The sequence below is a fragment of the Eleutherodactylus coqui genome, chromosome 11, assembly GCF_035609145.1.
Source record: "Eleutherodactylus coqui strain aEleCoq1 chromosome 11, aEleCoq1.hap1, whole genome shotgun sequence".
Taxonomy (NCBI): Eukaryota; Metazoa; Chordata; class Amphibia; order Anura; family Eleutherodactylidae; genus Eleutherodactylus; species Eleutherodactylus coqui.
Window position 1 is genome coordinate 11,713,458 of NC_089847.1, and position 144,179 is coordinate 11,857,636.

Here is a 144,179-nt window from a genome sequence, read left to right on the forward strand (position 1 = left end):
CCCGTCAGTTCTTATCTGTAGAATATGAAGGGCATTGATCCCCCAATGTCTGCCACATATCACCAGGAATATCCTTCACTGACTCCTTGCAGAAACAAGAATTGTATCACTCCTCTGCTCTCATTTGCTTTGAATATCGCCTTAGACTCCGCCATTTTGTTTTCCCGCGTGCCGAGATCACTGGTCCCATAAGCGTCAAACACAACATTTTGAAAACCTATATTAGACACATAAGGCTTTCATGTGATGTAACATTCGTTACCATAGAAACAAAAAAAGAACACAAAGCCAAAGACTTATCAGCAGCCCCTCGTATTGACTCGAAATTGAGGGAGGAGCGGATTTGGTAATAAGTTTGAGTTGGAGGCGGTGATGGCTTGAATGTGCGGGTGAAATCAAAGATTACCTCAAGGCAGCGGACTTCTGAGACTGTGAGCGATAGATCTGGTAGAGGAAAGTTGGGTGCCCAGCAATATGGTGAAGGTCCCTCCGCTCTCCCACAGTCCTGAAGGACCGATCTGCCTGGTTTTGTAGAGGTGATACAGAAGCAATGTCAGCCGCTTGCTCCGTTCTGGGCTCTAGAAAAGCTGGGTGGTGTTGTATGCGGAAGTCATTATGGCAGCCATAGAGGCCGGATTTCCCAAAAGATTTCCTAAAACGTAACGGACTCTTCATTTTTATATTAATATGTTAAACTTGGGCCACAAAACGTATTTTTTGGGTGAGGGGCTTCGTGATAGAACAGTAACGAGCAGCAGTAATGGTAACTCGATAATCTGCATCATTAACAGCGGACCGCGTACGCTTTTTTTGCACTAATTACGGCTCACCTTGATGGAGACTCGCAGTGACTGGTGGTAGATGTACGGCGAGCGCCCCTTGGTTGCTGTTAGATTGATGGAGCCTCCTATTAATGTGCTGGCGGAGAGTGAACAATTAGCCCAGGCAGGCGATCTATCCATCTCCCCGGACGCCGCGCACGCGTTCCCATCCAGCGCAGTTTATTTAGAACTTAGGACACTTGCAATGATTTAGTGGCGGTGATGAAGGAGGCTCCGCAGGAACGGGCACAGCTCACGTAGCAAGGGTTAATGCGGGTGACCAGGCAGCCATTTGTAAGGGAAAAATATAGCGCCGATCAGAAACTCGGAAGCAGCAGGTTCGCACCTCATCATCCGTTACACTAGACCCTGGCCCGCCGAGCGTCCCCATTAATTACACAGAGGAGGCACATACATAGCGAGCCGCAGTCCATAGATCAGCCTCTTGTATGACGGTTACCGAACGGCTGCGCCCCAGACGAGAAGGGGTTAATGAGAGCGCTGCTGCTGCTTCAGCCTTAGGTTGTATTTACACGTGCGAGTGCGACATCGGGCTGAATTACTTAGACCGATATCGCACTCTCAAACCTGCGAATGTGGGGAAAATGCGCGCAAAAAGGAGCGTGGGTCGAACGGCTTCCATTGACTTTAATGGAATTTGCGCAAAAATAGAGCATGCTGCGCTTTTCCCTACGTGAGCGGAAAATCGCAGCTGCTTTTTGCTTGTGTTTAGGAAAAAGCGCTTTTCCATAGCATGCAATGGAAGGTATTGGCTATGGAACCCGGAGGCGGACGCCCGCTCTCTGGATTTCGCAGTGCAAATCCGATCGTGTGCAGCCGGCGCAGATTCTGCGTCATCGCGCAAAACCTGTGCTGCGCATGTCCGATGGTGAGCCGTGCGGACCATCCGCAGTACAGAAGAGAAGACTGAATGAGAGGTACGCATGGGCGCCAACCTAACTCCTGGCCTGAGAGTTTGTTACAATGTATCAATCTGAAGTAGATTGTTTAGACTGGATACAACTGTAACAAACCCTCAGCTGTGTGTCCATCTAACCCAGGGGGGTCAGGCTCTTTTGGAAAGGACAGCGTGTAGGACTGCTGTAGGTCTGGACGTGTTTTCAGCCTTTGGGTGTAGATAGGAATGTATCATCCACTGACAGCAAGCAGAGGTCTTGGCAACATGTTAGACTTTATACAGAGTGGATGACACAGCAGTAGGATGGAAGACTGGGCAATATATCAGAGCTGGTGGAGAATTGGAGTAGTAGTCCGTGGGTTTACCCTTGGTGGTTTTAGGTCATACTTTACAATTGGGCAGCAGCCTGTGACTCTGTCTTTTGTGAAACTACAACTCCCAGCATGCCCTGACAGCCATTTTTTCAGATTTGGGGGGAAATCTATGGTACTACAAATTCTACTGCACACCTAAAAAACAGGCATCTATGCCTTACATGACATTTAAGTTTTTAGACCTTTTTCATGCCTCAGCTGACAAGTGGGTGTGGCTTAATGGAAATGGGGGCATAACTTAAAATACAATGTGTAGCAACATGTAGGCACAAAAGTTTAAGTCAAAGCAAAAACTGTCAAAGATGTTGCAAATTTATGGTCCATCATTGACCACGTGACCTTTTTAGGGTTCTGTCAGTTGGGTGGGATTTGGCCGCCATTCGTGCCGATTTTGACGCGGGATTGAAAATGGATTTAATTCTTGCCGCAATACCCCATCAAAATCTGCATTTATCCTTGTGGATTCCTGCAGCAGCAATGGATTCCGATCTGTGTTGGGGTATGTCTCGTAGGCAAGTTCGAAGTTTACACTAAGGCTAGGGTCACACAGGGCGGATTTGCCGCGGTTTTGCCGCGGATTGCCGTTGCATATCCGCACTGCGGCAAAACCGCTGCGTTTGCCGTGCAATGCAGCACAAATGAGATTTGCCAAAAAGCTGTTCTCACAGGACAAATTTTTTCCGCACAGCCGCAGTGCGGAAATGCAACTGAGTCGCGGTTTTAAAAGATGCAGCATGTTCATTCTTTGGTCGTTTCCACAGCGCTTTTTTGTCCATAGACCTCTATGGACGCAGCCAAAACCGCACCAAATACGCGACAAATACGCGACAAAAGTAAAAAAGCGCTGCGGAAAAAAATGCTTGCGGATTTTTCCGCACGAAAATCCGCAGCAAAATCCGCAAGCCCAAATTAACCTTTGAAGCGGTTTTGCCGCAGAAGCAGTTCTTCTGCGTCAAAACCGCAACGGAAAAACCGCAGCAAAACCGCAGCAAATCCGCCCTGTGTGACCCTAGCCTAAGGGTGACTGCCCACTACAGTTTTTTTTCCCCTGCGAAATTCGCAGCATTTTTTTTCTGCAGGGGTCTATGGGACTTGTAATGTTTAAATCGCGATTGCGCAGAATCGCGATTTCGCGGTAAATTGCGATTTTTCGCAAACGCGATTTCAACATTACAAGTCCCATAGACCACTGCAGAGAAAAAAAATGCTGCGAATTTCGCAGGGAAAAAAAACTGTAGTGGGCAGTCACCCTTAGGCTAGGGTCACACAGGGCGGATTTGCTGCGGTTTTGCCGCGGATTGCCGTTGCATATCCGCACTGCGGCAAAACCGCTGGATTTGCAGTGCAATGCAGCACAAATGAGTTTTGCCAAAAAGCTGTTCTCAGGACTGATGTTTTCCACACAGTGCCGCGATTTTAAAAGAAGCAGCATGTTCATTCTTTTCTCTTTTCCGCAGCGCTTTTTTGTCCATAGACCTCTATGGACGCAGCTAAATCCGCACCAAAATCCGCAGCAAAAATTAAAAAGTGCTGCGGAAAAAACCGCCTGCGGATTTTTCTGCAAGAAAATCCGCAAGACAAAAATAACCTTTGAAGCGGTTTTGTCGCAGAAGCATTTCTTCTGCGTCGAAACCGCAATGGAAAAACCGCGGCAAAACCGCAGCAAATCTGGGCTCATGTCCACAGGGTGTGTGTGTGTGGGGGGGGGGGGGGTCGGAGTCTGCATGCGGGAGCCCACAGCGGACCCCCACCCTGCCCGCGGCCGAGGACCCTGCTTACCTGTCCAGGTCTTCTTTTTTCTGTACCAGGGATGTGTTCAAAAGTGGCGGCTGGCGAGCCTGCGCAGCGCTTTTTCCTTTTCTTCAAACTCCTGCTTTCCGGTGGAGTCTGTGTCCCACCTGCAGTGTCAGCAGCGGCCAGCCGTGGATCGGACGGCTCCCCTGGACCTCAAGGGAAGCCGTCCGTGCGGGAACCGCAGCAAAATGGAGCATGCTGGAATTTTTTTTTTATCCGCTAGCAGAAACGAGGGATGGTTTTACCGCAGCCGGCTATGGAGGCTTATTGCTGCGGAACGTCCACTCCAGATTCCGCAGCAAAAATCCGCCTGTGGACATTGGGCCTCACTCAGTATTTCCCAACCTCCCGTCCTCACAGCGCCCCCAACAGGTCGGGTTTTCAGGATTTCGGTAGTCTTGCACAGGTGATAGGATTATTACCACGAGGTCATCGCTGCAGGATATCCTCAAACCGTGACCTGTTGGGGGTCCGTGAGGCCTGGAGGTGGGGAAACACTGGTCTACAGCACAGGTATTACTTGCGGCTGAGGCTCCACGCAGCTGCCAAGGGCAGTGTAATCTTGGCAATAAGACCGCAAGCGGTACCTTTTACGTGTGAGCGCTCCATTTGGCTGCTGCAGGATCCGTCGGCAATTAGCACGATTACTTGCTGTTACCGTGCATATAAGGCTGTGGTCACACAGGGCGTAAATCCTGCTAAAATCTCACATAATGACCGCAGCAGGAACGCACAGAAATACCGCGAGATTTTTGCGGCAGAAACGCGGCTTCAAAACCCGCGCTGTGTGGGCTTTGAAGCGGCTTCGCCACCTGCATTCCGCTGCGGCCATCTCTCCCCATAGACAGGAGAGATGGCCGCAGCGGAGACGGTGATAACATTTACATGCCGCGGCTTTGAATTCTGCGCATGTCAGTTTCATCGCAGCTTGGCCGCTACAGCTTCTCCGCAGCGTGTGGACGAGATTTCGGCACATCTCATCCACTTTGCTGCTTTATCCCATGATAAACATTGCTTGCGGAATGTCCGTGCAGAAAGTCTGCATGGAAATCCCACCCCGTCGGACCCCAGGCTAATATAGTGCTATATGGGCGGGCTGCTCCTGCTATCGCTCTACCGCTCTTGTAAGAGCAGCCTTAGGCTGGGTTCACACAGGGTGGATTTTCCGCGGTTTTTCTATTGCGGTTTTGCCGCAGAAGAACTGCTTCTGCGGCAAAACCGCGTCAAATGGTAACTTGGGGTTGCGGATTTTTCTGTGGATTTTCGTGTGGAAAAATCTGCAAGCGCTTTTTTACTTTTTGCCGCGTATTTGGTGCGGTTTTGGCTGCGTCCATAGAGGTCTATGGACAAAAAAGTCCGATTGACTTTCATGTAAAAAAAAAAAAAAAAAAAAAAACAGCAAAATCGCGCGAGAAAAGCACAAGTGTGCAGGAGCCATTAGACCCATCAATGACAGAGCATTGATCTGCTGTAGGTCTTCCCATGTGAACAGGCAGAGGTACAGCTGGCCGATGGGGACAAACCTTCCTACTAGCCGTCGTTCGGCCCATCCTCGGACATATAGAAGGGTGTTTTGATTGGCGGTCATTGTATTGCCCAACAATCTGGCAGTGTTAAAGGACCTTAAGGGCATTTCCCCACGGGACGCAATACTCTGCAGAATAAGCTCTGGAGGAATATTCAATATCCAAAATTCGTGCTGCTCACATGTGGATTCCGGTGCGGAATCGCAGATTGGCAACGTTGGAGCAGAATATTTCGGCCCACGTAAAAACACTCTAAGGCTTCTTTTTTATGTTTTTACGCCTGACTGTATATACACGACCCTCTGAGCCATTGGTTTCCAATACATCCGTTTACATGGGCGAATATATGGCGCGTAAAAACGACGAACCGTCAGAAATGGAACACTGAACAAGAATGTAGTGCTGGAACCATCTTACCACAGCTGTTCGTACTACAGGAGAGCCTGAAAACATGGCCTGTTGGGGGTCCTTGAGGACTGGAGTTGGGAAACCCTGCTCTAAGGGGTATTTTCATCTCGGCAAGTTACCCCTATGCACAGTATAAGGCAGTGTTCCCCAACTCCAGTCCTCAGGGACCGCCAACAGGTCAAGAACCGCCGGAGCCGGAAGCCCGCAGGGCGGTAGGCGGGAGGCAGGCATGAAAGGGTTAACGGGGAGGAGAGGCGTCATCGGGCGCAGTGGTTTCTGGGAGGGGGCGGGGCCTCAACCGGGAGGTACTATAAAAGGAGCAGAAGCACGGGAGAGGCCCAGAGCGGCGAAAAGAAGAGGAGAAGCAAGCAAAAGAGCACGAAGCAAAGATCAAGCATCGGGAGCGCTGAAGAGGAGCGGCGAGCGCTGAATAGGAGCGGCGAGTGCGGCGAGCGCTGAAGAAGGGCGGCGAGCGCTGAAGAAGGGCGGCGAGCGCTGAAGTGGAGCGGTGAGCGCTGAGGAAGAGCGGCAAGCACGGAAGAGGGTCGGCGAGCGCTGAAGCAGGAGCGGCGAGTCGGCAGCTGGAACGACAGGTGCGGAGGGAGTGTCGGAGAAGCGGGATCGGCGGCTGAAGGCGGCGGGTGAAGAGCGGTGAGAAGAGCAAGCCGGGGCGGCGATCGGCAGACAGCGGAGAGGGCAGAGGACGCGCGGCTTACCCGAAGCACCGGAAGTCACGTGGGACCCCCGGACAGCGGCAGAGCAGGAAGACTCCATCCTGAGCAGTGAAGCAGGAAGAAGAGGAGAGCCAGCAGCGAAAGCAGCAAAGAAGCGCCCGAAGATCGCAGCACCTGTAGAGATGGAGGCGGTCCTTTCCAGAATCCGGGCAGCGGCAGAAGAAAGAGGTCTGGAGTGGCTCTTAGAGCTTTCAGACGAAGCGCTCGGTGCAGCGGCAGGATCTTCAGCGATTGATACCAACGTGGCATCGGCAGCAACACAAGAAGTGGCGGCAGAAAACGCGGAGATGGCGGAAGCAGATCGGGTGGAAGGAAGGAGGTCAACCAGGGGTGCGGGGCCGGCGGCGGCAGCACCAGCGGGGCACGCAAAAGAGCTTAGGCCGCGGAGGGCCCGTGCGCCAGAGAGATTGAGCCCCGAGCACAGTCCCTCGCGCAGGCAGAGGATGCGGAGTCTCTCCCCGGCCCCCCCGCGTAGTAGGCTCCCCCCGGCAACACCGACAGGCAGGGGGAGCAAGGCGGGGAGAACTCCCGCGAAACGGAGGAGTGCGGCGGGCAGCGTGAGGCCCCGTGCTGAGAGGGGGTGGGGCCAAACGCTAACCTGAATGCAAAGAGCAGAGGGAGAGGAGGTGGCGGCTCTGCAGGACGAGAGCAGCCTTGCAGCGGGTCAGGTGTGGAGCGGCCTGGAACATCTCTGGGTCTGACGGCGAGCGCATCAGGAAGGCGGTGGACATCGACAGAGGTGACCCACGGTCAAGCGGGGCCAAGAAGAACTGAGGCGGTTGCGGTTCCGGCAGATCGGTCGCAGCACGGTGAAGGAGATCAATCGGGAGGTTCGGCGGCTGGTGGGTTCACAGCCCCTACGCAGCCAGGTGAGTTAAGCTCTATGTACAGTATGTCCAGCAATGTTAGCCGCGCAGCGCATGTGGGGAATAGCGTTGCGCAAGTTGCGGGGGGTAGCGCAGCGTCAGGAACCACACCGGGTGTAGGCGGCGAGGCAGGTGCATTGCTGGGGCTTATGTTAGATTTCTTGAGAAGGCAGGGGGGGGGCCACAACCCGTCGCCTGTCGCAGCATGGAGCTCGCCGTGCAGTGCGTCATCCAGCATGGTAGGACCGCTTGCTGGGGGGACTGGGGTAGGACAGGCGATGGGATCCATGCAACCCCCCCCCCGTTGGCGGAGCGGGGGCCCGTAGGGGCCTCACAAGTCACCGGGGAAAGCCTCCAAGCGGGGGCCATGGGGGGTACCACGGAGGTAGGGGCAGCAGCAGGGGTTACAGTGGCGGTACAGACAGAGAAGGACGGGGAGGGTATACGGCTAGATGACAAAGCAAAAGGCGAAGTATACGTCTGCTTTGAGGGACCGCTGGGGGCCCATCTCAAAAAAGAGGTGAGGGAAAAGATCTGGAAGGATGAATATGTCGAGATATTCTCCCTCCTCCCCTTGGAAAAATTCAATTTGGACAAGGGGAAAAGAACGGAGTTTAAGAAAGAGGAGGAGGAGAAGAGGAGATGGCGCCTGATTCCCCAGACGTTCGCTAATTGGCTGCAGGCGTTTGCCATTTTAGCGAGCGTGATAGGCGAAAAAGCGCCGGACAATTGTTCCGGCCTTTTTTGCTATTTGGACTCAATAGGTGAGGCATATAGGGTATACGGGGGGCAGACCTGGCTGCGCTATGATGAGCAGTTCAGGCAGCGTAAAGCGGTGCGCCCATCTATCAGATGGGAGCATAAAGACATAGGATTATGGTTGAGAGTAATGGCCCCCGCGCGATTTGGACAGCCCTTTCAGGGCAGTGCCGGGTCGTTCGGCCTGGCCTCTAGTTCGGCAGGAGGTCAGGGGAGCTCAGCGGGGGGAAGTAGGCCTGGGTACTGTTGGCAATACAATGAGGGGCAGTGCAAGTTCGGTGCAACCTGCAAGTTTCGCCATGCCTGCTCCCATTGTAGCGCAGGGTCCCACGGGGCATCGAAATGTTTCAAAAAAGGGAAAGGAAAGGGTCCCGGCGGTTTTACAAAAAGGGATGACCCCGGTGATTCTGGAAGAGATGGTACCTCATCTAAATAGATACCCTGATAGAGAGAAGGCGGAGTTGCTTTTTAGGGGTTTTAGGGATGGTTTTCACATCCCGCCCCCGTTACATGGGGTCCCCTTTTCGTTGAAAAACTTGCGATCGGCGTTAGATTATCCGGGGGTGGTGACGGAGAAGTTAAAAAAGGAAGTGAGCTTGGGGCGCATGGCGGGGCCGTTTAAAGAACCGCCGGTGCAAGATTTCGTGGTGTCTCCTTTGGGAGTGGTTCCAAAGAAGGAGCCGAATAAATTCCGGCTGATTCACCACTTATCGTATCCAAAGGGGGCATCGGTGAACGACGGAATAGACCCTGAGCTATGTTCGGTGGTGTATACGTCGTTCGATGCGGCGCTTCAGTGGATTAGAAAGTACGGGAAAGGAGCATTGATGGCGAAGGCTGACGTTGAGTCGGCCTTTCGCCTGCTCCCGGTAGCACAGGAAAGCGTTAGGTTGTTGGGGTGTTTTTGGGAAGGGAGTTATTTTGCAGATCGTTGTTTACCCATGGGATGTTCCATCTCATGTGCATACTTCGAGGCATTCAGTTCATTTGTAGAATGGGTGGTGAAGGATACGGCGGCTGTGCAGTCGATCATTCATTACCTGGATGATTTTTTGTGTGTGGGGCCCGGGGGATCGCCAGTTTGTGCGAACTTGCTGGGCACCTTACAGTGGGTGTCGAGGCGGTTCGGGGTGCCGTTAGCACCCGACAAGACGGAGGGGCCCACTACATGTCTAAGTTTTCTGGGCATCACCATTGATTCAGTGGCAATGGTGTGTCGTTTACCAGAAAATAAGTTGTGTGATTTACGAGAGGAGGTACGTGCGGCGCAAAGAGGAAAAAAGATCACGCTAAGAGGGCTGCAGTCACTGTTAGGCAAGCTGAACTTTGCCTGCAGAATCATGCCCATGGGCCGGGTGTTTTGTAGATGGTTGGCGTCAGCAACGGCGGGGATTCGGGCACCACATCATTTTATCCGTTTGGGGGCCAGTCACAAGGCAGACCTTGCAGTGTGGTCCACCTTCCTTGAAAAATATAATGGCAGGTCGGTAATCATAGGGGAGGTCAGCAATAATGTGGACTGGGAGTTATATACTGATGCGGCAGGGAGTGCAGGGTTCGGGGCCTATTTTCAGGGTAGATGGTGCGCGGGGGAATGGCCGGAGCGGTGGAAGCAAGAAGGATTGGTACGGAACTTAGTGCTATTGGAGCTATTCCCAATAGTGGTGGCCATCACGCTGTGGGGTGACCACTTCCGTGATAAAAAAGTAAAATTCCACTGCGATAACATGGGGGTGGTGCAGGTAATTAACAGCCTTTCGGCATCATCCCCCCCTGTGGTAAACTTGCTGCGTCAGTTAGTGCTCCAAGCATTGTCATTGAATATGTGGGTAGTGGCGGCTCACGTTCCAGGTGTCGAGAATTCAATTGCGGATGCTCTCTCTCGGTTTCAGTGGGAGCGGTTCCGGACACTGGCGCCGGGTGCACAGCTGGTGGGGAGAGAATGCCCGGATCAAATCTGGAACGTGGTAAGCGAGCAGTGGGGGGCCTGATAGAGCGGTCACTGGCTCGGCGAACTAGGGCAGCGTATGGCGCAGCATGGCGGGAGTGGGAGGAATGGTTGAGGAAAGGGGGGGGGGGGGGGCACATTCAGAGGACGATAGAGTAGGCCTGCTGTTGAGCTGGTTGGGGAGAAGCGCGGAATTGGGGAGGTCAGTGGCACAGGTTAATCAATATATAGCGGGTATAGCATTTGGTTTTAAGTTAAGGGGGGTGGGGGATGTGACAAAAAATTTTTTGGTAAAACAGGCATTAAAGGGTTTAAGGAAAGGTAGGGGGAGTTTAGACACTAGGCGGCCGGTTTCCTTTGACGTCTTGGAGAAATTGGGTAGAGCATTGGACATTGTATGCGGGAGTGAGTCTGAGAGGCGGTTGTTCAGGGTAGCCTTTTCACTGGCATTTTTCGGTGCATTTAGGATAAATGAGTTGGTGTCTCCCAGCAGGACTTCCGGGGGCGGGTTGCAAGTAGGAGACGTAAGGGTGATAGAAGGGAGGTTGGAGTTGCGGATCCGTCGATCTAAGACGGACCAGCAGGGTCGGGGACAGGTAATCCAGCTAGGCGAGGTGCCAGGGGCCTTTATGTGCCCTAGGAGGACATGGGAGCAGTATAGTGGAGGGTTAGAATCTCGGTCAGGCCCCTTGTTGCGCCATGAGAATGGCCAATTCTTATCCCGTTTTCAATTCATAGCAATATTTAAGCAGGCATTGGGGGTAGCGGGGTTTGACAAAGAGCAGTTTGGGTCACACTCATTTAGGGTGGGAGCAGCAACGGAGGCGTCAGTGAGGGGCATGGGAGTGGAGGCGATAAAGAGAATAGGTCGGTGGGAGTCAGGACGTTTTGAATCCTATGTACGCCCCCACCTGCTTTAAGCCTAGGGGTGGGGGGGGGGGGACATATAGGGGTGGTTGTTAACAAATTGTATCGTTGTTTTTGTTTTGCAGATGGTCACCCAGCTTTAGTATGGATCTTGGGACATTCATATGTATTCTGGGGGGCGGAGAGAGCGGGGGTGCGGGCCAACGGTAGACAATTAAGGTTCCCGAAGAGTGAAGCACTAATTAGGTGGTTGGGGATTAGAGGCTTGTCGTGGGGCACTGTTTTAGAGGAAGTGGAAAGGAGGGTGAGATGGGACAGGGCACCGGACGTATTGGTGATACATGCGGGGGGGAATGACTTGGGAAAGAGGAGATTTAGGGACCTATCGAGGGACATTCGGTATGACTTCCTTAGGTTACAAGCGTCATACCCGGGTGTAGTGGTGGTTTGGTCTGAAGTGGTGCCAAGGAAAGTGTGGAGGGGGGCGCTTTCAGAAAAGGGCCTAAACAGAGCGAGAGTGAAGCTGAATAAAGAAGTCTCGCGATTTGTGGGGGAAAAAGGGGGAATATCGGTGCGGCACATAGACCTGGAGAAAGGTATTGGCAACTACTGGAGGGCAGATGGCGTCCATCTGAATGAGATCGGGATGGACTTGTGGATGGAGGGCTTGCAGGAGGGCATTGAGCGCGCGCTGTTGGTGTGGAGGGCGGCGCAGGCTCAAGGGGGTCGAGCCTCGCTTGCTGTGGCGGGGGAGGGAGAGGGATCCTTGGAGCCCGTATAGAAGGTAGTGGGGGAATGGCAGGGGCTACATAGCCCCCTTTTCCCCTCCTTTGCCGTAATTTGTGGCCTGTCGCCTCCGGGGTTACAGGGCGGAGCCCTGATAGTCGGGGGGAGAGGCTAGCCAGGGGTGGCTAGCCGGCCTCGGGGTCGGTAAGAGACGGCGGCCGGAGGTTAAGGGAGAGTGTCGTCGGTCTCCCGAGTCTGCCGACCTGCGGCGGGAGGAAAAGTTAGAAAAGGTTCGGGGATAGCGTCGCCTGAGTCAGCCAAGTTGCGGCGGGTGGCCGGGACAGCTATCCCCTTGTTGGTGTGAGGCGGCAGGATGTGGTAGAGACAGGGGGTGGGCTCCAAGGTCCTCTTCCAGGTTTACATTTGAGGGATATTGTTATTATTGAGGTTGGGGGTGAAATAAGTTGAAATAAGTTTAAATGTATTAATGTTGTTTGTGATAATAAAATGGCTGCTGTGGCCAAATTTATCCAACAGATGGTGTCGGTGGTTTGTGCAGCGAATGGTAGGTGGGGAAATGGTAAGGGAAGGTCATAGCAGCGACAACTCCGTTATACCCAGGTCATGTTTTCAGGATTTCCTCAGTGTTGCACAGGTGATGTAATTATCATCAGTGCCTCAGACATTGCCACAGGTGCTCTTACCATAGGATATCCTGAAAACATGAGCTGTTGGTGGTCCCTGAGGACTGGAGTTGGGGACCCCTGGTATAAGGGATAGCTTACCGAGCAGTGGGCAGGCGACTGCTGGGATCCCTTCTGAATCAGAGAAGTCACCCTTGGCGTGTTCTTGAGTTTTGACAGCAATAGCCGTCCATCCATGCTTCTCACTTCAATAGGAACTGCTGTAGCAAGCCAACTTCTAGCGCTTGGCAACCTCCGGTGGTCCCGTTGAAATGAATGGAGCGACCACCTCTGTCAGAATTCCGGGACATGTTGGGGGCAATTTGATTGGATCAGCAGGGGTCTCAGCAGTCAGACCCCCAAGTTATCCCGATCCTGTATAGTACGTCTGCACTGTGTCATTACTGGCCAGGTTTGGTAAATCTGCCCTTCTCTCTCCACGACCTTCCACATTGTATCCCCCGGCCTGCAGTGAAGGAGTTAACCAGGGAACATGTTTATTATTACAGAACCCCCAAATTTATCGATCATCAATCATCCATACATCACCGCCGCGCCGCCTGGCATTTGCTTCTCGCTCAATTGCTCCAAATATTCAAAATGTACCTGCAAATAAAATCCGCTAAGTGCTCGAGTCAAGATTATCGAAGTGTTAAAGGTCGTCATTTCCTCCACGAAGGAATCAAAGCTCGGCCACAACATCTCCTGACGGCGCCTAATTGGTCTTGTTATTTTATTGAAACAAAAATGCTTTCTGCGGCCGCTCGCCGTACGTGACTCCGGGGGAAGTGACAACTTTTGTCAGTCAAAAGGGTCAGAGCCAAGTAAATGGGATATTAACATCCCGCCGCTTGTTTACCCGAAGCCACCGACCGTACCGACATTTGTTTAGATATGCGTTTAAAGAGCACCCGTTACATTTCCTCTCCCCTTTGTTTCAGCCACCTTAAAGGGGTTGTCCCGCGGCAGCAAGTGGGTCTATACACTTCTGTATGGCCATATTAACGCACTTTGTAATGTACATCGTGCATTAATTATGAGCCATACAGAAGTTATTCACTTACCTGCTCCGTTGCTAGCGTCCCCGTCTCCATGGTGCCGTCTAATTTTCAGCGTCTAATCGCCCGATTAGACGCGCTTGCGCAGTCCGGTCTTCTTCTTTTCTGAATGGGGCCGCTCGTGCCGGAGAGCGGCTCCTCGTAGCTCCGCCCGTCACGTGTGCCGATTCCAGCCAATCAGGAGGCTGGAATCGGCAATGGACCGCACAGAAGACCTGCGGTCCACCGAGGGTGAAGATCCCGGCGGCCATCTTCACAAGGTAAGTAAGAAGTCACCGGAGCGCGGGGATTCGGGTAAGCACTATCCGTTTTTTTTTTTAACCCCTGCATCAGCTTTGTCTCGCGCCGAACGGGGGGGCTATTGCAAAAAAAAAAAAAAAAACCGTTTTGGCGCGGGACAACCCCTTTAAGTGAACCCCTTGTATTAATGAAGGGATGTGCGATCTTCCGTTCCACTTTCTGATCAATCCCTTAAATTGATGCGGCGGACTTTATTTACAGAAGAGAGGTGGCTCTGGATATGGAGCAGCAAACCTTCTCCCGTGAGGAAATGGAATTGGGTTTCCATTCAGTGACAGCAAGCAGCTTACAGCTAGTGATCCAGTTGACACAATCCTCTGTGAGCTCACAGTCTGGAACCCAGATACAATGTACGAGTGCAGTAAATGTATCAATCATTGGTTTGGCTCACAGAGGATGGTGGAGACAAGATACACTTGGAGCAGAGCATCATCTGTGTGTGTGACGCCATTCAAAAGAATGGGGCTCATACCTCGTGCGCATCTCACAACGCACAAATCTCGCACGATTTTCACGGCCGTGTGAAAACGGCCATAAGACTTGTCCAGGGTTTCAGCCTCTGGGCTCTTTCCCACGAGTGTAGTGATTTTCGGATGGCCATGTCACGGCCACAGCACGACCGGAAATCACGTGAACTGGCGCAGAAATCTGCCATTTGTGTGCCCGTTCAGATGGCCCGGGTCCAGCGCATATAGGCCGAGCCCAGAATGCCGTCGGGCGGGGGAGACCGTTTAGCTCTGCTAAATTGCCTACCCCTTGTTGGCTCTTGGCAAAGGGGAGGGGGCGGGAGCTAGTGTGCTAAGCTCCCGCCCCCTCTCCGCCCTGGTCAGCTGCCAGCAATGGGAGGGGGCAGGACGGGGCGAGAGCTTAGCACCTAACTCACACCTCCTCCCATTGCAAACAGCTGGAAAGAGGCGGAGAGGAGGGAAGGGGGTGGGAGTTTAGCAGACACGCTGCTAAACTCCCTCCTACCTCCAGCTGCTACCATAGGCTCCCATAGCAGTCTATGGGAGTCGGCAGCGTAAAAGCACCTGGCTGAAATGCACACCGTATGCAACATCTTGGCTGGACGCTTTAACGCTGTGGGAATACACCAATCTGAACTGATGCACTGTAAACCAATGCATAAGATGGGCAGTGTATATCAGGCGGCCGTGAAAGCGCGGCCGATACACGCTCGTGTGAACGAAGCCTCTGGTGGTAAAGAAGAAATTTTCCTATTCTCTAAAAGCAAGCAGAGGATTTGAAAATGGTGAGGAATTAACCCTTTCCAATCCACTGTCTGACGTGTAAAGACATTCTGATTGAAGGCTGTACAGCTCCGATGCCAGATGATGTCCAGCAGGGTATCCTTACTGTATATTACTGTCCCACTCTAATGTCAGGGGCCTCTCCAGCATGTCCCATACCACAGTACTGGCTCTAGCCAGCAGATGGCGCCATTGTATAATGGCAGAAAGAGAAAGCCCCCTAGGAAACCCTGAATCCAAAATTGGATTGCAAAGGGTTAAAGGTTGAAGTGGATTAGAAAGTTGCAGAACTTTATAATTTAACACTAAACTTTGAACCATTAAAGTGATTTTCCACTTATATGTAAATAAACGGCTACAGAAGTTATCAGACTTGGGGTTATTCGGTTTGAAAAAAAAAAGACGCCTTCGAGGCTATGGACACCTTTATGGGGGCAACATTTTTTTCACATAAATGCATGTATTTTGGGCTGTGAATCATTTTTTCATTAGGGTGAAATTAAAAATGTTGCACCGTTTGTCTTCTGCAGCTTCTACATATCACTGTCAATAGAAGCTGCAGTCCAAGTAGCAGTTAGTTTTCAGCCCTTATGTCTTCTCTGCTGCAGGTGCTTACCAGCAAAGTTTAGTTTTGTTGTAGCCATAAATTAGCTGATCGGGTGCAGGAGAGAGCAGAGGGAACCCGAATGCCCTTGTACAAAGCATGATCATGTGAGTAATCATTAGATCGAGTGATTCACATGATAATTGTTAGGTGTAAAGCCATGCAGGGCCTGAATGATCAGCACTAAATTGTTAGATCCGACCTTAAAAATCACTTGTCTGCTACAAATCTGTTGGTATAAACAGATGAGTAGAAGGCTGCGGGGTTGACTAGAGGTGCGGTTATGGTCAATGAACAATCGAAACCACGCAATTATTGTTCAGTCTAACTACATGTCAAGCGAACGAAGTACGGCCGCTCCGTCACCGCTGGTCGTTCCAGTTTATCTTGCAGTTGAAAAAGGGATTAAGCCATCAGGCCGGCCTCACTTACGGATCTCCAATTCAGACTTTAGGCCTTTTTGTGCTGTAAGATAAGTTGGAAGGACCATGTGACCAGCAGTGAAGTAACAATCATATATCGTTCGCTGGGCATGCATTTACACTGTACAATAATTGGGTCGTTTTGATCGTTCATTGACCATAACATCGCCTCTGGTCAACCCTTCTGCTGCTGCCTACTAGTCAGCAAATCAATGGATTTGCAGCAGACAAGCAATGATTTTTAGGTCTGCTTAAAAGATTCGCTCAGCGATCATTTAGACCTACCAATTATCACGCAAATTGATCATTCTCATTAGTTGCACAATAATCGTGCCGCATGAAAGGGCCTTTAGCCTGCAGGTTCTATACGCAGAGACGGTGCAAAACGTTTAATTAAATGTATGTATTTTGGGCTGACAATCATTTTTGCATTTGGGTTTAAAGGGGAGAAAAAAAACGCCGCCAGCATCAGTATAGAAAGGATTCTTTACTGTAAGAGCAGTGAGAGTATAGATTCAAGAGGGATCTGGTTGCCTTTCATGAAAAATCTAATCTCACACCACAAGTCCCAGCCACTCCATTACTCCAAATGGGATGTTGATTTGGTGGGCAGCCTTTGAGTCGGGAAGGAGTTTTCTCTTAATTTGGGACAATCGGCCTCATTTGGAAGTTTTTTTGCTTTCTTCTGGATTAACATTACAGGTCGGACTTGATGGACTTCTGTCTGTGTTCAGCCATATTAATGATGCAGTTCTGACCTCTGCTGATTAGTTCTGCTTCTGTCATGTGCCTGCTTTTAGCCAATCACACGACAGAATCTGGACTCCTTGCTAACCAATAGGCCGCGGGAGGATTTACGAACCGCTGCTGGAGAACCGACTAGTGACCAAGAGCGCGGCTGATGACAGGCCCATAACTGTGCATCCTTTATGTGATGTCCCCCAGCAGCACGGATGTGCGAGTACGACAGGACGGGGCCGGCGCGCCATAGAAAACTGCTTGCTGCGTGTTTAGATCCTCCCGAAAACTGTAAATCTGGGGACCAGATGCTTCACAAATATGCCGAGCGCCCTTGTTCTCCCCTCTTATGTACTAGATGGATGCAGCGATCCTTATGTGGTGAAGAATTCCAGGCGAGAAGCAAAAACGTAACATTCACGGTAAAAACTTTATTTTTTTTTTACATTTAGACATCGTGTGAAAATAGAGGAGAAACGACAAGAAAATCATCTTTGGAAACAGATACTAATAGAAAACCCCAAATCCCTCCGACAACCTGAATGTGAGGACGCAGAGTCGTGCGGAACGTTCCAGAAAGCTCTGGGACTTGTGGCTGTCTGCAGCCTTCATAGCATGCCGGGCCCGGTGCCTGCTTGGCTCTGGTGGTACTACAAGTCCCAGCATGGTATGATGGCTATGGAGGCCCATCAGTAGTCTACAGAGCTCCTTATAGGGGTCTTCGAGTACAGGACGGCACTTATTGCTTTCATTCACTCTTCAGATCCAGGCAGGGGCTCCTTGGCTGCCCTTGGATATGACAGACCTGCTTCGGCTCTTGCGGGTTTTACCAAAGTGGGGGGGGGGGGGGGAGTTGTGTGTCCAGCGGGAATCATTAATCATTAAAAGGGTTTTCTGGGACTCCAATATTGATAGACCTTAGGATAAGTAATCAGTATGGAGTAATCGTGGGAATCCTGAGCGGCGGACCCCCATCAGATTTTGAGGGTGTATTCGAAGGATAGGTCAGCAATATTGGATTCCCATAAAAACCCTTTAAAAGGGGTTTTAAAAAATTCTAAAGGGTTAAAATGGAGAAATTGAAGACTCTTCTATCCCGGTGGTCACCTGCCCAGCGTTACGGCCCCGCTGCCCAGAACCCAGAAGGATCGGCGGGTGGTCATGTGCCGTACATTGTGCCAATCACAGGCTTCAGCAGTGCTTCTCCCATTGTGCATGTGACTGGCTGAGTGGTCACATGCACAATGTATGACACGTGTTTGTCCGCTGCTCCTTCCGTGTGACGGACACCGGGGCTGCAGCGCTGGGCGGGAAGCCGCTGGGATAGGCAACGATTAATTTTCTCTTCATTATAAACCAATTTTTTTTTTTTAGTGTCCCGGAACCCCCTTTAGGCCGCTGCACACGGGCGGATTTGCATTGCGGAATCCGGAGCTTGCGTCCGCCTCTGGGTTAATTAGCAAATACCTTCCATAGCATGCTATGGAAGAGCGCTTTTTCCTGCGCACGAGTGAAAGTCAATTACGATTTTGTACTCGCGGAGGAAAAGTCGCGGCATGCTGTATTGTAGTGCGATGGCCGCACAGACGGTTTCCATTGAAGTCAATGCAAGCCGTTCGACCCGCAATTAACATTGCGTCCAGATTGCGGATTCCGTGTCATCGCCTAGCGACGTCGTGGGAAAATCTGTGCTGCCCATGTCTGGCGGCGAGCCGGTCGGACCACGTGCGGCACAGATAAGAAGAGAAGGCGACAGGTACCCGGGGTCACCGGCCGGCACAGGGCCGGAATCCTGAAGCCTGGACTGTAAGCAATAGTCTACGGGGCTTTGTAGAGAAACAAAGAATGCCAGCTCCTTGGAGCGAACGGACATAGCAGTGCTGGACTTTAAAGTCCCCCCCCCCCCCCCCCCCCGTAAGCAACGAGGAGTGGATGTGCTGCCGCTCGGGGAGAACAACACGTCAACCCATAATGTGGGGCAGCTTTGGGTACTTTTAGACTGCTTGTACATGGGATGAATGATCATTCATGTGACCATTCATTCTCCATGCAGTTCTGTCCATATTGGCAGCACATCCCTCCGTTCTTCCACAGAGATGTGCTGCCAACGAGGACAGCTGTGAGGTGATCGGCCGATGAACGCACGTTGGCTGATCAGGTGGAGCTTCGAACGGCCCAAGGACCGGGCAAACAAACCTTCTCACAAATGCTCTTACTCCATCACTGCATTGTGTAAAAGGGGCCTTAAAGGGACAGTACTTGACTCCAGTGGCTTCCAAGTCGAAGTATAGGTGGGCAGATTGATCAGTCTAATCCATCCAGAGCCAATTGTATTTTCAGCATACTTTTGAGTCACATACTTTTGCAAGGTCAGCACAAATTGGAGAAGGAATGGAAGTGATTTATACTGTACTGTCTTCCATTACCTCCCCAGATAACGGCACTATGGAGGGCAGCATGTATTATATTCAGTCCATCAACGTGGAAACATCCGGTGAATGCAGGTCCAGCTCCATCATATTGATGGCCCCTCTCCAGAATAAGTCATCAATATCAGATTTGCAGGGGTTCGGCATCCAGCACCCCCACCGAACAGCTGTGCGACTCCAGCCCTAGAACGGTTACACTTGAATAGGACCAAACTTACAGTACTAAACCGGGTCCAGCTTATCAGCCAGAGTGGAGGACGTCCGATCCCTGCCAGTCTGATATGGATTACCTATACGGACGCTTGGTAATCAATAAGATGGGACTGGAAACCCCCCTTCAAAAAGGTTGGGATCAGTGCAAACCTGACTGCATTCTGCTGGGGTCTCCTCTCTTCTGGGGGATGGTAGCGACTGTCATGTGTGAATGTTAATCAAAAATTGCACTAAAGCTGCGTCTATGAAGAAATCTGTCTGCCCCCTCCCCCCCCATGTGTCTTGATGGGGTTGTACTAGAATTTACTTCTATCACCTATCCACGGTATAGGTGGAAAAAGGCTGATCAGTAGGGATCTCACCGCTGAGACCCCCATCAATCCTGAGACCAGGGGACCTCATTCTCGTTACTGCGGGGATGCTTCTCCAACCTGCAACTAATGTCACAATGAATGGAGCAATGGCCGCTGCGCCATTCTTTTCAGTGGGGCTGATGGAAATAGCCGAATACCATCTCCAGCCGTCCCACATAAAAGGAGTGCAGCGGCACCCGCATGTGTATCCATCGCTCCACTCAATCTCTTCCTCACTGCGCAGGGTGCCGTGAGCAGGATGGGGCACACAAGACCCTTGTTCTCGGGCTGGGTGGGTGTCTCAGCGATGAGACCCCACCAATCACTTATCACCTGTCTTATGGATTGGTGATAGAAGTTCATTCTGGTACAAGAAGATAAAAAAATGGCCACTGGGGGCAGCAAAACCGTGACAAGACCCTAGATGGACATAATGGACCTCCTCCGGCACGGGGCCTTAAACATGTTGGTAAATGCCAGTCTGTAGCCTCAGTAACAACTCCTCACCTTGATGTCTCCATTGTGCTTGAGTATTGCCATTTGGCACAATGGACCCCTCCCCCCCCTGTTCGAGGGCAGGTCTGTCCCTTTAAATGACGGCACCTAAGAAGATTCTCCTGAGCTGAGCAGTCCTAGAGGATTCCAGGTCCCGACGATACAAATGAATGGCAAACATATCTCCAGGTCTTCCGAAGCAGCTGCCCCCCACCATGGTGTGCAGCATAGGATACAGGGGAGGGTGGCGATGGGTCCCCGTCACTGTAGGGCGCACAGGTACAAGGTGCAGACCGAACCGCTCAACTAAAGTGGGAATATTGCATATTTATTACAAAAAGAAAAGAATTATCAAAGTGATTGTGAGTTCACCTTAACGATTACAGGTGTCGGCGAGGGCGACGCCGCTCACCATCCAGACCTGACCGCTGCGGAGAACCGGGAGGGAGGGCTAGTTACTCTGCTGTATTCTGGCCGCTTTAAATTTCGAGACTCGTTTTGGCGCTTCCTCAATGACCTCTGATGTGACTTCTTCTGATTTTCTTTCCTGGATGGTGGGCAGACCTGGGTGGGCGATGCCAGTCACTGGCACGGATATAGAGAACGGCTCTTTTTCTATTACCATTCCTGAAAACGGCTGGAAAATAGTAATAAATGATAAATCTATTGTCAGGCAGTGAATCTTGAAGATGTTGTTCCACTTCTAGCTGTTTTACTGCAGGAAGCAGACAGCTCCGTACATTGCCTAGTGGCCAGTGTTGGTACTGCAGGCTGAGTTCTATTGAAGTGAATGGGACTCGGCTTTCACTGTGCAATGTATGGAGCGGTCTGCTTCCCGCTAAAGGTGGGACAACCCATTTAAAGGAACAGGGGGACAAATGTAGCCACCACCCTTATGGATTATTCACAGCAGTATGACTCACTTTGCCCCATATACTCTCTCACACAATCAGGTTAATAACCAACATCCAGTCTTAAGTGTGTCCTAAAAACACTGTTTATAAAAAGTGACAGCCCTAACTTCTGTCTTTTTATCACCATTATTGCTCAGAACCAACACTCCTTGTACCCTGCAGTGGAGCCGAGCTGCAATACCAGATACAGACAGATGGGGTGCTGTTTCTGGAAGAAAGCAGACATGTTTTTCTAATCCTGAACCACCCCTTTAAGGTGACTTACTATATAATGCTTGGAGATTTATAGGAGCGCTATAGCTTTAAACTAATAGGGCTATTTAAAGGGGTCCTTCTCCAACAGCCAATTTGCTGAGGGGCTCCTTGTCTGGTTAGAGTGCTTTAACCCGTAATAACGGAAACGTGGATAAACCGCTAGTGCGAGCGTAACCTGTGTGGTACACGGGGATACCCAGACGGGTGTTAGGGGATACAGGGGCTTGCACCGGACAGCAGTAAGGGGGACCTTTATTAGGACACGGGACAAATAATCTGCTAATGAGCAGTCAGCGCTCGTTACCTCCATGCACACGGGCAGATCATCTGCTCTTTGGGACGACTAATGAGGCTTATCCCATACAGCTGTCACTGATCGGCCGCTCTTCTCTCCGTTTACACATATGTGCAGCCAATCAGTGAGCAGCTTTATTCTTGCATAGGCAAGCCAATCAGCCAATAAACAAGCAGCGGCTGATCCGTTTAAAAGACCCTGAAAGGAAGATTTAGAGGAACCCCCAGAAAGCGTTAAATGGGTGGTGCCTTACGATCCCCATCATGTCCCTTCAGATGTGGGAAGGGGTTAATAGGACATATGGATGGGGTTGTCTTTATGAGTCAAGCTTTTAAAGCAGAGCATGATACAAAAGTACTCAGCAGATTTGGGGGCTTTACTCTCACTTTTTGTTAGATCTTGGGGTCTGCTAGCGAATGAAAACATCTGCAGGATGAATGGAGGGAAATCCCAGCTGAAGTGTGTGAGACATTAGTAGAAAGTATCCATGAAGAGTATCCCATGTCATGAGGGCCCAAGGAGCCCCACTAAGTATTACCATATGGGAATAAATACTGCTCAGGGGTCCCATTACTTTTGTGGATTGATTCCTATTCACTAACAGCAAGCAGAGATCTTGAAAATGATGAGGATGAGAACCCAAAGTAGATCAGAAAGCTGGGGAAGTTTGTATGATACATAAAGCTAGACAGAAACTTAAAAAGGGGGAACGAATGACATGTAACGGCAAGAACTAGGATCAGCCCGTCTTCAGTACGGGCTCCAACGGCCGGCCCTACCCGACTCATCATGGAACATTACAGTGGGAAACCCTCTGCCGCAGCGAGATAATCACCGGTTATAATCTACAGGACTCGGCTCGTAAACCTGCAGCTTCATGTAAGAGCATAGATCTACAGGCTTAACCTGGAACTACAACTCCCAGCATGTGGCCGGGAGTGTTGGGGACTAGTTCTGGCTGCCCTCGCCTGTCTCACCTCTAGTGGTCCGGACACAGGGGAGGCCTTCTTCTGCCCCCGGTCGTCCTCCTCGCTGTGGTCACTGAAGGTGTTGTCCTCCAGGCTGATGTTCCTTATATAACTTCTTCTATCCTCGAACTCGTGGGAGCTGTGATCGCTGGTGTCGCTGCACACGCTGTTCTCACGGCTGCGAGACTTCATGATGGATTTCCGGGGGACGTATTCTCCATTTACCACATCCACAAACACTCTGCAACGTAGAAGTACATGACTTGGGTACAGCGAGATATGTGGCTGCCTGTGCACAGGCTTATATACAGCCACCACTAGGGGGCGCTACCTCGCTGCCTGCAGATTTATATAGCTGCCACCACTAGGGGGAGCTCACTACATATAAAGTTATATACAGCCACCACTAGGGGACGCTAGCTCACTGCATGCAGATTTATACAGCTGCCACCATTAGGAGGAGCTCACTACATATAAAGTTATAAACAGCCACCACTAGGGGACACTAGCTCACTGCATGCAAATTTATACAGCTGCCACCACTAGGAGGAGCTCACTGCATATAAAGTTATAAACAGCCACCACTAGAGGACGCTAGCTCACTGCATGCAGATTTATACAGCTGCCACCATTAGGAGGAGCGCACTGCATATAAAATTATATACAGCCACCACTAGGGGACGCTAGCTCACTGCATGCAGATTTTCACAGCTGCCACCACTAGGAGGAGCTCACTACATATAAAGTTATATACAGTCACCACTTGGGGGAGCTCCGTGCATATGGATTTATACAGCTGCCACCACTAGGAGGAGCTCACCGCATAGAGATTTATACACCCACCACTAGGGGAAGCTCACCATATACAGTCACTACTAGAGAAAGCTCCCTGCATGCAGATTTATACAGCCACCACTAGGGGGAACTCACCTTATACAGATTTATACAGCCATCACCAGGGAGCTCACCATATACACACAGTTGTCAGTAGTGGAAGCTCCCTGCATACAGATTTACACAGCCACCACTAGGTGGAGCTCACTGTATGCAGCACCTACACACACACATCAGTCTTCAGTAAGCTCCCCCTAGTGGAGCAGCCTGCATGGCATGAGAACTGTATGTACATATGACCTGCATGCGACTGCCCTGCATGTAGCCCGCCGGACACAATGTTACACACGCAACCTCTACCTGTAAATATCCGCGGGGGTCTTGATCACAGGCAGCTCGGGCGCAGAGTGACCGTTTCCGTTGCTGTTTTTCCTTTTCCTCTTTGCTTCCTCTTTCTTCTCGCTGTATTTCAAGGTTGTGTTTCTTCCAGTGTTTATTCTCACCTGATGAAAGAATGGCGCACGGCTCTTAGAAACGTTTTAGCGAATTTTTGTCTGCGCCAGAAGTTGAAATCCACACCAGTATGAGCCCACACCGATTTATGCTTGAACCAATTTTGGGCACAAGTTATAGGAAATCTGTCATGCAGCGGGAGGGCCCCGCCTTTGCCAATAAACCACACCCATTCTCACAAAACCCCACCCCTTTTCTTGGCATTTTTGAAGACAGAGTAAAAACTGTATCTTCTTCTCTCCTCTAAGGACGGTATTCACCAAAATGTTCATACGTGGCATAAAACTTTTGCTAAATCCCCCCTCCCCCTGGTTTTAATTCTATTCCATCTCTGCTTGCTGTCAGTGAATTAAGTTCCATCCACCTCCATAGGCTGACAGCTCATACGAGTTTTACAGATTTGTTCTCATCCTCTGGATATAAAGATGTCAGTGAATGGAAGGATCCTTGTTTCTATGAAGCAGGCGGACAAACAATACAATCCCAGCGCTGCTGACACGATTGGGTAGAAAGCTCTGACCAATGCCTGACAGGCTCTAATTTACTAACAGCAAGCAGAGATATTGAAAACAATGAGGAACTGAAAGAATATATTACAGAATGCTTCATTAGGAATGCGATTTCGCTGCTGTCGCACCTGCGTCGGGTCCGTTCAGGGTTTCCGTCTCGGCTCCGCTTTTAGAGAAGAGAAACAAAAACGTTTAGCTTTTCCGTTTTTTTGAAACTCCATTGAAATCAATGGAGAGAAAAACAGATCAGTTTTTTTTTCTGTTTTGCTGTACTTTGTCTCCTCCAAAAACGGAGCAGAGAGATGGAAGTCCGACCGCAGGTGCGACCGCAGCGCTGCTTACACATCCGTCTAGACCAGACTACTTGGTGTTTTAGGAGCGCTCACCCTTTTTGGTTCAACCGTATGAGAGAATCGGATTGTCGCCACAGAACTTTTACCGCTTCCCGAATCGTCTTCCTCGTCGCTGAGATGTGACAATATTGAGATGTTCACTTGCGCCGCGTTCTGCGCCAACTCGGACTTCGCACGATTGCCCTGAGCTCGACAGTCGCGATTCACATTCAGGTCGGTTTTCAGATTCTCTTTGTCCTCTTCGTTAATAAATGGCAGAGTCCCGCTGCAGGGGCAATAAAAGTAGAGTTCCCCTGTAAATATGGTGTGCTTTACATCCTTACCAAGACCTCTGCTTGAAGTCAGTGAATGGGGACATTGTTTACATCCAGTAAACATCATTAGCTAGTCCAGCTCAAACAGCTGAGGGTTTGTTACAAATGTATTGTCTGTCAGCTAAACATCCGGGACTCCGGGTTGATACAGGTTACCTGCACTGATACATTGTAACAAACAATCAGGACAGGGGAGAATTTATGCTGATAAGCTTAGATTGGACTAAACTGGATACAATTGTAACAAGCCGTCAGCTGTGAGAAGTATTAGCTCTGTACGGACGTCAATGTTCCAATTCACTGGTAGCAAGCAGAGATACTGAAATTGGTGAAGAATTGAAAGTATATTAAGAGCCGCCAAACTTTTCATTTTCCAATGATAAAGTGTAATTGACATAAATCTGGGAAACCCCTTTAATGGCTTCCTGCTGCCTCGCCTGAGCAGCCATTGTGTGGGGTACAGCAGTGTATGTATCAGACATGAGCGCAGATACAGGATACCTACCCCTCCAGCTCTCCCCGCACCTCCTCTTGTTTCTCCAGTTCCTCCAGTCTCGCCCAGAGCTCTGCATTGTCTATGAAGCCATCTTTACTCTCTGCTTCCCGGAAATCCACCTTGGAACTGTCTGCGGCCTTTGGTTTAGAGTGAGGTTTGTGAGCTGTACGGTGTTTACCTGAGAAGGAAGGAACCAATGTTACTAGGGAGTGTACACATCTAACAGGCACTGCCCAAACAGTATATACACCACTTATCCTGAGTTACATCCTGTATTATACTCCAGAGCTGCACTCACTATTCTGCTGGTGGAGTCACTGTGTACATACATTACTGATCCTGTACTGATCCGGAGTTACATCTGTATTATACCCCAGAGCTGCACTCACTATTCTGCTGGTGGAGTCACTGTGTACATACATTACTGATCCTGTACTGCTCCTGAGTTACATCCTGTATTATACCCCAGAGCTGCACTCACTATTCTGCTGGTGGAGTCACTGTGTACATACATTACTTATCCTGTACTGCTCCTGAGTTACATCCTGTATTATACTCCAGAGCTGCACTCACTATTCTGCTGGTGGAGTCACTGTGTACATACATTACTTATCCTGTACTGCTCCTGAGTTACATCCTGTATTATACTCCAGAGCTGCACTCACTATTCTGCTGGTGGAGTCACTGTGTACATACATTACTTATCCTGTACTGATCCTGAGTTACATCACGTATTATACCCCAGAGCTGCACTCACTATTCTGCTGGCGGAGTCACTGTGTACATACATTACTTATCCTGTACTGCTCCTGAGTTACATCCTGTATTATACTCCACAGCTGCACTCACTATTCTGCTGGTGGAGTCACTGTGTACATACATTACTTATCCTGTACTGATCCTGAGTTACATCCTGTATTATACTCCAGAGCTGCCCTCACTATTCTGCTGGTGGAGTCACTGTGTACATACATTACTTATCCTGTACTGATCCTGAGTTACATCACGTATTATACTCCAGAGCTGCCCTCACTATTCTGCTGGTGGAGTCACTGTGTACATACATTACTTATCCTGTACTGCTCCTGAGTTACATCCTGTATTATACCCCAGAGCTGTACTCACTATTCTGCTGGTGGAGTCACTGTGTACATACATTACTTATCCTGAACCGACCCTGAGTTACATCCTGTATTATACTCCAGAGCTGCACTCACTATTCTGCTGGTGGAGTCACTGTGTACATACATTACTTATCCTGTACTGATCCTGAGTTACATCCTGTATTATACTCCAGAGCTGCACTCACTATTCTGCTGGTGGAGTCACTGTGTACAAACATTACTTATCCTGTACTGATCCTGAGTTACATCCTGTATTATACTCCAGAGCTGCACTCACTATTCTGCTGGTGGAGTCACTGTGTACATACATTACTTATCCTGTACTGCTCCTGAGTTACATCCTGTATTATACCCCAGAGCTGTACTCACTATTCTGCTGGTGGAGTCACTGTGTACATACATTACTTATCCTGAACTGACCCTGAGTTACATCCTGTATTATACTCCAGAGCTGCACTCACTATTCTGCTGGTGGAGTCACTGTGTACATACATTACTTATCCTGTACTGATCCCGAGTTACATCCTGTATTATACCCCAGAGCTGCACTCACTATTCTGCTGGTGGAGTCACTGTGTACATACATTACTTATCCTGTACTGCTCCTGAGTTACATCCTGTATTATACTCCAGAGCTGCACTCACTATTCTGCTGATTGTGCTTACGTCAGACTACACCTGAGACCCATCATTTATGGGGAGTTTAGCTGCAGCTAGTATAACTCTGCTCCCCCACCGGTGGCTCTCCAGCAGTAGTAGGCTCGCAGAGCTTGCTGGGAGTTGTAGTCGGACAGCTGCAGAGCGAGGGGTCGGTGTCCACAGCAGTATCATGAATACAGCAGAGAGGTCATGTAGTCAGACAGCAGACATGCTGCGGCGTATGGCGACTTGAGTACAGCCGTGGAGGTCGTGAGCAGCACATAAACCTGCCTCCCCCCTCCCCCTCCGACGTGATTATGCAACTCGTTTATTTCTATTGCCATCTGAAATCTCGCTCTCATTACAAGGATCCCGCTCCGGTAATAGAAGATGCAACACAGAAGCTTCTTTCGGCTCTGCTATGAATTTTAATCCTTCTTAAAACAATCGGCCTTGATGGCAGAGAGCAAAAGATCAATGCAGTAAACAGCGGCGGCTGACATCAGCGGGGCGATGGGGAGAGGAGAACGGCTGATGATGTACATGTGCAATATAGAAAGTGGCGCGTCTGCGAAACGCAACGCCAAGGAGCAACGGAGGAGAGTTACTAAATGTGTCTGGTTGCTATGGGAGATGGGGGTTTAAACGGGTAGGTATAGTTTTGCAACTTTTTTCTTTGCTCCAGCATACGGTCACTCCGAATATACGGCTCCAGGGTCCCCAAGGTTAGGGGCTACCAACTGTGTATACGGCTCCAGGGTCTCCAAGGTTACTGGCTACCAACTATGTGTATACGGCTCCAGGGTCTCCAAGGATAGGGGCTACAAACTATATGTATACGGCTCCAGGGTCTCCAAGGTTACTGGCTACCAACTCTGTGTATACGGCTCCAGGGTCTCCAAGGTTACTGGCTACCAACTATGTGTATACGGCTCCAGGGTCTCCAAGGTTAGGGGCTACAAACTATATGTATACGGCTCCAGGGTCTCCAAGGTTACTGGCTACCAACTCTGTGTATACGGCTCCAGGGTCTCCAAGGTTAGGGGCTACAAACTATATGTATACGGCTCCAGGGTCTCCAAGGTTACTGGCTACCAACTCTGTGTATACGGCTCCAGGGTCTCCAAGGTTACTGGCTACCAACTATGTGTATACGGCTCCAGGGTCTCCAAGGTTACTGGCTACCAACTCTGTATATACGGCTCCAGGGTCTCCAAGGTTAGGGGCTACTAACTGTATGTATACGGCTCCAGGGTCTCCAAGGATAGGGGCTACAAACTGTATGTATACGGCTCCAGGGTCTCCAAGGTTAGGGGCTACAAACTGTATGTATACGGCTCCAGGGTCTCCAAGATTAGGGGCTACAAACTATATGTATACGGCTCCAGGGTCTCCAAGGATAGGGGCTACAAACTGTATGTATACGGCTCCAGGGTCTCCAAGGTTAGGGGCTACCAACTATATGTATACGGCTCCAGGGTCTCCAAGGTTAGGGGCTACAAACTGTATGTGTACGGCTCCAGGGTCTCCAAGATTAGGGGCTACAAACTATATGTATACGGCTCCAGGGTCTCCAAGGATAGGGGCTACAAACTATATGTATACGGCTCCAGGGTCTCCAAGGATAGGGGCTACAAACTGTATGTATACGGCTCCAGGGTCTCCAAGATTAGGGGCTACAAACTATATGTATACGGCTCCAGGGTCTCCAAGATTAGGGGCTACAAACTATATGTATACGGCTCCAGGGTCTCCAAGGATAGGGGCTACAAACTATATGTATACGGCTCCAGGGTCTCCAAGGATAGGGGGCTACAAACTATATGTATACGGCTCTAGGGTCTCCAAGGATAGGGGCTACAAACTATATGTATACGGCTCTAGGGTCTCCAAGGTTAGGGGCTACAAACTGTATGTATACGGCTCCAGGGTCTCCAAGGTTAGGGGCTACCAACTATATGTATACGGCTCCAGGGTCTCCAAGGTTAGGGGCTACCAACTATGTGTATACGGCTCCAGGGTCTCCAAGGTTAGGGGCTACAAACTGTATGTATACGGCTCCAGGGTCTCCAAGGTTAGGGGCTACCAACTATATGTATACGGCTCCAGGGTCTCCAAGGTTAGGGGCTACAAACTGTATGTATACGGCTCCAGGGTCTCCAAGGTTAGGGGCTACAAACTATATGTATACGGCTCCAGGGTCTCCAAGGTTAGGGGCTACAAACTATGTATACGGCTCCAGGGTCTCCAAGGATAGGGGCTACAAACTATATGTATACAGCTCCAGGGTCTCCAAGGTTAGGGGCTACAAACTGTATGTATACGGCTCCAGGGTCTCCAAGGATAGGGGGCTACAAACTATGTGTCTATACGGCTCCAGGGTCTCCAAGGTTAGGGGCTACAAACTATATGTATACGGCTCCAGGGTCTCCAAGGTTAGGGGCTACAAACTATGTGTATACGGCTCCAGGGTCTCCAAGGTTAGGGGCTACAAACTGTATGTATACGGCTCCAGGGCCTCCAAGGTTAGGGGCTACAAACTCCATGTTGTCAGATCCTGCAGTCACCTGTTACTCTCTGCATAACAGCAGCATGTCTGCAGGATCTGACTACACTGGGTTTGTTTGTAGTCTGTAACCATGGTGACACATAGATCTGTAGAGAAGCTGTAGACATCATGTTCAAATCAAGACTATTTGCAAAATGGTAACCAGTGTTGGCTCGGCATTTAAAGGGAACAGGTCAATCACCTTTGAGCCACAAAACTATATTATGGCCCTCAAAGGGGAGGAAACGGGCAGCCCAGGGAGCGGTGTTTCATACTCACTGGGCGCTCCCTTCTTGCGCCGTGTCTCCGTGAAGTTGGCATAAATGGAGGGAGCTCCCCCTGTGACATCATCGGGCCTCCGCCACATAATTGTGGAGGGCTTGTGGTTGCAATGGCAACCGGATGACAGTCTAAAGTGTCCAGATCTGCCACGGATTGTAATAGTAAAGTATAGGTCTATCTGAGCGATCACAAGACTGCAGGTAAATGGGTAAACGGAGAAGAAAGAGTCCCCATCTGCTGCTGCAGAGACGTGAGGGCCGGGGCAGAAGATGCTGAGCTACGCCCCCTACAATGGGTTACATCATATCACATGACACATGGTCAGCAGGGATACCTTTGGTGCACACGGTGTCCGCGTTCACGTCTTCCCTGATATCAAAGAAGTCGTCCTGTAGAAGAAGTGAGAGATTGGAGATCAGTAATATCCCCTCTAGGCTCGGACGGCCCCCCGCTCTGCTGTAGCCCCCCCTTACATTGCTCATTCTCTGCAGGTCCTTGGTGAACTCCATCCTGGACTCAAAGTTCTTCATGACCTGCTGATATTCTTCCATGGCTTCCCTGACATCTGCAACACAAGAGCCACGAGGAGATTCAGAGAGAGTCCTGCAATGTCAGCCTGTACTTACCTCTGAGCTCTGCTGGGAAACTACAACTCCCAGCATGCTCCGACAGCTTCAGGCTAATTCAACTGGCCTACAGTGACCCCAATCAGGTAACCCTTGTGGCATAAATGGGGCCTGGGTACAAAGAATGGCCTCAGTGTAACCTACTGATGGTCTATCCACAGGACATGCCATAAATAGTAGATCGGTGGGGGTCACTGCTGGGGACCCCCTCTGATCAGTTGTTAGCTAGGTCAGTCTAGTTGTGCACTGAGCTGATTTCTGCAGGAAACAGACAGCTCCGTTCTCACTGCAGTGGCCAGGCTTGGTATTACAGGTGAAGCGCTTAATCATTTCAATGGGAACTTTGCCTGTAATATCAAACCTCGCCAGTGCAGTCGGTACGGAGCTGTCTGCTTCCTGCAGTCAATCGATTGGTTTTGGGGTTTTTCTTTGCAGGGTGAGGCCGGCTTCACATCTTTCGTCTCAAAATACCAGAAGAATATACGCAGCGCTTATCTTCCGTCCAAAGCCGACCAGCTGGGTGGAAGGCGGACGGACCCCATTATAGACAATGGGGTCCGCCTGGCGCTGTTCAGTTCTGTTCACAGACGGCTGCGAGATTCCCCTTCTCCTGCTCCCCTACAATCCATTCTAAACTAGTCCAGCTGAGGGTTCGTTGCAACTGCATCCAGGCTCCACAACCAGCCAAACACATCGGCAGCGCTACTCTCCCCTCTGTGCTGATACTTCGCTACAATGTATCAATCTGGATTCCGGGCTTGTCTGGTTTGGATACAGTTGTTACAAACACTCAGTAGTATTCAGTGAGGGCAGGTTCTCAGCCTCTGCATGTAACACGCATGTTCCCATTCACTGGCGGCAAGCAGGGATTGTAACGAGACGAGAGACGGAAAGTGTTGTAGGAAGTTGCAGAACTTTTCATTAGACCTTGCTATACTTTCACGGTCCAACAGGCTTGTACGACCCCAACTAGCGGAGGCGAGCTACCATTATAGAGGTCACCCCGCTTTCCTAGACCCCTGAGAAGCCACTCAGGGAGCGGGGGATGGGTGCTCCTATATGAATATAGATAGATTCCGTATACATTTGGCTTCCCGGCTGCAGATCTATACGCAGCGGTTCAGGAGAGAAACAAAATGTACATAGAAACCTGATTAGCGGGCGCCGTTATTGGATGGATGTTGGGAGTTTCGCCTCCACGGCTCCCCAGACGGAGGATAATGTCGCACTTTACAAATACATTTCAATCGAGCATTTGCAGATTTTGTGTAAACACCACACTTTTCGTACGGACGCGGCGCGCGCTAATCTCTTTAGTCGGGCGCACGCAGCATTTGTTCCTACAAAGTAATCAGCGGCTCCGGCGCTTTTCGGGGCCTTCAATTTGATTTTAATGCGACACGATGGAACTTTGCGGTTGTCGGCGGCTCCCTGGCGTCGTTGGGGCCGAGATGGAAATGTTTCCTAACTTGCATCTGGTAACTTTCTATTTGTTAATGTGCGGGTTATTCATCCGGGGGTCATTATACAACGAGCGGACCCCAAACACAGAGCGAGTCGGGAACACTGATCAGAGAGAAGGGGGTGCAGATATTATACTAATTGTCAGAACCCCCACCCCCACCTAGAAGAAGTGTGTATCCCCACTGTCAGTAACATCCCTCCCCCAGAAGTTGTCGGGATGATCCTTCCTCTGGGATTGTAACGTTGATATAAGCGATTACTATTGCTTGGATACAAGATGTGATACGGGGGGCATGGAGGCTCTAGCACCCTGTTGTACCACCTCTAGCTTGGATACAAGATGTGATACGGGTGGGCATGGAGGCTCTAGTACCCTGTTGTACCGCTTCTAGCTTGGATACAAGATGTGATACAGGGGGCCATGGAGGCTCTAGTACCCTTTTGTACCGCCTCTAGCTTGGATACAAGATGTGATACGGGCGGGCATGGAGGCTGCCTCTAGCTTGGATACAAGATGTGATACAGACAGGCATGGAGGCTCTAGTACCCTGTTGTACCGCCTCTAGCTTGGATACAAGATGTGATACGGGCGGGCATGGAGGCTGCCTCTTGCTTGGATACAGGTTCCGTATGGTATTCTCCAGCATATTGGGCCACCATTGCTGTAACTGAGCCTTTTAGATTGTGCAACTCATAGGCTGTCGCAGTTGGCGTCCCCGATGGTCCCATACATGTTCTATTGGCAATAAATCTGGTGATAGGGAGCCACGGAAGTGTGACAATGTTGTGGGGGCTTCCTGTGACCCCCTGTGTGTGCGGCCGAGCATTATCCTGCTGGAAGCCGCCATAAGAGGAACACATGTGGCTGCAGGATGTCCTGAACAGGATGTGGCTGAGCTGTCATTGTCCTCGTACCACTACTAGGTGGACCGTCTGTCGTATGTGATGGCCCCCCAGACGAGCAGGGGGCAGTGTGCCGCTCCACAGCAAAGGCAGGATTGAGGCGCTCACCCCCGAGCTCTCCAGACACGAACACGGCCGTCGTCAGCGCCCAAACTAAACCTGGAATCGTCATTGAAGACAACCCGGTTCCCCTCTGTAGCATTCAGTTTCATCGTTCATGACACCACTGCAAACGAAGGCAATGGTGGGGGTCAGAGGCCGTACATGTAATGGGGGAGACGGTTGGGGTCAGAGGCCGTACATGTAATGGGGGTGACGGTGAGGGTCAGAGGCCGCACATGCAATGGGGGCGACGGTGAGGGTCAGAGGCCGTACATGTAACGGGGGCGACGGTGAGGGTCAGAGGCCGTACATGTAACGGGGGCGACGGTGAGGGTCAGAGGCCGTACATGTAACGGGGGCGACGGTGAGGGTCAGAGGCCGTACATGTAACGGGGGCGACGGTGAGGGTCAAAGGCCGTACATGTAACGGGGGCGACGGTGAGGGTCAGAGGCCGTACATGTAACGGGGGCGACGGTGAGGGTCAGAGGCCGTACATGTAACGGGCGCGACGGTGGGGGTCAGAGGCCGTACATGTAATGGGCGCGACGGTGAGGGGCAGAGGCCGTACATGTAACGGGGGCGACGGTGAGGGTCAGAGGCCGTACATGTAACGGGGGCGACGGTGAGGGTCAGAGGCCGTACATGTAACGGGGGCGACGGTGAGGGTCAGAGGCCGTACATGTAACGGGGGCGACGGTGAGGGTCAGAGGCTGTACATGTAACGGGGGCGACGGTGAGGGTCAGAGGCTGTACATGTAACGGGGGCGACGGTGAGGGTCAGAGGCTGTACATGTAACGGGGGCCGTAAGACCAAATGTCCTTCAGCCTTGAATTTCAACACCCTGAGATAAGCAAATGCCAAGCTCCTTGGCTGCGGCTTACCTCCCTAAAAACGAACGGTCATGTCTATGGGGGAGCCAGGGAAACAGCCAACAGGCGAACACAACTGTCCTCCCGACTGTAGCTGTCGGCGTATGGGCAGCTGTGGGAGATGTTCCACATGACCGATTTGCTGCAAACTTTCTCCAGCGCAAAAATCTGCAGCAAAACCAGCAGATCACGGCGTAAAATTAGATGCAGATCCGCAACATTAATTGGCGTGAAATCTGCAACGGATCCACACCAAAACCAACAAGCCGTGTAGATTTTGGTGCCGATCTGCCATGTGGGGGCATACGCCCAGGGCAGGGAGCCCACATGCTGGAAGAGTCGCAGAAAAAAAACTTATTCTAACCCAATAAATGCTTGGCGCGTGCTGGGATGATGGCACCACCCAGACCAGCCACAAAAGGGGGGAAATGCAGGCTGGGGCGGTGGAGACATGAAGCCCCACAACAGTACCCTAACACCTCACGCCAAACCCTGAAACTTGGTGGGCTGAGTTAATTGAGATGCTTGGTCTAATTCCAGGTCAGGCAAAAAAAAGGGGGATCTATGGAGCCCGGTGGACCCCAATAATCACGCCACTGTATGTATGGCAAAGTATTAGGGGACCGTCTCCTAGGAAAACGTATCTGCCAGACATACAGGGTCCGGAGAGAAAAAAAAAGCAGCGAGTAAAAGAGCGTCTCTCTCCCCGGGCGCAGGACGGCGATCTGCGGCATGCAGAAACAGAGACCTTCTCATGGGCTGTGTTTTCTTTCCCGTCTGGTGCACTAATTCCAGCCATTGTTCTCCCCTATTAAGGACACTGTCCCCACATACACTGCGAGGCGGGCATGTCACCGCTGATAACCTGCAAAACCGCCACCACCAGACGCTTCCTATCTGCCCCCCCTGCTCTAATTAAGGGGCATTAATGCAAAAATAATCCGCTAATGGTCAAGTGGCGGATCGGGCTCCTTTTTATATTTTTGGAATTTTTTTTTTTTTCCCCTCCCGTCTTAAGTAAAGGCACTCAGGGCTTTTCGGTATCGCCTCTCCTTAATTAACATTGCAAAAACCTAAGCGTTAATAATATCTGGCAGCGGAAAGCGCTCCCAAAATACACCCGACTCTGCAATCATCTCAATAAAGCCACAGCTGATTTTATTTTTTTTTTATCCCCCCCCTTCCTTCTCCGTTTCCACTTATCCGGCGTGCAGACAGCTGTTGCTGCGATAGAGACGAACGGGTTACAATAAGGGGAAGAAGAAGAAGGAGGAAGGAGAAGAAGAAAAAAAAAAAAGATGGCATTAACAAAATGAAAATTACGGTGTAAACAGTTCATAAAATCTCGCAGCCCTGATGTCGCTCTAGATCATTAAATTTCTGCAACAATTAGACCTTTTCTCACGGCGGCAAATTGGACCGGTTGCCATGGCAAATCTGAGCCCTTAAGTCATATATCTTTGATTGCAGAAAGGTCAGACTCAGACAGCCTAATAACTCAAGAAGCTGTTTGACAGATTTCATTGGTGCATGGTCACATAACAGCACAAAACGGTGTCGGCAGTTGTTAAAAGCGGAGGGTCAGGGAAAAGGTTGAGGTTGTGGAATGTTTTTGCTTCACTGAACCCAGCAAGATAATGTGTCTAACCAGCTTTAGATCTAAAGAACATTATTTTAGGTAGGAGGTCAAATCAATAACTTTTTTTTTTTTTTTTCCTTCTTCCTCCCTTTCGCCCCCCCCCCCCCCTCCTCCTCCTCCGTCTCCCCCCTCCTGACTCAAGAGGACTGCGAAATATTAGAATGGTGAGCAAAAAAGTAGGAAATGTATCGGTGGCTTCTGATTTTTTTCTGATTGAGTTTTTATTATTATTATTGTATCAAATTTCGGGGGATCGGGGGGGCTTAAAGAAGCCTCAGTGGTTCCAAGTTTTCTTTACACCCCCAACTTTGGTAAAATAAAGGCGGATTGGAATTTTTACAATTTCTAATTTCGCAATTTTTTACATTTTTTCCCCCTCATGTTAGGTGACTTTAAGGGGGGTTGGGGGGGTTATTTAAGAAACCTCAGTGGTTTTAGCTTTTTCTTTACACCCCCAACTTTGGCTCAAGGATAGTAAAATCAAGGATGACAAAATTACAAATGTTCTCATTTTTTTCACTTTTTTTTCCATGTTAGGTGACTTTCTTCTACCCCCAACTTTAAAGGGGGGGGGGGGGGGTACTTAAAAACCTCAGTGGATATTTTTTTTCCATGCCTTTCTTCTACCCCCAACTTAAAGCGGGGGTCTGATGACCGGACAACATTCCTCCTATGAAGCCCACAGTGATAAATAATAAAAGTAGTAGTAGTCGTAGTCCTGGTAGTCCTGGTGTTAGTTATGTCACCGGAGGTCACCTGACTGCTGTAGCCAATCAGAGGCTGCAGCATCACCACTCCTCCTCCTGGCATCACATTCCTGGCTCCACGATGCCAGGAGATCAGAGCAGTAACGCTGCAGCCTCTGATTGGCTGCAGCGGTCAGGTGACCTCCGGTGACATCTGATACAATAAACACCAACCATGACAGGTCTGCAGCGAGGGTTGCGCCACAGAGGGCAGGTAAGTGGGCAGCTCCTTTTATTCTTTTTGCACAGTGGGCCCTGTAAGTGGAATGTCATCCGGTAACCGGGCAACACCTTAGGGGTTAGGGGTAAAGAAAGACATCTAACAGGGGGAAAAAGTTTAAAAATGTGCAGAATTAGACCTTGCAAAAATTCTATCATCCTTTATGTTTTAATATCTTTAAAGTAGGGGGTGTGAGGAAAAACAAAAAGGTGAAGCCACTGAGGCGTCTTAGATAATCGGACAAGTCGTTTAAAGGGATTGCCACCATCATGAGGTCTTTTAAACTGGTCCTGATGTCAGCGGCAAGGGGCAGCACCGAAACACTGGAGGGGCATGATGAAAGGCTTGACAGCCTGACTCGGGCCGGGCCCACCTCCCTGACTCGGGGCCGGGCCCACCTCCCTGACTCGGGGCGGGGCTGTTGTAACAGACGTATGCGCAGCTTTTGTGTAGCATGGCAGGGGGCGCTATGGGGCCAGGTTAGATGGTCAACCATCCCACAGATTGGTTTGGACTGAAACGTTTAAAATCCCATCTGATTTTTCATCGGCTTCTTCCGCTGCGGACGACCTGCAGCGTTTAGAGCCCGCGTTAACGGACCCTTTAACCAGATATCTCGCGCCTCGGCCGGCGGTCTATAAAAGCCCTCAAGCCCAAAAATATTTCAATGGAGAGAAATTTCTCATTTACCAATCAGAATACTGTTACATCTTCCAATAATCCCCCCTCTGCTCGCACGGCGCACCCCGACCGCCGGCCTGCGACATTTATTATATATGCGATAACGCTGCGTTAAATTATTTGTTTCCCACCAGATTTTTTTTTTTATTTAACAAAAAAAAAAAAAGGCAAAAAAAACAATCCAAATGAGAGGCTGCGGCGATCTCCATACGGCGAGCGCTCCCATCGCCGCCCCTCCTTGCGGATCTTTCAAAAAATATCAATACTTGAGCTGCAGAAGCCTTGGCCCGTTCTAAACCAGAGAGGTTATTAAGTCGGCCGTCTGGTGGCCGCACGCCGCAGCTGCTTAGCATCACCGATTAACCTCTTCCCTTCTGAGAGGGGGGTGTATTTACACGCGAGGGTTAAGCGGCCGCGGACGGGTCGGCAGCCATCGCTGGAGGGAATACTGTTACACTCCGTTGTTTGGTCTCCAATTAGCAGGAGGCGGTGGAATGGTGCGAGGTTGTCCCTCGTTATGCGTCCTCCGCCATCCGAAAGCTGCTGAAGAGTCATCTGCGATTCTCAAGATCAAACCACAAGTGTCTGGCAGCAGCTGGGGATTCTCAGGAGCCTCGAGTGTGGATATTAGAGCCGCGCCGTTTAGTGCAGCGTCCAAAAGAGCGCTCGCCGCGGACGGCTGAGGACACCTTGCAACCGCTCTCCTGTAAAGCCGCGCTGTGCGCTCCAAGTCCGTCCGCAGCACAGAATCCGTGCAGAAAATCTGCAAGTAGACTAGCGGCGAATCCGTGGCCTCCAAGTTAAAAAAACGAATTTCCAATATGGCTTTGGGCACTTTTTCTATCAGTGGGGGTCTGCCTGCAGGACCCCCACGCTCAGCTGATTTCCCGATGCCGCTGTTAAAGGGGTCAGCGCTGAAAGCAGATGGCGCCGACAACACTGCAGTGGCCCGATTTGGTACTGCAAGCTCAGCTCCCATTGAATTCAATGCAATAGTAAGCCAGGCTGCTAGACTACCGACCGCGCTATCTGTAGTCCGCACGTAATACAGACCGCATATTACGCCATTGTTTTGCATTGGGTGAATACGGATTTGCGTTTTCATGTACATTAACAAAAAAAAAAAAATCAGCATCTCCCATATAGGTTCGTATCGCGGAGCAGAATCCCCCATGGAGGTCGATGGGAGTGTTAAAATAAACGTGGTTGCGGCACGGGTTATTCACGCATATACGCAGCAGACTGCGCAATTTCTCTATACATGCGTAAATATGCATGCAACAAGTGCATACACAAAAAAAATGCATGCTGCGAGAATGACGCGGATTTCACGGCCCGCGTGACCGATCCCCCAGACTGTAATCACACGGCGATTGTGACCCCTAAAAAAAATAAATAAAAATACATTTTAAAGTATATATTTTTTCAGCGATTTTCATCCGTTTTGCATCAGTTTTTCACGAACATAAAAAAAAAAAAAAAAAACCTGGCTAAAATTGTCATTTCTTTTTATGGTCGCCATGGTTACATGCCTCACAGACGGATCCCACTCGCCCCACGCGACTGCAGTTTTTTTTTAAAACACACCCATTGAGTTGAATCCGACCAATAGAGTCCGAGCCGCCGCCCCCCGCCAGCGCAAAGAGATCCCCGTGTGAACATCGCATTTAAATCAAACTTTTTTTTATTTCTCGCAATTTCGGTCCAATTTTTTGTCCAAAAATTGCGCAGAAAACCTTCCTGTGTGAACAGCGCCGCAGCGGGTCTGACCCCTGGTCTCGCGGATAGCGCATCATTAACTCCCTGCGAGGAGTGCCACTGAACAGACTCCGCTCTGCTACATCCGTGTACGCCGCCCGCGGCCTGGCAGCTGTCAATAGTGATTTTCTAAATGTGAAACGTTTTTCCCGTTTATCTGGCGCAGCACTCCCTCCTGTCCTGCGGGCGGCGCTGTTGCAGCGGATGCAGTTCTACCAGCCGACACAGTTCCACTAATTGATCGGACGTTCATGTACGACCCGTGGAGCGCAGAAGGCGCCAGAAAACCTCCGCTAGGTAAATGGGCTTTTTATAAGAGCCACAACCCTCGCTACGCCATTGAAACGGCGTCTGTCCAGCGTGTGGGGGAGGGGCGGGGCGCTAATACTTATACAATGTGCCGCAGTTACAGAATCTGCCGTTCTGAGGTACGGAAAAAGATGCGTAACAACACTAGAGGGCGCTATAACGGCATTCATACCAGCTGTCACCCAGTTTTCCAAGCATTCTGAATGGCAACATTGCCAAGAATAGCAGCAACGGCAGCCCGGCCCGTCCTCCACAGGGTGCCCGGTGCCACACTACTATGTTAGCGGTCTAAGAGAGAATCTGTGGTGCCCCTAGCAACCAATCACAGCGCAGCGTTCATTTATTATACTGCTGAGATAACATGAAAGCTGCGCTGTGATTGGTTGTTATATATTATACTGCTGAGGTAACATGAAAGCTGTGCTGTGATTGGTTGTTATATATTATACTGCTGAGGTAACATGAAAGCTGCGCTGTGATTGGTTGTTATATATTATACCGCTGGGGTAATATGAAAGCTGCGCTGTGATTGGTTGTTATATATTATACCGCTGAGGTAACATGAAAGCTGTGCTGTGATTGGTTGTTATATATTATACCGCTGAGGTAACATGAAAGCTGCGCTGTGATTGGTTGTTATATATTATACTGCTGAGGTAACATGAAAGCTGCGCTGTGATTGGTTGTTATATATTATACCGCTGAGGTAACATGAAAGCTGCGCTGTGATTGGTTGTTATATATTATAATGCTGAGGTAACATGAAAGCTGCTGTGCTGTGATTGGTTGTTATATATTATAATGCTGAGGTAACATGAAAGCGGCTGTGCTGTGATTGGTTGTTATATATTATACCGCTGAGGTAACATGAAAGCTGCGCTGTGATTGGTTGTTATATATTATACCGCTGAGGTAACATGAAAGCTGCGCTGTGATTGGTTGTTATATATTATATCACAGAGGTAACATGAAAGCTGCGCTGTGATTGGTTGTTATATATTATAATGCTGAGGTAACATGAAAGCTGCGCTGTGATTGGTTTATATATATTATACCGATGAGGTAACATGAAAGCTGCGCTGTGATTGGTTGTTATATATTATTTCCACAGCAGAAATCTGCATTAATTCCTCATCAAAATCAGTATCTAAAGTCACACCATTGGTGCAGATCCACAGCCGATTCCAGTCTTCCATATGAAATCGGCGGCGGATCCTTGATCTGATTGATTGCCGGGGACAAATCTCCCTTCTGTCTTCACTCGCTACAACACAAGGGAATAAACAGCTGGTTAGGTGATGCGCAAGAGGGCTGTCAGTCACCCCAGGAAAGATAGCGGCGCTCGGTAGCTGCTGCTGCTGGGTGACAGTGTGCGCTGCAGTCCTGGTGCCGGCAGTGAGCTCAGGATACAGAAGTGAGAGGAGCGCCATTATGTGTAGGCAGTGAGCAGCCATTTGTACGCGGTGTGTTTAGGTGCTACATGCGGTCCTAATTATTCATTCACAGCGCTAAGTGAAAGGCCGAAATCAACTGCGGACCCACGCCAGAACCCTGGTTGATACTGCCAGTAGCATATGCTTAACTCAAAGATTAAGCCATGCATGTGTAAGTACACACGGCCGATACAGCGAAACTGTGAATGGCTCATTAAATCAGTTATGGTTCCTTTGATCACTCCTGGGGAACAGGAGAAGTCACAGAAGATTGGGAAAGGGCAAATTTTGTCCCCATCTTCAAAAAAGGGAAGAAGGTGGATCCAGGAAACTACAGGCCTGTGAGCCTGACTTCTATACCGGGAAAGATCTTTGAGCAAATATTAAACAGCATGTATGCAGGTCCTTCTATGATAGAATCACTGACTGGGTTGATCAGGGAAATGCGGTGGATATAGTATATCTTGACCTCAGTAAAGCATGTGACAAAGTATCTTAAACTGTACTTATTGAAAAAATGACCAAATATGGACTTAACAAGGCAACTGTTAGGTGGATTCACAACTGGCTGAGTGATCGTACTCAAAGAGTGGTCATAAATGGCTGCACATTCAAGTGGAAGAATGTATCAAGTGGGGTACCACAAGGCTCTGTCCTGGGCCCAGTGTTGGTCAACAGTTTTATAAATTATCTGGGGGCGGGAATTGATGGGAAACTTACCAAATTTTCTGATGACATAAAGCTAGGAGAGATAGCTAACACTAGGGAAGAGGGGGAGGATTCAAAAAGATCTAGAAAAGCTTGAACAGTGGTCGGCGACTAACAGAATGGTATTTAACAAGGAGAAATGCAAAGTCCTACATCTGGGCAAGAAAAATGAAAAAAGCACATACAGAATGGGAGGAATTGAGCTAAGCAGCAGCACATGTGAAAAAGACTTGGGTATACTAATAGATCATAGACTGAACATGAGTCAACAGTGTGATGCAGCAGCCAAAAAGGCAAACACAATTCTGGGATGTATTAAGAGAAGCATAGAGTCTAGATCACATGAGGTCATTATCCCCCTCTACTCTTCCCTAGTCAGACCTCATCTGGAATACTGTGTCCAGTTCTGGACACCCCAATTTAAAAAAAGACACAGACAAATTGGAGCAAGTTCAGAGAAGAGTTACCAAGACGGTGAGCGGTCTGCAAATCATGTCCTATGAAGAACGGTTAAAGGATCTGGGAATGTTTAGCAGAAGAGAAGGCTGAGAGGAGACTTAATAGCAGACTACAAATATCTGAAGGGCTGTCACAGTCCAGAGGGATCAGCCCTATTCTCATCTGTACAAGGAAAGACAATGGGATGAAACTGAAAGTGGAGGAGACACAGATTAGATATTAGACAGTGAGGGGGATCAATGAGTGGGACAGGTTACCATGGGAGGTGGGGAGTTCTCCTTCAATGAAACTCTTCAGAGGCTGGACAAACATCTCTCTGGGATGATTTAGTGATCCTGCACCGAGCAGGGGTCTGACCCGATGACCCCATAGGTCCCTTCCAACTCTACCATTCTAGGAGTCTGTGATTAAACCGCGTCAGAACCCGTACCGATGATTTTTGGTGTGGATTTCTGCTCTGTGTGAACGCACCTTTAAGGAAGTCATATTGGTTGTCACCCAGCTTTCCAAGAACCCTGAAAGGCAAAACCACATAATAATGCAGCTGTTACATAGATTTGATGCCCAGAAGCATGAGGGAACAGCAATGACAATCTCTGGAAAGGCTATAAAGCGTTCATATCGGTACTCACCCAACTTTTCTAGACCTGCTTAGCTATATAACCGTACAGGAGTGGGGGAGAAGGTTGTATTATTTAATGACTAGGCGGTACTGACAGTTATAGTCTGGAAAAGCTGGGTCGCAACCCCCAGCATCATTCTGGGCGTCACCTAGCTTTCCCAGAAGTGGAGCAAGAAACAATGTGGGTGCTGTAATAAGGACATGGTGGCAGTCACCCAGCTTTCTGAGAACCTGATCTACGGGTGCGTTCACACATCGCAGAAATGCTGCGCTTTTGTGGTGGAATTTCCAAAGCAAAACCGCAGGTTAGAGTTAGGCGAACTTCACGCGGATAAGCGTGATAGAGGGCCGCGAATCATGATCAGATATCTCGCTCGCCAGAAGGTGGATTCACTGCGGGTGCGAGGTATTTTTACGTCTAAACCGCCTCGCAGCTGCGGCGGAGGATCGCGGGGATTCCGCCATCGTTTTCAATTGGAGACCTCACAACATGTGCACCTAGCCAACAATGGGCGCTGCGAGCGCACACACGCGGTGCCATACGGAAAAACATCGCTCATGTGTACGACCCCATATAGAGCCTCGTGTGGTGCAGAGTGTTAAAGCAGCAGAATGCAGTCCTAAGCTCTCGCTCACGACCTGAAGGTTGCAGGTTCAATCACCCCATGGTTCAGGTAGCGGCTCAAGGTTGACTCAGCCTTCCGAGGTCGGTAAAAGGAGTACCCAGCTTGGTGGGGGGGTAATAAATCAATTACCTGAAAGCGCTGCGGAATAAGTTGGTGCCATACAAACCACACTTTCCGTTTCTCAGCTCCTCTACGAAAGCAGAACCCAACTGGACAAAGCGATTGATCATGTGACTAAACCGAACGGCGCTGAGCAGACCTCACTGACCAGAATACGGTTTTTGTTCAGTCCGTGCGGCGCCATTTCGTCCCGTATTTTATCGAAAATCAGAACAGAACTGCCGAGGCCGATGTGAGCCGGCCCTAAAACAAGATTCAACTCCACGTATCGAAACGCATTTCAGTCCCTGCCCGCTGCCCCGTACCGGACCCGCCAGGTTTAGCGCAGTCCCATTAACCCTTCCTGGGGCCGCTCTCCGGTGGGTGATCATGAATTGCAGATCATGTGGCTCCAGATTAAAGCTACTTGAGTCTATATAGAGCTGATTTCAAGGAGGACCTGATCCGCCCGTCTATCAGCGCCGATTACCCTTCCAAATGACTCCGTATCTTATATCAATCAATGAAGAACGGCGAGCGCCTCGAGATCCCTTATTTCAATAATCCTGATAATTTCTCCCCCCCCCCCCCATCTCTTCTCCCAATGATTTCTTTTCTTATGCTAAGCAGCTCGGAGAAGACTTTTTTCTGTTGCGCCAGGATATTTATGCCGCCTTGCGAGACGCGTTACTGCTATTTTTGGCGAGTAAAAAATCAAAAGTCTTTTAAAGAACTTTAATGGCTTAATACGTGCGACGCGTTCTGGAAACGGCACAATGGGAAGGAGGTAATTATGACCCCCCCCCCTCATCCCAGCAAGTTTATTACTGCCAGGCAAGAGGAAAGATATGACATAAAGTAAGACAATGCCGAGATATTAGCAAATGTCTTCCAGATCGACCTGAAGGTGCCAGGCGCTGGAGCGGCACCCGAAAACGCTACAAATAGCCCCAGACACCTGCGGAGGACCGTTACACCCGAGAGCCCGAGCTATGAGGGTTCTATCACTTCCTAACAGAACCTGCATGCTGATGGTTTCCCAGGTCAAGGAGGAAGAAAGAGGAAGTCCCCATAAAAAAAAATGTGCAGCAATACGGAATTCAGGAGAGTAGGAAAGCTGGGTGACTTCTGATAAGACCACATTACAGTGTGGAGTAGTCGCTCAACTTTCCCAGAGTCCTGAATGGGAGGGAAGTCTGATAGAGCAGGTAAATTATATAGAGACAGATGGTGTATGCAAGACAGTAGGAAAGTTGGGTGACAACCAATATGACCACCGTTGGCGTTCGCATTGGTTAGTCTGCTTTCTTGGAGTCCTGAATGGGAAATCTGATGCGTAGTTCAGGAATATTGGAGAGAGAGATATGGCATTCAAGACAGTAGGAAAGCTGGGTGACAAGTGATATGACCCCCATTACAGTTCTGACTGTGATGGTTATATCAGTTTTCACCCAGCTTTCCTACTATCCCAGGTACACAGTCTCCAATTTCCATGTGCTACGCATCAGAGATCCCATTCAGGACTCTAGGAAAGCTTAGTGACTGCCCCAAACTGCAACTGTGAGCTGTCCTACTGTACTGAATACCAAATCTGCACTTCTCCGATATCCTTTGATCTATCAGGTTTCCCAGTCAGGAGTCAGGGAAAGCAGAGTGATCAACATGACAGTTCTGATTGGAGAAGTCACTCAGCTTTCTTTAAGTCCTGAAAGGGGGATCTGATAGAGCAGGGATATTGGAGAGCCAGACAAGGAATGCAGGACAGTAGGAAAGCTGGGTAACGCCTTCCATTCCCATTCCATTGTTTGCAATCCGCGTTGGATCGCAAATCTGCTTTGCGGAAAACAATTGAGTGACGTGTCAGTAATTGGCGCAGATTTGGCGCTGTTTTCGTTTTACCACAGAGGTTTAACCCCACAGTGACCGGCCTATTTTGGGTCTTATGGACCAGTGATGTTAATCATCGCATTGCAAGAGCCGTGACGTGTTGATAGAGGTTTTAGGGGGGGGGGGTTTGGGGGGGGGTTCCTTTGTACATTCTGGGGTAGATATAAGTCTGCACCCCCTGTTAGAACGGCCGGTATTGTAATAAAACTACAATAATGTGGTTGCATAAGTGTTCACACCCTCTTATATTAGGGGTGTGGTTGTGTTCAGCATTAGCCAATCACATGTAACCTCCTGATAGATAGTAGTCTGCACTCCGCTGCCAGTATTTACTGGGATTCTGGGTTCCCCCCATAGAAAGTTCGGCTCTTCTAGGATTTTCCTGACATTTTCTTGGTTGGTTGGTAAAGATCTTACAGAACATCAAAGGGGTCTGATTGTTGGAAGGAGTCAGTCAGGAGAAGGGGGCCAAAAGATGGCCAAGGCATTACATGTACCATGGGGCACAGGGGAGACCGTCAGCAAGAAGGGGATTATTGGCCCAATAGTGACATCACCAAAGACTGGATGGCCCTCAGAAATGGATGAAGAGACCAGAAGAAGATTGGTCCAGGAGGCCAAGAGGCCGACAGCAACAGTAAAGGAGCTGCAGGAGCTTCTGGCAAGTCCTGGTTGTGTAGTCATGTGACAACCATCTCCGTATTCGTCATATGTCTTGGCTGCGGGGAAGGGGGCAAGAAGGAAGCCTTGTCTAACAAAGATGAACATCCAAGCCAGGCCATGTTTTACCAAAACCTCCATCAGGTCTGCCAGAAGTCTGTGGGGAACATGTTCTGTCTGATGAGACCGAGGGGGAACTTGTGGGCCAAAACTCCAAAAGGGATGTTTGGTGTAAAGCCAACACTGCCATCGCCAGAAGACCCCCGACCCGCAGTGACGGTGGTGGGGGCAGCATTATGTGGGGGCTGTTCTGCTGCTGGAACCGGGGTCTTAGTCAAGGGGGGAAGGGGGGATTATGAACAGCCCCAAATATCAGTCCATTTTGGCCCAAAACATTCAGGCCTCGGCTAAAAAGCTGAAGATGAAGAGGAACTTCACCTTCCAGGATAACAGCGACCCAAAGCAGAGCCGACATCTCACCAGGGGTGCGGAGACCTTTCATATCCACCGTATAAAGTGTTGTGTAACTTAATACATTCCTTTTTTTTGGGGGGGGGGTGGGGGAGCCACTCTCCCCGTCATCTGCTTACATGCTACAGTTATTGATTGTGGCTTGTAAGGGGTTAACTGCTAGGATCTGAGGTTTCTCCGTTCCTGGCCATTAGAGCAGGAGCCCCGCTGTCAGTAGTCAGTCAAGCCACCACCATAACAAGATGCATGTGCAGGTTTTAAGCCCATTGGTGAGGTCAGTAACAAGGGGTATTGGACGTCACTAAGGGGTTAAGGACAAAGCTGAGCTCACCTGTTCAACCCTAGCAACCAATCACAGCAGTGCTTTCATTTTAGCACAACAGTTTGAGAAAATGAAAGCCGAGCTCTGATTGGTTACAACGAGCAGGAAGGACATTCATTCTGTTAACCCATAACTGTCTGTAACTCTTCCAATCCTCCAGCTGAGAGAAGCAGCGGGCTGTATGGAATCTATACTTTTCAATATAAACCAGAATGTTTCCATTCACTGACAGCAAGCAGTTTTATTCTTCCAGGTACACTTGGGGTGGAACCGCTCCATAAGTAATTCCCCACCAGGGAAGAGAGACAATAAAATCGCCATCTGTCTGGTAATGGATAAGGAGCGGCGCTGCGAGTCAAGGTGGAAGACGACACGGAGAGATTCTCAGTCCCACGAGGATTCTAACCCCCTTCCTTCAAGTGGAGGAGGCGGCGGTGCGTGTCGGGGGAGTACAGAGCGCTCGTCTCATCCGCACCTGAGGGTCCCCCGAGGCGCCTGCAGCAGATTCTCCAGAAACGCCGTTAAATATCATTTTCTATTAGAACGTAACTTAAGTCTAATCAATTGTGCTGCGCAAATGTCAGAAGCGACGAGAGCCGCGCCGAGAACGGCAGAGCGTCGCACCGTCAGAGCGAGGTACCCCCAACCAGGACCTAAGGGGGATTCCCAGCTTATAAAGTGATATGACCTCACGGCACGATCGGGGAGGTCCGACCTCCGGGACCCCCACAGATCCTGGGAATGAAGGTGTCCGCAGTTCTGCGTCCCCCTCACAGCGACACCTTGTAGACAGTCCCATCCAAGTGACTTGGGCGAGGACTGCACGGCGCAGTAAGCGAATACGGTCATGTTGCCGCAACCGTGACCTGACCATTGCAAGAAAACCATCAAGTTAGGATGCCTTCTAGTTGCCCGGACGGTAAACCCGCCTCGTCGTGCTGCAATATAGGAGCGAAGGTCGGGCAGTTCTGGAATGCAGGGCTCTGAGAAAGTTGTGTGACAGCGGTTATCCTCCTCGCCCCAAGTCTCAACCAGTGCGCCATTTGTGAGTGTCACAGAACAGTAATGGCAGCCATATTGCTCGTCGCCACCCAGCTTTTCCAAAATGTAAAATTGCCTGTTGTATAGTGATAGGGGATCACTGCTTAACCAGGAAAGCTGGGTGCCCCCCAATAGGACTTCACTACTTGGCAGCCATATTGGTTTCACCCAGCTTTGTAGACTTTAACGAGGACGACTCAAGGACTTGTACGTTCTCTGCGGTTAACCCCTTGGAGGTCTCGCTGCCGGGGAAGATAATTCCAGCCTGCGGTTTATTACCATATGGTAAAGTCAAAGCCTTAAAATAGCAGCACAACCCATCAGACTCCTGACGTCCCATCAGCCGAGCCCCCCGGTGTATTCCCCGATGCCGGCGCCATCACTTCAACCTGGAGCATTAAGGCTCTTGATTAGCACTTCCCTTAATCAGGAAGGGAAGGCGAAGAGCGCCGTTCCCTCGGCTGGCTTCATTCGGCGCTGTCTGTAATCACCGTTTACTAAGACGGGTGTGAAAACTTTCGCTAACTTTTTTTAATTGCTTAAATGCATCTTAAATCTCCCTCCGGCTGCTGGGGGAGCGCCCCTGGAAGGACGGCGCTACCTTTCTCCAAAGACACTCCGCTTGGAACAGCGGCCAGGTTTTCTCAACGAGGAGTAAGTCGCTGCGAGACACTCCTGGCGGAGCGCTGAAATACAACAGGTCCGATCCTTCTTTAACCCCTTAAGGGGTGCGGATTTTTTTTTCCCCCTCCATTTTTGGTTTCTTCAACCACTTTCACAAAATCCAAACTTTTTTCCCCGTAGATTCAGCAGTGGGGGGGCTCGTGTTTTGTACGACAAGTTGTATTTTTCAGTTATACTACGTCAGGCACTTTATGACGTACTGAGAGCCTAATGTTTAACTGGAGTGAAAGAGAAAAACTATTTTGCCATGGGGTGGGGGAGGGGTGTGTGTGTGTGTGTGTGTGTGTGTGTGTGTGTGTGTGTGTGTGTGTGGTGGGGGTGGGGGAAGAGAGGGTTTATTTAAAAACTTTTAATATCCTTTTTTCCCCCTTCATTTTTGCTTAATTTTTTATTACCCAGGAGGGACTTGAACTTGCGATAGTTCGTTTATACCATATGCTGCAATATTTCAGTATTGCAGTATATTGTATTCTATAAAGACTGGCCAAAGGCATGTTTTAGTTGGCAGAGACACACGGCAGCCCTGGATTGGGGCATTAAATGCGGCTATCAGAACAGCTTTTAAAGAGTTAACAGCCACAATGTGTGTCCACTGCCAAAGACAGCTTACAACGGCTGAGTATGGAGCGACTCGGCCCCTGATCCGGTCTGTAGAAACCCTGTGCATCCAGGACCTATGTATGTGTCCTGGGGTGCTAGGGGCTCAGGCCTGCTTCACAGAGTGTATTATGGGTGCATTTATCAGCCCGAAATACAAACAAGTGTCCCTGCCCGCCCTCCGTTCTACTAACCAGAACCACATCAGGGTCTATGATGCTCCGAGATCAGGTCAGTAGATCTGTGGTCAGGCCGGGACGCTTGCCAGTAATACGCCGGACCCCCTGGTTCGGATGACATTTACAACACCTCCAAGAAGAGGAAGAGGAGTAACATGACTGCAGAGTCAGACTAGATGGCGTTGCTTGATGTATCCATAAGAGATACATGAGTCTGCATTGGAGCTGCATACAAAAGGGTTAGAGTTTCCTTTTACCAGTCGCAGAACTGTACAAACCCTTTAACTCCTCACAGCAGATTCCATGTAAGGAAACACTCCAGCAGGAAGGCAAAGCGCCTCCCCGATGCAGAACACCCCGAAGGAAACTAGAAACACCCTCATCCAGTAACTACAAAGCAAAAAAACGGAGCGCCCAGTCCTGACGTCCCCTTCAATAATTCGTTTTCGTTGGAGTTCCCCTTTAAGGAAAGTTGGCCCTAAATCCAAAAAGCACCCCAAGTAACTACAGTATGTCTCCACCGTCTGGACCCAAGAAATCTTATCGGCAGTCAGCACTTATAGCATTGAGATCCGGCGTAGGGAGGAGACGATGGACTCCTCAGCCAATAGCAGGTCTACTGGGATGACTATGATCTGCGCCCCGCGCTGCGGAATATGTTGGCGCCGCATCCAGTAACCATCAGCGCTGGGATCTTTGTACTCACGCTTTTTCCTGTGATCCACTAGAGTCATTGCCTGTTTAGCTGAACATTTGGTGAACCAGTTGTCCCCGAGTAACACGGTAACCTCATTGGTCTGGACGAGGCGCCCGGGCATGAAAGCCAGAGGGCCGAAGGGTACCTGCGAGAGAGAGGGATCGTAAGACTCGGTTTACTTCCGAAACACATCGTACAAACGTGGAAATCGCAGCGAACATGCAGGTGGAGCGTCGGCTTTTCACCAACCTCATCGCTCACTTAGAGTCTTAGCGCTCTTCCACACGGGCGTGACGATGACTTAGCTCTGCTAAGCTGTCTCCCCTTTCCCTCCCCCTGTGTGGCTCTTGGCAAGGGGAGGAGGCGGGATGGGGCAGGAGCTGGTGTGCTAAGCTCACGCCCCCTCTCCTCCCCTTGTCAGCTACCAGCAATGGGAGGGGGTGGGAGCTTAGCAACTAGCTCGCGCCCCGCCCTCTCCCACTTCAAACAGCCGGCAAGGGGCGGAGAGAAGGAGGGAAAGGGGTGGAAGTTTAGCAAACATACTGCTCAACTCCCTCGCACCTCCCTTCTCTGGCAGTTACCATAGGCTCTCATTGGAGTCTATGGAGCCGCTGCCATATTCCGGCCAGAAGATAGTTCCTGAACCATTTTTCCTGGCTGACGTAAAAGCGCCCGGCTGACACGCGCTCCATATGCGCTATCTTTTACGCCACGGGAATACGCCTATTTGAGCACATGCCTCAGATGGGCAGCGTATGTCAGCCAGGCGTGAAAGCGTGGCCGATATACGCTCGTGTGAATGAAGCCTTATCCTAATTGTCCAATTCATTTTTTGTTACATTCGGGCAGAGTGAAAACAATTCCCCAGTTAGTGGAAACCATCAACAAGCAGGATTGTTGCTGCTGATAGATCCCATTATACACTGCTCAGAAAAAGAAGCATCAGATCACATACTGGATCGCGGATGAAAGAGTCAAGCTGAAAGTCTTTACCGACATCATTTGCTCCATGCTCTTCTGCTGGGGGACACGGCAGACCTTCTTGCTCCGGCACGTATGGATGCGCCACCCTGGGGGAGGAGGACTACCGGTACAACCTGATTGGGTGGCAGGTAGCGGCTCATGTACTGGTAGTGACAAGGACACCAGCAAAACGCTGAACTGTAGAAGAATCAGTCAGGAAGAAGGAGAGAGGAATCCCCTCCAGTGCCTTTTTAGGGTGCCCTGCAGTGGCCTCTCCGGCGCTCCTGGGGGGCAGGACACCCCAAAGAGCAGAAGCAATTGGGAATTTTCATTTGCAGCAAATCAGGTGAAATCCACAATGGCTTCTGCTTCCAAACTGGACGGATCACTATCACTGAAGTGGAAGGGACCCGGGGTTATACTGCGATGCGTTCTCGACATTTTTTGAGCAGCGTTTATATAATGCAAGATTTGGAGCATTAACCCCTTCCAATCTGTCTGACGTCATTCTAATTGAAGGCTGTACAGCTTTAACGTCGGAGGACGTCCGTCAGGGTATTCTTACTGTATATTACTGGGCACTCTGTTGTCGGGGAGCCTCTCCAGTATGTTCCATACCGCAGTACTGGCTCTAGCCAGCAGATGGTGCCATTGTATAATGGCAGAAAGAGAAAGCCCCCTAGGAAACCCTGAATCCAAAATTGGATTGCAAAGGGTTAACCCATTATGTACACGGCCTCTTTTTTTTTTTTTTCATTTCTCCTCCTCACTGTCAAAAATATCATAACTCTTATATATTCATCAACATAGCGGTCCGAGAGCCTGTTTTCTGGAAAGACGCGCAGCTATTTCTGCCGCCATAACTTTTTTTAATCTTTCCGTTGACCTAGTTGTATAAGGGCTCATTGTTTGCAGGACGTCCTGCAGTTTCTATCGGTACATTTTTCAGTTCACACACGATTTTTTGATTGCTTTTTATTACATTTTTTTCCTGGAGAGGAGGTGACCAAAAAATAAAAACCACAAATCTGGCGTTCTGTTTTGTTTTTTTCTGGATGACATTCACTATATGCAATCAATAACGAGTTACTTTGTTAGATCAAACCTCAACAGACGCAGCGATACTTTGTTTCCTTTTTATTATAAAATCTAGGAAAAGTTCTTTTTTTTATCTTTAATATTTTTTCTAATAATTATTAATAAAACTTTAAGCTCCTTTTTGACTTTTTTTTAGCCTCCATAGAAGACCTGAACTTGCGATCCTGCAGTATACTGGGGGCCTCCAATGACCTGAAGCGTCTCCCTCTGTGGCGGACCATGTGTAGTCTTTGTAATACGGCTGTGCCATTCATGGGGCGGACGCCCTGTAATGCATTTCCCTGGCAGCAGCCGCTGAAGGGAAATCTCTGCCCGGCTCTTCACCCAGCGGTTTGCCGGGGAGATCAGTTGTTTTCCCCAGGACCTGCATTTTGAAAGTAGTTATGCCAACAGCGGGGATCGTTTTTAGAACGCAGATCCCTGCTGCTAAAACCCTTTCATACCGATCAATGTTGATTGCGGCATGTAAAGGGTTCAGAGAGATGCGGATGCTACAAACGATGGCTCGCCACGCAAAAGAACAAGCCCTCATGTCAACAGAAAAATAAAAATCATTGCTTTCGAAAAGCGGAAGTGCAAATCCCCTCCAAAAATAGTTCAGTCCAAAATATGCCATGTCCCTAAGGGGTTAAAAATCAATGGGAGTTGCACCTGCAGTTACAGGCGCCGGCCACTACACCAGAGTCAGAGCAGCAGCTTCCGAACCTGTGCATTGTGGTGCTGACGGCAAGTGCTTGATCAGCTGATCGGCTTAGATCTACAGCGGCGGGCCAACAGCCAACCAGTCAATAACCACTGTCCTGCTTGTTGATGGTTTTCAGGTAGATTTCTTTTTCTTACGCTGCTTGTCCAGCACTTACCATAATATCGTAGGACAGCTTGTCGGGGAGGGTTCCCAGCCGTTCTCGGAGGGCATCGTAGTCCTTTTCTACCTTCTTCCTAGAGAAAAGAGATCGGCATGTGACATACGAGCGGCTTCCTCCGGCGCCCCAGAATCCCTCACACTTCGCTCTGGGGGTCTAAATGTCTGGGACGCCCAACGGCGACAGTAAAGGAGGACGGCGCCGTACAGTATGAAGGATGCACATTATCTATTAGTTTGTGATAATTTGATTAGGATGGGTTTTGCTGCCTTCTTCTACGACTCTCCTAAAGGTTCTGCGCCGTTACGGTTATTATTGTTGCTATTTTTATTATTATATGATCATTTTACGTTATTTTTATGGTTGTTACCGTTTTGGTGATCGTCGGCGCGGTATTATTACACAGATATTTTAATAAACTTCTCTCTAATTTACTATCATGGCCGCCGTTTAGTAGCGTCGCACAATCAGCTCCTCGTTGCGGCTGTCCCTTTACTAGAATTGTTGTTGCTATTTTTATTATGTTATCGTAATTATCACCATCAGCCGTATTTTCACCGATCCCATCGCTGTTAGGCACGGCGTTCGGAATATACGCTGATGGCCCCCGCTTAGCGCTTCCCTGCATGGAAATTATCGCCGTGACCCTGGAAATGAGGAAATCCACTAATGGGAGTGACTCCCAGCGAGGCCGGTCATCGCTGCTGGACACCGCACTGCCAATCACATGATATGTCGGCGTGGAGAGGATACAGAGAATGGCGCAATTAAGAAACAACATCCAGCAAAAGGGGATCCTGCGGACGGAAACAACTTAGAACCGTAAAGGGGTCGGAGGAGGATGTCAGGAATCGTTCTGACCAACAGGCTGCACAGTCAGCCAAATACAATGCTGGAGCTCCGACTAATGTACTAAACACACAACTCGCCGTTCCTTACATGGACGAGCTATAACAGCGGACGACCAGTGTGTCTAAATGGAAAAGCGAAACTCCAGTGGGCAAAAGAGCGCAAAAGCTTGTATCACTGAGCAGCGGGAAAACATCTCCTGGTCGGATGGATCCAGATTTCTGTTGCTGATGGGAGTCAGAATTTGGTACGAGTAGCATGAATCGCTGACCCCTTCCTGTCAGCACCGCCATCTGATCTGTGGCAACTACAAGAAGCTTCCTGTCCGCAGGGGCCGATATTCCCGCAGAATGATCTCATCACCGAGTGGGATCTACGCCACGGCAAGCTGTTGCGGTTCTGAAGACCAAAGGAGTCCATCGTGTGACTAGATGGGGGGTCTCTATTTAAGGGGCCGTTCCGTGTATGTGGGGAGTGCAAGCACCCACCGATTCTGTTCCTTATATCAGCTTTTATTATGGATGTCGTTAAACTCAGTAGAGAAGAAATGAGGGAGATTGTGCCGCCATACCCCCCTCCCCCAGCGCATGGCGCATCACATACACAAGCGGTATACGGTGTATACATTATCGCTATATCACCTACCAGTGCTGGATCTTCTCCTGGCAGCCGCTGACCACCTGTGAAAGAGAAGAAACGTATATATATATAAATAAAGCCGTGACAGCAGACGCCGCGGATATCAGTGTATCAGCAACGTGCGGGGGGTATTGCACATCGTGGGGGAATATCTGTATCCGCCATCGTGAGGGCTGCGGAATATTTGTCAGTCACCAGAACGGTTTATCGCAGCCTACTGCGGGGAGAATATACATTATTAACCTGTTAAGCGCCCGCAAAGCAGGATGCAAAGTGCTTGACAACGTCTGGCGCTCTGCTCGAAATGAATGGAGCGACGGTGCGCCTCCGCGACCCCTGTTCAATTCCCTTAGGAGACCCACCAGACCCCTACTCCTGAGATCAAAAGGGGTCCGAGCAGTCGACTTAAAAGGGGTTTCTGGGACAGGAATACTGATGGCGTACATTTAGGATATGGTCATCATTGGGCCGGCCTCCCCGCAGCATACGGGGCGCCGCCTAACGTGTAGCGACTATGCCTGGTATAGAAGCTAGATCCCATTCCCTTGAGTGGGATTGAGCTGCTGAACCAAAAACAATTCCAACAACGGTTCGGCCATTCTTCTTCCACCATGCCGTGTATAAGACCCGACAATGTGGACCTCTCTGTCCTCGGAGGGAGAGCTTGTTTTTCGCATGACAACTTATAGTTTTCAATGGTACCGTTTTGGGGGCACTTAAAAAAAAAAAATTCCAAGATGTCTCCTTAGAATGTTCACTATACAGTATGAATGGATCGGACGAGTTGTTTCTGATACGGCAATACTAATTATGCAAAGTTTTGTTTTTGCTTATTTTGTTATGAAATCAAAAAGGACCTTCTAAGTGAAAAAAAAGAGATTTTCTAAATGTTCAACATTTTTTCTTTTCAAAATCCCAAGTCCAATATGATCCTTTAGTCACCCATATAATACAGGGCAATACTTCAGTACTGCAGTGTATTACAGGTCATTTTTAGGCCACTGGCAGAAAAAGAAAACCCATAGGTACCCTGTATTCACACAGGCGGTGGTGATGAAGAGACCGGAGGAGCCCCAACCCCGAAGATGTCATGGTCAGCATTGGGTGTAGCATCTTAGACCCTGCAAAATCCGCTGTAGATCCGACGTGGAATCCGTGGCAAATCCCCGTCCCATTATTTTCAATAGGATGCTGCGGCGTAGTCTAGACAGCGCAGATTTTTAAAAATATGCGCGCAGGAAAAATCTTGAGAGCCGTACGTTTGCGAGATTCGGAAATCTGGCACAAATATGAACCCCGTTCTTTGGAGTGCGGTGCGGGACAAAAAAAAAAAAAAATCATGACACGTCCCCAACTTTTTGCGTTCCGAGGAAGGCGTCGCCCATTGTGTTCAGTTGGGACAGTAAAAGACATCGCACGGGGTGCAACACGCAAGCAAGGCTTCCCACTGAAAACAATGGGAAACGCTCGCCAATCCTCGCCGGAGGATCGCTACTTCACAGAAGTTATGGGAGGAGTTTTAGCCAGAAACCCGCCGCACATTGGCGTGAAAGCAAACCCCGCAGCAGAGATCCAAGGTGGGAAAACCGCGCGGAGCGTTTTTTTTACCGAAGCGTGCGAATGGGAGACAGAAGCGCATTAGCGGCGGAATGTCTGGAGTTCCCACAATTTGGCCGCAGAGTCCGGACCGCGTAAACATGACCTTATACTGCGAAGAGCGCGGAGAATACCAAGAATATAGTTTTAATGATCTTGTAAATAAAAGCGGGCGAAGTAAAAAAAATAATAAATAAAAATCGTAAAAGGTTAACGCGGTTATTAAAATATAAAAATAAATAAAATAAAGTGGGATTCTATAAATATTACGCCCGGCGGCCCCATTACAGTGACGGACGGCCTAATTATATCTTTATAGAGGAGAGTGCCGATAAACACTTCCAAACATAATATCTGCAGCGAGTAACAAGTCTGCGCCTCCAGGAGGGGGGGGGGATCCGACGCCGAACTTTATGGGGACTCCAATAATCCCTGCACTCCCTCACTATCCCACCAGGTGGCAGCAGAATTTGTGGTCTTGTGGAAAATAAGGTAACGTGCAACTTTTGAAGCAGAGTTGAAAACACCTTAAATCGCCCTGCGAGTCCGTGTTCAGCCGCGCAGATTTTGATGCCGGTTTCCACAATGGAAAACCCAACTGCATCCTAGTCGAATAATGTCCCCCGTGTGAAAGACCCCTTAACCCCTTAGTGATGCGGCCCATTTTGGTCCTCAGGAAGTGATGATTTTTGGGGGATTTTTATCTCCGCTTTTCAGAAGCCGTAATTCTATTTTTCCGTTGACGCGGCCGTATGAGGGCTTGTTTTTTGCGTGGCGAGCTGCAGTTTTTAATTGGGTTCTTTTTTTTTTCCAATAGCATTTGCTATGCAGGACAGAAAGTGCCTTCAATTGGTACAGATACAATAACACCAAACGTGCAATTTTTTTTAACTTTTTTGTAAAAGAGGGGAAGTGCGCATAAATTTTTTTTAACCATTTTTATTTATTATTTTTAGGTCCCTGTAGGGGTCTTGAACCTGTGCTGCTGCGATCACTCTGATAATACATTGCAGTACTTCTGTACTGCAATGTATTATCATTATTCATAGTGATCGCAGGTCTATGGCCTCCTGTACCGCAATGTATTATTGATAACCATGGCGCACCCGGATCCCATTGTCTGTGGTCTAGTTGCCACAGCAACCCATCAGCCCTCCGAGATTACATGACAGAGGGCCAATGACATCCCAGTGGGAGGAGCACCTCCTCTGTGAAGTCTTTACATGCTGCAATCAATATTGATTATAGCATGTACGGGGTTAATAGTGGTGGGAGGGGAGGGGTTTCCCACTGCTGCAACGGGAGGTCGGCTGTCATCCATAGGACATAAATGTATGTTCATTCGTAGGAACCGTTTGGCAGCTCTGACATATATTTACACCCTGGGATGGGAAGGCATTAAAGGGGTTTCCAGTGTTCGGAAATTATGTCAACTTCTTGCACAAACAGCGCCCCCCCCTATCTATGGGTTGTGCCTGGTATTACAGTCCACCTTCATTGAAAAGTGACCCTCTGGTTTCAGAACAACGGGAAGTGCAGACTCCGGTGTAATAGACAGTTACCAAACTTTGCACAAGCCTAGCATTGCATAAAAACTTTGCGACTCGACTTCTGCGCGGCTCGTGCTACTTTCCTGAAAGGTGGCACAACTGCCCTGGCCTGACACGTTTATGTATAACAAAACTGGCATAAATGCCACCCGGAGTCCATATCTGTGTCAGCACATGGACGAGCGCCTCTTCATCTATCAGGTGCATCATGCACCAACCGGAATGCTATTAAGAATGACGTACGAAATGGTGATCTTAATCAATTCCCCCAAGACTCCGCCCCGATCCCGGGGGTCTGCTACCTGTGCTTCTTGCCTGCAGTCCCTCAGGGCCACTGGGTCCTAATCTGGTTTTTAGTTGTCCACCATGGCTGCCAAAATCTAACACCGCTCTCTGATTGGCCAGTGCTGGTCCCATGAGCAGTACTGGCCAATCAGAGCAGATACAGTGCATTGGTATTCTAAACACTAGCAATGCACTGTGGGAAATAAGTAGTCTGAAGATTGCATAGGCCAACCAAAATCGGGACCTGGAAGTGGCGGGACGGGAGAGAAGAACAACTGCAAGTAATCTACCGCTCCTTCCCACCTCCTCTGATCCCAGAACAGAAGTTTATCACAAGACTGGAGGGTGGCTTTAAATGAATGGAGCAGGCTGCAGTTCCCCTTACAACCAGATAGTGGGGGGGCGCCACTATACGGGGGAAAATGTAGAAGAGGATGCGGTACTAAACCGCAGCTATTGCAGAACTACAGTTGTCATAGCGCCCCGACCTAGAAGTGCTGTAAGTGCGCTGGAGGAAGTAAGTGACCCTTCGTCCTGCTGCCCCTCCCCAAAAAAAAGACAATTTTAGCAATTTTTCGACTTTGCTTTTTTTTTTTTTTTTTTATCCTCCATCAACTAAATGGAAGTAAAGTCTGAACAGATTAGAAACTTTTTGATTCCTACTTTGGCGCAGGTGGGGGTCAGCGCCATTCTTCAGGGGAATGATCCATATGTGACAGCGGTGTGCCGCGCCACACTCGGCCCATAAATCTGCATTGATCTTTGGAGCTGCCATTTTCCTCCGGCACAGAATGATGCTCCGGTGCCCATTTCATGTCAGAGAGCAGAGATTTATGTGCGGCTGGCGCAACATCTGCCGGTACATTTGTACTTGCATCCGAGAAGGTACACAACGCTTCCACGGCTAAACAAACACTTTCCCGCTTCCTACAGCCGAGCTGAAATAATGCGCGGCGCCGCTGGCGGGAGGGGCGGCGGGACGTCACTCTCTTTCAGCTTGATTACACGTCGCCCGGTGTGAAATATAGCGCACTCTGCTCTGATGAGGGGATATGGTAATAAAACCTTGAAGTGAACGGGTTGCGACCGTTACCTGCGCGCGGGACGGCCGTCCATCCATCATAAGATGGCGGCTGCCGGAGATCGATGCGTTCTGGCACTTATTGACAAGCCGCTTACTGCGGCAGACATCGGGTGACAAAGGAACTAATTTGGTCGGCAGCCATCTTTCCCGACTGCCCCATACACATGGATGCTCAGACTGGCAGCAGCTTATCTCCTGGGAGGACAACGCATCGGGCAGGGTACGATCCGACGGGTCTGTCCTGGTTACCGGTGGCACCAAATATTTTACACCGTCTAGTCAGCTAAAGTTGATATTTACGTAACGTGCATGACCAACCGTAAAGATGGTGAGCATGAAGGAGGGTACAAGAGCGTGCGAGAGGGGATAGGTGGAGAGCACTCTTAAAGGGAGGACAGCAAAGGGGTAGGAGGGGAGCGGTCCAAAGGGGCTGGAGGCAAGAGCGAAGGGGTAGGAGGAGAGCGGTCCAAAGGGACTGGAGGCAAGAGCGAAGGGGTAGGAGAAAAACACGGCCAAGAGGGTGAGGCAAGAGAAAAGGAGTAGGAGGAGAGGGCTCCCAAGAATGGGGCAAGAGAAGAGGAAGGAGAGAGTGCAAGAAGGGGGTAAGGAAAGAAAGAAAAGGTAGGAGAAGGGGAGGAGTAGGAGGAGAGCAAGAGTGAAGGGGCAGAAGGACAGTACTCCCAAGAGGTGGGGCAAGAGAGAAGAGGAGAGTGCAAGAAGGGGGTTGGAATAGAGAATAGATAGGAAGAAAAAGAGCTCCCGAGAGGATGGGGCAAGAGAGAAGAGGTAAGAAAGTACTGGCAAGGAGGTGGGCCAAAAGGAAAAGGGGTTGCAGAAGAGTGCTCCAATGGAGGTGGGGAAAGAGAGATAGGAGGAGAGCGGTCCAAAGGGGCTGGAGGCAAGAGCTAAGGAGTAGGAGGAAAGCACGGCCAAGAGGGTGATGCAAAAGCGGAGGAGGAGGAGAGGGCTACCAAGAAGTGGGGGAAGAAAAGAGGAAGGAAAGAGTGCAAGAAGGGGGTAAGGAAAGAGAGAAAGGGTAGGAGAAGAGCGATCCCAAGAGGAAGGGAGTAGATAGAAAAGGTAGGAAACGAGGATCCCAAGAGAGTGGGTGCAAGAGCAAATAGGTAGGAGGAAAGCACTCAAGGATGTGGGGGCAAGAAGGGAGGGGTAGGAGGACAGCAAGAGTGAAGGGGCAGAAGGACAGTGCTCCCAAGAGGTGTGGCAAGAGAGGAAAGAGTGCAAGAAGGGGGTGGGAAAAGAATGGATAGAAAAAAAAAAAGAGCTCCCGAGAGGATGGGGCAAGAGAGAAGAGGTAAGAAAGTACTTGCAAGGAGGTGGGCCGAAAGGAAAAGGGGTAGCGGAAGAGTTCTCCAATGGAGGTGGGGAAAGAGAGAAAGAATAGGAGGAGAACCTTCCCAAGAGGATGGGGCAGGAAAGGAGAAGGTGGACAGCACTCCCAAGGACGTGGGGCAAGAGAGCAGGCGTAGGAGGAGAGCGTTTCCCAAGAGGATGGGGCAAGAAAGACGGGTAGAAGGAGGGCGCTCCCAAAGGGTAAAGCAAGAAAGACGGGTAGGAGGAGAGAGTGTAAGTAGGCATGACAAAGAACAGTAAGCAAGAGGGCGGGTGGAGCGCAGGGCGGGTAGAGGGCAGGGCGGGCAGAGGGCAGGGCGGGCAGAGGGCAGGGCGGGTAGGTCGGATTTGCACTTCCATTTGTTTACTGAACACGGCTGGCATAAGAAGTCAGAATTGATCTTCAGTAACGCGGCATCAGACGGACAAGCGTGCGCCGGGATCGGGATGGCTGCGATTGACGGCCCATCCGTCGTCCATCTAGCAGATGTTCCTCAGGCCGTACGCGCTTCCATCTCCCAGTAAGAGGCGCCGCTCCTTTAAGAGCCGTCCTGCAGCTCGTACACGCAGCACACATTAAGAACATACATTGCACACGGCCTGTAAGCAGCGTCGGGCAGCTCACGCATGAAGCGCCTTCTCCCGTCTTGCATCCTCTAAGAGCAGCACATTCATTAACCTCGACATGATAATCCTTTCACGGCTGCATATTAACTAGTTACATATTCATAATCATTTACATTATTTAAAGGGCCGTCTATGAGATTTGCTCGACTATATCCATTAACTGCGGTGATAAAGGTTACAGAAGATATTTTACTTAATGTTTCCAAGAAGCTACTTTAATTAGCAAATATGCAAATGAAGCATATTTTTTGACAGATAGGGCCAGTGCCACCGGTTCATATGTTCCTTCTAAAAGCCACAGTCGCACCAATAAACCGCGGGATGAGTCTCCCTTCGTATTCCGGGGACATCGCTGCCGGAGGATCGCCGCTGCCGCTCCTCATTTCCAGATATTAGGAGTATTAAACTGTGGCCCCCGGGACCTCCAGTGTACTTACACTTAGAGCCCCTGGGCCGGTCATGCTCAAATATTAACCCTTTCTTTCTGGTTACTTTACTTACAAGAAACTGACACATTGGGGCCAAGGCAAAAAATTTTCGCGACTTGTAGAAGTAGCCTTAAAGGGGTTCTCCATCTGACCTATCAGTCCTCAGGATTGGCTGGAGCACTTGTTGTCAAAACTGCAATACACAAGGGCTGGAAAGGAAGCTGCTGCTCTAAGCTCGGTGTAGTGGCCGATGCTTGTAACTGCAAGCTGAGGTCTCATTAAAATCAGTGGGAGCTGTGCTTGCAGTTACAAGCGCCGGCCACTACACCGAGGTCAGAGCAGCAGCTTCCTTTCTGGCCCGTGTATCGTTGTGACAGAGAGCGCCTGAGCAGCTGTTTGGCGGGGACCGCGAATAGCAGAACCCAGTTATTCAACTATTGATGACCTATCCTGGGAGCTGCGCCTGCAGTTACAAGTACCGGCCACTACACCGGAATCGGAGCAGCAGCTTCCTCTCTAATGCCTGTATATTGCAGCACTGACAGCGATCACCTGATTGGCCAGCGCTGCGAGTGGTGGACCCCAGACGATCAACTATTGAAGCCTTATCGATAGTATTTTCATAGAAAATCCCTCTAAAATGGGAAATTCACTCATGATTCACAAGATCAGCAGAATGGTTTTTTTTTGTGACCGGGCGCTGTTAGCGACGCAATATACGAGCGAATGCTCTGAAACCCGTATAGCAGCGCGCACTGGTCAATACGTGCAGGCGCAGCTCTCAACCACATCAAGGAGAGGGCGCCTGCAATTATGAGTGCTGTCCGCTACACAGGGGGCGGAGTCAACTGGAAGGAGGGGCCGAAATACCGAGCGCTCTACGAAATCCGCGGCGCCTACAACCTGCATACGCTGTGTGAACGAGCCCCAAGTAGTCCTTGTTTTGGTTGCTGCTCGCCTGCTAGTCCTGAGCCCAACGGGACTGGGTGAGTCCGGCCGCTACACCCCTATTAAAGGGACCGGATCAGTTTATGGACTGATGAACGCTACATCCACATCCACCATGATGGACACCAACATTGGCGCAGATGTAAAGGTTACGGGGTCATTTTATTTTCCTTCCCCAAGTATGGCGCCCCCTACGTGTGCCCCCCATCTAACCCTACAGCTCCCGTAACCAACCGGTTAGGTCTTTGCGCACTTTATGGAGAAATCACCTTGTGTTACGGCGGTAGCTGAACTGACTACCGACAGCCAGGATCCTGCTCTAACAGCCAGGACCCTCAGATCCAGGCAGTTTAACCCCTTACAAGCCACAATCCACAGCAACGGTAGCATGTAAGCAGATGACAGGGGGAGGGGCTCCTTCAGTGAGAGGCAGGGTCTAACAGGCTGCTGTTTTAGTTGAAAGCACTACCCAAGTAATGCAGTGTACTATCCTAGCAATCACATGATCACATCTTCAGGTCCTTCAGGGACTAAAAAAAAATTAGAGTTCAATAAAGTTTAATTTAAAGAAAATTTAAATCCTGTTTAAGAAAAAAAAAATTCCCCACGAAAAAGATGTTTTAAATGCATAAAATGCCATTTTTAAAGCAGCCCGTGAGGTGTGACCGCGTTCGTAACAACCCAAACAATGAAAATATTTAGTTGTCCTTTATCTTACACGGTGAGCGCCGTAAAAATAATTTAAAAAAAAACAAACGCCAGAATGGCTAGTTTTCTCGTGTTCGCCTCCCAAAAAGTGTAATGAAAAGCAATCCAAAAATCACCTGTACCTTAACCCTTTCCAATCCACTGTCTGACCTCTGAAGACATTATGATTTAAGGCTGTACAGCTCCGATGTTGGAAGACGTCCGTCGGGGTTCTCTTACTGTATATTGCCGGCCTCTCTGCTGTCGGAGCCTATCCAGCGTGTCACCTCATGCAGTACTGGCTTTAGCCAGCAGATAGCGCCGTTGTATAACGGCAGAGAAAGAGTAAGCCCCCTAGGAAAACCAGGATACAAATTGGATTGGAAAGGGTTAAGTGTAAGTGCACACGGGCGGAAATTCTACAACGAGATTTCCCGCAGAATTTCCGCCCGTGCCCTGCTGGTACAGGATTGCATTGGTTTATGCAATCCTACGCAGACCGCCGCGAATTGACCGCGTAACAACAACCGCGTAAACAAATTTCTGCGCTATTTCTGTGTTAGGCTGGATTCACACGAACGTATATCGGCTCGGTTTTCACGCCGAGCCGATATACGTCGTCCTCATCTGCGGGAGGGGGGGGGGGGGGGGAGGATGGAAGAGCCAGGAGCAGGAACGTAGCTCCCGCCCTCTCTCTGCCTCCTCTCCGCCCCTCTGCACTATTTGCAACGAAAGGAGCCGGGATGGGGGCGGGGATAAGTTCCGAGAATTAGCCCCACCCCTGTCTCGCCTCTCTCCATTGCAAATACTGCAGAGGGGCGGAGAGGAGGCAGAGAGGGGGCGGGAGCTCAGTTCCTGCCCCTGGCTCTTCCATCCTCCCCCCCCACAGATGAGGGCGTGAAAACCGAGCCGATATACGTTCGTGTGATTCCAGCCTTAGCCTCACAGAGGCCCGTACGGGAACATCAGTGGTGATGCGCCAGCTCTGTGCATGTGCGGCTAGGCGGCAGCCGGCACATAGCAGAGCAGAGCGGAGGAGACGCCGGAGGAGGTGAGCCACGGATCACTGCAGGGGCACGGCGCGCAGCGGGATCCGACCCAGCCGCCTGCATGAGACCTAAACTCGGGTGTCGCAGTAACCGTGCCGACCGGATAAAGTTATCAGGATAGAACTGTGAATACAAACCCTAAAAACAATGGCCGAATTTTTTTTTTTTTTTTTGGGGGGGGGGGTGCATCTTTCCCTGAAGAAACGTAATAAAAGTTCTACAACACGTTAGACGGACCCCGGAGTGCGGCCATTAAAAAAATACAATCCGCCCCCAGAAAAAAAAACTATACAAGCCCTCATACGGCGGTCAAAAAGTTGCGGCTCTTGGAATGCAATGATGAAATCACTTGGTTATTACGGCACAGTCTAGGGCGGCCATGAAGGGGTTAAGCGAACAGCAGCCCTACTGATTGCGTAACCGTAAGCCGAGAGGCATCAGCAGGAGTGAAATAAATGGCCGGACGCCAGGAACGCCGTCCACCGTACGGCTCCGAGTCACCCGGAGAGCGGCAGCGTTCAGGCAAAAATATCATTAGACGACGGCACGGCAGGGGTTAATGTAATACCGCAGCGCCGTCCGAGTTTGGCGCTGAACCATTCTGACAAGTCCATCTTTTTTAGGGCGAAACTTTACCGAAACCTTTCTTTTTTTTCCCCGAGCAATAAGCGCTGCAACAGATAATTGATTGCCTGTTAATTAGAAAAATTAGGAAGCATTGGCAGGTCAGCGGCCCCCGAGAACGGCGCTGGACGGGCTTGGAGGAGAGAAACAAATGGCTTTAAAACGTGATTACTAGAGCGGTCTATAATGTGATCATTCATCTTCCCGGCCGCTCTGTCTACTAAAGCCACAATTATCAACGGTTTCCTGGGCCGAGACTATCTGCCTGCATCACCACCGCCGGCCACCAGGGGGAGAAGCGATCCCTCTAAATCTCCATAGGCAGCCTAGTCTGAGAGCTGACGTATCATATCTATATACACATTAACGCTTAAAGGGCACCCGTCACCGTGCGCAGACAACCGGCTCTACAGGTCAAACAAAGAAGGATTGTACTTCACTAAACCTAACTTTGGGGAAAGTTTTGATCAACTCTTACTTTGAGGACGACGGTATGAACATTCCTCATGGAGACTCAAGCAGTCCGGTGGGCTGTACAGACCATTTCTCCAGGCCGGACCTGACTGCTAATGCCCTCCCTCTCTGGTACTGTGCTGAGGAGGACATCTCGGCCTGGTGGCTCATCTGGACCGCATTAGCGGCACATGAGCAGCACAGTCTGGTTGGCCTACCAGAAACGGTCCGGACCGCCCGCAGAGCGGCTCGCCATGAATTTACATGCGACGCGGGAAAAGTTTATACCAACTTTTTCATGTTCTGAGTTCAGCAAACCCAAAATCCATTTTGTAAAGTAGAATACTTCATTGTTCTCCCAGGAGAGCCGGTTAACCACACGTTGGATGGAGTCCATCATCTCCAGACTCACTTGGGGTCAGCGTGAACCTGCTGTCATCTGTGAGAACAGGGCGCCACTTGCGGACCTGGCAATTCTGGGGAGTGCCAATCAGGCTGCCCAGGACAGGGCTGGGAGCAGAAGTCTCACTACAGGTCGTTGGACCCCCATGGAGTCTGTAGCACCGTATGATCAGTAGCCGCTGGAGGTCATTTTGCAGGTCCTCATGTTGGTTGATGCCCATCACCGGTCAGGTCTGGTCCTGCTCTCCTCATGTAACGGCCGTGTCCTGGTACCCCCTCCATGCTCTTGTGCTGGGAGGCACAGTAAACCTTCTTGCTCCGGCACGTATGGACATGCCACCCTGGAGGAGCAGGACTTACCGGTACAACCTGATTGGCCGGCTGGTGGCGCCCTTATGTACCAGTAGTGACACGGACACCAGCGAAGTGCTGAGCTGGAGAAGAATCAGTCAGGAAGAAGAAGGAGGAGAGAGGAATCGTCCGCAGTCCCTTTTTTAGGGTGTCCTGCAGTCGCCTCTCCGGCGCTCCTGTCCTCACTTCCATTTACCCCAAAGCAGGTGAAACGGATTCACAATGGCTTCCGCTTCCTAACCGGACAGATCACCACCCCTGTAGTGGAAGTGCGGTTCGACTGCAAGTTGTCCCAAGACTTTTTCAAGCAGTTTAGTCTAAACTAAATGGGACCAATGCAAAAGTCCTAAACTGGCATCACTGGCATCACTGACAGCAAGCAGAGATCTTGAGATGGTGAAGAACCGAAATACAAAAATATGCTTAAAAAGTTGCACAACTTTTCGTTATAGAAGACTAGAGTAGGGGGCGCCCTGAGGGGCCAGTGTGACGTAAGAGCAATGGTAGATGGTAGGTAGGGGCGCCCTTGCAAAGTCTGCTTTGGGGGTCTAAGAACACCCCCTTAATTAGATGCGCCCACAAAAGGTCTCTCAGCGGCTGGGAAGGACTGGTCGTTTATGCCCCGGCACTTGTGAGGTGGACGCGGTCACATGACGGCGCCGGACTCCTCAGGAGGACTCGTTAGAATGAAAAATGGTTATGAAACGAGGAAGACTTATAAAGCACCATTCGTGCAGGACGTTGGGGGGCCACATTCATATGGATGGGGGTCTCCAGTCCGTCTGAAGGCAGCCCTTGGACTTGGATGGAGCAGAAGCCGCATGCGCTTGATTGTTCTTCCGACACGTACGGAGCGGGCGCAAGGGCTGAATCTACTCCATACTTGGCGGGAGTCGCAGCTGATCCCCCCACCTGCAGCGGCTTAGGATAGGAAGTAACTGGCCGTTTAACTCCTCAGCGGCCATGGTCTATAGCGACCGCGACATACGAGTAGTTAGAGGGAGGAGGTTCCATCATGTAATCACAGGCTACAGCGCAGTTGGCAGGGCAAGGCCTAAAAGGGCTGGCAGGTCTGCTATGTATGAAAGCCTATGAGGGCTCATTCACATGGGTGTATTGTCACCGCGTATTACGCATGCGTATTTCCCGTGCATAACACGCGGCAATGAAAGTCTTTTATGCTTCCATTCACGCCTGCGTTGGAAATGCCTGTGAATGCACAGAGCGGGGAATCTGAAAAGAAAAAGTCAGACTGTGCATGTTCGTGACGCCAGAATCCCAGACATGCGCTGTGCCCACCGCAGCCCTACGTGATCTCAGCCGGCACAGCATAGGTGCTGCGATGTGTAGAACACTGCCAGACTCGCAGCGTTGTACTCATACGGCCGAATGAATCAGGCCTTAGTCCCTGCCAGAGGCGTAACGCACTGAAAGACAGAAGTACTGCAGTGTACTACTCAACTGACTGCATGTTCATGTCCCGTCCTGGGTGTAAATAAACGCTCTACGTATATACGCTCTATCGGCAGAGACCGCGTACGAGCTGTGATTGGCACTGTGCATGCCCGGGAATGTGACGTCACGGACATGCGCACTGCGAATGGCGAGCGCTTCATCCGCGGCCGGCTAGAGATAGAGCGTCCTGCGTATTGATACGCACGGTCCGCACGCCGATGTGCATGGAAGAATGAAAGGCCACTGACCTTCGCGGCCTCCAGTCACCGTGTTACGCACAGGAATGCGCCCGTGTGGATGAGCCCCAAGTGGGAGGAGCTGAACGAGCGCCACATAATCCGAACGATAAGTGAATGAGCCAACAATGGCTTCATGCTGCCTAAAATGAATGAAAGTGAACGATGATGCGGACGACACCATCTGGCCGGGAAGCGTCCCAATGCACGCGACGGCTCAACGCAATTACGGCCGGAGTGCATGACGTCTCCAAGTACTGAATGGGTGGAGTTTCATCAGGGATGGGCAGGGCTACAGCTGGAACACCCATTGGACAGTGCTAGCCTCATTTGCATATGGCACAAAAAATTTTAACATTAAAACACCAAGAGGCGGATCCCGGTCAACCAACCAGTGATGCCCTATCCAGAGGAGGTCATTACTCTTACTCCAACGCAGCTGTAGGACGTCTTGTATTTTACGGAACAACTTCTAGTTTTTATAGGGATATTTTTTTTTCTTTTGTGGGGGGGGGGGGGGGGGCAACAAAAGACAGGAATTAGGTTTACCTGTTAATTCCTTTTCTGGAGTCATCCTGACAGCATACACATGGGGAGGATGTCCACTGGACCCCTGTTGGGACAGGAAGCGGAAAAACATACAAAAGGCACCTCCCGCCACCAGCTCACCAGTGTGTACCAAATAACTACAGTGACCCGGCTTTGCTTAATCACTCATTTTTAATAACGAAACTTATAGTACAATACGTTACTTCACGTAGAGAAGGATAACTGAAGGGGAGGGAAAAGCCCCTATGCTGTCAGGATGACTCCAGAAAAGGAATTAACAGGTAAACCTAATTCCTGTCTTCCCCTCGTCATCCTGACAGCATACACATGGAGGAGTACCAACAATCAAGGGCTTTAGGGAGGGACCACTGCTTGCAGAACTTTCCGCCCAAAGGCAGTGTCCCGGCTGGCCCCCACGTCCAGACGGTAGTGTTTTACAAAAGTATGGGTGCTTGACCATGTGGCGGCTCTGCAAATCTGGTCGGTTGTCGCCTGGGCTCTCTCCGCCCAGGAACAGGCGACCGCCCTAGTAGAATGGGCTCTAACTTCGCCCGGGAGTGGGATCCCTTGGGATCTGTATGCCTCTTCTACGGCCCTCCTGACCCACCGCGCTAGGGAGTCCTTAGTAGCGGCCCCTCCTCTGCGTGGACCCTGAAATTGAATGAAGAGGTTATTAGATTTCCTAAAGGTATGTGAGACCTCTAAGTACTTCAGAACTGCTCGTCTCACGTCTAGGTTATGGAACCTCTGTTCCGTAGTGTTCCGGGGTTCCTGGCAGAAGGAGGGAAGTACTATTTTTTGCTCTCTGTGAAAGTCCATAAGGACTTTCGGTTGAAAGAAGGGGTCGGGTCTAAACTCTATCTTGTCCGGGAAGATGGTCATATATGGAGTTTTTATAGAGAGAGCTTGGATTTCCCCGATCCGCCTGGCGGATGTAATGGCCACTAGGAAGGCAACCTTATATGAGAGGGTCTTAACTGAGAGTTCTTCCAGGGGCTCGAAGGGATGTGCGCAAAGGGCCTGTAAAACAAGATTCAGGTCCCATGGGGGCATGGTTCTTCTTATAAAGGGGTGAAGTCTAACTGCTCCTTTAAGGTATTTTTTGACTAGCCTATGGTCGGCTAACGGGAAGTCAAAGAAGGCTCCTAGGGCGGCCACCTGGACCTTAAGGGTACCAGGTTTTAGGCCCATGTCCAGTCCATCCTGAAGGAACTCTAGAATCTTATTAATGTCTGGTTGTTGGAGGTCGTGAATACTGTGCCCCAACCACCTAGAGAAGGTGTCCCACACCCTGGAGTATATGTTCCTGGTGGACTCTTTGAGACTCTCACATAAGGTGGTGGTCACCCTCCCTGATAGGCCCTGGTTCAGATATTTTACCCGCACAGCTTCCAGGCCGCTAGTCTGAACTGTCGGGTTTTTGGGCAAATCAGGGGACCCTGTTGTAGGAGGTCGTCTCTCCACGGCAGATGTAGGGGCTCCTGTGTTGATAGAGCGGCCAGGAGCGGGAACCAAGGTCTCTTGGGCCAGAATGGGGCTACCAGGATAACGGAGCCCGGGGACCCCTGGATCTTCTTTAGAACCCGAGGGATCAGGGGAATAGGTGGGAAGGCGTATGTCAGGTCCCATTCCCATGCTTGGGATAGTGCGTCTATTCCCAGGGAGCCCCCGTCTGCCCCCCTGGAAAAGAACCGGGGACACTTGTTGTTCTCCCGAGAGGCAAACAAATCCACCTTTGGAGTCCCCCATCTTTCTGTAATCAGTTGGAATGCCTCTGGATGTAGTGCCCACTCCCCAGGGTCTATCCTCCTGCGGCTGAGGTAGTCTGCCATGGCGTTCTCTGGGCCCCTTACGTGGAACGCTGAAACGGAAGGCATCCGCTGCTCTATCCACCCGAGCACTTTCGCCGCCAGGTCTTGTAGTCGGGGGTTCCGCGTGGATCCCTGGTGGCGAATGAGGGACACAGTTGTTATGTTATCCGAGAATATTTTAATGGGTCTACCCCCGATCTCTGTCTCGAGGTCACGGATGGCCCTCCAGACCGCGCAAAGCTCCTTGTAATTGGAGGATTGAGTGGCCTCTTTCTGGTTCCAGACCCCCTGGACATAGCGACAGCCTAAGTGGGCCCCCCAGCCAGTTGCGCTCGCGTCAGTGAAGATGGATACTGGGGATGCCGGGTCCCAACTTGTGGACCTGGCGAGGTTGGAGATAGACGTCCACCACCCCAAGGAGGACCTTACTTTGTGAGTGAGGGTGACTTCCTGATCCAGGGAAGCTGGAGATTTGTCCCAGTTGCTCAGGATAAAGTCCTGGAGAGTTCTACCATGTAACTGGGCCCACGGGACTACTCCAATACAGGCTGTCATGAGACCGAGGACCCTCATGCCTCTCCTAAGGGAAACCTGGGAGGCTAACGAAAGTGCCCGGCTTTCGTCTTGGATCGTTTTTTGCTTTTCTAGCGGGAGGGAAGAGCACTGGTGGTGTGAGTCCAGGATAACCCCTAGGAACTTTTTGCTTTGTTCGGGCTGAAGATTGGATTTGTCGAAGTTAATGATCCAACCTAGCGACTCGCCCAGGCGGAGGGTGAGGTTGACCCGGTGCTGGAGTTCCGAGGGTGATCCTGCTATAAGCAGGAAATCGTCGAGGTATGGGACAATTAGTACTTTGTCCGTCCTTAGTGCTGCTACCATCTCCAATACTAGTTTGGAGAATACCCGAGGTGCGGAGGAAATCCCGAACGGCAGGCATGCGAATTGGTAATGTGAGACTGACCCTTCCATCATCAGGGCGAATCGAAGAAACTGTTGGGAGTCTGAGTGTATCGGAATATGATAATAGGCGTCTTTTAAGTCCACCGTGGCCATGACGCTATCTCGTGTGATTAGGGGGATCGCTGATCTTACTGATTCCATTTTAAATCTTCGGTATGTTATAGATTTATTCAGGTATTTCAGGTTGATTATAACTCTGTAGGCCCCGTTAGGCTTCTTAATAAGAAACAAGGGGGAGTAGCAGCCTTTGAACCGTTCCTCTACGGGAACTGGGATAATGGCCCCCAGGGATAGCAGGTCCCGTACCCCCGACTGGAGGGCCCGGGCCGACGCGGGTGACTGGCAGGGGGTAACCACGAACCTCCGGGGAGGGGGGGCGGAAAGCTCAATTGTATAGCCCTCTGAGACCAGGCGAAGGGCCCAGGGATTGGAGGTTATTTCGCTCCATCTATTGGCGAACTCCCTAAGTCTGCCCCCCACCTGCCGGATCCCGATGGGCGGATTCTCACCCTTTCCGCCTTTGGGGTAAGACCAGCGTCCGGTTTTCCCCTTCCCCCTGTATGTTCTCGGGGGGACAAAGGGAGGAGGGTAGGAGGAGGAAGGCCGCTTGACGGGTCTGTCTGCTGGTAGCCCCTGACTTTTGTCTGAGGCCTTCTCCAGGAGTGTATCCAGGGAAGGTCCGAAGATGCGATGTCCCTGGAAGGGCAAAGAGCAAAGCCTGTTCTTGGAGGCATTGTCCCCTGTCCAGGCTTTTACCCAGACGGCCCTCCTGGCTGTGTTCGAAAGTGCCGCTGACCGGGCCCCGAACCTTACTGACTCCATCGAGGCGTCCGCCAGGAAGCCGGTGGCCTGTTGGAGGAGGGGAAGGCAGTTGGCGATATCTTCCCTCGAACCCCTTTGCGAGACCAGGGCCTGGAGTTGGTCTAGCCAGACCGTCATGGATCTCGCTACCGACGTGGCCGTAATGTTGGTCTTCATGGTGAGGGCCGCCGACTCCCAGGCCTTCTTCATTGCCGCATCCACTCGTGAATCCAGTGGGTCCCGCAACTGGGAGATGTCCTCAAAGGGGAGGGCAGCCTTCTTCGAGACCCTGGCGACCGCCAAATCCACCTTCGGGACGGTGTCCAAGAATTCAATGTCTTCCGGGGTGAAGACCATACGCTCTCTAAACTCCCTAGACAGGAAAAACTTGCGTTCTGCCTGTTTCCACTCGGTCAAGATGAGCTGTTTTAGGATATCGTTGACCGGGAATGATGGTTTGGGCTGAGGTATGAGTCCCCGGAACAGGGTATCCTGGAGGGATGGCTGCTGTGGTGCCTGTTCCTCCACCTGCATGGTGTGACGGACCGCTGTTAGTAGCTGCCCCAGATCCGCCGATGCGAAGAAGTACTTCCTCGTTTCTTCCATGGGCGGTATGGATTCTGAGGGGGAATCCTCTAAGAACCCTTCCTCCGAGTCTGATTCTTCAATCCGTGACCGCCTTACCCTTTTCGTGGGGGGCGGAACGGAAAGAGACGAGAGAGAGGCCTCGATCTCCTCGCGGATCATAGCTCGGATGTCGGATATGCCCGAGGGGCCTTCCTCCCGGACCACCTTCTCTGTGCAGGCTGCGCATAAGGGTTTGGTGTGTCCCTCGTCCAGTCGCCGCAGGCAGACTGGGCACTTGCGCACGCGCTTCTTGGCCTCTCTGCTCTTTTGTGCTTCTCTGTCCTAAGAGACGGAGACAGCAGAAAAAAAGGGGGGGGTTTTCCAGCACCTGACCCTTCGTTACCCCTGGTGTGAGCCCCCGGAGGTTTACTCACCAGCGGGTTGCTCTCCGTGTCCTCTCTGGCCGACATCTTTACTTAGGTGCAGACCGAAGACATGTGGGGAATCCTGTTTTCCCCTTTTCTTCCTTTTTTTTTTTTTTTTTTTTTTTTTTTTGATTTTCAAATTTGGCGCCTTTTTCCTCGAGGCCCCGCCCCCCCGTGACGCGGCCGTGCTGACGTCATGCCGCCGCGCCGAACCCGGGGGATACACTCTGCGTCGGGCTCTGAGGAGGGCGCATAGATGTCCGGGGACGTCGGATCGAGCGCAGCCGCCGGCCCGCGCCGCGCGCTCTACCCCCCCCCCCCCCCTCTCGCTGGCATACCTGCTCACGCCGACAGAGGATCGCTGGAAGCCAGGGTCCCGGGCCGACGTCCAGAGCGGGTGCCTAATCCGGAGGAGGCTTCCAAGCCCTGCAGGTACGGGCTGTATCTTCCCAGTGCGACAACCCCACTGGGCAGCGCGCTAGGGAAGGGTTCCCCGCAGGGAACGTGGTGCTGGTTTTGGATCCTGCGGGTGAGGGTCCCCACGTAGGGTCTCACCCGCGCAAGCTCTGCCAGCCCGACCAGAGAGTCGTCCCCCCACGGGCGGACAGGCTGCATAGGAATTTTCTTCTTTCTTCTTGCCTCCAGCATACACCTGGAGGCTTCCGCTTGGACTGTCCTGTAGGGACAGGAAGACACTGGTGAGCTGGTGGCGGGAGGTGCCTTTTGTATGTTTTTCCGCTTCCTGTCCCAACAGGGGTCCAGTGGACATCCTCCCCATGTGTATGCTGTCAGGATGACGAGGGGAAAGAAACTATTTCACCATTTTTAGGATTTTTACAGAGTTCACCATGAGGTATAAATATCCTGTTGACGCAAATCTACGAGTCATTGTTTTTTTACAGGATGACTTGTAGTTTTTATTGGTACCTTTTTTGAGAAATAAGCAACTTTTTGATTACCGTATTTTTCACTCTACAAGACGCACTTTTTTTTTTTTCAGTGCGTCTTATAAAGCCAACGTCCCAAAATTCAAGCTGGTCCGTGCGTTTGCATGTGCGGCCGGGTCCGCTCCATAGCAGTTCTCTTTCTCCTATACACAGACACCCGTACATACTACTGATTGGTGGTGAGCGACGATGGGAACTGCTGCTGCTCCCCCACCAATCAGCCGACTCCCTTCCTCCCGCCGTACCACGAGCGCCGCTGTTACAGAACGCTGCTGTTCCTACTGTGAAAGAAAAATCTGTAAGGGGGGAAATAAAAAAAACTTTAAAAATGTGTGTCAAACATTTGGATGTCACAGTCAGTACTGACGGTAGCATTTGCAGGGATAAAAGGCGTAGCGATTAGATAAGCTTCTCACTCCTTGTCTAGAATTTAAAAAAACCCTCATATGTAACAATCAGAGAGCAAATATGTTTGATAAGAGGGGTGATAACATGAAGAAAAGTCCATGTTACCCCACCCCCTGGGAAGGGGGTACGGGCAGGAGAGTCACAAACCCTTCTCTGCTGTCTGCTCTCCCCACTGACCCACTCTGCTCTGCACACAGACTGAATGCTGTAAAATTAGTATTCCCGACCCCACTTCAAACGGCTGTAACTCCTGTTCTATCAGAGCTACAATCTTGCTTTTGGTGTCAATTTAAAGACAACATTCTTGGCATGTCAACAGCAGTCAAACCAGAGTTACAGCCTTTTATACAGAATGAGCTGTGTTTGTCCTAAACTGTAATATCCCTTTCCTGAAGCACAGACAGAGCTCACCCTAAACTCCGGGGGACATTAAGAAGCCATATTTTTGCTGATACCGCACAACCCCAACTTCCTCAGTACAAGTTGCAGCAGTTCCATTCCTTGACAATATAATTAGAGCCCAACAGTGACTTCGGTTAAAGCAGCATGAAGATCGCAGTGGCGCACAGCGACATCGCATCTAACCAATGTTCGCGTATTCTCATTGCAACTTAATGCAACTGAAAGGCAACACTGGATTGTTGGCAGCCGGACGCAGGCTACACAAGACTCTGCCATCATAGACTGCGATGCCAGTCGCCTCGGACTGGTCTGTGATTGGGTTGGTTTTACTACCCCTGACTTCGAGCTTCGCTTCCTCTTTACGGGGATCATGAGAGGTTAGTAAGTGTTTGGGTAGAGTCCATAAATCTCCGCTGTGCAGCTGCTGACGACCACGTGATCCGTGTGACTGCTGGCTACGTAATCTTCAGCTGCAGCAACTCGTGACGACTAACATGTCTAAAGCCGCCTCCCCGCCCACGTGAGACCTCCGCTGTGTTCTAGGTGCCGGAGAGAGAAAATACCAGAACTGCTGCGCCAAACAGACCCCATACACTGTCTGTTTATGGATTCTGGCTTGGCTTTCAATTCCCAGTCATTGTTACAAGGCCTGTATAAAGAGTCTAACATCTTCCAATAGGTGGCGCTGCAGAGGTATTGTTCCATCTCCCTTATTTGCATATTACCCAGAGGAGCATGAATGGCCTTATTAGTCTCCTCCCTCACTGCTCTCCCTAAGGAGAAAAGACAGCGTTCCTGAAACAGACCCCATGCACTCCAGTGGACCCGCCCAGCTACTAGCACGCTGCGCAGACAGGATTTTGTGCCCGAGGTTCCAAACAAGAGTATCCAAGCCCAATACAAGTTCTGTTTACAACCTCCATATATACCCGGACTGAGGGCGGCTACATACAGCGCCTCTCACTTTGGAGGACCCAGCATGTCCTGCATTCCATAAACAACCAATTAAATTCAATAGACACTGTGTAATACCTCACTCCTCCTGTGGTGGCACTGCAGGGAAACTAAACACAATGCCAGATTCCACCACAAATCACAGGTGATCGTTCCTGCAGCAGCAAAACCTACGATCAGCTGGTTGTTGCAAGACTGTCCAAAGCAGAGAGCCCCTGTGTCTTCTGATCTCGCTGGAACCATTAATTGGGTGCCTGATAATCTGACACTGGATTAACGGAATTTCTTAGCCCTTTAGGCCGGGCTCACACGAGGACCCTGCTACGTATGGTGGCGAAATTGTAACACGCGTGATCGCGTACTAACGCAGGCGGCCATGTGTAGTACACCTTTTGTCCTACAGCCCATATATAATGTAATTGCGTACGGGCTGCAGGTATATCCACGACCATAGAGAACAGTGCGCTCTATGTTGCAGATATACGCGATAAAACAGACATCACAGAATCCGCGATTCAAACCTGGTCACGCGTGTGTCCGGTCTTACTGTGCTGATAAGCTTTCGTTCTATAGTAGAGGTTTTGCCGTACGACTGATGCGGCTGCGCACCGCGTGAGATTCCACGGTCGACAGCCGCACAGAGCGGTTTTAATTGCGGGAGGATCTTCTACGATTCCACATGCACACAACTTGTCCTCGTTACCATTTAGGATTCCGTTTTTCTGCTCCGTCAAAGGCAGCAGAATCCACAGGCCGGCTGGAACCTAACCGCGCGGAAGGGACCACTGTGACTATAATGGGGTCCGTGTGACCGCCCAGCAGTTTACAGGACGAAACAGCGCTGCATGGAGCGCCACTTCATCCTGTATTTCAACGGAAATCAGCAATAGAGGCCCGAAGGCCACCTCCGCCACCCATGTAAACGGGCCCTAAGGCCAACTTCACACAGGCGAGTGCGATTTGGGGCCGTGGGTGACGATATCCTCACGGATACAAGGCATAGAAGATTCGTCCGGCTCAGAGGAGATTTGCGCTGGATCCGGAGAGGTAAGAAAATGTCTTTCCCTCTCCATGTCCGCGGATGGATGCCGCTGCGGGATTTAGCAGTGGGATCCGTGGGTGCGAGTGGGCATGAGGCCTAAGGCCGGGCTCACACCAACGGGTCGGATTTTACACGCGGAAGATCTGCAAATGATCATGGTAATGAATTGCGTATGCGTGTGATGCACACCTACGGACAGCGTATCATGCGCGCAGAATAAAGCACGCAACAGGGCAAGACATCAGAAAGTAGCTCAGCATGGCATAGCTGCCCGCCCGGGCGATTCATTGATTCCTTTTTTCTCTCTCTTTCGGCTTTTGTATCTGGTTTCCTAGTAAGTTGAGAGCGAATCCGCACCCATACGAAATATTAATTGCGTACGCACTGCAGATCGCACGCATCCGTAGAGATCAATGGAGCCATTATACGCAGAATCCGCGCTATAATAGAGCATGCTGCGATATTTCTGCAGTTCATGGAATCTGCGATTCTCACCACATCCGGCAGAAGTCCGTGCCGCACAACGCCTGCGTATTACCGCCTACCGTCCGCGCAGACGGCGACCACGGAATCTGCAATTCAAATCCGGTCGTGCGAACCGGCCTAAATAAAATATACTGTCAAAGAAGTGGAATAAGCTGCAGCCCGGCCGTCTGACCGCAGGTAGGATGTACGGGAGGCTAGGACAGCGCCCCCTATCTACAGCTGGTAACATGAGCCTGAGATCAAGAACTCCTCTGCCTGCACCACACAGCGACTTTAGCTTCAGGGGCGAGGACCTAAATCACAGGTTGAGCCTTTTCTCGCCTTGACTTTTCCTTCCATAGAAGAGCACAGGCGCAGTCATGTGACCGCGGCGCGGGAACCCGGGGGTTAGTCCTACTGATAACCTACTAAAGCTGCAGTCAGGCGCAATCACTCAGACTTCCTGCGGCTCCTGAGCTGACGACACTGGTGCAACCACCCCCCCCCCCATGTCACCGCATACAACGGGCCCCCCCCCCCCCCGGATCACCGCATACAACGGGCCCCCCCCCCCCCCCGGATCACCGCATACAACGGGCCCCCCCGGATCACCGCATACAACGGGCCCCCCCCCCCCCCCCGGATCACCGCATACAACGGGCCCCCCCCCCCCCGGGTCACCGCATACAACGGGCCCCCCCCCCCCCGGGTCACCGCATACAACGGGCCCCCCCCCCCGGGTCACCGCATACAACGGGCCCCCCCCCCCCCCGGGTCACCGCATACAACGGGCCCCCCCCCCCCCGGGTCACCGCATACAACGGGCCCCCCCCCCCCCCGGGTCACCGCATACAACGGGCCCCCCCCCCCCCCCGGGTCACCGCATACAACGGGCCCCCCCCCCCCCCGGGTCACCGCATACAACGGGCCCCCCCCCCCCCCGGGTCACCGCATACAACGGGCCCCCCCCCCCCCCCCGGGTCACCGCATACAACGGGCCCCCCCCCCCCCCCCCGGGTCACCGCATACAACGGGCCCCCCCCCCCCCCGGGTCACCGCATACAACGGGCCCCCCCCCCCCCGGGTCACCGCATACAACGGGCCCCCCCCCCCCGGGTCACCGCATACAACGGGCCCCCCCCCCCCCCCCCGGGTCACCGCATACAACGGGCCCCCCCCCCCCCCCCGGGTCACCGCATACAACGGGCCCCCCCCCCCCCCCCGGGTCACCGCATACAACGGGCCCCCCCCCCGGGTCACCGCATACAACGGGCCCCCCCCCCGGGTCACCGCATACAACGGGCCCCCCTCCCGGGTCACCGCATACAACGGGCCCCCCCCCCAGGTCACCGCATACAACGGGCCCCCCCCAGGTCACCGCATACAACGGGCCCCCCCCAGGTCACCGCATACAACGGGCCCCCCCCAGGTCACCGCATACAACGGGCCCCCCGGTCACCGCACACAATGGGCCCCGCTGACATCTCTCTGCTCTGGGCTACACATGCTAGCCAGGAGCTAAAGAGATTTTAAACTTCCCGGGCCGCGCGCCCTTCTGCACACGGGGGGCGCAGTTGGGATCGTGAGGCCAGAATGCCGGGGAACATTGCGGAGGACGGAGGTGAGAACGCTCAGCTGGTGGATCCGATCCATCAGGGCAGCTCAATCATTAACTTTGATTTACTTTTAATGGAGTTTCATATGATCGCCAGCATTCGGTAAATAGGGGGAGGGAAGGGGGCCCCGCGGTCTGGGATGTCAGGTTGTCAGCCACCTTCGGGGGCCGGCAGCATGGAGCGGTCACATGGCTTGCAGGAATTTAATCCCCACAGGGAGCGTGTTTTTACATCCCTGGGGATTAATGCCCAACAAACCAGGACATAAAAAGGCAACGGGGCGGTCACTAAGGAAAAACTGGTAAGAGTTACCCCTTGTCCACAGGGTAGGGGAGAACTGTTCGATCAGTGACGATCTGACCGCCGGACCCCCATGAGAACAGGGGGTCCTGGCCTTAAAAACCCCCTATCCTAGGATCAGTGGGGGGTTCCACTGGGTGGACCCCTGCTAACCAGGAAGTTTCCCCCCCATGCATATAGATAGCGGGGAAGAAGGGGTAACACTTTAAAGGGCCCCTCCGGTGGTGTGTAAACTGGTGTTACCTTGGTTAGTTACTCCCTTCTGTCTGAGCCTCCCGGCCTCTTCCTCCTCAGATGGTCATGTGATCTCCGTTCCCACCAGCTCTGATTTACTTGGGGTTATGGAGTCAGTTTCTAGTCAGAGTCTCAGTTTGGGTGATGCTGTTATGTGCACCTACCACAGAGACCGTCTGGAAGGGTATAAAGACTCACAGCTACTGATAATGATCACACAGGTATAATAGAGGAGATCACAGCCCATTCTCCTGACTGTATGCTTATGGGGTGTAGCTTATTTAGGTGAATATAGAAGGTAATGATAATTAAGATGTCCCCTCAGCAGGCAGAAATGGTACAGCCTCAGCTAAAGCATCATGGGATAGATGTGAAACTGAAAGTAAAAAGTCTCCCACCTAAGATGGTGCCTGACAAGCATCAGACAGGTGGCAGCACTGCAGGAAACAGGGGACCTCCAGAGTGTTGTCTGATGTGGAGGCTCTACATTACGGGTTATAGAGGGGCCCCAAACCATCAGTCTCACCCATTTGACAGGAAGTGTTGTCCTAACCAGACGTCCCTTTAAGTGCAGTTATGTTTACATTTCCAGGCTCGTAAATAACCTTACAAGTGTGATAAGTGGGAAGCCGCGCCGGGTCTGACAACTCAACGTTTTATGGAGGGGAACCCATAAGACCTGGATTACTGCCCCAAACTTAAAGGGGTTTTCCAGTACTAAGACGTGCAACTCCGCCCATTGCTTGATGATATAATCCCCCCCCCCCCCCCCCGACTAGTTGATAAGGAGGCGCAGAGCTCCACATGACAACTCTAAGCTGCCAGGTCACATTGACAGGAAGTGTTGTCAGAAGGACGAGGAAGCCATTTTCATGAGTTGTCTGGGACTTTTATTATTGATGATTGGTGGGATCGCCTGATCAGCTGATCGCTGGGCTTGCTGTCACTACAGTGGCCCCAGTCGGTACTGCAGGCACAGTTCCCATTGACTTCAGTGGGGGCTGTGCCTATATGCCAACCCGGGCCGATGCAATGATGATAGCGCTATCTGCATCAGCGCCGTCCACACTGACCGCGGGCCCGGGAAGCAGCGGAAATCCTTATGGTGGACCCCCGATGATATGTCCTCAGGATAAAACAAGCCCTAGACGCCCCCTTTAACCCTTGTTTGCCCATTATCACACAGTCAGGGTGGGCAGCTATAAAACTGTAACCTTGCAGTGCCGACCCCTCGAGACAGGGAGTTATATCAGGGGCGCTTGACACCTGATGACATCATCAGGTGTCATGTTATTTAGGGGCGGGGCTTGTACAGGCCACACCCACATCCTCCCAATGACATCTGTGACAACTTGAGACAGGGCTAAGCCAACTAAGCCGTGGAGCTTACACTCCAGGGAAGCAGTCAGCCCTTATTAGCCTCCTTGCAGCTCCAGGGATTATTACGCTCCGGCCGCATCCGCTGCGTTTACATAAGAAGGAGGAAGCGCCGGAGGGGCGAGCAGCGGTGAGACAGCGGAACTGGGAAGAAGAGGAGCTAGCCGGGACGCTCCACAACTTGCTATTAAACTTTGTGTCAGTGCCTCCCCATTGGCAAGATCTCCGCTTGCTGTCAGTGGATTGTGCCTGCCTTGTACAGAGCGGATCCCTCTCCCAGCTGAGGCTTTGTTACATTGTATCCAGCGGCGACCATCTGCACTGATACATTGTAACAAACGGTCAGGACAAGAGAGGTGTGCTGCTGCGGCCACAGAACACCGGGGGAGCGCCCCCCTGTAATACACAGTATCGGGGTGACCCCTGCATATACTGGGGGTCTCAGGAGGGGATGCAAACATTGGGGGGCTGGAGGTTATGTCTGCTCGGGGCGCAGGCTACTGGGGTGAAGGGGATACATTAATATGGCTGCTTATTGGGGTGATGATGTGCAGGACTGAGGGGAGCTGCAGGTTTTGGGGTGACTGCCATTTGTCCAGATGTGGAGTTATTGGGGAGACAGGCGGGGCGGCGGCAAGTATTTGGGGTGACAGAGGATATGGTGGGCTGGGGTACGAGGAGGGGGGCGGTTCGGGGTTTCGGGGCAATAGGTTCGCACAGGTTACCAGTTATCGGGGTGACATGTTGGCCCAGCGGCAGGTTCTGGGGGTGATATGTAGGGTTGGGGTGCAGGTTCTTGGGGTGACAGTCTATAGCTCCGCCCAGGTAGCAGGTTTGGGGGTGACACTGTTAGCTGTAGGCTTTGGGGTGACATGTGGACTGGGGTGCAGGATATTGGGGAGACAAGTGATGTTGGGGCAATGTGTTTTGGGGTGACAGCTCATATGGTTGTGGGGTGCCATGTCAGACGGGGGGGGGGGGGGGCAGGTCTTTAGGGTAACAGGCAGTATGAGGAGGTGCAGTATTTTGGGGTGAGTTTATACATCCTCCCTGGCTGCAGGTGTTTGGGTGACATGGAGGATTCTGGGGGTGACGCTCCACATTAGTCAGGGCTGCAGGTTTTGGGGTGACATGGAGGATTCTGGGGGTGACGCTCCACATTAGTCAGGGCTGCAGGTTTTGGGGTGACATGGAGGATTCTGGGGGTGACGCTCCACATTAGTCAGGCCTGCAGGTATCGGGGTGACATGGAGGATTCTGGGGGTGACGCTCCACATTAGTCAGGGCTGCAGGTTTTGGGGTGAGAAGGGATATCTAGAAGTATGGTGCAGATTTTGGGGTAACTGTCTTCGCCCAGGCTGCAGGTTTTGGGGTGACATGTTGCATCGGGGGTGCAGAATTTGGGGTGACAGCTCACACGTTAGCCCTGGCTGCAGGTTTTGGGGTACACGTTGGGGTGTCTGCAGGGTGAGACATAGGGGAGCCGTCAGGAGCTGCATGCTGTGCGAGGCTGCGCAGTGTCTCCCCTCACCCGCGGGTTACCTTGCTCTGCTCCTCCTGCAGTCGGGTCACCTCCGGGCTGCTAAGCCGCTGCCGCCCCCCATCCCTCATCTCGTCCATGCTCCGGAGCTCCACCACGCCCCCTCTTCTCTCATTGGTCAACAAGGAGCAAATGCTGACGTCAAGTTATCGCGAGAACGTCAGAATCCGAATTCTCACGTGGAGAAGGGGGTGTGTCCGCATCGCCATGGCAACGGGAACCTTAACACCCCGCCCCTCCTGCCACAGTATATATAGAGAGGTCAAAGCTGCCGCTTAGCTCTGCTAAGTCTGAGGGCCGCTGCTCCAAATATGGGTCGTCGACTGGCTGGGGAGGCGCTGCCGCCCGTGAGGTCCTTCTGGCATGGCGAGTGTACCGGGAAGGGTGTGATTGGGGAAGGACAGAGGGAACTGAAGCCGTTGGCCGTGGCTGCTAGCAGGGAGCGCTCACACGAGGCCAAAACCCTGCGGGTCTGCAGTCACCCGGCAACCGCTACCAAGGGCTCCGGCCGCCAGTCCGCTGATACGGAAGCGAGCGTCCCCTGACCGACAGCGCTTGGCGGGCGACTGCAGATCCGCAGCGGATTTGGAGTCAAAATCTGCACCAACGGCGCAAAACGTCGTTTTATGTGGAATTGCTGCAGGTTTCGCCACGGAAGATCAATGCAGCATTTCTGCCACGTGTGAACGAACCGGAACCTCAGGTGGTTCATCCCGGACGAACCCCCTAGAAGAACGCGGCGATCGGCTAATGTGCTTCCCTGAAAATAAGTCCCTGGCTTATATTCTTCCCCAAAATACGTGTGGGGTCTTATTTTCAGGGATGTCTTATATTTACTAAAAGGCGGGGTCCCTCCCGCTGCTCTCCGGTGTTCCGGCAGGCTCGCTCATGTTCTCTGTACTGAGAGAATATCGCTTGTTGGTAACGGAGTTTGTAAACCCCGCCTCCAGCAAGCAATTGCTCTGATTGGTTCTGAAGTGCCGTGGCTCAGCCAATCCGAGCCAGCACTCGAGAACCAATCAGAGGCAGTGATTCCTGGAGGCGGGGTTTACAAACCCCGAACCAGGAAGAATTGCTTGAAGTCTGAAGACAAGTGTCGGGGCGCTGCGGCTGTCAGGGGATGGGTCTGTTCTTTTTTGGGGGGTTTCTTGCAGCCCGGGTTAGTTTAGGGCTTCTACAGGAGGATTTTCTACTGTAAAAGTTGCATCGCTCGGCGCAAAAAAAAAAAAAATGCATTTTCATGCGATGTAGAAGAAAGGCTCCATGAGGGAAACATGGGCTACAGAATATGGCAAATCGCTGCCGTATAGAGAATGCCACGGTCTTGTATTCCAGCAATGCCGCAGGCTGTAAGACCTCGCTCGGGTCCTGAAGGCCAAACAAAGTCCCATGTGCTACTAGATGGGGCACTAATAAGGTGTATCTGACTGGGTGTGTAAGTGTCCCTGGTGGTGGTGGTATGGGATACGATGCAGCAGGTGGAGTAACCAAAATGTACAATAGTTATCGATAAACACAGAAATAGAAACGAGCCATAATAGTATAGTAAGACCGGCTGCCCACCAACAGGGCGGATTCCGCAGCCGGATCTGCCCCTGCCCGCAGCCGGATCTGCCCCTGCCCGCAGCCGGATCTGCCCCTGCCCGCAGCCGGATCTGCCCCTGCCCGCAGCCGGCGTCCGCGCACACTTGTCTTTTTCTCTTCATCCGTACTATGGATGGCTGCGGTGAGCCGCCGTTAGACATGCGCAGTCTTGTTTTTTGTTTTTTTCAAACGTTTCTTTTTCCCGCGCCGTTGCTAGGCGATGACGCGGAATCCGCAGCCTTTCCACAATGCCAATTGTGGAAGTGCCACGGGTCGGACGGCCTCCGATGACCATCGAAGCCATCCGTGTTGAATCCGCACTAAAGTAGAACATGCTGAGATCTCTCCTCCACTCGCAGGAATCGCAGTTCGATGCAGGAAGAAGCACTTTTCAATAGCACGTTCTGAACAATACGTGGTGCGGATCCGCGGTGCGGACGCCAACCGGGGTGATAGTTTTACAAACATTTTTACTGAGAATCGTTTGTCGCTAATTGGAGGACGATACTTCATTTCAGAAGAACAATATCAATAACGCTCGGCTGTCGTCAGCACCGATTCCCCTAGTGTCCGGCTATGGAGTATACGGCACTGTGACACAGCTTCCCCTAAGGGGTTAACACTCCTATACAGTCTCATCGAAAAGCTGCTTCCTGTATTCACATCTAATGTCCCTTTCAAGAACACACTTCATAATCCAGGGTTGACATCATAAACTTGTACGAAGCTAGTGTCCAAACTGAGCCCTTATAGCAAGCCTGCTAACACACTGTCTTTAACCCTTTCCTCGGTGTGCACAGCTATTATCAGATTGAGGCTAGCCTCACTTACAATATGGCATGTGGGAGTACTTACTTCGGCCTTCCCAGACTAGTCCAGGGTCAGGAGCGATCCTCTATCACGGTTTCCTTAAATCCTTTTGGCTGTCCGAGTGTCCAGCTGGTCTGGAGACACAACTGTGAATCTCTCGCTCTCTCTTGGCTCCAGCCGCTGTCCACCCTCATCAGCACCTCCAGCACTCTCTGCTCACCAGCGGCTCTCCATTGTAACTCAAAGCAAAAAGGTTCCTTTTATTACCAAGGCTCAAGTCTCTAGATAGCTCCTACTGAGCATGCTCAGTTCCAATGTGCCAACATTTGGCACACGTGGTAATTTAGGGTCAAATCATAGTCCATCTCCATTGCAACATTTTAACCCTTTATGGTAGCTCCTGTGATATGTGACTATATCTTTAACGACTGATGACAGACATGGACGTCATTCGGCTACAAAGGGAGTATGGATCAGGCTTACAAGCCAAGCAAATTTTGACAGTGGCCTTTAAATGGCTCAACAAAGGGAAGAGACTCCTTGTGTCACCCAAATGGTTTGCGTACAATGACATCACAGGTCGCTGTTTATACGTCACGGCAGCCTTAAACCTTGTCAAGGCTCCAGAGCTGTTGTATATTACTGACTGTGGCATGGCTTAATGGAAAACCTGCAAAAAGACAACATACCGCAATACTGTAATATTGCACTATATTGTATAAGCAATCTGATGATTGCAAGTTCATGTTGCCTAAGGAAATGAAAAAAAAGGAAAAGTAAGTTTAATAGTCCCGGCCCTTGTAATTGCAGGCACAGCTCCCATTAATTTAAATGAGACCTCAGCCTGCAGTTACAAGTGTTGGCCACTATACAAGGGACGGAGCAGCGGATTATGCTTCGACCCCTGTGTATTTTGGAGCTGACAGTGTGTGCCTGCTCATCTGTCTGGCTGAGTTCCCAAGCGGTGATTCCCGGCTGATCAACTTTTAATGACCTACCCTGAGGACAAGTGATCAATAGTATTTGCGCCTGGGAAACCCATTAACATCTCATTTTTATTGCACTACAAATGCTGTAAAATCAAACCCGCCCCCAAAAAATGGTGGAAGTTTACTTTTTGCCATTACATTCCACTAAGAAATTTTTCATAGTCTTTCAATATATTATGTCCTTGGTCCCCTTCTCTTCTCTATCTGTACTGCGCCAATCGTACAAACCATCCGCAGATTCGGCCTCCAATACCACCTCTACGCTGACGACACCCAGCTACACACCTCTTCCTGTGAGATCTCTGGACAATTCCTCCAAAATATCACTGACTGTCTGTCCGCTGTCTCTAATACTATGTCCTCTCTTATTCTCAAACTTAATCTCTCTAAAACTGACCTCTTTCCACCTTCTAACCGACCTCCCCTCAACATCTCCAATCTGGTGTCTGGCACCATCATAACCCCCAGACAGCATGCCCGATGCCTTGGGGTCACACTGGACTCTGACCTCTCTTTTACCCCCCTCCCCACCCCCGCATATCCAATCTCTGGCCCAAACGTGGCACCTGCACCTCAGAAATATTGCTAAAATCCGTCCGTTCCTAACCACGGACACGCTGAAGACACTCATGGTTGCCCTCATCCACTCCCGACTCGACTACTGCCACTACTACTCATCGGCCTCCCCCGCACTAGACTCGCTCCACTCCAATCCACACTAAATGCGGCATCTAGACTCATTTTTCTATCCAGCCATTACTCAGACGCCTCTGCATTATGCCAGTCGCTGCATTGGCTGCCCATCCACTGCAGAATTAAATTTAAACAGCTCACCCTCACCCACAAAGCTCTCCATGCTGCCGCGCCACCATACATCGCCTCCCTCCTGTCTGTACACCACCCGAAATTTCAAACACGCCTTAAAAACTCACCTCTTCAGGCAGGCATACCAAATCCTGACCTAGTCCTTCGCCCCTCCCTATGGCTCCCCACACCTTCCACCCTACCTATCACATACAACCTCTACCCCTGCACCTCCTTACCCCTCCACCCTGTTTGCTTTCTAATAAGTGATTTCCAAATGAAATCCCCCCCCCTGTACCTCCTGTACCACCTCCACCCCATTTGTTTCAAACTGATTGTATTTCACATGTAATTGTTGTATTGTTTGCATTTCTCCCATGCTTGAAAGCGCTGCGGAATACGCTGGCGCCATACAAATAAAGATTATTATGTCCTATGCTAAATGGTACCAATAAAAAATAAATCTCGTCATACAAAATAACAAGCCCTCCTGCAACTCCGATGGGAAATAAAAAGGTTACAGCTGCGAGAACGGGAGATAAAGAAGGAGAATTACAAACAACAAATGGCTGATCTTTAAGAGGTTAAAGACCAGGAGTGACTTTGGTTAAAGGGGTTTTCCAGCCTAGTACTATTGCTGACATATGCTCAGGACCCCTGGCCATCAGCTGCTTGGGTACCCGCTGTAACTGGCAAGACACGGAGTGGAGCTGTCGGCCCAACGCCTCAGGAGTGGCAGGCAGGTGTCAGTGCATCTGGCCTGCTGTCAAGAAGGGAAGCAAAGACGCCACTTCTTTCCAAAGAATACATCAAGCACAAACTGTCATTCTGCAGGAAGTATGGGGATGGGGTTGTTGGAAACTTATATTCTCTGGTGAAGCCCCCTCAGAGGGTTTGGGACATCTGGAAGAATGATTGTCCGGAGTGGAAAAGGTGAGCGCTACCATGAGTCCTGTGTCATGCCAGCAGTAAGGCAGCCTGAGAGCATTCATATGTGGGGTTACTTTCATCTGAGGAAGCGTGCTCACTCACAGTTAGTGATGAGCGAGTATACTCGCTAAGGGCAATTGCTCGAGTGAGCATTGCCCTTAGCGAGTACCTGCCCGCTCGAGACAAAAGGTTCGGGTGCCGGCGGCGGGCAGGGAGCTGCGAGGGAGGAACAGAGGGGAGATCTCTCTCTCCCCCACCGCTGACTGCCGCTACTCACCGCTCCCCCACGCCGGCACCCGAACCTTCTGTCTCGAGCGGGCAGGTACTCGCTAAGGGCAATACTCGCTCGAGCAATTGCCCTTAGCGAGTATACTCACTCATCTCTACTCACAGTCTAAGAACACCGCTATGAATAAGGAATGGGATCTTAACCTCCTTAAAGAACTTCTCCCAACCGTCCAGGAGGCCCTTCTCCCAACCGTCCAGGAGGCCCTTCTCCCAACCGTCCAGGAGGGCCTTCTCCCAACCGTCCAGGAGGGCCTTCTCCCAACCGTCCAGGAGGGCCTTCTCCCAACCGTCCAGGAGGGCCTTCTCCCAACCGCCCAGGAGGGCCTTCTCCCCACCGCCCAGGAGGGCCTTCTCCCCACCGCCCAGGAGCGCCTTCTCCCCACCGCCCAGGAGCGCCTTCTCCCCACCGCCCAGGAGCGCCTTCTCCCCACCGCCCAGGAGCGCCTTCTCCCCACCGCCCAGGAGCGCCTTCTCCCCACCGCCCAGGAGCGCCTTCTCCCCACCGCCCAGGAGCGCCTTCTCCCCACCGCCCAGGAGCGCCTTCTCCCCACCGCCCAGGAGCGCCTTCTCCCCACCGCCCAGGAGCGCCTTCTCCCCACCGCCCAGGAGCGCCCTCTCCCCACCGCCCAGGAGCGCCCTCTCCCCACCGCCCAGGAGCGACCTTTCCCCACCGCCCAAGAGCGACCTTTCCCCACCGCCCAAGAGCGACTTTTCCCCACCGCCCAAGAGCGACTTCTCACTTCTCCCCACCGCCCAAGAGCGACCTCTCCCCACCGCCCAAGAGCGACTTCTCACTTCTCCCCACCGTCCAGAAGCAATCTGGTGATCAATAATGCTTTTTGCAGCATGATGGAGCACCATGTCACAAGGCAAACGTCATAACTAAATGGCTCGGTGAACAAAACATTGAAATTTTGGTTCCATGGTCAGGAAACTCCTCCGATCTCCATCCCATTGAGAACCTGCGGTCAGTCCTCAAAAAGCGTGTGGATGAGCAAAAACACAGAAATTGTGATAAATTCCCAGCACGGAAGAATGGGGCGTCATCAGTCAGGATTTGTCGAGAAGCTGATATCCAGCATGTCAGGGAGAATTGTAGAAGTCTTGAAAATAAGGGCAAACACTGTAAATATTGAGTCTTCCCTAAACTTGATGTATTTGTCAATAAAAGTTTAAAAACTTGCGAAAAGCTCATAATTGTATGTCGGCAACACTAGAAACATCTGATTAAAAGATCTAAAAGCAGAAAACTTTGTGAAAACCAAACTTTGTGTCCGTCTCCAAACCTTTGGCCATGACCGTAGTGTCTTCGATTAATGGTGCATAGTAGTACACAGTGTGCCTCAGGTAGTCTAAGTCGCGGTGCAGCCATCTTTCTTTCTCCATGACCGGAGCGCCACCAGAAGCCATGTGAGACGAGTGCAGAATGCGCGTTTATCAATGTGGATGCAACCCAGGTCATACAAGACTTAAACTACGCTGTAACCTCGCACATCACGGAGTTGCGCTGCGTACCGTGTGATCGCGAACTGACATGGAAGGTGTAAAGGGCCCGCCCGTTATGCAGCCGCAGGGCCTCCCGCTTGCACAAGATATCACCTTAAAGAAAACTTTGAATTGCCATGAAAGTGCCAGGATGGATCTCTGGCTCAGAGGACAAATGCACACGAGGTCTTTCACCCCCTAACACTGACATTTAGACACATGTGACCGGCGGAGCAGATGTGATGCGCACTCGAAGGATCAGCGCTCCCTGCACCGACTCCTCTCCACCTTCCTAAAGTTCACGCAGCGCTGAGCGGAGCCGTGATTTGTAATGTCATTTATGACTGTGGGAAAAAAGCAGTAAATTTCTCTCTGTTCCTCCATATGTTCCTTCCCGCGGGAGACGACACGTAAAGAAGCCATTTCTATTCCGTCTCCGCTGCGCAAAAGAGTTTACACTGAACATCACTGATGCCGAACGCTGAGCTCTATCTAACGTACAACTCCGTACACGGAAATATGTCATCTGCCAATACCGCACAGCTCTACCGTACGAGGCCGGTGTAACGCGGGAGTATATATTTGCGTGTACGTGTGCATGATTTACTGTATGTTTTGGCACGCACAAAAACACGAAAGCATTCACTGAAATGGGCGGCTCAGTTAATGAGTTCGTTATCTGCTATATTGCTCCACAAATGCGGAAACAAATCGAGCGTGCAGCGTATTGTTATTGTACGAACAAGATGCGCACGCAAGATTCACTCGTGTGAACCACGGAAATCAATCGGCTCTATTCAGTGTATATCTCGTGGGGAATATTGCGCACACAAAATGCTGCGCAAATACATTTGTGTGACACAGCGTCCAATCACAGAGGCGGATTTGTCGAGCACATTTCCTTCGCGCAAAAAAAATGCAGCGAAAGAGCACAAAATAAACATATTACATTAACTGCGCATTTCAATGAATGATAGCATGACTTTTTGTGCGCAGTAAAACCTGTTGCGCAAACACATAGCCTAAAAGTTGTATTCGTGCACATGGCGGGCAGTATTATAGTAGATATATCCTTGTACACTGGGGGCAGTATTATAGTAGTTATATTCTTGTACATAGGAGGCAGTATTATAGTAGTTATATTCTTGTACATAGGAGCAGTATTATAGTAGTTATATTCTTGTACATTGGGGGCACTATTATAGTAGATATATTCTTGTACATAGGAGGCAGTATTATAGTAGTTATATTCTTGTACATAGGGGGCAGTATTATAGTAGTTATATTCTTGTACATAGGGGGCAGTATTATAGTAGTTATATTCTTGTACATAGGAGGCAGTATTATAGTAGTTATATTCTTGTACAGAGGGGCAGTATTATAGAAGTTATATTCTTGTACATAGGGGGCAATATTATAGTAGTTATATTCTTGCACATAGGAGGCAGTATTATAGTAGTTATATTCTTGTACATAGGGGCAGTATTATAGTAGTTATATTCTTGCACATAGGAGGCAGTATTATAGTAGTTATATTCTTGTACATAGGGGCAGTATTATAGTAGTTATATTCTTGTACATAGGAGGCAGTATTATAGTAGTTATATTCTTGTACATAGGAGGCAGTATTATAGTAGTTATATTCTTGTACATAGGGGGCAGTATTATAGTAGTTATATTCTTGTACATAGGAGGCAGTATTATAGTAGTTATATTCTTGTACATAGGAGGCAGTATTATAGTAGTTATATTCTTGTACATAGGGGGCAGTATTATAGTAGTTATATTCTTGTACATAGGGGGCAGTATTATAGTAGTTATATTCTTGTACATAGGAGGCAGTATTATAGTAGTTATATTCTTGTACATAGGAGCAATATTATAGTAGATATATTCTGGTACATAGGGGGCAGTATTATAGTAGTTATATTCTGGTACATAGGGGGCAGTATTATAGTAGTTATATTCTTGTACATAGGGGGCAGTATTATAGTAGTTATATTCTTGTACATAGGGGGGGCAGGATTATAGTAGTTATATTCTTGTACATAGGGAGCAGTATTATAGTAGTTATATTCTTGTATATAGGGAGCAGTATTATAGTAGTTATATTCTTGTACATAGGAGGCAGTATTATAGTAGTTATATTCTTGTACATAGGAGCAGTATTATAGTAGTTATATTCTTGTACATAGGAGGCAGTACTATGGTAGTTATATTCTTGTACATAGGTGGTAGTATTATAGTAGTTATATTCTCGTACATAAGGGGGCAGTATTATAGTAGTTATATTCTTGTACATAGAGGGCAGTATTATAGTAGTTATATTCTTGTACACTGGGAGCAGTATTATAGTAGTTATATTCTTGTACATAGGGGGTAGTATTATAGTAGTTATATTCTCGTACATAAGGGGGCAGTATTATAGTAGTTATATTCTTGTACATAGGGGGCAGTATTATAGTAGTTATATTCTTGTACATAGGAGGCAGTATTATAGTAGTTATATTCTTGTACACTGGGAGCAGTATTATAGTAGTTATATTCTTGTACATAGGAGGCAGTATTATAGTAGTTATATTCTTGTACACTGGGAGCAGTATTATAGTAGTTATATTCTTGTACATAGGGGGCAGTATTATAGTAGTTATATTCTTGTACATAGGGGGCAGTATTATAGTAGTTATATTCTTGTACATAGGGAGCAGTATTATAGTAGTTATATTCTTGTACACTGGGAGCAGTATTATAGTAGTTATATTCTTGTACATAGGGGGCAGTATTATAGTAGTTATATTCTTGTACATAGGGGGTAGTATTATAGTAGTTATATTCTCGTACATAAGGGGGCAGTATTATAGTAGTTATATTCTTGTACATAGGGGGTAGTATTATAGTAGTTATATTCTCGTACATAAGGGGGCAGTATTATAGTAGTTATATTCTTGTACATAGGGGGCAGTATTATAGTAGTTATATTCTTGTACATAGGGGGTAGTATTATAGTAGTTATATTCTCGTACATAAGGGGGCAGTATTATAGTAGTTATATTCTTGTACATAGGGGGCAGTATTATAGTAGTTACATTCTTGTACATAGGGGGCAATATTATAGTAGTTATATTCTTGTACTTAGGGAGCAGTATTATGGTAGTTATATTCTTGTACATAGGGGCAGTATTATAGTAGTTATATTCTTGTACATAGGAGGCAGTATTATAGTAGTTATATTCTTGTACATAGGGGGCAGTATTATAGTAGTTATATTCTTGTACATAGGGGGCAGTATTATAGTAGTTATATTCTTGTACATAGGAGGCCGTATTATAGTAGTTATATTCTTGTATATAGGGAGCAGTATTATAGTAGTTATATTCTTGTACATAGGGGCAGTATTATAGTAGTTACATTCTTGTACATAGGGGGCAGTATTATAGTAGTTATATTCCTGTACATAGGGGGCAGTATAATAGTAGTTATATTCTTGCACATAGGGAGCAGTATTATAGTAGTTATATTCCTGTACATAGGAGCAGTATTATAGTAGTTATATTCTTGTACATAGGGGGCAATATTATAGTAGTTATATTCTTGTACTTAGGGAGCAGTATTATGGTAGTTATATTCTTGTACATAGGGGCAGTATTATAGTAGTTATATTCTTGTACATAGGAGGCAGTATTATAGTAGTTATATTCTTGTACATAGGGGGCAGTATTATAGTAGTTATATTCTTGTACATAGGGGGCAGTATTATAGTAGTTATATTCTTGTACACTGGGAGCAGTATTATAGTAGTTATATTCTTGTACATAGCAGCAGTGATATAGTAGTTATATTCTTGTACATAGGGGGCAGTATTATAGTAGTTATATTCTTGTACATAGGGGGCAGTATTATAGTAGTTATATTCTTGTACATAGGGGGCAGTATTATAGTAGTTATATTCTTGTACATAGGGGACAGTATTATAGTAGTTATATTCTTGTACATAGGAGGCAGTATTATAGTAGTTATATTCTTTTACATAGGGGGTAGTATTATAGTAGTTATATTCTTGTACATAGGGGGTAGTATTATAGTAGTTATATTCTTGTACATAGGGGCCAGTTTTATAGTAGTTATAACATCCATCTACCTTCTTCCTCTCTCAACAGGTACATTCATTTCTGCACCATCCCACTCCAAGCTGAACTCCAACTATCTCCCTCTGCTTAAATCCTCTGTGCTGCTTGCTTGCTGAGAATTGTGTATTTTGCATTTCATCTGTTTGCATGGGTAAATGAAACTTAACTTTTAGTCACCTCTGCCATCCACCTCCCCCAAATGGCATCTTTCACCCATCCTTGCAGAGATGCTTTCCTTATCTAAGGAGAGCAATAAATTTCACTCCCCCCCCCCCCCTTTTGGTCATTAGGTTTGCAATGCTAAAGTCAGCTGGCTAGTCAATTGGAACCTGATTAGCCACTCCCAGCTGTTTCCTAGTCGTACCTTAAACTTTCACTATAATATCAGTCTAAGCTTGCATGCCACGCGGGTGGCTGCCACGTGAATATGAGCTGTATTAAAGTATGAGCTGAGAAAGTATGATACAGTTCCATCATGGCAGTTCGGCAGGGTAGGCCACAGGTAGGCCACAAACTCTGCCTTAATGCTTTACACTTAAAAGCTATCGCTAATGCTGCCACTTCTGTTCTCATTCTTGCTCTCAGTCTCAGAACTTCTTTCAAGTGCCAACCTCTGGGGCACTCTATTCACATTAGCCCCTCTCTCCTGTCCTCTCCTATGCACAGCTCGCATGCACTCTTTACCTTCTTGCTTAGCCTCAAACCCCCTAGTGCCACTAACAAAAATAACAGTCTTCCTCATAAATCTCCTAATCATCTGCTAACCCTAACTATTCTGCTGTTACTAGCTGCTGGGGATATCTCTCCCAATCCTGGCCCGCCCTCCACTGCTCCTAGCTATTACCCCCTACCGGGCTCAATAATAAAATCCCCAAGCCCAACTGCTAGCCCATGCATACCCTCCCCTGACTCCTTTAAATGTGCGCTCTGGAACTGCCAGTCAGCATGTAATAAACTCCCCACCATCCACGACTTTTTTACTGCTAAATCTTTAAATCTGCTAGCTCTCACAGAAACGTGGATCCAGCCGTCTGACACGGCCTCCCCTGCTGCACTGTCTGACAACGGCCTGCAGTTCTCCCATACCCCGAGACCAGATGACAGGCGTGGCGGAGGAGTAGGTGCTCTTCTCTCCCCGAAATGCACCTACCAGGTCATCCCCCCTGTACCCTCACTCACTTTTCCATCATTTGAGGTACATACGCTACGGCTTTTCGGCCCGCTGTCCATGTGAGTAGCAGTTATCTATCGCCCCCCAGGTGCTGCTCGCCTGTTTTTGGACCACTTTGCTGCCTGGCTCCCCCACTTCCTATCCTGTGAAATTCCAACCCTCATCTTAGGTGATTTTAACATCCCCACTAATGACCCCAACTCCCCATCTGCCTCTCAGCTTCTTTCACTCACCTCCTCCCTTGGTCTCTCTCAACTCACAGCCTCTCCCACTCACAGGGATGGCAATACTCTGGATCTGGTCTTCCTCCGGCTCTGCTCTGCTGCCAACTTCACTAACTCCCCTCTCCCGCTCTCAGATCATAACCTCCTCTCTTTCTCTGTCACGCTCCCTAACATCTCTTCAGACCCACCTACCTACAGTACCTACAGGAACCTTAAGGCCATTCACACCCAGAACTTTGCTGAATCCCTACAGTCCTCTCTGTCCCCCATCTCTCTCCTCACCTGCCCCAACCTGGCTGCCGCTCACTACAACACCGCTCTCAAACATGCCCTGGATGAAGCGGCGCCCCCCAGGACCCGAGCCATCCGATGTAGGCCACGGCAACCCTGGCTCACGCCTCAAACGCGCTTCATCCGGCGGTGCTCTAGAAGTGCTGAACGGCTGTGGAGGAAATCGCAAACGTCCGCAGACTTTCTCCACTACAAATTCATGCTCAGAACCTACAACCTCGCCCTCCACCATGCCAAACAAGTCTATTTCACCTCTCTAGTCTCCTCACTATCCCACAACCCTTAACGGCTCTTTGATATTTTTCACTCCCTTCTCAGCCCTAAACCACAGCCCCCAGTGACGGATCTCAGTGCCGAAGAGCTGGCTGCTTACTTCAAAAAGAAAATTGATGACATCCGTCAGGAAATAATTTCCCAACCCCAGACTAGCCCTGACCCTAGTCTTGTCAGCACTGCATCTAGCTCCTGCTCACTGTCTGTACTCAGACCAGCGACAGAGGAAGAAGTCTCCAAATTGCTCTTCTCTGCTCGCCCCACCACCTGCGCTAGCGACCCCCTCCCCTCACACCTCCTCCGATCCCTCTCCCCAGTGGTCATCTCCCATCTCACCACTATATTCAACCTCTCTCTGACCTCTGGCATCTTTCCCTCTTCTTTCAAACACGCTATCATATCCCCAATGCTAAAGAAGCCGACTCTGGACGCGACTGATGCTGCCAACTACCGACCCATCTCAAACCTCCCCTTCATCTCCAAACTACTAGAACGGCCGGTTTACTCCCACCTTGTAAGCTACCTATCAGAGCACTCTCTCCTAGACCCCCTACAGTCTGGCTTTCGACCTCAACACTCGACAGAAACTGCCCTTACAAGGGTATCCAATGACCTACTGACAGCCAAATCGAGGGGCGATTACTCCCTACTGATCCTCCTCGACCTCTCCGCAGCATTTGACACTGTTGACCACAAATTCCTCCTCAGTATGCTACGCTCCATTGGCCTAAAGGATACTGCCCTCTCCTGGTTCTCTTCCTACCTATCTGACCACTCTTTCAGTGTCTCCTTTGCTGGCTCTACCTCCCCTCCTCTTCCCCTTGCTGTTGGGGTCCCCCAGGGCTCTGTCCTCGGCCCCCTTCTTTTCTCTATCTACACAGCCCCTATTGGACAAACCATCAGGAGATTTGGCCTCCAATACCACCTGTATGCTGATGACACCCAGCTATACACCTCCTCCCGTGACATCTCTGCACCTTTACTCCAAAACATCACTAACTGTCTGTCCGCTGTCTCTAACACCATGTCCTCTCTCTACCTAAAACTAAACCTCTCTAAAACTGACCTGCTGGTATTTCCACCCTCCACTAACCGCCCTCATCCTGACATCTCCATCTCAGTGTGTGGTGCCACCATAACTCCTAGACAACATGCCCGCTGCCTTGGAGTCATATTTTATTCTGATCTCTCCTTTACACCCTACATCCAATCTCTGGCCCGAACATGTCAGCTGCACCTCAAGAACATCTCAAGAACCTGCTCTTTTCTCACTGTGGACACGCTAAAACCGCTTACTGTTGCCCTCATCCACTCACGGCTCGATTATTGCAACTCGTTGCTGACCGGCCTCCCCTGCACCAGACTCTACCCTCTCCAATCCATCCTGAATGCGGCAGCCAGGCTCATCTTCCTGTCCAGCCGCTACTCGGATGCCTCTGCCCTGTGCCGGTCACTGCACTGGCTGCCTGTTAAATACAGAATTCAATTTAAACTCGCCACCTTCATCCACAAAGCCCTCCACAGTGCAGCGCCCCCCTATATCGCCTCCCTCATCTCAATCCATCAACCAGCCTGGGCTCTCCGCTCTGCTAATGAAACCAGATTGAGCGCCCCTTTAATTCGACCTTCTCATTCCCGCCTCCAAGACTTCTCCAGAGCAGCACCGGTCCTCTGGAACGCACGACCAAAGGCTACCCGAGCAATCCAGGACTCGCAGAACTTCAGGCGTGCTCTAAAAACGCACCTCTTCAGGGAGGCATACCGCATTCCCTAAACAAACCCCTCTGTTCTCCGCCTGATAACATGCTCACTGACCTACTGACTGCAATCCCTGCTAGCCATCATCAACCGCTCCTGCAGTCATACTGTTTCTGCCGTCACACGGCTAAATGTCTGACCATTGTCTATGTGTATAGCATCCCTCACTCTCCACCTCTCCATACTGTGCACATCTCCAGCCCCTTTACCTTCTGTATGACCCCATTACTTGTAGTATGTAAGCTCGTTGGAGCCGGACCCGCACCCCTACGGTTTCCATCAACTGATTACTTTGTAACCGTGGTTCTGTAATGTTTGTACTTTTGTCTTTCTGTATCCCCCTGTCTATGTAAGCGCTGCGGAATATGTTGGCGCTATACAAATAAAGATTATTATTATTATTATTCTTGTACCTAGGGGGCAGTATTATAGTAGTTATATTCTTGTACATAGGAGGCAGTATTATAGTAGTTATATTCTTGTATAAAGGGGGCAGTATTATAGTAGTTATATTCTTGTACATAGGGGGCAGTATTATAGTAGTTATATTCTTGTACATAGGGGGGCAGTATTACAGTAGTTATATTCTTGTACATAGGAGGCAGTATTATAGTAGCTATATTCTTGTATAAAGGGGGCAGTGATATATTAGTTATATTCTTGTACATAGGAGGCAGTATTATAGTAGTTATATTCTTGTACATAGGGAGCAGTATTATAGTAGTTATATTCTTGTACATAGGAGGCAGGATTATAGTAGTTATATTCTAGTACATAGGGGGCAGTATTATAGTAGTTATATTCTTGTACATAGGGGGCAGTATTATAGTAATTATATTCTTGTACATAGGGGGCAGTATTATAGTAGTTATATTCTTGTACATAGGGGGCAGTATTATAGTAGTTATATTCCTGTACATGGGAGCAGTATTATAGTAGTTATATTCTTGTACATAGGAAGCAGTATTATAGTAGTTATATTCTTGTACATAGGAAGCAGTATTATAGTAGTTATATTCTTGTACATAGGGGCAGTATTTTAGTAGTTATATTCTTGTACATAGGGGCAGTATTTTAGTAGTTATATTCTTGTACATAGGGGGCAGTATTATAGTAGTTATATTCTTGTACATAGGGGGCAGTATTATAGTAGTTATATTCTTGTACATAGGGGGCAGTATTATAGTAGTTATATTCTTGTACATAGGGGCAGTATTATAGTAGTTATATTCTTGTACATCGGAGCAAAGTATGCTATCAAAATCGTGATTATTCACCCTAGAAAAAAGATGGTAAAGGGATGACCAAATAACTCTGTACAAATGCATGAGGGGACAATACAAGGATCTCTCCCATGATCTGTTTATACTCAGAACTGCGACGGTAACAAGAGGGCATCCTCTACGTCTAGAGGAAAGAAGGTTTCATCACCAACACAGAAGGGTATTTTTTACTGTAAGAGCAGTGGCACTGTGGAACTCTCTGCCTGAGGACGTGGTGATTGCAAAATTGATATAGGAGTTTAAGAGGGAACTAGATTTTTTTTTAGAGCACTATGATATTACAAGATATAGACATTAAATAGCCAAAAGGGTTGTTGATTTGGGTATCTTCTGACTGCCGAGTTAGGTAGGAACTTTTGAAATGTTGATCCAGGGATTATTCTGACTGCCACTATGGAATTGTGAAGGATTTTTTACCCCCCAAAATGGGGTAACTTGGCTTCTGCCTCTTTGTTTTTTTTCCCTCCTCTGGATCAACAAAGGGGGTGGAAGCAGGCTGAACTGCTTGGTGGACATTTTTTTTTCAAACTAGAATACTATGTTAGTATGTAAGAGGTCACCTGTGAGTCACAGGATATACCTGTAGTGTAATCACCTCTATGGTCTGCAGAGCTCCTGTGCAGAACTAGTATTTACGACTACAAGGTCACTGTATGAGGGTATGTGACCATGATGTGGAGGTATTATTTAACCCTTGTATAGTAGTATTACTGTATGATTATTTAGAGGCTGTATATAATACCACAGAATCTGCCTTTCTCTTCGAGCACTAGCAATCACATCCTCTTCTTGTCTGCTGTATTGCACAGCTTTGCCTGTCCTAGCGCTGGGAGAGAACACTTGCTGATGACTACTACTATTACCAAGTGTTCTTTCCCCACACAGCCGTGCTAGGACTGCCAATGCAGGTTGGATCCACTGTGCCAAACATTGGTTTGACTTATGGTCAAATCCATAGGCAACACCTGAGGAACTCTGGTCTTCACCCTTTTACCCCACCAATCGAGACCTGTGCTTCTCTGGAAGTGATCCTAGTAATGTGGCAGCTAACGCTACTATAGACTAAAGTGGTATACCTGAGTGTGTAAAGAGAGGCATAGTCAGCCAATCTGGGTCAGGGCAGGTGACTTCAGAACAAGCAACAAGCCAGAGGTCAGGACACACAGAACAGGTTCAGCATGGTAGAACAGGCCAGAGGTTGGGGAAGGCAGCAGACCGAAGCTTGGTCAGTATAATAAACCGAGATCAAGAGTGGAGACAGGAACAAGGTCAAGAGTAGCCGAAGTCAGAAACTAGAGAATCAGAACACACTAGATAGCACTATAACCAGAAGACCAGAAACTCGGGGATCCTGCATAGTGGACGATGTTAGAGTCAAGTCTGACTCATGAATGGCAGGGGAAGACTTTTCTAGGATGTGCACGGGTATATATGCGCGCACCCTCCAGGAGAGGAAAGCTGGTGCCAGCAGAATATTATGGCCAAAGCTTCATAATGAGTAACCTGATACTCCGAAGTACATTATATGTCCACTCATGCCTAAATTCAGCTCTTCAGTTCCGTTTGGACCTCATTTCTGCAAAGATGGCTCCCAATACAGTTGGGTTAGGAGCTTCCGGGGTCTCAGTGCCTATAGGCATTGCCCCCCTATGTACTCTGTTGTGAAGGTTTAGCATTAGGGACTGGAAGGGGAAGATTTGTCTTATTCTATAGAATTATTGTGCGTTCAGCCTCCTCCAGCTTCTACGGGGTTAACTCCTTCCTAGCGGTCGGATACCTGACTTGTATATTTATGCGACTATTGTTAGAAATCACTAATTGGGTTTGATTAGCTCCAGTCATTAATATTCTGCCCATAATTTCACATGCTTCAATAAAATACCCTAAAGTTGTATAGTGATTAGATTTCAGGAATATGTGTTTTGCAATTACCTTCCTCTTGATTTTGATATGCAGATTAAGGACCGGTGGTCTCATTTAAAAGGGAGGGGGGGAATTGCCCTTATTAACTCAGCAGCAGACTCTGAAGATTAGCGACAAAGCCGACGCGTACCTCTCCCTATACGTGTTTCAATCAAGTCTACGTGGGCAAATCAGATGTGATTAGTGGAAGTTCACCGTCGTCCCATCTGAATGAATAATGTGTCACCTAACATTGCAAAAGTGTGATTAATAGTTTATCAGTTAATTAAAAGGAGGGTTTTTTTTATTTGTGCTTTTTTTTTTTCTTCTATACAGAAAAAGCGGCGCAGGTATTCTACGTGTAATCAGAAATGCTAATTATTTGATGCTGTGGAAAAATGTAATTTATATATTACAGCTGCCTGAGGTGAGAAGAGAATATTATTCCGGAGTCATCATTTAGGAAACAAGATGATTGAGGGGGTTTTCCAAATGTAATTTTTTTTTCCACAGGGAGGATGGGGGGGATGGTGAAAAAAAAAAAAAAAAAAAAGTAGTCACCATTCAAATGGCTCCTTAGTCACTGGCCAGGGGTATAGCTAAAAGCTCAAGGATCCTGGTGCAAAAGTTTCTCACCCCCGTGGCCACACCCTGTTTGTGCTAAAGCCTCACCCACTTAAAAGGGCCAAATATTTGCACAACTATGACTTTTAATGTTAAAAAACAGGTGTAAAAGGCTATCGAAATTCAACTCTACATGCTTCGCTATCTTACTGCATTGAGCATCTCTGCTAGCTAAAATAACAAAAGTAAAAAGTGCTCCATAGTGCAGGGAGATCAAAAAACACGGAATAAGAAAATGTCACCTGACGGCACAACAGATAAATTAACCGCAAATGCAGCTGCAGCCCCTCCAGGAGGGATGGACACCGCCACTTCCATACTAGATAATACAAGCCAACAGGAAGGAGATCATGGGACGCCGCTGACAGGCACAAGGAACAAGGCTGTAGTAGGTGAACAATGCTTTATTCGGGGTAACACGTTTCAGCGCCAGAATGGTGGCTTCGTCAGGAAAAATCACTTTACCCTAGTACTCTGCAGTCCAGTCCCTCTACGGTATTTTCTATGATGAAGTTTTTTTCAGATTGTTTGGGACATCTGGAAGAAAAAGGTGAGCGCTACCATGAGTCTTGTACCATGTGCCAACAGTAAAGAATCCTGAGACTCTTCATGTGTAGGATTGATACTCATTCAAGGGAGTGGGATCACTCACAGTCTAAGAACACTATCATGACTGAAGAATAGAATCTAAACATCCTCCAAGAGCAACTTCTCCCAAGCATTCAAGAACGACTTTTCCCAACCGTCCAGGAGCGACTTCTCCCAACCATCCAGGAGCGACTTCTCCCAACCGTCCAGGAGCAACTTCTCCCAACCGTCCAGGAGCGACTTCTCCCAACCGTCCAGGAGCGACTTCTCCCAACCGTCCAGGAGCGACTTCTCCCAACCGTCCAGGAGCGACTTCTCCCAACCAACCAGAAGCAGCTTCTCCTAACCATCCAGGAGCAGCTTCTCCTAACCATCCAGGAGCAGCTTCTCCCAACCATCTAGAAGCAGCTTCTCCCAACCATCTAGAAGCAGCTTCTCCCAACCATCTAGAAGCAGCTTCTCCCAACCATCCAGGAGCGAATGCTCCCAACCATTCAAGAGTGACTTCTCCCAACTGTCCAAGAGCGATTTCTCACAACCATCCAGAAGCAGCTTCTCCCGACCATCCAGAAGCAGCTTCTCCCGACCATCCAGAAGCAGCTTCTCCCGACCATCCAGAAGCAGCTTCTCCCAGCCATTCAGAAGCAGCTTCCCCCAACCATCCAGGAGCGAATGCTCCCAATCATTCAAGAGCGACTTCTCCCAACCGTCCAAGAGCGACTTCTCCCAACCATCCAGGAGCGACTTCTCCCAATTATCCAAGAGCGACTTCTCCCAACCATCCAGGAGTGTTTGCTCCCAACCATCCAGGAGTGACTGCTCCCAACCATCCAGGAGTGACTTCTCCGAACCATCAAGGAGCGACTTCTCCCAACCATCCAGGAGCGACTTCTCCCAACCGTCCAGGAGCGACTTCTCCCAACCGTCCAGGAGCGACTTCTCCCAACCGTCCAGGAGTGACTTCTCCCAACCGTCCAGGAGCAGCTTCTCCCAACCGTTCAGGAGCAACTGCTCCTAACCATCCAGTAGTGACTTCTCCCAACAATCCAGGAGCGACTTCTCTCAACCATCCAGGAGCGACTTCTCCCAATCATCCAAGAGTGACTTCTCCCAATCATCCAGGAGCGACTTCTCCCAACCATCCAGGAGCGACTTCTCCCAACCATCCAGGAGCGACTTCTCCCAACCATCCAGGAGCGACTTCTCCCAACCATCCAGGAGCGACTTCTCCCAACCATCCAGGAGCGACTTCTCCCAACCTTCCAGGAGCGACTGCTCCCAACCATCCAGGAGCGACTGCTCCCAACCATCCAGGAGCGACTGCTCCCAACCATCCAGGAGCAACTGCTCCCAACCTTCGAGGAGCGACTTCTCCCAACCATCCAGGAGCGACTTCTCCCAACCATCCAGGAGCGACTTCTCCCAACCATCCAGGAGCGACTTCTCCCAACCATCCAGGAGCGACTTCTCCCAACCATCCAGGAGCGACTTTTCCCAACCATCCAGGAGCGACTTCTCCCAACCATCGAGGAGCGACTTCTCCCAACCATCGAGGAGCGACTTCTCCCAACCATCGAGGAGCGACTTCTCCCAACCATCGAGGAGCGACTTCTCCCAACCATCGAGGAGCGACTTCTCCCAACCATCGAGGAGCGACTTCTCCCAACCATCGAGGAGCGACTTCTCCCAACCATCGAGGAGCGACTTCTCCCAACCATCGAGGAGCGGCTTCTCCCAACCTTCCAGGAGCAGCTTCTCCCAACCTTCCAGGAGCAGCTTCTCCCAACCATCCAGGAGCAGCTTCTCCCAACCATCCAGGAGCAGCTTCTCCCAACCATCGAGGAGCGACTTCTCCCAACCATCGAGGAGCGACTTTTCCCAACCATCCAGGAGCGACTTCTCCCAACCATCCAGGAGCGACTTCTCCCAACCATCGAGGAGCGACTTCTCCCAACCATCGAGGAGCGACTTCTCCCAACCATCGAGGAGCGGCTTCTCCCAACCTTCCAGGAGCGGCTTCTCCCAACCATCCAGGAGCAGCTTCTCCCAACCATCCAGGAGCAGCTTCTCCCAACCATCCAGGAGCAGCTTCTCCCAACCATCCAGGAGCAGCTTCTCCCAACCATCCAGGAGCAGCTTCTCCCAACCATCCAGGAGCAGCTTCTCCCAACCATCCAGGAGCAGCTTCTCCCAACCATCCAGGAGCAGCTTCTCCCAACCATCCAGGAGCAGCTTAGTGGCTCTGTGAATAAAACATTGCCATTTTGAGTCCATGGCAGGAAACTCCCCAGATCTCTTTAACCCCTTCTTGCTCCAGGACGTACATTTACATCCTGGAGAGTTAGGGTAGGTATGAAGAGAAGTCGCGGGGCAACCTCTCTTCATACAGCGCGGGCGTCAGCTGTTTATTACAGCTGACACCCGTGGGCAATAGCTGCAATCAGCCCCTTTAAATGCCGCTGTCAATTCTGACATCAGCATTTAAATTCCCCGAATGATGTTTGGGGATCCCGTACGGCCCTCCTTCCGTGAGATCGGGGGAGGTGTGCAGGTGTCATGGCAGCCGGGGGCCCTCTGAAAGGTCCCAGGGCTGCCTTAGGAGACTGCCTATCCAGCCATCCCCGTGGGGTGGCTTGATAGGCTGCCTGTCAAATTGCATTATGACATAATGCTGTAGCATTACGTCATACTGCAGGAGCGATCAAAGCATCGCATGTTGGAGTCCCCCAGGGGGACTTAAAAGTAAAGTTAAAAAAAAATCAATAAAGTTTTTTTTTAATTGTAAGAAAAAAAAAAGTAATAAAAGTTTAAATCACCCCCCTTTTGCCATATCTATTATTAAAAAAAATCTAAATCCTAAAATAAAAACACATATTTGGTATCGCCATGTCTGTAAAAGTCCGATCTATCAAAGTAGCACAATCTTTTTCCCGCACGGTGAACGTCGTCCGAAAAAAAAAAAAAACGCCAGAAATGTACTTTTTTAGTTACCCTGTCTCCCCCAAAAAACCCAATAAAAAGCGATTCAAAAGTCGTATTTATTCTGAATTGGTACTAACAGAAACTACAGGACATCCCGCAATAAATGAGCCCTCACTGAACTATGTCAACAGAAAAATAAAAAAGATATTGCGCGCAGAAGATGACCGCAGAAAATAATTAAAGTAAATTAAATTAAGGAAGAATGGGTTGTCATCAGTATAATGATATCCAGCATGTCAGGGAGAATTGTAGAAGTCTTGAAAAATAAGCCTCAACACTAAATATTGAGTCTTTGCCTAAACTTGTCAATAAAAGTTTAAAAACGCATGAAATACTTATAATTGTACTTCAGTAACCATAGAAACATCTGACTAAAAGATCTAAAAACACTCAAACAGAAAACTTCGTGAAAACTAAAATTTCTCAGTCTCAAAACTTTTGTCCACGACTGTGCGGAGAAACCTTTTATCTGCCTTGTGGACAACTTAACCTTGTAGTGGTTGTGAGCGCACAAGAAGTCCAGCGCTGTGGCCCATAGTAACTTATTTTGTACCCTTCATGTGAACTTTAATTGGCTGCCAGGCGTGACTTATGATTTAACCTATTCTGCCCAAGAGCAAAGAAGGGCACAAAATACCCATAAATGCCAGAGAATACTGTAAGAATGCCCCCCAGTCACCTCACATTAAGACCACTGATGAGTTACTGGGTTGCAGTTGCTCCACTATAAGGTCTCCTCCATCTAATAAGCATGGAGTTCATATATGTTAATTCACATAAGAAGGAGCGGCTGTAATTACAGGATCCCTATTTACTAAATATGGGAAGGGCGGATCATGGGCCCAGTACGAGCAGCAACATGACTGTACGAATGAACCTTGTTACACCTTATCCATCATGGCGGACAAATTCAGTAACTATAATGGACGGCTGCAGCTCCAGTCCCTGCATACCTGCCCCAACATGGAAGCACAGTTGGGTATCCTATACATAAAGGGGCTATGTGTTTTAGGTCCATGCAGAACAGGCCTTCTCAACATGCGGCCCAACTGAGGATTTCTGGTGACCTGCAGACTATGACTTGACTATGAGTCAAGTCATTACTATCATAGTTATGTCACAGTCCACTAGCTGCTAGCGGTAAAGCCTAAACTGTAGCAGTAGTGACTATCCTGACATGACTGTGTGGGGTGAAGGACCTTCAGTGAATGACAGCCATGTGACCGGCCATGCTACTGAGCATGAAGCTGGTCACATAACTGTCACTCAAGTCAAGGAAGGTCATGTAGGCCCCAGGAATGGCGGTGCGGCACAATCTTTTGACCTATCTACATAGTAGCATGAACCAACTGAGGTCCATGCTCATGTGTGTTCACTCTCCACAGAGCATCCTGGGGTTTGCAAAATAGTCCTATCATTAAACTATAGAATAGGGTTTCTGTGGCTTCCTTACGAAGTCAGCCGCTAAAAACCCATCTGCAGCCCCAAGAGCTTTGCCGATTTTAATTTTGGCTCCCATCTAATACCAAGTTGCGCAGGCCTGTATTACGACAATGGTAGTCAATTTGAAGGGAAGGTTTTCCACCCTGTCCCAAGGGCCCATTATATAGACAATAGGGCTCAGGGCAATAAGAAAAGTAGCCAACATCTCAATGCTTCCAGTAATTTTAGGCCATTAGGCCGCTGGCACACGGGCGGATTTGCATTGCATGTTATGGAAAAGTGATTCTTTCTGCACACGAGTGGAAACCAACTTGCAGAGGAAAAATCACAGAATGCTCTATTCTTGCGCCGATTCTGCGCAGATGGCTTTTGTTAACATTGCAGAAAGGCAATGACGCGGGAAAAGCAGGAGTTAAAAAAAATCTGTACTACGCCTGTCCGACAGCGAGCCGTGCGGACTATCCGCAGTACAGGAAAAGCAAAGAAACTACAGGTACACACGGACGCCGCTGCTGCCAGGGACGGATTCCGCTGTGGGATTCTACATGCAGAATTGGATCCGTCTGTGTGCATGCTCATGATCCCTGGTGATCTAGGGTAGTGAAAGGGTTAAGCAGATTATCCAGGGAAGCGGAATCCTTATGGTATTGGACCTTCCAGCCCGGTTTCGCCCCAGACTCATGTAATATGGATCGGTCTTTGCCGGTCATATCATCGGAGGGGGTTGACTGGTCTGCTCTTCCTAATAACTAAGCCAGCCCCCTTTGCGGTCATGGCCGATCCAGAGACAGAATGGGACTGGCTTGGTATCCTATACATAAAGAGCTTGTCTGCTGCTTTATATCCCAGAGGATATTGTTCCCCCGGGACGATTTTATAGAAAATGGGACCATTGGCTGTCCATCAACCCGGTTGTATCGGAACCTTCTGGCCTGCTGCCAACATGGGTCCCATGGTTTGATGTCTTTGCTCATCACGTCATTGGAGGGACTGACCACTCCGCTCATCTTAATAACTAAGCCAGCGCCCTTCACTGTCATGGCCATTGCAGAAATGAAGAAGAGGGCCGGCTTAATTATAAAGATAAGCAAAAAAGCCAGCCCCTCCAATGACGTGCACAGAAAGAGTCCATACCAGATGCTGGGGTGTCGGAATCGGGCCGAAAGTGGAGGTTCCAATACTGCATGTCTGGGTAGGGATTCTGCCTCCTTGGAAAACCCCTTTAACTGTAAACTCCCTGATGGTCTAGGGCAGTGAGGAATAAATATTAGGAGGGGTGCTATTCAATTTTCCAATCCAATGGTGGGGAATAGGGGGGTGCGGTAACAGGTAGACATCTCAGCAACTAGATAGCATAGTGATTTTCCAAATCTGTAGGTAATATGTGTCATGTAAAGGGTTTCTGATTAAAGCCTCTACTCGAAAGGCGGTTCTAATTTCCATCACGATTCCTTGCCCAATAAGTCCTGCCTTACGTGGAACCTGATGAAGTAGTAGACCCCGAAACGCGTTGCTTATCCACCATCTGTGTTCTACCCCTCCATTCCTAACACATAACAAGTTTCCATCATTCACGTGAGACATCTACCTGAGTGCAGAACTCATAGTCACCTGATCACTGAATCGGTTTACCCAACTCCAAGCGCAACAATCCCTCCCAAACAATTCATTCTCCATTTTTCTTCTTTCAGGTTCTTCGCATTTTTTAACCTCACGTCAGACACAATTTTTAATCTCATGTTTGACAAAATGAGTAATATTTTTTTATTCTAATCACCCAGGACCGAATCAGTTCAAATGTTATTTAGGAAGAGTGAAGAACGATCCATCACGAGGCGGGTATTGTCAGAGCGCGTAGATCATCTGTAATTTGTGGCCAGATGATGCTACATTAGGTTCCTGCTAACCCTGGGTGGCTCCACATTAACTAACCATATCTTGTTCACTAATATTAATCATTCAACTGTTCGCGGCTTGTAAACAAAGGCGAGAAAAAAATGACAGGGTCTGCCGGCGCCTCTAAGGAGATCGCTGCCCTGGGATTGTTTGTAGTACAGGAGAAGAAGCATGGTGAGGGCTGCTGAGGAAAGCACGAATGAAGCCCATCCATGGAGCTGCTTTATGGTGTCCGTCCTCTCTGTCGACCTCCGTTCCTCAGGGGCCGTCTCAGCGGTTTTACTCCCATGAAGAGCAAAGTAATTGCACTCAATTAAAAAGGGGATATAAATAAAATAGTCTTTTTTTTTACCCTGTCTGCCAAGACTTTATGCTCCAATCACAGTCATGATAGTTGCCCATGTCTCCTGGTAAGAATGCCTTTATGTTGCCTGCATATGTCACAACCCTGAACACTAAACACGCCACTAATGACAGCCAGAGTGCCTCCATTAATAGTGCTGCCCAGATTTCCCTTATTACTGGTGGCACCACAGTAGGGTCAGTGGGGTGATGCATAGTGCCCTGTGTAGTACCCATGACTGCCCTTAGTTACAGGCAACCCGTGTGGTCGCACAGGGTGCCGTGATCAGATGCAGGGGAGGCACAGGGCAGATGTAGGCTGGAGGCAATGGCCCCCTAAGGTCTATCTTCTTCCTCCATGCAGCAACATCTTTGGGAGCTGCATAAATTATCATCCTCCTGGCTCTGGCTCCTCCCTCTGATGTTCTGAAGCACCACTGTTAGCGCCCCCAGCAACACAATCATTCAGTTGTGCTGCTGTATTTATATTATGAGCTTGGTTCTGGTGTTGTATTTATGCACCAAGGTTGCTTCTCGTGCTTTATTTATATACTGAGCTGGGCGCTGTTCTTGTTCTGTATGTATGCTATGAGATTAGTTCTCATTTTGTATTTATGTTATGAGCTTGGTTTGGTTCTGGTGCTGTATCTATGTACTGATTTAGATTCTGGCATTGTATCTATGTACTGAGGTTTGTACTGTTGTCATATTTATCTTATGCGCTTGGCTTGGTTCTGGTGCTTTATTTATGCTATGAGCTTGGTTTTGGTGCTTTATTTATGCTATGAGCTTGGATCTGGAGCTTTATTTATAGTGATCTTATTGCTGTATTTATGTTATGAGCTTGGTTTTTGTTCTGTATTTATGTTATGAACTTGGTTCTGGAGCTGTATTTATATACTGAGCTTGGTTCTGGAGCTGTATTTATATACTGAGCTTGGTCCTGATGCTGTATTTATGCACTGAGCTTGGTCCTGTTGCTGTATTTATGCACTGAGATTGGTCCTGGTGCTGTATTTATCTACTGAGCTTGGTTCTGGTGCTTTATTTATGTACTGAGCTTGGTCCTGGTGCTGCATTTATGCATTGAGCTTGGTCCTGGTGCTGCATTTATGTACTGAGCTTGGTCCTGGTGCTGCATTTATGCACTGAGGTTGCTTTTGGTGCTGTATTTATATTATGAACTTGGTTCTGGAGCTGTATTTATGTACTGAGTTGGTCCTGATACTGTATTTATGTACTGAGCTTGGTTCTGGTACTGTATTTATGTAGTGAATGTAGTACTGTATTTATGTTATGAGCCTGTTTTTTGTTCTGTATTTATGTTATGAACTTGGTTCTAGAGCTATATTTATATACTGAGCTTGGTCCTGATGCTGTATATATGCACTGAGCTTGGTCCTGGTGCTGCATTTATGTACTGAACTTGGTTCTGGTGTTGTATTTATGCACTGAGGTTGCTTCTGGTGCTGTATTAATATTATGAGCTTGATCCTGGAAATGTATTTATGTACTAAGCTTGGTTCTGGTGCTGTATTTATGTAGTGAGTGTAGTACTGTTATGTTATGAGCTTGGGTTTTGTTCTGTATTTATGTTACGAACTTGGTTCTAGAGCTGTATTTATATACTGAGCTCGGTCCTGATGCTGTATATATGCACTGAGCTTGGTCCTGGTGCTGCATTTATGTACTGAGCTTGGTTCTGGTGTTGTATTTATGCACTGAGGTTGCTTCTGGTGCTGTATTAATATTATGAGCTTGATCCTGGAAATGTATTTATGTACTGAGCTTGGTTCTGGTGCTGTATTTATGTAGTGAGTGTAGTACTGTTATGTTATGAGCTTGGGTTTTGTTCTGTATTTATGTTATGAACTTGGTTCTAGAGCTGTATTTATATACTGAGCTCGGTCCTGGTGCTGCATTTATGTACTGAGCTTGGTTCTGCTGTTGTATTTATGCACTGAGGTTGCTTCTGGTGCTGTATTAATATTATGAGCTTGATCCTGGAAATGTATTTATGTTGTGAACTTTGTTCGGGTGCTGAATTTATGTACTGAGTTTGGTTCTGGTGCAGTATTTATGTTATGAGCTTGGTTCTCATTCTGTATTCATGTTATGACCTGGGATTAGTTCTGGTGCTGTATTTATGTGCTGGGCACGGTTCTAGCATTGTACCTATGCACTGAGGTTTGTTTTGGTGCAATATTTATGTTGTGAGCTTGGTTTGGTTCTGGTGCTGTATTTATGTTATGTGCTTGGTTTGCTTCTGGTGCTGTATTTATGTTATGAGCTTGGTTGTAGCATTTTATCTGAGTACTGAGTACTGGTGTATCTTGTCTCCATCAGCAGCTAGGGACGGACCGGCCTTAGCTGGAAGAAATGCCCCAGCTGCTGATTGGCTCGTGGTCTCTGCTGTCCCGTCCCCACTGTTCCTTGCCAGCTGGCCATCCATCCATTGTTTGGAGGGGAAGAGAGTGGCAGCGGAGCTGGGAGCACAGAGGGGAGGCCGGCAGGGAGACTGACCGCGGGGCCGTGACCGGACACATGCCAGGGTGCCGGGGACTGTGACAGCAGAGATGGGAGCTGCTGGTGTGCCGAGGACCGGACTGAAAAACACCTGTAACCCGCTCGGGCACTGCGCTGGGTGCCTGGGACCAGGATTGGACTGACCGTAACCCGGGGTGCTCGTTCGCTGACAGTCACCCCCCTACCCAGCCTCCCATGTCAGCTGTAATGTGTGCTGTCATTGCTGACGGTGGCTGCGCTGCTACCTTGCCTGCCCCAATGTCTCTGTCCCCGTCCCCTGCCGGCTGTCAGATCTTCCTGGCCCTGTCAGGCACTTTCTTCACCCTCTGTTACCTTGTCTACCCCCCTCCACTCCCCTGCGCTGTCTCTGTCCCCCGCCGGTTGTCAAATATCCCCATCTCCCATGCAGCTGTCAGCCGCTTTCTTCACCCTCCGTCCAGGTAGCCAATGGTCAGCTGTGGGCGTTGACTATAACTCCACCCCCACAATCCCACGTCTCCACCCATAGTTCCAGTGGAGACAAGATACACCAGTACCGTACTGAGGCTTATTCTGGTGCTGTATTTATGTTATTATCTTGGTTCTGGTACAGTATCTACTCCCTGTATTGTTCTAGTGTGGGCGTGCTGCTATCTTGCTGCTTTCTTTACAAGCAAATTACAAGCAGCATGCCTGTCAGTGATATATATGTTGTTTTTTTCTTATTACTAGGAGTACCATGAAAATTCTGCACAGGATGCATCTGCCCTAAGGCTGGCACTGGCAATACCTTCTGTAAACCCCGTGCCCCGAACACTGCCAGCTGTAACCTCATGCAGTATACTTTATACAGTATCAACCATGTAACAGTTGCCTAAACAATATCTGGTGGGGTCATAGCCAATCACTGCAATAAACACAAACTGTAGAATACCCAAGTACAAACCCCGCACCACGCTGCGGTTAATACCGCCATACAGTGCTCTGAACATAAGGGCATACAATAAACAAATAAGAGCTCCATAGGTGACATCATCCAGTAACCGGCTATACAATGTATAGCCTCCGGCGTCAGAGCGTCTATAGGGCTCCCACCTGCAGGTGCGTCGGGTAATCCCTTCGTTTCCCTACAGGTCGCACATCCCTGCATTCCGGGCAGCTTCCCATTGACGTATTTGCGCATACAATACGCAGAGAATAGAATCCGTTGTGCCGTGGTGTCCTCACTTAGTGCCCGCAGGGGCGAGAATGTGCAAAATGGCCAACAAAATCCCTCTAAATATGTAATAGTAAACTGTTGTGTGGATCCCTTTAAGGCGGCCGCCCCCCCCTCGGTCTCGCAGCCGCTGCTATAGAGCTGGTTTATGACTACACAATGCTCTCCCGGTCCACGTTTAATGTGCCATTTATGCATTTAAAACAGGGACGTGGGACAGTAAAAATGACGCATGCAGCACATTAAGGCGCTCAGTTTATGATCAACTATACTGACCGCGCTGTTTGGATGGTGACCCTCCACCGGCGCCTCTGTGGGGCGTGCAGCATTACTGAGGCAGAACGGCGCCTCGCAGGACGCATTTTGCATTTTTCCAATTAAAAACTTTGGGTTACAAAATAACAGCAGCATTATCATAATCAATGAGCGTCTGGAGCAGCAGATCATCCGGGAGTAAAGCGGCGGAGGGTCAGGCTGCTAGCTGCACTCCAAGGCAGAGCGCATCTACCGGACCGGCGCCAGACGGGGCGTACCAGCAGATCCACAGTGTTACACAATACCAGCACCTTGTGGGGCGGATGAAGCGCGGATCTGTCAGAGGCAAATCCTCAGTGTGAGGGCGGATTCACCTGAGCGTATGCATATGTGTGCTACATTGTTGCGCATCATCTGTTAAGTATTTGCACATGGAAATGCGCTTTTTTTTACTGTACTTTTTGCACACCTAAGGCTAACTTTACACGGGCGAGTGCAATATCGGATCGTGAATCACGGCCTGAAAATTGCGCTTGCCAACATGCAATTTCCTCGCTGATGCATGGCATATTGGGATCAAAACCGCCTCGTATCACTTTGGGGAAGGCGCAATCCTCCGGCACAGCTGTTAGCCGTCATGGGGGATTTCAGAGTGTTTCCCAGTGTGGGCAATGGGAAACCTCGCATTGCGCACACTTAGCATGCTGTTCGATGCGGCCGTTGGCCCCATTGATCGATGCAATGGCACACCCAAAGATAGGACGTGCCACAATTGTTCTCCCGCATCACATCGCTCTGCGATGAGGGAGAGAAGATTGCTCATGTGTATTCAAAACAATGGGGTTCATATTTGTGCGTCTCGCAACACACAAATCTCACATGAGAATCTCGGTCGCGTGAAGGCGGCCTAAGTCGTGCACCACTGGATTCTGAGCTCCGGTGCACCTCCACACCGCTCTATTCAGCAGCTTACAGGGGGTGGCACTGCTCTGCCAGCCCTACCTGGGCACCCCAGCCGCCCTCCAAGGTAGTAAGCCCAGTGCTAAAGAGCTAGAAGGGGAGAAACCCCATCCCAGTGCCTAAAGCTCTACAGCCGTGTTAAGCAGTAGTTACATTTAGGGCTCCTTCACACCGGTGGATGCAGCTATGGTCACGAACTGAACACTGCACACCCCTGTGTGAATAAGCCCTAACAGTACTAGCAAAGCAGATGAGATTTTACAAAGCTCATATGTCGTGTCTTACGTTGTGCGGAGACGTAGCTAGGTTTACCTGCATCCAGGGCAAAGATCCAGTTTGGTGTCCTTCTCCCCTTTGTGGCCCCCACAGTAATAGTGCTCCCTTTGTGGTTCCCAGTAGTAGTCGTGCTCCTTTTGGTGGCCACCACAGTAATAGTGCTCCCCATGTGGCCCCCAGTAGTAATAGTTCTCGTTTTGGTAGCCCCCACAGTAATAGTGCTCCCTTTGTGGTTCCCAGTAGTAATCGTGCTCCTTTTGGTGGCCCCCACAGTAATAGTGCTCCCTTTACCCCACAGCAAAAGTGCTCCCTTTGTGGCCCCCAGTAGTAATAGTTCTCGTTTTGGTAGCCCCCACATAAAGAGTGCTCCCTTTACCCCACAGTAAGAGTGCTCCCCATGTGGCCCCCAGTAGTAATAGTGCCCCCCTTGTGACCTGCAGTCGTAATAGCACTCTCAATGCTGGAGAAGCATTGGCACCAGGATACATTATGAGAAGAAGACAAGACTGTGTGATACTCTGGGCCACGTTCTGCTGGGTCCTGGCATGCGACACATACCACCTATCTAACACTGTATAGACAAGTACCCCCTCATGGCAGTGCCCTCTCACAGCGGGATAATGCTCCAGTCACACTGCAAGCTGTTAAGAATGGATGACAGAGACAGTTGTGTAACTACCACTATAGCAGTCATAGCAGCTGCTAAGGGGTCCATGTCCGAGGGGTGGGGTGTGGGGGCTGCCTTCTCTGGATCGGCGTCCTGGGGCCCCCTGAGACTGATTTCTTTAAAAAGGGGAATTAAAAAATGAGTAGGGACATAAATGGGGCAGAAATAGTAAGTGGGGGAATAAAGAAGGCATAAATACTGAATGGGGGCATGTTAATGAGTGGTGCATAAGGAGGCATTATTACTAACCGGGGGCACAAAAAGGCACTTTTACTGTGTGTGGAGGGAGGAAAGGGGGGGCACTACAGGTGGCTTTATTACTATTTGGGGCACTATTGATGGGGATATTATATAGCGTTGTGGAGACGTGTGGAAAACATAGAGAAGGTGCTAGAGGGTCAAAGAGCCAAAGATGCCTATATGTCAAATTCTGCAGAGACAAGTTGTGGCTGGAAGAGGTCATCATGATGGTCTGGGCCAGATGGAAAAGATGAGAAAAGTGAACAACTCTAGTCAGAGAGGACATCACCTGTGATCACTGGAGGTAACTGTACTGTAATCACTTATGCAATCAGCAAAGTGGTTGTGTAGAGCTGGTATCTACCACTATATGGTCACAGTATGGCGGTAATATTAATCTTTGTATAGTGTTTCCTATCACTATGTAGCGGTATTATGTGGCCCTCGTATAGTAGTATTATTGGTAATGTTGATAGTGCTCTTTATAACAGTATGGTGGTGTTATTCCATCATAGGGCTGGTAAATGGTCACAGTCCTGAGGGGCCCCAGTCTAACTTTCCCAATGGGGTCCAGCTTTTTTTTTAGCTCTGCCCCTATAAAGAGATGAGGATGATGACTTCTCCTCCAAATTCTGCAGCTCTGAGTTTGATGGAAAAAGTCCGATCCATGGAGGCCGCACCGAGCAACTTACCGGAGATATCGGATCTAACGTGCAGATACTGCAGGACACCTTGAGAAGTCCTCTGGAGTCCAGGCCTCAGCGGGTCTGAGCACAAGGTGGACCTATTTTAATGCTATAGCTGATCGGTATAGGCTCTGGGGATGTGTCGCTGTCTTCAGGGGTCTGGGAAAGCTGGGTGACAACCCTGGATGCAGAGTCTAGAGCACCGTGTGATAACTCAGTGCCGGCCGGTCCTCCAAGGCCGATGTGATGCACAATGATGGCCCAGCAGTGCAGCGCTCCCGGCCCCAGACTCTGCGTCCGACTCCCACTATCTACAAGAAGAACGGAGCGGCGTATAATGGGCACGGAATAATTCAAGACCAGAGGGGAATTAGCGGCAGTGCTGGAATATGAGAGCGCTCTTGAATTAATGAAATGAAAGTAATCTTGATTGGCCTCATTTGCTGTAGTTCAAAAGCTGCCCATCATCACTAGGGCCGTAACGAGGGATCAGCGGGCAGCGGTGGCAGCAGCGCTCTCACTACTTACCTACAACACGCCGAGTCAAGTGTATCCCCGAGTCCTGCTGCAGAGACGGGCGCAGCTGACGGGGTATACCGGGCGAGGGTGGTATGGAAGAGGGGTGTATCACAGCTTAGATACAGCAGCTCAGCAGACAGTATCAGACAGGATAGGCTTAGATACAGCAGTTCAGCAGACAGTATCAGACAGGATAGGCTTAGATACAGCAGTTCGGCTGACAGTATCAGACAGGATAGGCTTAGATACAGCAGTTTAGCAGACAGTATCAGACAAGATAGGCTTAGATACAGCAGTTGAGCAGATAATATCACACAAGATAGGCTTAGATACAGCAGTTCAGCAGACAGTATCACACAAGATAGGCTTAGATACAGCAGTTGAGCAGATAGTATCACACAGGATAGGCTTAGATACAGCAGTTGAGCAGATAGTATCACACAGGATAGGCTTAGATACAGTAGTTCAGCAGACAGTATCACACAAGATAGGCTTAGATACAGCAGTTGAGCAGATAATATCACACAGGATAGGCTTAGATACAGCAGTTGAGCAGATAGTATATCACAGGATAGGCTTAGATACTGAGGCTCAGCTGACAGTATCACACTTGGTTACAACGTTCAGTAGACAGTATCACATGATAGGATTAGATACAATACCTCCGCGGATAGCATCACATAACAGACAGCAGTATCACATATTATAAGATTAGATACAGCAGCTCAGTAGATGGTATCACATAATATAGGCTTAGATACACAGTTCAGTAGACGGTATCAAATGAAGGTCTGCGATAACACAACTCAGCAGACAGTATAACACAATAAGCTTAGATACACAGAAGACAGTTCCCACATTATAGGTTCAGATACAACAGCTACCAGACAGTATCACACTTTAGTATCACATATAATAGGCTTAGATACATGGGTAAGCAGACAGTATTACACAGAATAGGCTTTTATAGAGTAGCTTGGCATGCAGTATCATGCATAGTAAGCTTAGATACAGCGACCCAGCAGAGAATATCACACATTTTGGGATTAGATACAGTAGTGCAGCAGATAGTGTCACACAAAATAGGCTTAGATACACAGTTTAGTAACTACTAGTATCGCATATAATGAGCTTAGACACATGGATCAATGGACAGTATTACACAGAATAGACTGATCGGTATATTATTGGCTCAGCCAACAGGATCACATATGTTAGGCTTAGATACGGTAGCTCAGCAGACAGTAGCGCAAAGGACAAGCTTTTAGATACAAAGCGTACTAGAGAGTATCACACAATACCATTAGATACACAGCTCAGCAGACAATGTTACAACAGGCTTAGATACAGGGTGCAGTAGACAGGATTACATACAGTGGCTCAGCAGACAGTATCACATATGGTAGGCTTAGATACACCAGACATTTGGTATACTGGACACAACGTGGCGCCTTCTTTCATTCTGTTCTGTATATTTTTGGGTCAGTCGCTTACAGCTGAGGGTTTGTTACAATTGCATTTAGCCTAGACAGTTCTCTATTAGCTAAACATCACCTGCACAAACCTCTCTGGTGCTGATAGTCTGCTACAATGTATCAGCGGAGGTAAGCTGTATCAGTCTGGCTGCTCAGCTCACTGTGGATTGTCTAGACTGGATCTACTTGTAACAAACCCTCAGCTGTAAGAAGTATTACTCTATACATGTTCATCCTCCCGTTCACTGACAACAAGCAGAGCTTTTGAAAATGATAGTAAATGCAACACATTATATTAGAATGTTGCAGAACAATTACGCTCAGCGTACAGAAAACCCCGAACATTTCCTATAACAGCCGTCACCACAAACCGCGCCATTCTTGCTGCCCACCTTGTCGGTCACATGACCCTCAGCATTAAATGAAGCCGATTTCCAGAAGGTGCATAAAACAGTCGTTTCAGTGCGACTCCTGGCTGACAACTAGTTAGATGAAAACCAGGTCAGCGGCGCCATCACTTGGGGACCTTCTGCCGTCTTGTTAATTAGCGACTGACGCAGATCTTCTAATCTCTAAACAAGGATGACAAGTCTATTAGCTGAAATGTTAATGCGTGTGGCGGTGACAGTGAGTGGATGAGCTGACAGTGGGGGGCTCCAGCCACACACGTCCCCCCGCAGGCTTTACCCTTCTATTGATTAAAGCTCTACACATCCAACCATTACTCCATAGGGGAAGCAGGTCCTCGGGGTATCACAGCTGGCCTGGCGGATGAGTCGGTCACTATTCCATGGGTGGGGAAGACACGGCCAGCTCTGCTTCATCTTATAGAATCCTGATGAAACCTGTATCAAGAATGTAAAGAACATAAAGAGTTTTTCCAGCTGTAAACTATTGATGGACTAGCCTCAGGATATCCCATCAATGTAGATTAGTTGTCCAGGACCCCCATTGATCAGCTGTTCTCCGAGTTAGTGCGCTCATGCACTGAGCTGATTTTTGCAGGAAGCAGACAGCTCCGTTCTCACTGCAGTGGCCAGGTTTGGTACTGCAGGCCAAGTTCCCATTGAAATGAATTGGTGTAATACCATGTCTGGCCACTGCAGTGGGAATAGAGCTGTCTGCTTCCTGTAGAAATCAGGTCAGTGCATGCGTGCACTAGCCCAGAATACATGTGATTGCTGGGGGTCTCTTACAATAGATCTCTAACACCCAACTGTTGATGACCTATCCTGACAATAGTCCAGCTATAGTTAAAAACTGGACAATCCCTTTAAAGGTATTTTTCCAGTTTCTGGGGGTTCATTTCATATTGATTTCACTAATAAGGGGGCTCGAGGGAGCACCCTCTTCCCCACACTGCTGACACAGAGAATAGCCAATATCTCAATAGTGAATAATATGGGAAAGCCACTGATGGGGGTCAGCCTGTCCTGTGTATGGGCACTAGGGACAAATCTTTTCTATATAGATATATACATTGATGTGCCAAAAGTCTTGGGATGGCGGTATGTAAATTAATGATGAAGTCGCATTACCTCAGGGGACCCTTGGAATCGCTCACATCTGTATAAGTTGTGCGTTAGGTTGAATACTGACCAGCTTGTGAGATGGTTGGTAACTGGACCCTAGAGGACGGCCAACATGTGGGGTGGTCTGATGAGTCATGGTACCAATTGTTTCAGATAGGTTTTTATATGGCGCAGACCCCATCGACCCTAGCTGTAAACATGGCACTGTGCGGGCTGGTGGAGGCTCCATACTGGTGTGCGGTTCTCATGGCATGGGTTGAGTCCACTGGTTCACCTAAACAAGTAATTGACCAGCGCCAACTACATTTCGCTGCTTGGTGACCATTTGCAACCCTTCATGTGCCCCCACAATGATGGGATATTCCAGCAGGATTCCTGTCCCATAACTTATGGCACATCAGTACATGGCAATCATAAAAAGTGATAGTCAGCTGTGCAAGAAATGGGATAACTCCCCCACCGGCACCCGAACCTTTTCTTCCGAGCGGGCAGGTACTCGGTAAGGACAATGCTCGCTCGAGCAATTGTCCTTAGCGAGTATGCTCGCTCATCTCTATTTATTATTAATCTTGGAGGTATGTACTTTTCCTGTGATGTCATTTATGGTATATAAACCACATACACCTTAGAATAAAGTAGAAATCATCTGATACCGCACAGGCTGGTGTGATATGTATTTCTCCTGGGTCCAGACTTCTACACGAAATCTGGGAGTGTCTTCTCTTTGATAAACACATAAATTCTCCCTACAATAACAGCCCGCTCTGCACCCATCAGGAGCCGTCATTGTACAAACCTACTAAAGGGTGCAGGGGAGGGTCTCCTCTAATAGCTTAGAAAGCCAACATTCTAAGGAATCCATCCCATATATAGTTAAATGCATAGTGAAGGGTTACCCCATCCAGACCCCAGAGGGGCTAATGCGTCCACGAGCAAATGTGGATCCGCTCTGTCTCAAACTAATTTGGCTTTGGGCGAGTTCTGGAGCAGCACTTGGGGTACTCTGGTTTCAGCCTTTCACCCCACCAATTGGGGTCTTTGTTGTGGAGTCCCCTGGCTGTTACTCACAGAAGTAGTCTCAGTTATGTGGCAGCTGACCCTACAGGAGACCAAGGCGTGGTAGCTGAGGGAGTCAGGCAAGAGGTCAGGGCTACAGAACAGGTGCAACCCGATAAGTAGTCCGAGTCAGGGCATGTAGTGACAGAGCAAGTAGTGCAAGCAACGTAGCCGAGGTCAGGGATGGAGAAGTGAGAATGGTCAGGAAGAAGCAGGAGACCAGGAGGGCACCCAAATTACTTATCAGGCTTATTCTCAGAAATCTCGTCCACACGGGACGGCAAGTCCGCTGCGGCTAATCCGGCAGAAACTGCCGATTTGCCAACCGCAGCATGTTAATTTTTTTTTTCCGTGAGGCTGCGCTCTCCTCTATGGGAGCACCGGCCGCAGCGGAAGAGCAAGCGGCCGGGCTACTTCAAGACCGCTGCGGGTTTTGAAGCAGCGGTTCTCCCGGCAGAAATGTTGCGGTTTTTCGTTGCGGCCAAACAGCGACATTTCCGTCGGGAATCCGCCCCGTGTGACCGTGGCCTTAGTGTTCTTGGACGATTTTCAGACAAGAATAGCACGTCATTGTGCTGCGTTCAGGATGTCTGTGTGCCGTCCGATGCAAGTTGCCGTCCGATGCAAGAATCTCCGGCGCAACTTTGAAAACTCCCATGTACCCCTAGGCCATATTTACATGGCCAAGAATGAGTTGCGCCCGAGAGTCTCCAGCGCTACTCGCATTGCTCAACACATGGACGGTCCATCCACGTGCCGTGCGAAGATCCTACATTGCAAGTCCTATTCTAGCGCGAGACTTGCAAGACAAAAGGACACGCTGCGATTTTCCGAACTCGCACTTTTGGTGCAGGAAACAAAGCGCTCATGTGCATTAACCCATTACCAGTAATAGGTTATTACCACGTGTGAGGTCTGTGCGTCTCGCAGTCACACAGAATTTGCGCCTTATTCTCGCCCGTGTAAATACGGCCTACGAGCTTATTCACACATCCGTGTATTTTGCATGTGTGCAGTCTGTGTTTCTAACGGGACCCATTGACTTTAAAGGGTGTTTCCAAGTGCCCCTAACATTGGTGGCAGTGGGGGACACATTGGCTATACAATAATAAACCGCAATACTCTTCTCCTGCTGCGTGTGGCTCGCCCGCCGCTGCTCACCGCTGCACTACTTACTGTAGCGGTGATGCAGCTTGTATACTACATGACCGCTGCAGCTGGTAGGAGGCCGGACAGGTTTACGGGACGTAACCAGGCCTTCTGGCTGGGTGACGTCACCTCTTAGATGCCGTGGCACTGTATCGCAGAAGTGGTGGTCCGGCGCCACAGTGAATATATTGATTTTATATATTTTTGAGCAAACTATATAAAATCAATAACTTGACAAACACTTTTTAGGGGTTTTTAACACATACAATGTTTTTACATTGACCCGCAGTCTGTGCAAAACAGTTGGGTTGTTTCATCTCTATTGCAATGTCCAATGCACATGGGACTTGGACAGCATACAAACCTGTGTCCATGTGCTGTTCGATGTGAGTTGTACCCTAGAATGTCATACAAAACTCACATACGGCTGTCTCATATAGTCAGGGCTAACGGGATAGGTTGTGGACAATGTAGCAGAGCGTGCACTGGCCCTTTAAGACTGCAGGCACCCTCCAGGCAGCATTGAGAGACTAACTGCAATCCAGAACACAGCGCCACCCATGGACAGGTAAAACAAGATAGCCATTGCAGCTGCAGATTGTAACAATGTATCTTACATACGAGGAGCAAGTTGTCTCTCCAAAAGCAACTTTTGTAGCCCAATTTACATTAAACGATGAAGCCTAATTAATCCTTAAATAGCAATCGCTGAAAATAGCAGAAGGAATTGTTGGCCCATGAACAACCACTAATAGCCCACGGGAGAGGGCAGAGTAAACACTGAGCGGCATTGAGGGTCAAAGTGACCTGTAGAACAAGTGATGTGACCGTCCCAGCAGCCTGCAGGCGCAGATCAGACGCCTCTCATAGCACTGGGTTAGGGAACTGATATGCAAGCGTTTCCTTATGGAACATGTCGCCATAAGCGGACAGGCAGCTTCAGTCAGTAAGGACATTTACTGAGGACCATAAGTTTGTTGGATTCTGAAACAGAAAGACTCGAAAGTTTCAGCCACTGAAGCAGAGGAGGAGGATCAGCTCGTTTCCACCATCTAGTGTCCACTTGGCAGATTGCATGCAGCTGCGGAGAAAGAACTTATTTCACCTCTCTCTAGTGTTATATTTTAAAACAGATAACTACACTATGTTTACAGAAGTATCGCCCGCCACCCCCTCCCCCCAGCTTACAATGGGGTCTGGTAAGGGGATGTCACCAGGTGTAGAGCTGACAACAGGGTCTGGTGGGGGGAAGTCACCAGGTGTAGAGCTGACAACGGGGTCTGGTGGGGGGATGTCACCAGGTGTAGAGCTGACAACGGGGTCTGGTGGGGGGATGTCACCAGGTGTAGGGCTGACAACGGGGTCTGGTGGGGGTGATGTCACCAGGTGTAGAGCTGACAACGAGGTCTGGTGGGGGGATGTCACCAGGTGTAGAGCTGACAACGGGGTCTGGTGGGGGGATATCACCAGGTGTAGAGCTGACAACGGGGTCTGGTGGGGGGAAGTCACCAGGTGTAGAGCTGACAACGGGGTATGGTGGGGAGATGTCACCAGGTGTAGAGCTGACAACGGGGTCTGGTGGGGGGATGTCACCAGGTGTAGAGCTGACAATGGGGTCTGGTGGGGGGATGTCACCAGGTGTAGAGCTGACAACAGGGTCTGGTAGATGGATGTCACCAGGTGTAGCGCTGACAACGAGGTCTGGTGGGGGGATGTCACCAGGTGTAGCGCTGACAACGGGGTCTGGTGGGAGGATGTCACCAGGTGTAGAGCTGATAATGGGGTCTGGTGGTGGGATGTCACCAGGTGTAGAGCTGACAACGGGGTCTGGTGGGGGATGTCACCAGGTGTAGAGCATCCATTATCACCAGAACCCTTTGTAGGGAACGGCATGTGAAGGGTTACCACGGACGAGCGGCTGCACACAACATCACATCAGTGAATGCACAGCAGCGCCTACGATGGGGCTTGGAGCGTCGGACTGTATGTGAGTGGAAGCAAGTATCGTGGACAGATGAATCACAGTAACCATCTTCAAATTGGATGGTGGCACTTGGGTGTGGCGGTTGCCTGGAGTGCGCTTTCTACATGACTGCATTGTCCCAACAGTGGAGTCTGGAGGAGGTTCTGTTACGATGTGTGTGTGGGGGGGGGGGGGGGGGGGGGTGTTGCTGGGAAGGACTAGGACCATTAGTTATAGTGAACACCACCCTAACCACGAACGGGTACAGAGACATCCCGTATAATGTGGCATCACCTACCCTGTGGTAATACTTAGGTACAGCTCCATCTCAATCCCATCGAGCATCAGTGGGATGAACTAGAACACTGTATATGTGCACTGCCAACACCCCCCCCCCCCTCCCCCCATCACTATCTGAAGCTCCTTGAGGAGCGGAAACAAATCCCTCTACACATCTTTGGGAATTTGGTGGAAAGCAGCCGAAGAGGGTGACTGCAGTCATGGGGGCCAAAGGAAGCCCAACACCGGATGGAAAATGGGAAGAAAATCGTCATAGTGTATTTTATTTAGAAACATTTGCCATGTACAGGACACAGGCATAAGTTATGTGCTTGTCTGTGGAGGCCACACCTCCTTCCAATAAGCCACTCCTCTTTCTTAGGCAAGTGGCATGGAGCAGCATAGTTGTAAAAGAGTTGCAAATTTTCATGCAAGCAGGGCTGGCACCAAAGTTTGAACTTTTTTATACCAAGAAAATCTTTGATAATTCTCCCCGTAAATCTCTGCAGTCCAGGGGGCGGGCCTATTGGTGATTGACGCTTATTTCTGTACACACAGTCATCCAGGGAAGGCTCTCAATCACTGATAGGACCGCCCACTGGACTCTGAAGCCCAGAAGCAGAAGGGAGTTAGAGCAATAAATTACAGATTAGTCTACATGCACACGGACGATTTAAAAGATTCTCAGGCGCAGCTCGCATCGGATAGTCCGTCCGTGTGCCGTCAGATGCGCTGAACGTTGGCAAGTGCTTTTTTCGTCCGAAAATCAGGCAACTATAGGAAAAGCTGCGATTTTAAAATTTCTTTCAACTCGGATTATCAGTCCAATTAAAAAAAAAAAGGTCATTGATTCAAAAGGATGGGTTCTATTTCATCCAGTTTTTGAACCAATCTTTTGGGCTGAAAATCAGGCAGAAGTATCATCCGTGCGCACGTAGCCTTTAGATCACACGTGTCAAACACAAGGCCCGCGGGCAGAATCCGGCCGGCTGCCTCGTGTTATGTGGCCCGCGGCGTGCCGACGCTGCTCACCACTGCAGCGATTAACAGCTGGGGTGCTGCAGCTCCCCACTGGTAATCACGCTGCTACCGCTAATCCCGGCGCACACTGACGTCAGTGTGCAGCCGGGATCCTCCTCCCCCGAGTCCCCTGCTCATCAGTTCCGCAGGAGAGGACTCGGGGAGGAAGCGTGCCAGTCTACACACTGATGTCAGTGTGCATCCCGGCTCAGCGCAAGCAGAGGGGCAGCGGCGCTGGCAGTAAGGAGGAGGTAAGTATATGGCTTGGGGGGGCTTATTATTACTGAGCGGGGACTTATTATTACTAAGGGTGGTTAATATTGTTTCTGAAGGAGGGTTAATGTTGCTATGGGGTATTACTACTGAGGGGGTTAATATTACTAATTGGGCCACTGTGGGGGTCATTATTTTTACTGGGGCCATTATCAGGGTCAGTATTAGGGCTCGTTCACATGGGTGTAATTGCAAAAAAGAATGCAGATGGGCCCACTGAGATGGTGCCCAAATATGCAGTGAATACATTGGTTTCCTGTGCACTCACCACGTTTTTGCGCGGCCCATTCACTTCAATTTCCTATTGCGGTGCGTAGTATGTAACAATATAGATCATGCTGTGTGACAATATACATCATGTGAATGACTCATTGAAATCAATGGCTTCTATTCACTGCATGTTATGTGCGCAAATACGCTTGTGTGAACAGGCCCTTACTATACTGTCTTAGGCCCCCTGCACACGAGCGGAAATTCCGCAGCGGGATTTCCCGCAGAATTTCCGCCCATGGAAGCTGCCATAGGAAACACAATCCTATGCAGATGACCGTGGTTTGTCCGTGTGAGATTTTGTGCGGAAAACAAAGCGTGGCATGCTCTATTACTGTGCGAGGATCCGACCCGGCCGTCTGCAGGCCACCTTACAATCGGCCCTTTGAAGGTCACAATAAGCCTGATGTAGCCCTCGGGGAAAATGAGTTTGACACCCCTGCTTTAGATGAATGTTTAGCCAGGAAACTATATATTAGTCTGCTGGCTCCGCCTACTTTATAACACGACGTCTGCATTTTCAGTGTGACAGGTTCACTTTAAATGCATTTCATTCACTGAGCGTTATCCGGTGCCTTAGAGCCTCACCCCTCCTGCTGCCTCCTGGCATCAACATCTGGATCAGAAGGAGTCTGCAGGATAACTGAGGGGGCCATTCTGTATGATACCATTCTGACCAAAAAAATCTTAAAAATGTCCATGAAATTCCTCTTTAAATCTAAAATGGTCACACAAAAAAATCAATGCACTTGGGCGCGTTTATTACCGATTTTATGCCGGGCTCTGGTGTAAAAAAAAAAGCTGCAAAGTTTTGTGCAAGCAAATACTAAAGAAAAAATTCAGAACTTTTTGGCGTCCTGCCCCGGCCCTGAGTATTTTTTGAAAATTGGATGGGGCTTGTCGGGAGAACCGGGTGGAAATTATACCCGAAATGTACACCTTGTCAGAGCTGGCATACTTTTCTGAGTAGGCGCACAGAAGTGCCAAGGATGCACTAAAAACATGCATAGGCATGCGCCAGGAGAAATAGTACCGAACTCGTCACAGGAAATACAAGGCTTAGTAAGAATCCACCACTGTGTACACACCTGATTAAATTGTCAAATGTACTTATTATAGTAGTTATATTCTTGTACATAGGAGGCAGTATTATAGTAGTTATATTCTTGTACATAGGGAGCAGTATTATAGTAGTTATATTCTTGTACATAGGGGGCAGCATTATAGTAGTATTATTCTTGTACATAGAAGCAGTATTATAGTAGATATATTCTTGTACATAGGGGCAGTACTATAGTAGTTATATTCTTGTACATAGGGGGCAGTATTATAGCAGTTATATTCTTGTACATAGGAGGCAGTATTATAGTAGTTATATTCTTGTACATAGGGGGCAGTATTATAGTAGTTATATTCTTGTACATAGGAGGCAGTATTATAGTAGTTATATTCTTGTACATAGGGGACAGTATTATAGTAGTTATATTCTTGTACATAGGGGGCAGTATTCTAGTAGTTATATTCTTGTACATAGGGGCAGTATTATAGTAGTTATATTCTTGTACATAGGGGGCAGTATTATAGTAGTTATATTCTTGTACATAGGAAGCAGTATTATAGTAGTTATATTCTTGTACATAGGGGGCAGTATTATAGTAGTTATATTCTTGTACATAGGAGCAGTATTATAGTAGTTATATTCTTGTACATAGGAAGCAGTATTATAGTAGTTATATTCTTGTACATAGGGGGCAGTATTATAGTAGTTATATTCTTGTATATAGGAGGCAGTATTATAGTAGTTATATTCTTGTACATAGGGGGCAGTATTATAGTAGTTATTTTCTTGTACATAGGAGGCAGTATTATAGTAGTATTATTCTTGTACATAGAAGCAGTATTATAGTAGATATATTCTTGTACATAGGGGCAGCACTATAGTAGTTATATTCTTGTACATAGAAGCAGTATTATAGTAGTTATATTCTTGTACATAGGGGGCAGTATTATAGTCGTTATATTCTTGTACATAGGGGCAGTATTATAGTAGTTATATTCTTGTACATAGGAGGCAGTATTATAGTAGTTATATTCTTGTACATAGGAGCAGCATTATAGTAGTTATATTCTAGTACATAGGGGGCAGTATTATAGTAGTTATATTCCTGTATATAGGAGCAGTATTATAGTAGTTATATTCTTGTACATAGGAGGCAGTATTATAGTAGTTATTTTCTTGTACATAGGAGGCAGTAGTATAGTAGTTATATTCTTGTACACAGGGGGTAGTATTATAATAGTTATATTCTTGTACATAGGGCAGTATTATAGTACATAGGGTCAGTATTATAGTAGTTATATTCTTGTACATAGGGGGCAGTATTATAGTAGTTATATTCTTGTACATAGCGGGCAGTATTATAGTAGTTATATTCTTGTACATAGAGGCAGTATTATAGTAATTATATTCTTGTACATAGGAGGCAGTATTATAGTAGTTATTTTCTTGTACATAGGAGGCAGTAGTATAGTAGTTATATTCTTGTACACAGGGGGTAGTATTATAATAGTTATATTCTTGTACATAGGGCAGTATTATAGTACATAGGGTCAGTATTATAGTAGTTATATTCTTGTACATAGGGGGCAGTATTATAGTAGTTATATTCTTATATATAGGGGGCAGCATTATAGTAGTTATATTCTTGTACATAGGGGGCAGTATTATAGTAGTTATATTCTTGTACATAGGGGGCAGTATTAGAGTAGTTATATTCTTGTACATAGGGGGCAGTATTATAGTAGTTATATTCTTGTACATAGAGGCAGTATTATAGTAATTATATTCTTGTACATAGGGGGCAGTATTATAGTAGTTATATTCTTGTACATAGGGGGCAGTATTATAGCAGTTATATTCTTGTACATAGGGAGCAGTATTATAGTAGTTATATTCTTGTACATAGGGGGCAGTATTATAGTAGTTATATTCTTGTACATAGGAGCAGTATTCTAGTAGTTATATTCTTCTACATAGGGGGCAGTATTATAGCAGTTATATTCTTGTACATAGAGAACAGTATTATAGTAGTTATATTCTTGTACATAGGGACAGTATTATAGTAGTTATATTCTTGTACATAGGAGCAGTATTATAGTAGTTATATTCTTGTACATAGGGGGCAGTATTATAGTAATTATATTCTTGTACATAGGAGCAGTATTATAGTAGTTATATTCTTGTACATAGGAGGCACTATTATAGTAGTTTTATTCTTGTACATAGGGGGGCAGTATTATAGTAGTTATATTCTTGTACATAGGAGCAGTATTATAGTAGTTATATTCTTGTACATAGGAGCAGTATTATAGTAGTTATATTCTTGTACATAGGGAGCAGTATTATAGTAGTTATATTCTTGTACATAGGGGGCAGTATTATAGTAGTTATATTCTGGTACATATGAGCAGTATTATAGTAGTTATATTCTTGTATATAGGGGGCAGTATTATAGTAGCTATATTCTTGTACATAGGGGGCAGTATTATAGTAGTTATATTCTTGTACATAGGAGCAGTATTATAGTAGTTATATTCTTGTACATAGGAGCAGTATTATAGTAGTTATATTCTTGTACATAGGAGCAGTATAATAGTAGTTATATTCTTGTACATAGGGGCAGTATTATAGTAGTTATATTCTTGTACATAGGGGGCAGTATTATAGTAGTTATATTCTTGTACATAGGAGGCAGTATTATCGTAGTTATATTCTTGTACATAGGAGCAGTATTATAGTAGTTATATTCTTGTACATAGGGAGCAGTATTATAGTAGTTATATTCTTGTACATAGGAGGCAGTATTATAGTAGTTATATTCTTGTACATAGGAGGCAGTATTATAGTAGTTATATTCTTGTACATAGGAGCAGTATTATAGTAGTTATATTCTTGTACATAGGGAGCAGTATTATAGTAGTTATATTCTTGTACATAGGGGGCAGTATTATAGTAGTTATATTCTGGTACATATGAGCAGTATTATAGTAGTTATATTCTTGTATATAGGGGGCAGTATTATAGTAGTTATATTCTTGTACATAGGGGGCAGTATTATAGTAGTTATATTCTTGTACATAGGAGGCAATTTATAGTAGTTATATTCTTGTATATAGGGGGCAGTATTATAGTACTTATATTCTTGTACATAGGGGGCAGTATTATAGTAGTTATATTCTTGTACATAGGGGGCAATATTATAGTGGTTATATTCTTGTACATGGGAGGCAGTATTATAGTAGTTATATTCTTGTACATAAGGGGCAGTATTATAGTAGTTATATTCTTGTACATAGGAGGCAGTATTATAGTAGTTATATTCTTGTACATGGGAGCAGTATTATAGTAGTTATATTCTTGTACATAAGGGGCAGTCTTATAGTAGTTATATTCTTGTAATAGGGAGCAGTATTACAGTAGTTATATTCCTGTACATAGGGGGCAATATTATAGTAGTTATATTCTTGTACATGGGAGCAGTATTATAGTAGTTATATTCTTGTACATAAGGGGCAGTCTTATAGTAGTTATATTCTTGTAATAGGGAGCAGTATTACAGTAGTTATATTCCTGTACATAGGGGGCAATATTATAGTAGTTATATTCTTGTACATGGGAGCAGTATTATAGTAGTTATATTCTTGTACATAAGGGGCAGTATTATAGTAGTTATATTCTTGTACATAGGAGGCAGTATTATAGTAGTTATATTCTTGTAATAGGGAGCAGTATTATAGTAGTTATAATAATAATAATCTTTATTTGTATAGCGCCAACATATTCCGCAGCGCTTACATAGACAGGGGAAATACAGAAAGACAAAAGTACAAAAAATTACAGAACCACGGTTACAATCGTAATCAGCTGATGGAAACAATAGGGGTGCGGGTCCTGCTCCAACGAGCTTACATACTACAAGTAATGGGGTGATACAGAAGGTAAAATGGCTGGAGGTGTGCACAGTATCACGTGATGGAGAGTGAGGGATGCTATATACAGACAACAGTCAGACATTTAGCTATGCGACGGCAGGATCAATATGACTACAGGAGCGGTTTATGATGGCTAGCAGGGATTGCAGTCAGTAGGTCAGGAAACATGTTATCAGGCGGTGTACAGAAGGGTTTGTTTAGGGAATGCGGTATGCATCCCTGAAGAGGTGCGTCTTTAGAGCACGCCTGAAGTTTTTCGAGTCCTGGATTGCCCGGATGTTCTTTGGTAGTGCGTTCCAGAGGACCGGTGCTGCTCTGGAGAAGTCTTGGAGGCGGGAGTGAGAAGTTCGAATTAGAGGGGTGTGCAGTCTAGTTTCGTTTGCCGAGCGGAGAGCCCGGGCTGGGTGATGGATTGAGATGAGGGAGGCGATATAGGGGGGCGCTGCACTGTGGAGGGCTTTGTGGATGAAGGTAATAAGTTTAAATTGAATTCTGTATTTAACGGGCAGCCAGTGCAGTGACCGGCACAGGGCAGAGGCGTCCGAGTAGCGGCTGGACAGGAAGATGAGCCTGGCTGCCACATTCAGGATGGATTGTAGAGGGTAGAGTCTGGTGCAGGGGAGGCCGACCAGCAAGGAGTTGCAATAGTCGAGCCGTGAGTGGATGAGGGCAACAACAAGCGTTTTCAGCGTGTCTATGGTGAGAAAGGAGCGGATTCTTGAGATGTTCTTTAGGCGCAGCCGACATGTTCGGGCCACTGACTGGATGTAGGGAGTAAATGAGAGATCTGAGTCGAATATGACCCCAAGGCAGCGGGCATGTTGTCTAGGAGTTATGGTGACGCCACACACTGAGATGGAGATGTCAGGAGGAGGTCGGTTGGTGGAAGGAGGAAACACCAGTAAGTCAGTTTTAGAGAGGTTTAGTTTTAGGTAGAGAGAGGACATGGTGTTAGAGACAGCAGACAGACAGTTGGTGATGTTTTGGAGGAAAGGTGCAGAGATGTCACGGGCAGAGGTGTATAGCTGGGTGTCATCAGCATAGAGGTGGTAATGGAGGCCAAAGCTCCTGATGGTTTGTCCAACAGGGGCTGTGTAGATAGAGAAAAGGAGGGGGCCAAGGACCGAGCCTTGGGGGACCCCAACAGCAAGGGGAAGAGAAGGAGAGGTAGAGCCAGCAAAGGAGACACTGAAAAAGCGGTCAGATAGGTAGGAGGAGAACCAGGAGAGAGCAGTGTCCTTTAGGCCGATGGAGCGAAGCATACTGAGGAGGAGTTTGTGGTCAACTGTGTCAAATGCTGCAGAGAGATCGAGGAGGATCAGTAGGGAGTAGTCACCCCTCGATTTGGCTGACAGTAGGTCGTTTGATACCCTTGTAAGGGCAGTTTCTGTGGAGTGTTGGGGTCGGAAGCCAGACTGTAGGGGGTCTAGGAGAGAGTTCTCTGATAGATAGCTTACAAGGCGGGAGTAAACCAGCCGTTCTAGTAATTTGGAGATGAAGGGGAGGTTTGAGATGGGTCGGTAATTGGCAACGTCAGTTGCGTCAAGAGTCGGCTTCTTTAGCAATGGGGATATGATGGCATGTTTGAAAGAAGAGGGAAAGATGCCAGAGGCCAGAGAGAGGTTGAATATAGTGGTGAGATGCGAGATGACCACTGGGGAGAGGGATCGGAGGAGGTGTGAGGGGAGAGGGTCGCTAGCACAGGTGGTGGGGCGAGCAGAGAAGAGCAGTTTGGAGACTTCTTCCTCTGTTGCTGGTCTGAGTACAGACAGTGAGCAGGAGCTAGCTGCAGTGCTGACAAGACTAAGGTCAGGGCTAGTCTGGGATTGGGAGGTTATTTCTTGACGGATGTCATCAATTTTCTTTTTGAAATAGGCAGCCAGTTCAACAGCACTGAGATCCGTCACCGGGGGCTGCGGTTTAGGGCTGAGAAGGGAGTGAAAAGTATCAAAGAGCTGTTTAGGGTTGTGCGATAGTGAGGAGACGAGAGAGGTAAAGTAGACTTGTTTGGCATGGTGAAGGGCGAAGTTGTAGGTTTTGAGCATGAATTTGTAGTGGAGAAAGTCTGCAGACGTTTGCGACTTCCTCCACAGCCGTTCGGCACTTCTAGAGCACCGCCGGATGAAGCGCGTTTGAGGTGTGAGCCAGGGTTGCCGTGGTCTACATCGGATGGCTCGGGTCCTGGGGGGCGCCGCTTCTTCCAAGGCATGTTATATTAGTTATAGTTATAGTAGTTATATTCTTGTACATAGGAGGCAGTATTATAGTAGTTATATTCTTGTACCAAGGGGGCAGTATTATAGTAGTTATATTCTTGTACATAGGAGCAGTATTATAGTAGTTATATTCTTGTAATAGGGGGCAGTATTATAGTAGTTATATTCTTGTAATAGGGGGCAGTATTATAGTAGTTATATTCTTGTACATAGGAGCAGTATTATAGTAGTTATATTCTTGTACATGAGGGATAGTATTATAGTAGTTATATTCTTGTACATAGGAGGCAGTATTATAGTAGTTATATTCTTGTACATAGGGGGCAGTCTTATAGTAGTTATATTCTTGTACATAGGGAGCAGTATTATAGTGGTTATATTCTTGTACATGGGAGCAGTATTATAGTAGTTATATTCTTGTACTTAAGGGGCAATTTATAGTGGTTATATTCTTGTACATGGGAGCAGTATTATAGTAGTTATATTCTTGTACATAGGAGGCAATTTATACTAGTTATATTCTTGTACATAGGGGGCAGTATTATAGTAGTTATATACTTGTACATAGGAGGCAGTATTATAGTAGTTATATTCTTGTACATAGGAGGCAGTATTATAGTAGTTATATTCTTGTAATAGGGAGCAGTATTATAGTAGTTATATTCTTGTAATAGGGGGCAGTATTATAGTAGTTATATTCTTGTAATAGGGAGCAGTATTATAGTAGTTATATTCTTGTACAGCTGGAGGAGTATTATAGTAGTTATATTCTTGTACATGGGGCAGTATTATAGTAGTTATATTCTTGTACACAGGGGGCAGTATTATAGTAGTTATATTCTTGTACATAGGAGGCAGTATTATAGTAGTTATATTCTTGTACACGGGGGCAGTATTATAGTAGTTATTTTCTTGTACATAAGGAGCAGTATTATAGTAGTTATATTCTTGTACATAGGGGGCAGTATTATAGTAGTTATATTCTTGTACATACGGGCAGTATTATAGTAGTTATATTCTTGTACATAGGTGGCAGTATTATAGTAGTTATATTCTTGTACATAGGGGGCAGTATTATAGTAGTTATATTCTTGTACATAGGGAGCAGTAGTATAGTAGTTATATTCTTGTACATAGGAGGCAGTATTATAGTAGTTATATTCTTGTACATAGGAGCAGTATTATACTAGTTATATTCTTGTACATAGGGGGCAGTATTATACTAGTTATATTCTTGTACATAGGGAGCATAATTATAGTAGTTATATTCCTGTACATAGGGGGCAGGATTATAGTAGTTATATTCTTGTACATAGGGGACAGTATTATCGTAGTTATATTCTTGTACATAGAGGGCAGTATTATAGTAGTTATATTCTTGTACATAGGAGGCAGTATTATAGTAGTTATGTTCTTGTACACAGTTGGCAGTATTGTAGTTGTTATTTTCCTGTACATAGGAGCAGTATTATAGTAGTTATATTCTTGTACATAGGAGACAGTATGATAGTAGTTATATTCTTGTACATAGGGGGCAGTATTATAATTGTTATATTCTTGTACATAGGGGGCAGTATTATAGTAGTTAAATTCTTGTACATAGGGGGCTGTATTATAATAGTTATATTCTTGTACATAGGGGGCAGTATTATAGTAGTTATATTCTTGTACATGGGGAGCAGTATTATAGTAGTTATATGCTTGTACATGTGGAGCAGTATTATAGTAGTTATATTCTTGTACATAGGGGGCAGTATTATAGTTGTTATATTCTTGTACATAGGGGGCAGTATTATACTAGTTATATTCTTGTACATAGGGGGCAGTATTATACTAGTTATATTCTTGTACATAGGAGGCAGTATTATAGTAGTTATGTTCTTGTACACAGTTGGCAGTATTGTAGTTGTTATTTTCCTGTACATAGGGGGCAGTATTATAGTAGTTATATTCTTGTACATAGGAGCAGTATTATAGTAGTTATATTCTTGTACATAGGGGGCAGTATTATAGTAGTTATATTCTTGTACATAGGAGGCAGTATTATAGTAGTTATATTCTTGTACATAGGGGGCAGTGTTATAGTAGTTATATTCTTGTACATAGGGGCAGTATTATAATAGTTATATTCTTGTACATAGGGGGCAGTATTATAGTAGTTAAATTCTTGTACATAGGGGACTGTATTATAATAGTTATATTCTTGTACATAGGGGCAGTATTATAGTAGTTATATTCTTGTACATAGGGGGCAGTATTATAATAGTTATATTCTTGTACATAGGGGGCAGCATTATAGTAGTTAAATTCTTGTATATAGGGGGCTGTATTATAATAGTTATATTCTGGTATAAAGGGGCTGTATTATAGTAGTTGTATTCTTGTACATAGGGGGCAGTATTATAGTAGTTATATTCTTGTACATAGGGAGCAGTATTATAGTAGTTATACTCTTGTACATAGGGGGCAGTATTATAGTAGTTATATTCTTGTACATAGCAGCAGTATTATAGTAGTTATATTCTTGCAAATAGGGGGGCAGTATTATAGTAGTTATATTCTTGTACATAGGAGCAGTATTATAGCAGTTATATTCTTGTACATAGGAGCAGTGTTATAGTAGTTATATTCGTGTACATAGGGGGCAGTATTATAGTAGTTATATTCTTGTACATAGGAGGCAGTATTATAGTAGTTATATTATTGTACATAGGGGGCAGTATTATAGTAGTTATATTCTTGTACATAGGGGGCAGTATTATAGTAGTTTTTTTCTAGTACATAGGAGGCAGTATTATAGTAGGCATATTCTTGTTCATAGAAGGCAGTATTAGCATTTCAGAAGAATAGTTGACTCAAGTTGAGACATGGTATCATAGTAAGCTATGCCTAATGACAAAGCCAATTGTACTATGATTATATCTATCACAGTCAAGTTACAAAAAAAAGATAAAATAGGTCAGCAGTACCAAATGGAAATATATATCAAAAGAAGTCTATAGGTGTACGTTAAACCATGGCTGCAACATACAGTAGAAGCAGAAACCAAAAATGGCAAGAGCACGCAAAATAACCTTACTATCAGAGGTGTACATACCTATAATCTATACTCTAACCACATTAAATAATGCAAGGTTCTTGGTATATAATTCGATCGAATCCACCACCGTCCAGGTGACCAAGCCCAGATGGGCCCCAACGCCAACACCAGGTGGTAAATCTCAACCCGGGAAAAATAGGCTCCTAGCCCCAGAATGCTCCTCCCTTAGGACCAAGCCTACAAATAAAACCAGGGAAGGTAGGATACCATTCATAGGCTCCAACTGTATGTTGCAGCCATGGTTTAATGTGCACCTATATATTTCTATTGGGATAGATTTCCATTGGGTAGTGCTGACCTATTTTATCTTTTTTTTTTGTATTAATATTGTGAAGTTTTGGCTGCCTTCACCTGGTTGTGCACACCTGCAGCCCATTTACCTTCCATCCTTCCTACTGGAGCATATAAATGGTATCCTACCTTCCCTGGTTTTATTCGTAGGCTTGGTCCCAAGGGAGGAGCATTCTTTCCCGGGTTGAGATTTACCACCTGGTGTTGGCGTTAGGGCCCATCTGGGCTTGGTCATCTGGACGTTGGTGAGTTCGATCGGATTATATACCAAGAACCTTGCATAATTTGATGTGGTTATACATTATAAGTATGTAAACCTCTGATAGTACATTCATTTTGCGTGCTGTTGCCATTTTTGGTTTGTGCTTCTACTATCACAGTCAAGGTGTTAAAGCAATCCTTTATATACCAGTTGTACATCTTCACAATACCTTTCTCCTGACCCCTATTATTCCTGCGGACCCTCCATGACCGGCTCTCATGCCTAATTTTTGAGGCAGAAAAAGAAAAAAAATACATTTCTCATCAGAATTTTGTGCCTTGGAAGACAATTTGGCTTCTTTGCACGTCAGTTTTCATTCCTAATGATTCAATCTCCCCATGTATATTTTAAGAGAACTAATTAACCTTGTGAGATTTTCTGTGAAAATTAAAGTGGTTTTCATTTGACAGGAGATGTATGTTTGAAGTTCACTCTGTAACATATGGCGTATAGAAAAAAACTGAGATGATAGAAAGCGGATTCTGTTGGCAAAGGGGCCCAAGCAAGAAGGAATTGTACTGAGGAGTGGTCCAAATCAGTATATAGAACACAGTGCTTATATTATACCAGCTGTATATATTATATAATTATCTACAGGAGATACCCTGTTTCACCACATCGCTGTATGGTATCTCCTGTATATAGTGATGCTCTATATCATTATATACAGGAGATGTATAACTTATACCAACTGTACAAATATAATGATATACCGGAGATACCCAGGTTATACCAGCATGCTCCATATCACTATATACAGGAGATGTATAACTTATACCAGCTGTACATATATAATTATATACAGGAGATACCCAGGTTATACCAGCATAGTCCATATCACTATATACAGGAGATGTATAACTTATACCAGCTGTACATATATAATTATATACAGGAGATACCCAGGTTATACCAGCATGCTCCATATCACTATATACAGGAGATGTATAACTTATACCAGCTGTACATATATAATTATATACCAGAGATACCCAGGTTATACCAGTATGGTCCATATCACTATATACAAGATGTATAACTTATACCAGCTGTACATATATAATTATATACAGGAGATGCCCAGGTTATACCAGCATGCTCCATATCACTATATACAGGAGATGTATAACTTATATCAGCTGTACATATATAATTATATACAGAAGATACCCAAGTTATACCAGCATGCTCCATATCACTATATACTGGAGATGTATAACTTATGTCAGCCGTACATATATAATTATATACAGGAGATGCCCAGGTTATACCAGCATGCTCCATATCACTATATACAGGAGATGTAGAACTTATACCAGCTGTACATATATAATTATATACAGGAGATACCCAGGTTATACCAGCCTGCTCCATATCACTATATACAGGAGATATATAACATATATCAGCTGTACATATATAATTATATACAGGAGATACCCAGGTTATACCAGCAAGCTCCATATCACTATATACAGGAGATGTATAACTCCTTGGTTTTGGTGGATCTGCTGTTTACCTCTAGGTATGTGTTTTTGGTGTTATTACCGCTAGTTATTGGGTTATGGTGAGGTAATGTCTGAGAAGCAGAATTTCAGACTTAAATAAGATGTTCCCGTTCACTGCTGCTTCACCTGTCTAATGAGCTGTAATTTTCACCTCCTCACATGGAGCACTGGGGAGATATAATAGAACCGACTACTTCATTGAAGACTTCCATAGCGATTCAGTTGTTCCTACCAAAAACAGTAAAACTTTGATAACCTGGTATCATATTGAGTACTGAGGTATCGGATTACCAGCAATTCTGAACTACTGGGGATAGCTGATGTTCCTCAAAGTTCATATGCTGCTGCTGACAGTGAAAACCTACAAGAATACCATGAACTATTTCCTGTTGAGTCACAATGGAAGAAGTTGTACATTTCACAGATGACATGTTTACATACACAGGCTCAGCAGACTGTATCATACATGATAGCGCAGCGTCCGAGGAGTGGGCCCACAACTGAGGAGACAGTGGGATAGAGAATGACCTTGTCATGGGGCTCTACCATCTCCTCCTTAAGGGCTGCTCAGGACCCAACCACGTGACTGCTGGGGGAGATCACAGGAATAGTAACAGGGTGATACCTGTAAGCCGATTGTCACTTGTGACGCCATTGTTCCTTCTCCAGGGATGCATCTTGTACATGAATAAAGTAGTCTAGCACCAGATGAGTATATTTTGGAACAAAACCTGGGAACGGTCGATCCATTTACTTAAGCATTCGAATAAAGTCAGTAACAACAGCTTACAAGTATGATATCTCGGTGGAGCTCACGGGGTATTTGTACAACCCACAGTCCAAGTTATCTGCGTGTTTCTTTACTATCGGTACTCCCTTTCTCTCTTCACTGGCAAACACTCATTTTCTCTTCTTCTCCCTATGAAGCGGTTTTCCTTCTCCCAACGCTCAGCAGAAGTACCAAGTATTCCTGGGTTGAACGGGCCCAGTCTGAGCATAAGGAAGTCGCTCGTCCTCCTCCATCCACCACACACAAACCGATCTCTCTCCTGTGTCTTCACGGCTCACTCACTTTTTAAGACGCAGCATGTCAATTCTTTTGACTTTTCCGCAGCACTTTTTTGTCCATAGACCTCTATGGATGCAGCAAAATCTGCACCAAAATGCGCTGCAAAAGTAAAAAAGCGCTGCGGAAAAAACGTTTGGGGATTTTCCACACTGAAAAAGCACAGAAAATACGCAAGAAAATATGCAAGACAAAAATAACCTTTGAAGCGGTTTTGCCGCAGAAGCAGTTCTTCTGCGGCAAACCCGCAAAGGAAAAACACAGCAAAACCGCGACAAATCCGCCCTGTGTGACCGTAGCCTTAGTCTTCTTCTTTTTCCACTCCTCTCCCTCTTCCTTTTCTTCATAATCAGTAAACATATATACCACACTATCACGTGACCACAAACGATACATTTTCCAGACAGGACGGAACATCCCAGACATTAAATCTTTCAGTCCCGCAAACCTCTAATATACATAAATCTAATGCACTCCACAAGCAAGACACTGACAAGACATTGACACGAGACAGACATAGAACATTCTGGAGGGGCCTCACTTACTCTGGGCCACTACAATAGGCTTAGATACAGCTCCTACAGATTAAGGGCTTAGTCAGACGGGCGTTTTTTGCCGCGATTTGCGCATGCGCATGCGTCCGGCGATTTTTTTAAAACCATTGCTTCGCAATGGTATCGGACACATGAGCGCTTTTTATGCGCTCGTCCGAAAAATTATAGAACAAAAAATCGCAGATCGCACCTATCTGCGATCTGCGATTCCTGTTCGCTTCTGTATATGCGCTCAATGGGGCCGGCGGCAGCAGCGCCGACCCCATTGAGAACATATAGAAGACAAATCATTCTTCTCTGCCACAGCTGTAACAGCTGTGGCAGAGAAGAACGATGTTTGCCCATTGAATTCAATGGAGCGGCAATACAGCCGCTCCATTGAAAGCAATGGGCTGCCGGCGTGCGCGGGGTTAATTGTCGGGAAGGGGTTAAATATATAAACCCTTCCCTGCAATTCATGCTAAAATGTGTTAAAATAAAAAAAAATTGTATACTCACCTTTCCGCTGCAGCCGGAGTCCAGCCGCGGCCGCTGTCAGTTCTCCTGAACTGCTTCTCGGCACTATTCAGCCGGCGGGGCTTTAAAATCCCCGCCTGCTGAATGATCTGCTCTGATTGGTCACAGCCTGACCAATCAGAGGCCGGTTTCACTCACACACCCATTCATGAATTCATGAATGGGTGAGTGACTGCTGCCTCTCAGCGCTGAGCCAATCAGGGGCAGGTCTGACTCGCATCCATTCATGAATTCATGAATGGGTGTGAGTGAGGCATGCCTCTGATTGGCTCAGCGCTGAGCCAATCAGGGGGCAGGTCTGACTCACACCCCCTTCACACCCACTGCAGGACTGCTGCCCGGAGTTGCAGGCAGAAGGTGAGAATGCATTTTTTTTTTTATTTTAACACATTTTAGGATGGATTGCAGGTAAGGGCTTATATATTTAAGCCCTTACCGACAATTCATCCCGGGCTCGCCCGCAACGCATTGCTTTCAATGGAGACGGCTGTATTGCCGTCTCCATTGAATGCAATGCGCTGGACAGCTCCGGCCCGTTTCTAATGAAACGCGGCTAGGAGCAGATTTTCGGGCGATTTGCGGGCGACTTGTGCGCACCGGTCACGCGATTTGCGGATGCGCATCCGTCATGCGATCCGCAAATCGCGGCAAAAAACGCCCGTCTGACTAAGGCCTCAAGGTCTGACAGCTCCTTGTAGAGGCCAGAGACCAGGACACAGACATACCCATCTTCATGGCCAGCCTAAGCTGTGGGCAACCCGTGTGGTCACATAGGGCACTAGCCACCGGCATGTAGGAGGAACACCAGGCAGATATAGCCTGAGGGCAATCACCTCTCATAGGTCTGCCTTGCCAGATTATATTTTTTCTTCATGCAACATTGTCTTGTGGAGTTACATGAATCATCCTCCTCCTGGCTCTGTCAATGTTCCAAAGCACTGCTGTCAGTGCTCCGGCATAATAATAATAATGAGTTCTTTCTACAGTGTTTTTGTTATGAACTTGATTCTGGTATTGTATCTATGTACAGAAGTTACATTTTTAATTGGTTCTACTGCTACATTTATTTACTGAGCCTGGTTCTGGAGCTGTATTTATGTACTGAGTTGATTCTTCTAGTGGTGTGGTTATGTTATAAGCTGGGCTCTCATGCTGTTTTTATATCATGACTTTGGTTCTAGCGCTGTTTTTATGTACAGAGCATGGTTCTGGTGCTGTTTATATGTTATGAACTTGGTGCAGTATTAATATTATGAGCTTGGTTCTGGGGCCAATGAGCGAGTTACTAGAGTCAAACTTTTCGTAATGATCGAGAGCTCATTTCAAGTTATGAACCCCATTGAAGTCAATGGCGGACTCAAGCATTTTTCAAGCTGATCGATGCTCCGCATGGGGGAGGTTGTGTGAAACACCTCAAAACATCAGAAAGTGATGGAAGCACCACAGAAACGGATAGGGAAGGGCAGGGGCAGCATGCATGGGTGCATCTGAGGCTTTCAGGTCGCACTATTAAGCAAAATTGGGGGCAAGAGCCTGGCGGTCACCCCCCTAACAATTTACTTGGGACAGACCATAAGTAGCAAGGCACACGCGCTGGCATATCTTAGCTAAGCACCACACCAGCTGCAACCAAGGACAATCACCACCTGCGGGTGACACCGCTGCCTCTTCTCCTGGGTTACATGCTGGCATTGCTGTTCAACCCCCCGCACGACCCTGCGTCCGCAGCACACACAAAATTTTCCCTGCACAGCCTTCAGCTGCCCTCATGCCACACGCTGGCCTCATAGCCACACCTCCCTCATGTCGATTTATAAGTGCGTCTGCGATGAGGAGGAACCGGAGGCACACACTTCAGAGGGTTCGCAGGGCCAGGCAGTGACCCTCTTTGAAAGTGTGGGCAGTAGCCCACAATGCTGATGAGAATTAATGATTGATGTCTGTTCATAATTCCAATCCCGTGCCACCTCCCTCACAAAATTGTCAGGAGCCCCAAACGTGGGCATAAAGGGGACTCAGATGCCAGCACTTCTACACATCCCCACAATGCAGCAGCGCATACTAACACCAAAGATTGGTTTGAAGCCGGAGGTGTCGCTAAAATAGCCACCATAGGTATACAGTGACCCTGTGAAAGTCTCATGAAATCCGTTTTGCTTCCTGTGAACGCTCCAATCCAGTATCTCGGATAACTGTGGTAATTTGTAGCACGAGAGATAATACATGCCGACCAACGCAGATCCCCAGACCCCAAGCAGGAGGAGGAGGTGGCATATTAAGGCCGAGAAACCATGACCGAGGTAGTACCCGCAATACTCTGTGTGGGAAGCACGTGAGCGGGCCCTGGGTCAGGCTCGGTCCCAGCCTCCACCTTGTGTGACCCAAGGTGCCGCGAGTTACATAGCTATGGGAAATCCATGTGTCCCCACACACTTCATTCTCTGTAGGTGTCAGAGAGCAGAACACGCAATGGGAAAGCCGTCTGCACCCTAGTCAAGTCATTCAGTGTATTTGTGCCACATAGCTAAAACAACGCAATGGGAAATCTTTGTGCACCTATAGTATAGGCGAGCCCATGAAACTCAAAGACAGTATTACACATGAAGAAATCAGAGTGCCCACACATGGCAGAGTTTCACCCTGCCCAGGACCTCGGCCCACACTTCTGCCCTAGTCAGTCAGTGTATTTGTGCCAGACAGCTGAACACCGCTATGGGAAACCTTTGTGCACCCACAGTATAGGCGGACCCCTGAAACATTTCTGTAGCAAGAGTATAGGAAAACCCCTCAAACCTTTCAGTAGCAAGAGTATGGGCGGACTCTGGAAACATTTCGCACCAAGGGTATAGGCGGACCCCTGAAACTTTTCTGTAGTAAGAGTATAGGCAGACCCCTCAAACCTTTCAGTAGCAAGTGTATAGGTGAACCCCCCCATACCTTTTAGTAGCAAGTGTATAGGCGGACCCCTGAAACATTTCTGTAGCAAGAGTATAGGTGAATCCCAGAAACTTTTCTGTTGCAAGAGTATAGGCAAACCCCTCAAGCCTTTCAGTAGCAAGTGTATAGGTGGACCCCTGTAACATTTCAGTAGCAAGTGTATTGGCGGATCCCTGTAACATTTCTGTAGCAAGAGTATAGGCGGACCCCTGAAACATTTCTGTAGCAAGAGTATAGGCGAACCCCTGAAACATTGGTGTACCAAGAGTATAGACGAACACCTGAAAAAATGTGGTTACCAAGAGTGTTGGTGAAGCTCGGAAAAATTAGTTAGATAACAGTATAGGTGAGGGCCTGAAAAATTGGTGTACCAAGAGTACAAGTGTACCCCTGAAAAACTGCTGAACCCCAAGGGCAGGTGAAACCCCTAAACATTTTTTAAAGATACAGCTTGTTGCTGCTTAATTTGTAACAGAGCCTGGAGGCAGGCCTGTGAAAAAATTGGTTAAACTTTTAAAACTTGTAAAAATTTTAAAACTTTTAAACAGAGCCTTTTGGGCCGCAGAAAAATTGGCAGTTCAGTGTGATGACATGCTGTTTTAGGAGGAGAAGTAGGAGGAGAAGTTATAATATCAGAGAGGGATAGACAAAGCTAATTCTCCCCTTTTTTGGGGGTGATAGAGGATGCATTTTTCTCCTGTTGCAGCGTAAAGAATCTTTAGGATTCGCTGCTTTCCACCGGTGGAGAAGAGAAGTCTGGGGAAATCCAGCCTTTGTTCATCTTTATGAGTGTATGAATGTCGGCACTGTCAGTTGACAGGCGGGTACGCTTAACCGTGATGATCCCCCCCAGCAGCACTAAACACCCTCTCTGACAAGAAGCTAGCGGCAGGGCAGGCCAGCACCTCCAGGGCATACAGCGCACGTTCGTGCCACGTGTCCAACTTTGACACCCAATAGTTGTATGGAGCAGAGGCATCACGGAGGACGGTGGTACGGTTGGCTATGTACTCCCTCACCAACTTTTTACAGTGCTCCCTCCGACTCAGTCTTGACTGGGGAGTGGTGACACAGTCTTGCTGGGGAGCCATAAAACTGGCAAAGGCCTTGGAGAGTGTTCCCCTGCCTGTGCTGGACATGCTGCCTGATCCCCGCACCTGCCCTGCTAGTTGGCCCTCTGAACTGTGTCTTCTACCACTAGCAGTGTCAGATGGGAAGTTTAGCATCACTCTTTCCACCAGGGCCCTGTGGTATTGCATCAATCTCGTATCCCTTTCCTCTTCGGGAATGGGAGTGGAAAGGTTCTCCTTATACCGTGGGTCGAGAAGGGTGTACACCCAGTAATCTGTGGCCAGAATGCGTCTAACGTGTGGGTCACAGGAAAGGCAGCCTAACATGAAGTCAGCCATGAGTGCCAGAGCCGCAGTACGCAACACATCGTTGTCATCACTAGGAGGATGCTCCTCCTCCTCTTCAGCCCATACACGCTGAACATATGAGAAGGAAGCAGCATGGGTACCCTCTGCAGTGTTTCCAGCAGTCTCTTCCCCCTCCTCCTCCTCCCCCTCCTACTCTTCCTCCAAAACACTCTGAGATATAGACGTGAGGGTGGTCTGGCTATCAAGCGACATACTGTCATCCCCCGTCTCCTGTTCTAACCGCAAAGCGTCGGCCTTTATGCTTAGCAGCAAACTTCTCAGCAGGCAAAGCAGCGGGATGATAATGCTAATGATGGCCGCATCGCCGCTCACCATTTCGGTAGACTCCTCAAAGTTTCCGAGGACCTGGCAGATATCTGCCATCCATGCCCACTCCTCTGAAAAGAACTGTGGAGGCTGACTACCACTCCGCCTCCCATGTTGCAGCTGGTATTCCACAATTGCTCTACGCTGCTTGTACAGCCTGGCCAACATGTGCAGCATAGAATTCCAGCGCATGGGCATGTCACACAGCAGGTGCTCTGGCAGCTGAAATTGATGTTGCAGTGTCCTGAGGGTGGCAGCATCCGTGGTGGACTTGCGGAAGTGTGCGCTGACACGGCGCACCTTGCCGAGCATGTCAGACAAGTGGGGGTAGTTTTTCAGAAACCGCTGAATCACCAGATTGAAGACATGGGCCAGGCATGGCACGTGTGTGAGGCTGCCAAGCTGCAGAGCCACCACCAGGTTGCGGCCGTTGTCACACACGACCATGCCCTGTTGGAGGCTCAGCAGCGAAAGACAGAGGTCGGTCTGCTCTGTCAGACCCTGTAACAGCTCGGGGGCCGTGTGCCTCTTGTCACCTAAGCTGATTAGTTTCAGCACGGCTTGCTGACGCTTGCCCACGGCTGTGCTGCCACGCCACGTGTGACCAACTGCTGGCGATGTGCTCACACTTCTTAATTGAGAGGTAGAGGTGGCGGAGAAGGAGGTGGCATAATACGCCGCAGATACCAGCACCGAGGTAGGACCCGCTATTCTTGGTGTGGGTAGCACGTGACCGGTCCCAGACTCTGACTCAGTCCCAGCCTCCACCAAATTCCCCCAATGTGCC

The 144,179-nt window shown here is 48.5% G+C and overlaps 2 protein-coding genes across 3 annotated transcripts; both read right to left on the bottom strand.

Moving 5' to 3' along the window:
- Positions 1 to 20,594: 20,594 nt before the first annotated feature.
- URI1 (URI1 prefoldin like chaperone) lies at positions 20,595 to 82,178 on the bottom strand. 2 transcript variants are annotated; one of them, XM_066583987.1, is made up of 11 exons: positions 82,073 to 82,178; positions 54,554 to 54,588; positions 53,057 to 53,135; positions 50,145 to 50,280; positions 30,805 to 30,896; positions 30,666 to 30,720; positions 25,748 to 25,916; positions 24,962 to 25,193; positions 23,914 to 24,056; positions 22,729 to 22,960; positions 20,595 to 20,924 (listed from the first exon to the last, which is right to left on the bottom strand). In XM_066583987.1, the coding sequence occupies exons 1-11, from the start codon at positions 82,148 to 82,150 to the stop codon at positions 20,739 to 20,741; spliced, it is 1,437 nt and encodes a 478-aa protein (XP_066440084.1). In that variant the 5' UTR covers positions 82,151 to 82,178; the 3' UTR covers positions 20,595 to 20,738. The 2 variants fall into 2 exon arrangements, with proteins under 2 accessions (XP_066440084.1, XP_066440085.1); XM_066583988.1 differs by having other exon boundaries at positions 53,057 to 53,131; positions 82,073 to 82,169.
- A 19,389-nt stretch (positions 82,179 to 101,567) lies between these two features.
- LOC136582681 (uncharacterized) lies at positions 101,568 to 118,331 on the bottom strand. The gene is made up of 4 exons (XM_066583866.1): positions 118,263 to 118,331; positions 102,859 to 103,289; positions 102,461 to 102,521; positions 101,568 to 102,209 (listed from the first exon to the last, which is right to left on the bottom strand). The coding sequence occupies exons 1-4, from the start codon at positions 118,329 to 118,331 to the stop codon at positions 101,568 to 101,570; spliced, it is 1,203 nt and encodes a 400-aa protein (XP_066439963.1).
- Between the last annotated feature and the right edge of the window lie 25,848 nt (positions 118,332 to 144,179).

Excerpts from the sequence above, each read along its gene's own strand:
- URI1 (XM_066583987.1), bottom strand. The coding sequence starts at position 82,150 with ATGGACGAGATGAGGGATGGGGGGCGGCAGCGGCTTAGCAGCCCGGAG. Across the intron at positions 54,589-82,072 it reads TGCAGGAGGAGCAGAGCAAG|GTGGTCAGCGGCTGCCAGGA; the intron begins GTAACCCGCGGG and ends TCTCTTTCACAG. Across the intron at positions 22,961-23,913 it reads ACCCCCGCGGATATTTACAG|AGTGTTTGTGGATGTGGTAA; the intron begins GTAGAGGTTGCG and ends TCTACGTTGCAG.
- LOC136582681 (XM_066583866.1), bottom strand. The coding sequence starts at position 118,331 with ATGACTCATCAGACCACCCCACATGTTGGCCGTCCTCTAGGGTCCAGT. Across the intron at positions 103,290-118,262 it reads ACCAACCATCTCACAAGCTG|CTGCTCCTGGATGGTTGGGA; the intron begins GTCAGTATTCAA and ends GGTTGGGAGAAG. Across the intron at positions 102,522-102,858 it reads CTCCTCGATGGTTGGGAGAA|TCGCTCCTGGATGGTTGGGA; the intron begins GTCGCTCCTCGA and ends GGTTGGGAGCAG.